This window comes from Leopardus geoffroyi, chromosome A1 (assembly GCF_018350155.1).
Source record: "Leopardus geoffroyi isolate Oge1 chromosome A1, O.geoffroyi_Oge1_pat1.0, whole genome shotgun sequence".
NCBI classification, from domain to species: Eukaryota; Metazoa; Chordata; class Mammalia; order Carnivora; family Felidae; genus Leopardus; species Leopardus geoffroyi.
Window position 1 is genome coordinate 176907986 of NC_059326.1, and position 121896 is coordinate 177029881.

Sequence of the window (121896 nt, forward strand, 5' to 3'; positions counted from 1 at the left end):
TTCGAGCCCCGCGTCGGGCTCTGTGCTGACAGCTCGGAGCCTGGAGCCTGCTTTGGATTCTGTGTCTCCCTCTCTCTCTGTCCTCCCCCCACCCCCACACTCTCTCTCACTCTCTCTCTCTCAAAAATAAATAACCCTTAAAAAAATTTTTTTTAATTAATTTAAAATTTTTGCATCTGAAGTGAGTGCTTCACTTAGCTCACCAATGTCCTGGCCCCATCTCATGCATTTATTTCATCCATTTGTGCCTCAGTTTTCTCATCTGTAAAATGGGGAAAACAGTAACACCTCCCTCTCAGTGTTGTTGCAAGAATTAAATAAACTAATATACATACAGAGGTTAGATCAGAGCTCAGAAGGCGTAAGGTGAGTATTAGCTGTCATTATGACCATAGTGCCTAGGAAGTTTGGAGCACACGGTTAATGGTGGCTATTAAGTAAATACTACAATAGCGTATGCTTGATATTTAATTTGGCACCTCTTACAGTCTTCACATTAAGCAGGATTTTTCCACAATCATCTGGAATATGTAAGGTGCCCGATGGTGCTCTTTGCCCTGCAATGATTTGTTTTAAATGTAATCTCACAGTTCTTTTATGAAAGATAAAAAGTTCCTCACTCAGACTCAGAATTCTGCATTCTTGCAAAACTCCATTCATCTCTGTCCGTGATCACATCTTACCTTTTCCCCCAGCACACTCTCCAAAGCTTCAGGACCCCTCCCTGGACAGGGTTCCATTGGATCTCAATCGCCTGCCATCATTGCCTTCATTATCTTGCTTCCTTTTCACATTCGGTCTACTAACTCACAAAGGACATTTACAAAAACTGTCTTCCGTTGAATGTCTTCTGTCAAAGCAGAAACCTCAGGATTGCCAGGCAGATAGATCCGCCTCCCTCCTGCCTTCCAATCTTCCAACCTAGAGCCATCCACCTTTGAGCTCTTTCTTCTACTTGGTCCAGCCCTTCCCTGTGCTAGCTAGCTTTTAAATACACCTCAATTATTAATCTTTCTCTCATTGAATTGTTCCTGTTTCCTTTCTAACTCCATAACATATTAATTATTTTTCTCCCATTTTCTTTATTATTTTATTTGCTTGCCATTCAGAATCTTGATATTCTACTCTCTAGCTTCCTTGCCTATATAGTTTAAAGCAACAAATATTGATCTCCATTCCATGTGGCACTTCTCAGTTGTCCCCGGTGCCATTTAATGCATCCATTTGTAAAGCTTCTATCTTCCTGAATCCATTTCCCTTGTGATTAACTCCACAACAGAAGCCATTGCCACAGTCAAAGCCATGTGGGCCCTGACTCCACTCCCGGGAGGCTCATCTATCCTGGCCTTGGTCCCCAGGTCCTCCCACACCTCTTGGTGCCCACAGGAACCTCCAGCGCCTGTCCCTAATTCTGCTGAGAAAAGAAGATGGCCCTAGGGACCACCAGACACTGGGAAAACGAGGTACCCGCAGCAGAATCTCTGATAGCTTCTCCATCACAATAAGGGCACATTTCATTGATTTTTCTCTTGGGTCCAACATCTATTCAGAACAGCTTTTATTTTTTGTTTTTTCTATTTCTAAGTAGTTCGAGCTTTTTCTTTTAGTTTAAATTAGTGTTATTTATGTCTTTGTTTAGTTGCCTTGTGGGCAAAGGATACGGACGATATGCTTTCTGCCTTTGGTGTTTAACTGTTCTTAGTGGCTTCAGGTAGGATCCATTTTTGTAGCTTGTGTACGGGCACATAAAGAAGGTGCGTTTTTTATTTGCAAAGTACAAAGTTCCGTGTATGTCCAGGGCACCAAGTAAGAGCCAGCCTCCACTGAGGGCTTGCTGTGTGCCAGGCTCTGCGCTGTGCCCTTTGCACACATTCTCTCATGTGATCCCCCACAACCCTGCAAGAAATGTCTCTGTGATCCTCGTCTTACAGACAAGAAAACTACGGCTCAGAGGGGTTCAGTAACTTGTGTAAGGCCACACAATGAGAGGCACGGAGCTGGGATTCAAATTTAAGGTGATTGCTAAGCTCAGGCTAGTTTAGGATTGAAGTCTTCCATATCAAGGACTCACGGAGCTCCTGGGGGACATAATGAGCAGCCCCCATCCCAGTTACAAAAGTACCGGCATGCCTGCAGATGTGCATTTTTCTGAAGCAAGGGTTCATTGAGCACATTAGATGCTCCAAAAAGGTCAAAAAGCACTGTTCTGTGTCCATGTGTATTTTTTTTTTTTTTTTGTCTATTTCACCTGTGAAAGATGGAGATGGGTGTTTTAACATGCCCCTTCTGTCTTGGGTTTCTTTCTGTTTCTTTCTATTCTGCTTTATCTATTTTGCTGCAATGTTTTCCAGTACATCAATGCCTAGGACTCATATCATCAATGCAAACCGTACCGCTTTCTCGAGAGAGGGAAACAAACCACAAGATACTCTTAATGATAGAGAACAAACTGAAAGTTAATAGAAGGAGGTGGATGGGAGATGGGCTAGATAGGTGATGGGCTCTAAGTAGGGCACTTGTTGCGGGGCGCCTGGGTGGCTCAGTTGGTTAAGCAACTGACTTTGGCTCAGGCCATGATCTCACGGTTTGTGGGTTCAAGCCCTGCATCAGGCTCTGTGCTGACAGCTCAGAGCCTGGAGCTTGCTTTGGATTCTGTGTCTCCCCCTCTCTCTGCCGCTCCCCCACTTGTGCTCTGTCTCTCTCCCAAAAGTAAATAAAATGTAAAAAACTAAAATTTTTTTTAAAAAAGGAGGGCACTCCTTGTGATGAGCCCTGGGTGTTGTATGTAAGTGATGAGTCACTGAATTCTACTCCTGAAACCAATATTGCACTGCATGTTAACTAACTAAAATTTAAATGAAATTTAAAAAAAGAAATTGTATCTCTTTCTCAACATAAAATGACTCTCTACAACTAAATAACTACTTTTTTAGAATCCAGGTTTACTAATCCTTGGTGACTATATACCTTAGACCCCACAGTTCCCTACCCTGAACTTTGGTCCTATAAAGTAAGACCCCCATTCCTGCCATCAGGACCCTGGTTAGACTCCACAGCAACCTCAAGCCCACAAGGCCAGAAACATGTGTCTACAAATGAATTCCTACCCCTCTCTATAGACATGCCTCCTCTCCCAATTCAAGCAGGTGGCAGGCTCCGGGCCTCCTTGCCTCTTGGGATATTTGAAGCAAGACCTTTCCCTCCCCAAACCCAAGGAATAACAGGGTTCCCCTAATGAGAACAAGCTTGAAGAAGGGGATGAAAAATAAAAAAGCAATATGATGGTCTCTTGCTCCCGGCCAGACTGTGCTGGTCCATCCTGAACATACACAATCTCCTAGAACACCAGTGTCAGATGAGGACGTTCTGTGATTGTGATGGAACAGAACAAAAAAAGACCAGTCCTTAGTCACACCCAAGCAGAGATAAAAACAGAGACCCTCGAGCAATCCCTTAAATTAGCAAACATCCCCTCCCCCCTCACCTGAGTGATTACTGCCCAGTTCCTCCCACCTCCCCGGCACAAAGTGTCACCCGATCACTGAATTACCCCACTTCCTGACAGCACCCAATCCAAAACAAACCCCCACGTCCCCTAACACAGACCCCAACGCTCTAATAAGCCCCCGTAACCTATCTTACCCAGATGCCTCAGCTCTCCATTGTGTGCGTCCTGCTCAACGCAGCAGGTGATACACCCAACTCTGTTTGCACACAGGTGTGTGTGCCTGAGCTGTTGGGCTGGTGGCCATCACCTAAGATTTCCCCCAAGACAAAAAGAGCCCTCCCTCCCCAGGCTGGGGAGGAGCAAGAGGGTCTGTAGAAGGGATCTGTGTCCCCTCTTGCGCTGCACCTTGAAGAGCGATGGGAGGTCTGCAGAGATCCTGGGGATTAGCAGAGAGGCTAGATCCTGGCCTAGAGCGCCCCCTAAGCCTCCCCAGAGATCCTGCACCCCTAGCAGGGTGTGGATGCTCTTCTGGGCAGGGGACATGAAAGGACCACGTGGGCTAGAGCCCTGGGCAGCACCACAAGAATGGCTGGCCACGACACCCAGAAAGAAGTTGCCCTGTTAGAGCCTAGGGGAAGGGTTGCCTCGACAGTGGCTGAGATGAATTTATCCAACAACCAGCAGGTTAGAGAGAGTCAACAATTAGCTAATTCGAGAAAATTAAGAAATTAGGTCTTTCTTGGATACGTACATCTGTGGCCTGAGTTCCACGCCTACTACACCGGATTAAGTCAAAAGGGGGATGAAAGGGACACTGACGTGTCTTGATGAACTACAAGGCAGAGATGAAGCTGGGCCTCCAGACGACTCTGTACCCAGCCTTGAAAGGAAGCGAGGACTCCGTGTTCACCTCCCATCCCGGTTTCTCTGCACAAACCTGTGTGATCCTTTTCTGCCATTTCACATGACCCACCATCCAGTACACCAGCTCGGTGCAGCCTGGGGTCCTGGGAAAGCAGAGCTTGAGGCCAAGGGAAGCCTTTTGCTGAAGACTGGGATTCAGGGAGCAGGAGGGAAGGGCAGGAGGGGGAGCCATTCAAAATGCCCCCCAGCGGCCAGGGCTTCAGGGGACTGGCTGCTCGATCCCACAGGCTCAGCAGAGAAGTCATCCTTCGGAGGGAAGAGAGGGGAAGCATCTTACCATTCCTTGAATGTACCAGCTCTGAACCTCTGGCCTGCCACCCAGTAATGTGATTAGGTGAGTCCTACTTATCCATCAGTTCTCCACTTAAACATGACTTCCTTGGGGCGCCTGGGTGGCTCAGTCGATTGAGCGTCTGCCTTCGGCTCAGGTCATGATCTCGCGGTTCGTGGGTTCGAGCCCCGCGTCGGGCTCTGTGCTGATGGCTCAGAGCCTGGACCCTGCTTCGGATTCTGTGTCTCCCTCTCTCTCTGCCCCTCCCCTGCTCATGCTCTCTTTGTCTCTCAAAATGAATAAACGTTAAAAAAAAATTAAAAACAAAACAAAACATGACTTTCTTAGGGCAGCCAGCAGACAACTGGTCCCTTTGTACACCAGTCACTGCTGTGGCCACAAGTTCACGTGCAGCCATGGACGTAAATCACGTGATACCTGCAGACAGACTGCTTCGGTTCAAATTCTGGCTCTGCCACTCATCAGCTGTGAGACCTTGAACAAGTCATTCTTTTTCAATTTCTTTGTCTGCAAAATGGGAACAAAAATAGTATCTACCCCATAATCCTGCTGTGAGGATTGACTTGTTATATACACAGGGCTTAGAAGTGCCTGGCCCAAGGTAAGTACAATGTTTATGTAAATAAGCAAATAAATAAAAATACATATGTGATATTAATGGCAGGTTAATAGTAATAGAAGGTTGTTTTTTTTTTTAAGCTGGAAGTATTTTTAAATGTCCCCAAAAGATGTCATACCTGGGTGGCTCGGTTGGTTAAGCGTCCAACTCTTGATTTTGGCTCTGGTCATGATCTCATGGTTAATGAATTCGAGCCCCATATCCTGGGATTCTCTCTCTCCCTTTCTCTCTGCCCCTCTCCTACTCATGCTCACGTTCTCTCTCTCTCTCTCTCTCTCTCAAATTAAATAAACTTTAAAAGAATTAAATAAATCTCCCCCAAAGCATCAGAAATGTAATAATATATGTGTCCCTGGCCAGGAACCCAAATTGGTGACCAAAGAACTCAAGGCCAGTTTTATTCTAGAGGTATTTGCCAATGCAATCAATTGAGAGGCTAAATTGCCCTTTTGTCAGGTTCCAAGTGCTAGGTGGGCACAATATAGAATCAAGGCAGGGATCTTAGTACAACACATTTGGTCTGAGACTGATAGACTATCTTCAAGAAATAATTATAGATCAGAAGGAAGCCAGCCATGGGATAGACTATAGCCTAACTTTGTAGCATTAAGCCCAGAGCTTATGCTAAGGGACCCCAAAATCCTTTATGAAGGAAGATAATATTATGTTGGGCCTCAAACTATTTCTACAAATACTTTCTCAAATAAAATGTCTAGGGAAAAAAATGGAAGATATGAGGAGACCAGACAAAAATAAACTAGAAACAGCAGAAACGACCAGCCACAGAAATAGACCCATAGAATCCCGAGTGTTGAATCCTTAGACAGACTGTGAAATGCTACATTTTATCAACTCCAAAATGCCATTAATCATTAGAGATAGCATTATTTGATGTCTTACCAAAAGAAGAAGGTTAGGCTGCCAATAGGTCACATGAGCCTCTCGTGACTTTGAAATGGATTTCAACCATGTGAAGAGATCAGGCAATTTATTTTGCCTTCAGTAGCATCGCTTGGTGAATCATGGGCAATCTTTTGCATAGTTTCAGTATCAAAATGCAGTACAGGGCTTCCGGCCAAGATGAACTAACAGAGACCAGATTTACCCTTCCATCAGCAATAACTAAAAAGTAGGATAAGGTGTATGAAACCATGGCAGTCGCAATATTGCACACCAACAACAAAGGATGGTGACCCCAGGGAGCCATGGAACAATTGAAGGGAGCCCTAGGGTGCCCCAAACACAGCTCAAGGAAGAGAAACCTTGGCAGCCTCCCTGAGTCCAACAGAGAAAAAGTTGGGAGCATAGGGAAGCCAAGGCAGCTAGAGTTTGCAGAACAAAGTATTGGAGAGGAGAAGGATTCTCAGAGAGAATTCCAGACATCTACAGAGGGTCCCCTATGAGTATTCAGTTGAAAGTTTATCAGCACATGCATGTGAGGAAACTACCAAGGCCAGGCAAAGAACTACCTTTAAAGATTAGAGGAAAATGTGCACAGAGCCCACGCAGGGGCAGGAATCATGCCTTTCTCCAACAGCAAGAGCAGAAAACCTCATAGTGATGTTCCCACTCGTTTCTAAAGGGCCTCAGGGCATCATTAAGGTATCTAAGAAGGATCTTGCCTCAGAAGTGGGGAAAAATTAGCCCTGGATTAAATGCAGTTCTGGTACTTCATAAAAAAACGTAAAGATAAGATCTGAAAGGACCAAACTATTTCCACATAACATAACTGCATTCCAGAACAAAGCTCAAAAATGTCTATAGGAATATAAGAATATCCAGCACCCAACAGGATAAAATTCACCATATCTAGAACCTACCGCCCTCAGCATTTCTACTGCCAATACTCTGGTCTGGGCCACCATCATCTCTCCCCTGGATGATTCAAGTAACCTCCCAGCGGTCTTCCCCTTCTCCCCTTGCATCTAGCAGTCAGGATAGGCCAGGTTATGCTGCAGTGACAGATAACTCCAAAAAGCCCAGCCACTTAACCAGCAATGGTTTCGCTCCACACTCACGTTCAGCACAGTTCTGGAGAGGGGCTCTGCTCATTTGTCTTGGTCCATTCGGGCTGCTATAACAAAGTGCAACAGACTGAGGAGCTTATAGACAACAGAAATTTATTTCTCACGGTTCTGGAGGCTGGGAAGTCTGAGATCTGGCATGGTTGGAGTCTTCTCGTTGTGTCTTCACAGGGTAGAAGGGAGCTCTCTTGGGTCTCCTTTACAAGGACTCTAATCCCATTTGTAAAAGCTCTGCCTCCCAAAGGCCTCCCTTCCTAAGATCATCACTTTGGGGCTAGGTTTCAACATATGAATGGGGGGTGGGGCAGGAGTCACATTCAGACCATAGCATCACCATGGTCTTTGCGGGACCCAAGCTGGCAGAGCAGCCACAATCAGGAACATTGCCAGGCAACAGAGTAGAGGTGAAATTGCCTATTCACCCTTCTGCCTGGAAGTGAAACACTGCTTCGGTTCACATTTCAGTGGCCAAGAAAGTCTCATAACCCACTCTGAATAAGGAGTGGCAGACTGCAATCCAAGCATGTGTCCAGGAGAGCTGGAATCTATTCTCATTCTAGCAGACACAGCGATCTCTGTAAAACATACATCGGATCACGCTGCCCCTCAGGGTCAAAGCCAGCATTCCATGGTCCCTACAAGACCCTGTGGAAGTCAGCGCACCATTACCTCACTTCCCTTTCCCTGCTCCACTCCAACCACACTGACCTCCTTTCTGTTCTCAGACGTGCCAGTCATGCTTCCACTTTTGCACTGGCTATTCCCCTCTTCTAGACGGTTCTTCCCCTAGGCGCAGGCATGGCTCACCGCCTCACCTTCAAGTCTGTACTCAAGGTCACCTCCTCAATGAAGCCTACCTGTTCCACCCTATATAAAATTGCTTCCTGCTCTCCTGACCCCCAGCTTCCTAGTCCGCATTACCTTGCACTATTATTTTGCTCTGAACACTTTTTACCTTCTAATTTCCCTATTTCTTATGTTTATTGCTAGGAGTACGACCAAAAAAAATTTTTACCTGTTTAATAAAACTGATATGTCCCAAGAACCTCATGCAGTGCCTGGCACATATTAGGCACCCAATAAGCACTGCGTATGCAAGTGATCAGTATTTGCTTACAAGCGATAAATAAGTATCAGATTACATAACTGGGATCCATGAGCTACCTTCGTGGGATCACGCTCTGATGCACTTTATACGAGTAGGCAAGGCTGAACCATAACCTTTGGTGCAACAAACTTATAGGGTAATCAAGCAGTTAGATTCACCTGTTAATGTGGGGTGTGGGAAGCACTGGGGATGATTAAACAGTAATTGTCGTACCTGGGACCGGAATGGGGTGTTGCACTGGCAGGAGTGACAAGCTGGCTGCCACCCTGTGGCTGAGTGAGGAAATGCACCCAGTCTGATTTTGGGAAACTGACAGGTGATCTCTACCTTGTTAATACCTTTCTTCAAGTTTCTTTAGGCTCTGTGAATAAGGTGGGAGTCACCAGGCTTGTCCCCGTCCAAGGTCTCTGGAGTATGTGCCCATTGACCTGAAATGTAGCCCAAACCCTTTTCGTTATCTATCTGATCTCTCACACACTCTCATATCCATTTGTTCACCTGTTCATTTCTTTTTTTTTAAAGACTGAAATTTTTAAAAAGTATGTATGTATGTATTTATTTTGAGAGAGAGAGAGAGAGAGAGCATGAGCAGGGGAGAGGCAGAGAGAGAGAGCATGAGCAGGGGAGGGGCAGAGACAGAGAGAGAGTTAGAGAGAGAATCCCGAGGCAGCGCTCAAACTCATGAACATGAGATCATGACCTGAGCCAAAATCAAAAGTTGGACATTTACCCGACTGAAGCACCCAGGCGCCCCTCCATTCATTTCTTCAACAAACATTTGCTGAGCAGTTGCCAGAGGTCCAGACACTGTGGGGGAGAAGAGGCCCTACCTTTCTCGTGGAGAAGAAAGCCATTCATTTATTCCAAGACTATTTACCCACTACAAGCCTATGAGCGCTGTGCTGACATTACAGATGATAACTGATGAGACAGTCTGAATTAAAATGGTGGAGCTGATGTTCTATTGACAGAGAAAAAAAGAGCATGACAACAATGATAAATGCTGTGAAGGAAATGCACATGGGAGAGAGGGGTTACTTTAGGGAAGGTCTCATAAGAGATGATATTTAAACTAAGGCCTGAAAGACAGGAACGGGCCATCGTGAGGGAAAAGCATGCCAGAAGGAGGGAACAGCATGTGCAAAATGGTGAGTATTCTAGGAATGGAGAGAAGGCCAGAGTGTCTGCAGGGGAGTGTGCCAGGGGGAGGGGATGAGATGAGGCCAAGAGGTCAGCAGAGGCTTGACCATAGTGAGGCCTTAACCTTTGTAGATATTTTCTAACTTCCTTTTTGTAAAGACCCATCTAGCTGGAGACATAGAACGGCTTTAGGGGTGTCAGTCCATTTGGGCTGCAATAACAGAATATTATAGCCTGGCTGGTTTATAAACAACAGAAAGTAATTTCTCACAGTTTGGGGGTCTAGGAATTCCAAGATCAAGGTGCTGATTTGGACTCTGGTAAGGGTCCACTTCTTAATTCATCAACAGCTGCCTTTTCACCGTGTCCTCGCATGGCAGAAGGGGTGAAAGAACTCTCCAGAATAGCTTTTATAAGGGCACTAATCGTCTTCATGAAAGCTCCACTATTGTGAACTAATCACCTCCTAGAGACCCCTACCTCCAGATTATATCAATTTGGGAATTAGATTTCAACGTGGATATGGGGACACAAACATTCAGTCTGTAGCAGAAAGATATCTACTTAATGAAGACGAGTGGATACATACAAACATTAAGAAAACATCAGTCCTGGGGCGCCTGGATGGCTCAGTCGGTTGAGCGTCCGACTCCTGATTTCAGCTCAGGTCATGATCTCACAGTTCATGAGATGAAGCCCCGTGTCAGTCTCTGTGCTGACAGTGAGGAGTCTGCTTAGGATTCTCTCTCTCTCTCTCTCTCTCTCTCTCTCTGCCCCTCCCTCGCATGTGCGTGCTTTCTCTTTCTCTCTGTCTCTCCAAATAAATAAAGAAACATTTAAAGAAAAGGAAACATCAGCCTTATCTTCAAGTGGGGTCTTGCTTCCAGAAAAAAACATGGCTCACGCACCCAGGAGATCTGAGCTTAAAGCCCAGCTTCACCACTTTTCTGTGCTAGGACCCCTGGGCAACTTGTCTGAACTTTGCTTTTCTCACTTGAAAATGGGAAAAATAACACACCGCAGGTTTCCTGGACGAATTGGATAGAGGAATGCGCCTAGAATGTCTGCGACTGTACATAGCACCTGGTAGGTGCTCAGTAAAAGACACATTACAAGACACATGCACATCCCTTTACAAAGTAAGGAACAGACAGAAACAGGTGCAATTTATAGACACAAAGTAGGAAGAGATGAAAGCAGTACTGAAGAGTCCAGGTCATGGAGGCCTTGAATGCCAATCTACAGCACATGAACACCTTGAGCAGGGGAGCGGGGGCGGTGAGGTCAGTGAAGGTTTCTGAGCAGCAGGGGGTGGCGGGGACAGTGCTTTCCTTCAGAAGGAAGATAATGATGGCAGCCAGGAAAAGGAAGAAGATAGGAGGAATCTGTGCTCTCCTCCTTCCAGCCGCTGAAATGTAACTTCACTCAAGCTCCTCCCCCACATCCAAGGCTCTGCCCCGCCGCCTGGGCACCTGGAACGTTGCTTTAAAGCCCACTTCCTTCCCAGCCCGTAATCCATTCCACAGGACCACGTGTGCCTGGCCACTGAGCACTTGTAGGCTTAGCTATGAGCATCTTGCTGTGCCAGTCTTGGAGGGAAAGAACCTCTTCCAGTCCCCCGCCTCTGTTCTGGAAAGAGAGAGGTCTGATTCCATCTCAGACAGTTGATGGACAGAGGAAGGAAAGGAGCGGAGCCTCAGTTCCCGGGGCCTAGCCGTCTGTCTTGGGGACTTGGGATTTGGGAGAAGTGAAGCCTGACAGTCGGGCAGACATCAAAAATCACCAAATGACCAGAGGCCTCATTCAGCCTGATGGGCTCAATGCCCCTCGAATGTATAGCCCTCCTCTCAAGTAAACCTGCCATATGGAATTCTGCGGTCTGTTGGCTTCAGCATTGATTTTCTACGGTCTACAGCTCTTGAGCTTGCAAAATGCACTTCTAGAACAGAAATTTAGAAGAATGAAATCAGCTAAGGCAACAAATTTACCTTTTTCTCTGCCCTGTTCTCCTCACATCCCAATCAGGAAAAATGCCAGTGTCCCCAGGAGTGTGGACACAGTGAAGCTTGGTGTAAAGAGGTCTCTGGGGAACAGGTAAGGACAAAAGCCAGCCCAACCCTGGAGAGGAGTTAGGTTAGCATTAAGGAGATGGAGATAGATTCATTCATCCCACAGGCATTTCCTCAGGGGCCTCTCTGTGCTAGTTTGTGCCAGATGCTGGGGGATCTGAGACAAATGGGACCCATTTCAGCTCCTTGGGGGCTCAGAGTATGGCAAAGGAATCAGATCTATAAGAAGGAAATAATGGCTATGACAAGGGACAGTGGTAGCTGCGGGGGATGGGTGTTGGGGAAACAATTACATACCTGGGATGCAGGGCTTCCTGGAGGAAGTGACATCCCACCTGGGCTTTAAAGGCTGAATAAGAAGTCACTGACAGACAGGGTGGGGAAATGAATCGCTTACCCTTAGGTATGCAGGTAGGAAAAACCAAAAATATATTTCCTTCTGGAGATCACAAGTCATTTCTATTTGGGGGAACAGGGAAGCAGCTGGTGGGAGATGAGGCTGGACACAAAATCAGGGGCTAAAAAGAGAGTCAAGACTAGGAAAGAGCAGGGGCACCTGGGTGGCTCAGTTGGTTAAGCATCTGACTTGGGCTCAGGTCATGGTCTTGTGGTCTGTGAGTTCGAGCCCTGTGCCAGGCTCTGTGCTGACAGCTCAGAGCCTGGAGCCTGCTTAGGATTCCATGTCTCCCTCTCTCTGTTCCTTCCCTATACACATTTAAAAAATTTTTTAAAAGGGGGCACCTGGGTGGCTTAGTCAGTTGAGCATCCGACTTCGGCTCAGGTCATGATCTCGAGGTTCACGAGTTCGAGCCTCGCATCTGGCTCTGTGCTGACAGCTCAAACCTGGAGTCTGCTTCGGATTCTGTGTCTCCCTCTCTCTCTGCTGCTCCCCCACTCACACCCTGTCTCTCACTCTCTCTCAAAAATAAATAAACATTAAAATTTTTTTAAAAAAAGACTAGGAAAGAGTAGATGTAATTCATGGCAGTTGGGATTAAAATTAGGTTTGAGATTTGGATGCACTTAGAGGGAGATATTTAGCTATCTCAGATCAGCTAATAGCAAAATAACAAAAATACATGTACTTGACATGCATTGTCTCATTTAGACTACAGAACAAGCCAATGAGGTCAGTGGCTATTCTTATCCCATCTTATAGATCAGGAGATAGAGTACAGAGAGGTGGCGTGCCTTGCCAAGGTCACACACTAGGTAAATGGTGGTTGCCAGGGGCTGGGCAAGGAGGAATGGAGAGTTATTGCTTAAAGGGTACAGAATTTCAATTTGGGAAGATCAAAAAAGTCCTAGAGATGGTTGTTGGTGACGGTTGCACAATGATGTGAATGCACTTAATGTCACAGAACTGTATGCTTACCAAGGGTTAAAATGGCAAATTTTAGGGGTGCCTGGGTGGCTCAGTTGGTTAAGCGGCCGACTTCGGCTCAGGTCATGATCTCGCGGTCCGTGAGTTCGAGCCCCGCGTCGGGCTCTGTGCTGACAGCTCAGAGCCCGGAGCCTGTTTCAGATTTTGTGTCTCCCTCTCTCTCTGCCCCTCCCGTGTTCATGCTCTGTCTCTCTCTGTCTCAAAAATAAGTGTTAAAAAAAATTTTTTTTTAAATGGTAAATTTTATATTGTGTATATTTCACTACAATAAAAAAGAAGAAAATGGAAGACAAAGGAAGGGTACGGAAAGATACAGGTATTGCCTCTTCTGCTACGGGCAGGTGAGAGGAAAGTTTGTCTTCTCAGGCCATTCCTGCCACCACAGAAGAGGTGAGCACAGGCGGGCTGAGGACCCAACTTTGCCACTCAGCACACAATTAGGGCCAGGTCTCATCGCCTTTCTGGGAAAACCGAGGAAGCTGGCTGATTCACAGATTTCCTCTAGCGTCTGCGTTCTGTGGTTCTGCCTTATTAGGAAGGCCGGGCTTATTCACAGGATGAGGTAAAAGGAACAGAAAAGCCAGGCCTTCGACATACTGGACATTTCCAAGTAATCTGACTTGCAACTGTGCTTCAGAAGAATGTGCCTTACAGAAATGATATCAGTGAGCGTCCTGGCATGAAACAGATGCCACCCTCAAACAGGGCCACCAGGGGAAGTTTACTGAAAAGTTCCCTTGCAAAGGTGTGGCAGGACTTGGGGAACCAAAAGGGGACAGGACTGTTAACATGTTTAGTGGAAAAAGTGGCCCCAGGAACCCTCAGGGAAAAGGTATGTGCAAGGCCACCTTGGAGGCACAACCCTGCAGGACAAAAGAGAACTCAGGAAATTAATACCTAGACCTCTCTCTTCTTCTGCCCTCAAACTGCTGCCAGGGCTTCCCATTGGCCAAGCCCAAGAGGAAGCTGAGGACAGGGAGCCTGTCCCTGAAATCCTAACAGGCCATCCTCTAGGGCCAGGGCAGGGTGGCAAAACCTGGCAAGGAAGTTGGAGGGGCAAATGGAGGGGTGAATCCAAAATGAATCAGCACCAAACCATCCAGGAACCTAGCCAGGGCTGCCGAGAAGCATCCTCCCCAGGATGACCCTCACCGTCTTTCAAAGGCTGACCTCAAATCTAGGGTGGGAAGGAGCCCTGGGCTCTTTCAGGCCCAGAGGGGAGTTACGCAGTTTGTTGGAAAGAGCCCCCGCTTACTAGTGTGACAGCATTGGCCAGGCTCCCATCCATGCATCGATGTGTACATTCATTCAGACATTTGTTCAGCCAACATCTGAATACGACTCTGAGCCAAGCCAGGGCTAGGAGGCACTGGATGAAGAAATGTGGAACAGCCCCAGCCACCCTTAGCTTGTGAAATATGCCTAGAGCCAGATAGTGATGGGTTCCTTCCACCGTTCCATGAGTCCGCAGGCTGTTCTCAGTCACCTCCTCTGTAATACGGGTCAACCATCTTTTCCTCCCGGAGTTGTCTTGAGGATTCAAAGGGAACATTTTGGAAAAGCAGAAAGAAGGTTCTGCATCTGGCATGGAAGAAGTGTCCCACATTTGGGACTCAATGGTCTCTGTTACCAAGCACCCAACTGCCCCTCACTCGCTGACCACCCTACGCTGTTCTGCCACTCTTGCAATTATATTGTATTTGTATTTGTTGCCATTTTACTCCCTGAATCTCCAAGGCTCGGGTCTGGGCTTAAAACTGCCAACTTTTATACCCTGGCCAGACATTGCCGACAGCTTCACGTGCATCTTCACGCGGGGAGCTCAGCCCTGGTTGGTGGGCAGTCGTACCAGGCCCATTTTACAGATGGAGAAACTGAACCCGGAGAGGAGAAGCAACTCGCCCAAGGCCACAGAATAGACAGCGGCAGAGTCGGAATTCGAACCCCGGAGCCAGGCCCTCAGATCCGGCGCTGGACCGCGACTCCCGAGCGAGCGCGTGCGGGAATGAGCCAGTGAGTGACTGGACGGCGGGTGCCCACCCGTCCCCTCCCCCGGCCGCCGGGGCAGGGCGCCGGGACAAAGGCGCGGCGGAGGCCGGACGTGGGCCAGCCGGGTCCGCGCGCCGGGGGCGGGAGCGGGGCCGGGCCCTTTAAGGGGGGCGGGGCGGCGGCGCGGGGGGCGGGCCGGGGGCGGGCCGGGGGCGGGCGGCGGCGGCCGGCCGGGCCCGAGGGCGCGCGGAGCGAAGGGCGGCGGCGGCGGCGGCGGCTCGTGCTCGGCCCGGGCTCCGGATAGCGCTCGGCACCCCGCTCGCAGCCCGCGGCGGCGCGCCCCCCGCACCCGCGCCCCCCGCACCCGCGCTCGGCCCCGCGGAGGACGGCCATGCCGCCGCGGCGCAGCATCGTGGAGGTGAAGGTGCTGGACGTGCAGAAGCGGCGGGTGCCCAACAAGCATTATGTGAGTGCCGCGCGGTCCCCACGCCCCCTCGAGCCCGTGCCTCGCCGGGGGCGACCGAGAGCCCCCCGGCTCTGAAAACTTCCGAACCGTCTGCTCTCTCCCCACCCTCTCCTTCTTTCCCCTCCTCGGCCCTGCTGCTTCGAGCCCGGGTCTCTCCAGCTCCTCCCCCTCCCCCTCCTCTCTTTTGCCCGGTTCTCCTCCCCTCCTTCCCGTTCTCCCGCCTCGCCCCTCCGCCGCTCGTCTCCCCCTTAACTGTCTTCTCCTCAGTCCCCCACTCCGTCCTGCCCATCTGTGGAAAAGTCTGGCCCAGGCAGTGTAGGGGACAGAGAGACAGAAAGAGGGGGAGGGGGAAAGAGAGACACAGATAGAAGCTCCTGTTCTCGGGCCGCCCGCCCTGTTCCTCCTTGTCCAGAGGCACTCAGACCCGCAGTGTCTTAGCCACAGGTAGCCCCTCTAGGGATCGCCAAGTTTGGCTCCGTCCTTTTGGAGCATCCAGCCAGCCTGAGCGATCTCTGAGAATGGATCCTTTGAGTGCCTGCACCGTGAAAAGGTTAAAAAAAAAAAAAAAAAAAAAGTCTGTGCCCTTTTTCTCCAGTAACTTCTGTTAAAAAATGTGCGAAAGTTTTCTCCTGGTACCTCCCTCTGTAAAATGAGAATCTTGTTTAGAGCTAGTGAGGACTTGAGAAAATGGGCCAGTAACCTCATTGTGCAGATGGGAAGGCTGAGGCTCCAAGAAGCTGCAGGTTGTAGAACATGGAGCTGCATTCAGGCCTTCCCTGCCTCTGGAAGGTGTGCCAGGGCAGGCCGTGACCCCCACATGGGAAACGGATTCTGTAGCAATCTAGGAGCTGAATCTGGGTTCAGGGGCCATGGGATCACCTCAGAGGTTTTGGGTGGAGGTATAATGGGTCTGTGGGATGTTGGGCCCAGGTGAGGCCTTGGGGAGGCCTCCCTTACGGGAGGGAAGGGGGCTCTGGTGTCTCTGGTGGTGAGAAGGGGGCAGTGGCAGCGCCTAGCTGCAGAGAAGTTAACCAGGAAGGAAAAAAGCAAGAGGGAGGGAAAAAATCCTAACAAAGAAGTGTAGAACAATGAATAGCAAAGGGCGTTGGCTGGCTAAATTCAGCTCCTTGGCCTCCCTGCAAGTCTTCTCTGGATCTATTTTCTTAAGAGGCTCATTCTTACAGAGCAGATCTATATGCCCTCCGTGAATAGCTTATAAAATCCTGAAAGGAGATAGCCGGAATCCACTCTGCACTCTCCACGAGAAAGGGTGTGCTGTGTGAGTCCGTATTGTTATTGGCTGGGCAGCCAGTTATTCAGCCCTTAGCCAGGCTGTGGGAAGCAATTTCCTGGACCTGTGGCATCCTTAAATAGAGTGAAGTTTCCCTTGATTCCAGAGCTGAGCTAAATTGTCTTTTTTTTCTTCTTCTTCTTTTTTTTTTTTTTTTTTTTTTTTTTTTTTTTTTTTTTTGTCAACTGTTTCAAATACTGCCAAATCGTGGTTTCTTGTTTGAGCTTGTTGAGTGTGTAACTGAGTTGCCTTTTTGGTATGAAGACAGTTTTCACCAACATGGCAACAAGAGGAAGTCTAAAATTCTCCATGCTGCCTCCCACCCAATCTGTGAGCTGGCAAAACCAGAATAGATACAGTCACCATGAAGTGGGCATCATCATCCACTAACTCTCTCCTCTCCGCTCCCAGTGCACACCACATGAGGCAGAGGTTCTTGAGCCCACTTGACGGATGAGGAAACTAAGGCTCAGAAAGGTGAGGTCTTCTGCCTGAGGTCACAGTCACAGGCAGAGCAAGGATGTCAATCCACGTCTGTTGGACATCAAAAGGTGGTGGTTCACCTGACCACTACAGCACTTTCTAGATCCCATACCTTCATAGTTTCCTGAAGCAAAGTCCCCTTAAGAACCAAGAAGTCTGCCATCATTTGTGATCATCCTGCGGCTTTTCATTCCCTGCTTAGTCGGATCCATATCCGCCAGCTGTTTGAAGGTTTGGCCGCTTTAGGGGGCATCTTGCTTGCTTTTCCATCCCTTTTTTCGGGGTCCTTTGAGACAAGTTGCAATATGGACTTGGGTTCACGTTGTGGTCTCAACTTGATAGCTGTGTGGCTTCTGAGCCTCAGTTTTCTCATCTGTACCTGGGGGGTGATGGTGCCCACTTCCTTGGGGGAGGGACCACGTGACACCAGGGCTGGCTTGCCATCACTGTTAGAAGCCTGCCTCCCTGCTCCATGGTGTCCATGTCACCCTGATTGGGAGTGTGCCGAGGTCACATGTGGAGGGATTTCACCAAAAACTTGTTTTTCTGCATGTGGGTTTAGTCACTCTTGTGACTCAAGGGGGCCCCCTCCCTTGGATCCAGCCTTTTGGGTTCGTCAGATGACATGGGGCGATGGGTTGAACTGAAGCCTGAGTTATCTACAGGAACAGGGCAGATTTAATGCCATGATGGCAGGGGACCTGAACCCACCAGAAACTGCCAGTGCCTCCCCCCTCCTGTTCTCAAAACACATCCACCCCACCACTCTGGAAGAGTGTGGAGGCACCTATTGGCATAGGCCTAGACTCTCATCCCATTTGGTACCCTCCTCTTAGAACCTGGCCCAGCCACCCTGGAGGGAAAGCATGAGAAGGGAAGTTGGACAGTCCTGAGCTCTGCTGTGTGACCTTAGGCTGCTCAGTGTCTCTCTCTGAGCTCCAGCTTCTGTAATCTGCAAGCTGTAAATACTGCTGCTTCCCCCTAGGACCGAATTTCTCACCTCAACCCTGTTGCCACGTTGAGCCAGATCATTCTTGTTGCCAAGGGCTGTCCTGAGCACTGTAGAATGTTTAGAATCCTCTCTGGCTTCTATCCACTAGGTGCCAGTGGCATCCCCCTCCTGAATTGTGACAACCAAAAATGTCCCAGGACATGTCTCCCATGGTTCCCCCTAACCCCCTGCCCCAACCATTGTGTTAGAATATACGTATCAGTTATGGAGAGTTCCGTTAGCCATGCCCTGTAATTTTCCACCCCCTCCTCCCCATTTGCAGCTACCTTGCCTACCACCTGTTCATCCCTCAGTTGCTTTGGAAGGAACTACAGGTCACAGGGACTGTAGATGTCATAGAGAAACCGCATCTGAGCTCGGGGCTGGGCCCCCTGTTCCACCTGAAAAGGCAGATCTCCATGATCAGGGTGACATCCTGTCTCTGCCCAGCCCCAGCCTCCTTCGCTTGTGGGCACAGACATCATCAGTGGGCCCAAGGGCAGAGCCACAGGTCAGGAGGTCTGGAGAATGCAGGGGCAGAAGCTCCCGGGGCCTCTGAGAGCCTAACAGTTGGAGAGGGGGTTTTGTTGGTGATAATATTGATAATAAGGATAGGATTATTTGGAGAGTCTCTCCCGGAGCCACCACCCCCTGTCAGAGGCAGGGAGAGATAAAGGCTTAGAGAGCTGCTCCATTTTTGTGCTGCTACCTTTCCTGCCCCGGAACCCAGGGCTTTCTGAATGAACGGAAAGGGGGCTTTCAAGCGCGATACCCTGGGGAGCCCTTCCCGGCTAGGTTGTCTTCTTTCTGACTTGAGGGGAGGAGGAAGTGCTCCCTGTACGTTTTGCAGGTTTTATTTGGATCACCCCATTTCCTGCACTGGAGCGGGATGTGTAGAAGCCTTGGGTTCAGAAGACAGTGCTGTCTGCAGGAGCTAGGAGATGCTGGCTTGCCTAATCGAGATCTTGAGATGTTAAGAGGAGCAAGACGGTAGTAGTCGTTACAACAGCAGTAATCACAACAGCTGAAATATGATCAGTCGTGGTGGATCAGGCACTGGGTTAAGCTCTCTATATAATTAGTCATCATAACAGTCCTTTAAAATAGGTACTCTTGGGGGCGCCAGGATGTCTCCGTTGGTGGAGCATCCGACTCTTGATCTCAGGGTCATGAGTTCAAGCCCCACATTGGGCATGGAGCATATTTAAAAACTAATAATAATACAATAGGTACTTTTTCATTATATTAATCTACTGTTTCAAATATACGAATACAGAAAGTATCTGTCCACCATCCAGCTCTGTCAGAACTTCATATCTTGCCATATTTCTGATCATTAATTTTGTTTGTTGAGAAATAAAACATGGCAGATGCAAAGCCCCTTGTGTACCCTCCCCAGCTCACGCCAACCCCCTCCCCCACCCAAATGAACCAGTGTCCTGCATTTGGTGTTTGATGTTTGTCATTCCCATTTGCTTAAAAAAAAAAAAAAAAAAAAAAAATAGAACATTCGGTCTATTAGATAGGATTTTTTTTCTCTAGCAGCTTTATTGAGGTATAATTTACATGCCATAAAATTCACTCATTTTAAGCGTATGTTTGCTGATTATTTTAGTAAATTTACAGAGCTGTGAGACCACCACTACAATCCAGTTTTTTAACATTTGCATCAACCCCAAAAAGATCCCTTGGACTGGTCTGCAGTCAGTCCCCTTCCCACCCCAGCCCTTATGCCCCTTTTAATGTTTTTTACCTTTTTAACTGCCCCAAATCTTGCATTGAGTGTTTTAAAACTACATAAAAACGTCGCCCTTTCAAGATCTATACTGACGCACGTGGCCTCAGTTTCATTTTAACTACTATTTAATATTCCACTTGAGGGGCGCCTGGTGGCTCAGCCGGTTAAGCGTCCGACTTTGGCTCAGGTCACGATCTCGTGGTTTGTGGGTTCGAGCCCCGCGTCGGGCTCTGTGCTGACAGCTGAGAGCCTGGAGCCCGCTTCTGATTCTGCCGCTCCCCCTCACGCGCTCTGTCTCTCTCTGCCTCTCAAAAATAAATAAATGTACTAAAAAAATTTTTTTTAATATTCCATTTGAATATACCACTATTTATTCTAGCTCCTGGTGGGGTCTTTTAGGGTGTCCCCAGCAGTTCAGATCTGTGTGGCTGCTTCCTGCACGTGGTGGAGTTGCTGGGTCAGGGGGTTTGTGCACTTTCAGCCTTTACATTTAGATGCCCTCAGAGCAGTGTCTGTGCAACCCTTTGCTGTGTGTCCTAGCTAACACCCCAAATCGTCAGCCTTTTTAGTTTTTGCCAAGCTGCTGGGTGCAGAATAGTATCCAACGGTTGGTGTGTGTTTGGATTTTTCCCTGCTTGCTGGTAAGGTTGAGCATCTTTTCACACCTTTGTCGGCCATTTGAGTGTCCTCTTCTGTGAATTGCCTGTTTTATCTTTTGCTCCTTTCTCAGTATATTGAGTTATTTGTCTTCTGTTAATTGGTACGATTTATTTATACAGTCAAGATCCTAATCCTTCAGGTAGTTATTACATTAAGGGTTCCTATTCTCCCCTTGAGACTGGAAGGGAGGGCGTGCACCTAACTAAGGTCACACAGCGAGGAGTGGCAGCATGGGGATTGAGCCAGATACGTACGTGGTCTAGGAGAGGTGGCAACTGTGTGATCCCACCCCTAAGCCAAGTGATGTCGGGTGTGTCACCTGGCTTCTGGACCCCAGTTTCTCCACCCTGCCCTTCCCCCCATCTCACTGCTCCCTCAGCCTGGATTGATGCAGCTCAGGCAGCCGCCAGCCCTAAACATTCTCACCCCAGGAAGCTCTGGGTTGATTGTGCCCCTGGAGTGATGGGGTGGCAGACCCTGTGCCACCAGTCTTGAAACCTTTCTCCCTTTGCCAGGCCCCTAGAGCCCAGGGGTCACTATTCGGAGCTACTGATCACGCCCTTCTTAGGTATTACTGGCAATCTCAGCTCAGCCTGTAGGAAGCCTCTGGGTGGTGAGCTTGGTGGTCTGGAACAAATTGTGAATCTGCATTAGCTGCATTCAGTTTCCAGCTACTAGTTACCTGGCACCCCCTTTTTTGCAGAAACATGCAGGACAGGGCAGCGAACTTGAGTGGAAAGAACTTGGGTGTTAGAGATGAACACGACCTTGGCTGACTCCGCCCCCAGCCTTAGTTTCTGCATCTGTAGAATGAGTACAGTGTCATCCTCCTAAGACTGTTGTGTGCTGTTTTTGATAATGTATAGACTCTATCTATACTCCATGCCTTCTGCTGGGAGAGATAAATGCCAGTGACTAGCACATTTCTTTCATTATGAAAAGACCAAGGTTTTTTTTTTTTTTTTTTTTAATGTTTGTTTATATTGGGGGGCGGAGCGGGGGAGAGACAGAGGGAGACAGGGGATCCGAAGCAGGCTCTGTGCTGACAGCAGACAGCCTGATGTCGGGCTGGAATTCACCAACCACGAGATGACCTAAGCCGGAGTCAGTCACTTAACCAACTGAGCCACCCAGGCACCCCAAGAAGACCTAGCTTTGAGTCCTCTCCGAGCACTTCTGAGTTAGAAGAGCTCTCTGAGGGTACGTAAAAAGGGAGCCGAAGTGGTAATAGTCCTTACCTAAAGTGTGGGCAGTTATGAAGATTCACTCGTGTCACACATTATTCAGTCTGATGCGTGATGTATAAGAGGCGCTTAATCAATCATAGTAGTCATGAAAAATAATATTGACAGTAATAATGGCCATGATCCAAATCTGTGCCTCTTTCCTACCTGCTGCTGTGAGGCCAGGCTACAGGTTCTCCATGCTCTTTCATTCAAGAGGCATTTCTAGGGTGCCAACCCCAGGCTGGACACCCTACGGCCACTGGCATAGGCCCTTGAGCAAGGCTGAGCCTTCCTATCTACTCTGTAGGTGGGTTCTTGTCGTGCGCCCTGTGTGGGTCACAAAGAAGTAGACATTAAGACCCCTCAGGTCGGCTTTTTTTTTGTTTTTAAATTAATTTATTTATTTTGAGAGAGAAAGAGAGAGAGAGAAAGCAAGAGCAGGGAAGGAGAGAGAGAGAGAGAGAGAGAGAGAATATCCCAATCAGGCTCTGCACTGTCAAACACAGAGCCCCACACGGGGCTCAAACTCACGAACCGCAAGATCATGACCTGAGTACAAACCAAGAGTTGACACTGCACGGAGTGAGCCACCCAGGCACCCCTAGGTAGGCTTTTGTTTTCAATGGCTGTTGCTTTCTTCTGATTGAAAAATAGTGGACCTTATCAGTTGCATTGCCCCATCCTGCTCTGTCTGGCCCACAGATGCAAGGAACTAGATAGGGCATCTCAGCAGGAGATATCAGCCTGCTGATTATACTCTGGGCTCCTGCAGCTGTCTCAAGATCAAGGCGGGTGGGGCTCTCATATCTTCAGATTATTTACATGTCACTTTAGTTCAGACTTTGAACCTGTGTCATTCTGTGCTTCTGGTGAGCAGAGAAAGTACACCAGAAAGCCTGCGTTCAAGTCCCTGCTCCGCCACCTACCAGCAGTGTAACTTCAGACAAATGACTTACCCTTTCTGCACCTCTGTAAAATGGGAATAATAACAGTTCCAATATCATAGGGCAGATGTGAGGATTAAACAAGCCTAGCATCTCATAACTATGAGCTTTATTATGAACATACAAACATAGTATCATTTATGATAGTAAAAAGTTGGTATCCACTTAAACGCCCGTCGCATGCTAGGATATCATCAAGATGGTAAAAATATATTCTGTCTTCTGTCGTGGGAATATTAAATAGTAAAAGCTGGTTGCAAAACAACATGCCCAGGCTGATTCCCACCTGATTACGAATGAAGGATGAAAATATGTGTCTGTATAAGCACAGAAATATAGCTGATAAAATGTCACTTTTTTTTTTTGCTCGTCTGTGCTTTTCTGTTTTCCAAATGTTCTGCAGTGAACACATATTCCTGTTTTTAGTGAAAATAAAAAATACAGCAAATGCTCATTTTAAAAAAGAAGCCGTGCCGGGGTGCCTGGGTGGCTCCGTCGGTTGGGCATCCAACTTCGGCTCAGCTCATGATCTCGCAGCTCGTGAGTTCGAGCCCCGCATCGGGCTCTGTGCTGACGGCTCAGAGCCTGGAGCCTGCTTCGGAGTCTGTGTCTCCCTCTCTCTCTGCCCCAACCCACTCGCATTCTGTCTCTCTCAAAAATAAATAAACATTAAAAAAAAGATTTTTTTAAAAATTTTTTTAAAAGAAGCAGTGCCAAACTGTGGGTGGCTCCAGCCGGGTTCCCACATCTTGCTGCCCCATCCTGTCCCGAAGCAATGGGGTTCTCCCGGCTCCTCAGCGAGCCTGTCCTCCCAAGGTAGGCACCAGCCTCCGAGACTCTTCCCGCTCTCCTGCTGCAGAAGGAGGTCTCTGGATGTGGCTTTCCAGTGAGAGAGCCCAAGAAATGGAAAGAAATGAGTTTAAAATACCTCGAGGGAAGGCCTGAGCAGACGCTTTTCTAGTTAAAATGCTGTTTGCTCTGCGGGTCCAGGCCCTCCTCCCATATCGCCTGCAGCTAAGGAGAGTTGGAAAGAATTGCAGGCCTGAGTTCTATGGTCTGCACCGAGGTCACTGGGCACAAGAAAGTTCATCCAGATTAGAGGGATGCCCTGCACCCCCCTCCCTGGGTGTTCATTCATTCGCTTTTAGCCCACCCCAAGGCGCATGGGGGTCAGCACAAAGTATGGTTATCACACTGCCGGTAAAGTACCAGGGGACCGCACCATTCGTTGTACTGAACATCTAGGACACTGCTATCCTCATTGCAAATGATGAGTGCTTTTTTCCTGGAGGGAGGGCTGTGGTAGGGGGAATAGTCTTGCTTTGCGTGACTCAGGTTTTTCCTTCCCCTTGGGGATGAAAGCCAGCCATGGGCCACTGCAGCTGCAAGAAAGGGGGCCATTGGCTGAGGGTCCTCTCAGCCTGGTGGATACAAGCAGTGAGTCATGGGCACCCATCCCTAGCTGAAGGAGAGAAGTCGACGCTTGTTAAGAAGGCCACGTGGCCGGAGGGTTGTGAGTGTGGCTTCTGCCCTCAGAGACTGAGTTCTAGTCTGAATCTGCCATTCACTCACTGTTGGCCTCGAGCCTTCTCCTCTGGGAATGGGTGGCTTTGGTGGCTTTGCAAATTAAGTGAGCTTTTGTGCAGAATGCCTGAGGACAGCACTGCTGGGACAGTTGTCCTTGGAGCTTCCTGGCCTGGGGTAATGCCCAGACACTGGGGCCCTGTGGTTCCTTCCCCAGAGCCCTTGTCAGCAGGGTTAGCCAGACCCTGGCTAGAGCTGGCATTGCTGCCCCCTGCCACGACATGGGAACTGGCTGTAACTGAGTCAGGAGGCTCGGTGTCTCGTAGTGGGCCAGTGGGCAGGGGCTTGTGTGGCTCACTCCTCTGGGACTCTCCCAGGAGCCCACAGGTCCAAGCTTTGTCACACATCCATCATTCCTCCGCCCCCTTCTCCAAACTGTGGGGTGTTTTCCTCCCATACTTGCTGGCCTGGATGCAAGCCTGCAGGTGGGCAGAGAGCCCAAGCGCAGGGCCCTCTTGAGGTGGTGAAGGGAGGAGGGACTATTGGTGCATCTATTGTGTGCAGGTGGACAGAGCTCTCCTTCCTGCTTCTCTGCAGGCCTATCCCAGGCCATCCTCAGGCATCCTTAGGGTTGTCAGATTTACCAACTTTAACAGGATGACCTGTTAAATTTGAACTTTAGATAAACATGCGATATTTGGGACATACTGACACTACGGAATTAATCATTTTTTATTTGAAATTCAAGTTTTACCAGGCATCCTGTACTTGGTCTGGCCGTTCCACCAGAAGCACCACTTTCAAAAAGAAACAACAACCAAGAGACCTTTGCACTTTGTAGTCGACCATGTTTCTTGAGAATTCACTGAACAAATATAAATCCTTACAGGAGCCTGGCACTTTGACATGCAGGGATGATATACAGATAAACAAACCAGGAATTCAGACTTCACGGAGGTCAGCGTTCTGAGAGAGACAGGTAGATAGGGTGTTTCGGAGCTAGTCTGGAACTTGGGGAGTAGGCACTTGGGTTCTGGGGAAGTTGGACTTGGACGAGGCGGCATGGCAGAGGTGATCCAAGGCCGATCACAAAGCCGGGGAGGGATTCCACAAGTGGAGAAAGGGAGGAGAATTTCAGGCAGAGAACAGGAAGGCGAAGAAATGGAAACCCCAGCATAAAGTGTGTTTGAGAAAAGCAGGAGAGCTTTGAGTGACGGAGATGCAGCGTGCCTGGCAGGTGCAGGCCAGAAGGACCTGGGGGCTCCTGAGTGGGCCAGCAACCACAAGAGAATACAAAGCATGGACGCCACGCTCAAGAAGGCCATGGCCCCAATATACACGGGCTGGGGGCCAGGGTTCGGCACCAGAGGTATCCAAAAGGAAGTCACTGGAGTAGTCAGGAAGCTGGTAGTCAGGGCCCCTCCTGCTGGCTGGGTGGTTAGAAAGGCCTTTCACAGGAGAATGGAGGGGGCAGAACACAGATAAAAAGTGGGAGGATCTTGGAGAGAGAAATCACCTGTCCACAGAAGGGCTGTGTGCAGTGAAGATGAAGTCGGGGTGGGAGGGACGGGAGGGAAATATTAGAGGGGACTGTGGGAGTCCAGCTCCAGGAAGAGAGAATCTGATTGGCCAAGCCCAAGATCACCTGGCCGTCCTTTGGCCCAGCAAGGGCCAGATATTGGGATAGATACTCCCCCTAAATTGCAAGCAGTGGGAGAGACAGTCATTGTAGGAGATTCAGGGTACTGTTGCTGAAGAAGGAGCTGGTGGAAACCATTGATGCCGGCCACGTGGGTACTATTATTAGCCCATTTCACAAGTGTGGAAACTGAGGCTTGGAAAGGTGGAATAATTTACCCAGGATTGCACTCAGCTCTATGCGCATCATTGACTACAAATGAGAGTATAGTCTCTCTCCCCAGACATGAAGGGAAACATTGCCTTAAAGCACATAAGGATAATATTTTCTAGTCTGCTTAATTAAGCAGAATTGCATGGACCCCCTGCCCACTGCATTGGCAAAGACAGCTAGAAACCCACACAGTGGCGTCACCATTTCCTCCTCCCCAGCCAAGGTGTGAATCAGCAGCCTTTGGCTTCGGGCCAGCCTTGGCTGCCAGTCCCTTGCACAGATGTGGGTTTATTGTCTGCCCTGGCCAAGCCTGGCCCCAGGCCGGAGAGAGGCTAAGATAGCCAGGCAGCCTTTGTCCCCATGGAGGTCACCGTCTGTTGGGAATGCATCACCACTGCATCGGGGCCCTGATGGGCCATAGCATGGAGCTGTGGTGACAGGGAGGGGTCTGAGGCCTGGGCTGCCTATTCTTCACTGAGACAGAGCGGTTTGCTGTGGAGGGGGAAAGCCAACTGGCAGAGGAATCCTCAACATGGGTAGAATTCAGAGGGTCCTGAACTTGGAAGGGGGAAAGTTCATCTTTATTTCCATTAGCCTCTGGCCATAACTTAGCATTGCCTTTCTTTGTGAATGAAGGCAGCAGCCCTCAGTGATGTTAGTAATACCTGGGACTTTGTCGCCAGAGGTAGTGTCATGTCACTTTATAGTTATTGCATGGATCCCAAAGATCATTCATTTATCGTCTGCTAGTAGTAAGTAGATCATTCACTAGTTGAGAATTGTAGTGTTACTCATCCTACCGCTAGATTTCGTTAACAAAGGGGTACCTGTATTCGCCGTTTTGGTTTTTGAAACCCTTTCAATATATATAATTCAGTGTAATCCGTTTCATTTGAAATCCTTTGTGCTTTATTTTATTAATGCTAGATCATTCTGAGAAGTGGTCCATGGGTTGCGCGAGGTTGCCAACGGGATCCTAAGCACAAAAAAAAAAAAAAAAAAAAGATGAAAAACTTCTGGGTAGAAGTTTCCAACTTTGGGTTTGGAAGCCAGATGGCATGGGTTTGACCCGGCTCTGCTGGTTCCCAGCTGTGTGAGCTGGAGTAAGCGTCTTAACTTCTCTGTGCCTCACTTTTTTCATCTGTAAAATGAGAATAAGGATGGCACCTACTGTGGGTTGTTTCACATAAAGGGTTTAGAGCAGTACCCGGCTGTGAAAGGGCTGGGTAGTTACCTGTTAGTATTGTCTTAGCATCATCATTATCACCATTACTTTCCAGACAAGCAACGCAGCTGATATGACTCGGGTGGTCTGGAATGATCGCACGTTGAGAAGCATCCTCTAAATGGACTAGCCCGGGATGCACCCCCTGAGATTTAAAGCAGTTTTCCTGGATGATTTATATATTCGGATATTCAGCGGTGTGGTAATTAAAGCGATGTCGAAAATAGCCTAGATGTTTGTCATTGGAAATGTGATTAGATGAATGATAGATGGCCTTCGGTGGACTATTAAGGGTTCTTTAAACATGGTTTGTTCAAAGAATTTTTAACGAGATGGGGAAATGTTCACCATATAATGCAAGTGAAAAAGACAAATTGTGTATACAATGTGATCTTCATTTCTTGAGTACTTCCGAAGAGAGTCTGGGGAAGAAATATGCCCAAAACAGCATTTCTGGTGGTGGAAACACGGACAGTTTTAAGACCTCAGACTTTACTGTCAGGGCTTGTTCCCAGCTGGATTGCACAAGTGACTTGACCTCCTGAGGCCTTACTTCCTCCACTACAGAATGGAAACAGCGATACAATGCAGCCTCATAGGAGGTACATCTAGGCTGTTAGTCGTTGTGAAGAATTATATTGTTTTATATTGCATTATATTTTTGTGTGTTATCGCATGTTTCCCTGGAGGGGAGAGGACAGTGTAGCATGGCAGAGGCGGGAAGGAGAGAGGGAGAAGGAGGGGACCCTGTTCCCTTGCTCCCCCTTTTCCTGTCTCATGGACTTGTGTATGAACCATGAGAAGCTGGCAGAAAATTCCACACAGGAGCTCGAATTGAGGCTGGGAGGAATACTCTCTGCCAGATGCGCCCAGCAGGATATGGGGACAGGGGTGGCCACGGATACTCACAGAACTTGACCCTTAGGAATCACTACGGTTTTTGCAGGAAAAAGGGTTCCTTGTCTGTACAAAGCTTGGAACCCACTTCTGTAGCCCCCCCCCCCCTTTATCTGGTGCAAGAATTCCTCTCTCCTTATGACACCTCTACTAGGTGGCTTCCCCAGGGTCTGAGAGCTCGGTCCTTCCACATTCTCATCTAGTTGTTTTCTCCTCCATGCCCCCAAGCCCAGTGGGACAAGATGAGGCCAGACTTAGGGGTAGGGGGCAGTTGTTTAGGGAGTATTCTAGATTAGTTGGCCTCTTTCTGCCTGTCACCCAACCAGGGCACCCAGCTTTGATTCTGAGGCTCTCAATGGACAAGCACCATTGCAGTGCCCATATATTGGGTCCAGTCATCCATTGACGTGTCTTCTCTCCCACGGGGCCTGAGTCCCTCATAGTCCAAGGCCTTACTCAGGACAGGAGCCACGTGTATTCCTTGAAGCCATAACTGCTTGGGCTCTCTCAGTCCCAAGGTCCCATGATTCTAGGGCGATGGCCGTTGACATTGTTCAGCTGAGACAATCAGATTCGTCCTGACGACCTCCTTTTGCCACCAGACCAAGCCTTTTGTCATAGCTGTTAAGGCACAGGCTTTGGAGGCAGCCAGACCTGGATGCAAATCCCGGCTGTGTCATTTTCTAGTTGTGCAATCTTGGGTGGGTTACTTAACCTCTTAGAACTTCAGTATCTTCTTCATTTATAAATGGAGGAGTCATCCCAGTACATGACACATAGTAAACACTCAAGAGAAAAGTAACTGTAATTCTTAGTCTATCTGGAAACAAGGAATCCTCTAACCCTCTGGGATGCTGTTAGGTTGAACCCTATGAAATTGTCCATTTTTTACCCAAATGGCAGTTTCACTGGGTTGAACCTAATGATATGAATTTGATTTGGGCCTAAGGAACTCACTCTGCTTGCGTGGAAGGGGATTGGTGTTCAGTACTATACCAGACATGTTGCAGACATTATCGCATCATATGCATTACAACAACCCTGAGAGACAGGAAATACTTTTATTAGCATCTCCGTTTTACAGACAGGGAAACTAAGGCTCCTCAGTAGCTTGCTTGAGGAAGTGTTTTTAGCAGGATCGGAACCCACGTCTGTCCAACTCAGAGTCTGTGTGGTTGGCATTGTTGCTGTCTTGAGGCTGGGCTGCCTGTCCTGTGTGGTGTCGCCTCACCTCGTTGCTGGAAGAGCTCCCAGCATTCTCTTGGGCCCCCTGGCCCAGCAGCTGGCAGATGTGGACCAGAGGCTCCCTGAGATGTCACCTGGGGAACCCCACATTTCTGACCCTCAGTTAGACTGTCTCTACTTCCACAATTTTCTGCTGCAGTGCCTTTGGCCTTGGTTGGAGGACTGGAGGGTGATAAGGACTTGTGTCAGTTATCCTTCCGAACTTTGGGAGTGTTCTTCCCAAGCCCTCCTGTTCACCTGATTCAACACCTAGATCCTGGTGTCTAGACTCTGGATCCAGGCACAGTGTCCCCTCGTCCAGCCCTTGTCCACAGCCCCACTGAGGCAGAGCCAGAGTGGCCACTAGAGGCAGGAGGCCAGACAGGGGGCCCTTGGCCGAAACCCAGACTGGTGACTGTGTTGGCCTGAACTAAATAAGGCCATCGGCTTTTCCAGACTCAGTTACCCCATCTATAAAATGGGGAAGACAATAGGTCCTGCCCCATAGGGGAATAAGGACTAACTGGCCTGAGCATGGCCAGTAGTAAGGAAGTGCTCCTTAAGTGTGAATCTGTGTGGTTGTTTTGCTGTTTTTCATTAAGAGGGAACCCCTGAGAGACTCTAAGGAGGAAGGAAATCCAGTCAGATGCTGTGTTTTAGAAATATCCCTGTTGAGGTGAGCAGAGGGGCAGGAGGCCCTGGAGGGAGCAGCCGCTGCATCCAAAATGAGGTGGCCCAGGCCTGAGCTGAGGCTGCGTGGTGGAGGAAATAGCCAGCGAGGAGGCAGCATGAGCCAGCGGGGCGGGGAGGACCCAGGATGAGAGCTGGCTGCCAGATTCTTTGCTCTGTCTTCTCTCCTACATCTTTCCAGCCACCCTGGCCCCCATCTCCTCCTCCACGGAACTCCCTCCCAGCTTGGAGGTCCCAAGTCCATGTGACCTTGTTTTAGAAGGTGCCAGACTTCTGGGGTCTTCTGATTTCTGCAGGATCAAGAATAGCCAGGCACCTGCACACATTTCATTGCCTTTGTTACCCGCTAACTGTAGGTTGGGGGAGAAGTAACAACTATTCTTTATTGAGTAGCTGCCGTGTGCCTGGTGCTGTGCTTAGAGCTTTGCATGCGTTGAATCAGCTGATCTTTACTGTCATCCCATGAGGGAGGCACCACTATTACCCCCATTTTACAGATGGAGAAGCAGGCTGAGATAGGACTTGCCCAGGCCCATGCAGCTAGGAAGTCACAGGGTTTGAACCCAGGCTTCGGGCGGGTCTGGCGGGGGTCACACAATGGAGTTTTCAAACGCACCCCAAATGTACCGTGCAGCCAGGTTTGCGAACCTGTCGGGGACAGTAGGTATGTGGTTGGGGCCGTGCACTGGTTTATGAGCCCATGTAATCTGTACATTAGAGAGCGCCTACTGCTGACAGGCACTCTTTGACTTCGCATATGTGGCCTCATTTACATTTCAAAACAGAGACTTGTGGCCCAAAGTCACCTGGCTGGTAAGTGGTAAAGCAGGATTCGAGGTCGGCTCTGATGTCTTGGGAGCCAGGGGAAATGAACATGCTCGCTTATGGTCCCTGTGACTCCTTTTTACCTGGTCTTCTTGGTTAGGAATGGGCATTCTGAAGTGAAATAAATCTGGGTTCACATTTCTGTCATCCTCCTCCACCAGCTGCATGGCTTTGGGGCCGTGACCTAACCTCTCTGAATGTTGGTTTTCTCTGCTGTGAAATGGGTGGATAGTAAATTTCACTCCATAGGGTTTCCTGACAGCAGAGTGCTGGGGACTTAGTAAGTGGTCATTAGGTGTTGGTCCTCCTTTGGAAAACTCCTACTGATTCCTCGAGATCCAGAGCAGTTGGTTTTTCGGTTTTTGTGGGGGTTTTTTGTTTGTTTGTTTTTCATCTGGAAAGCCTCTCTGAAGTTCTCCCTGCAAAATTAGCCCTCATCCCCTCTGTGCCCCCACAGAGTCTATAGAGTGCTTCTAGGGAGCCTGTGGCCTGTGATGTCGTCTCTCTTGAGTACCCACTGTGTGCCAGGCACTGTGCCGGACCCTTTAGGTAAGAACTGAGACCCATCTGACCTTGCCTGCCTGACCACGCATCCTGGGGTTTTCCTACCATGTCACGCTGCTGGGGTTTAGATCTTGGCTGTGTCGCATGGTGGCTGTGTGACCTTGGGTAAGCTACTTGCCCTTTCCGAGTCTCCAGATCCCACGACATAACATAAACGAAGTACTTGGCATAGCCCCCGATCAGCCCAATAAATGTGGCCCGTTTTGATTCTTTTTCATTACTTGGGCAGCTTTATCCCTACTGTCTGTGGGGATATCCCTACATACTATCCCTACATACAGATGTGTTGCACATAGTGGGTGCTCACGTGGGCTTCCCAGTTCTGTCCCGTCAGCCCTGTTAACACAGGACAGGTCCCAACTTGAAATCTCTCAGCTCTGTTTCCTGCAAGGCCCCGGGCTCCTCTGAGGCCTGGCAGCCTTAGAGATCCCCACAAGCCCTAAGTGCCTGCCCTGGAGGCTTTCCTAGAAAGCCAGCCTTCAGGTTGGTTTCAGCAAGCCTGGGCTCCAGCTGCCAGCACCTCTGCTTGCCATTGGAAAGTTCCCCATGCTGCTCTGGGCCAGATGTGTGTGAGGACGTGTGTTGGCAGCCAGAGGCCCAGGCTGGAGCTGCACACCCGGCCCAGCGAGTGTTTCCATCAGTTCCATGGCTCTGTATAGAAGAAGGGAGGTAGCCTGGCCAGCCTGGAAGTGGTTCCTGCTGCCCGCCATCTGGAGAAGACTCTGGCAGTGAGGGAAAGACAGGCTCCAAGGGTGGGCAGCTCCGTGTGCATGCACACAAGGAGGAGACAGTTGATTGGGTTTCGCAGCATGACCTTCCTGACTGTTCCTTTTAACATAGCTTTACCTCGAAAAGATTTGAGTTGGCCCCAGTGGAGACGGACTGTCTGAGCCTCCAGCGCCTCATCTCTATAATGGGGTTAGCAGTGATAGTGCTAGAAGCTACCTAGAGTCGGGCCGTGTGGCAGGCACCTTGCGTGCATTAGCTCCTGTAATCCTTAGCCAACCCTAAAAAGTAGGTACTGTTCTCTCCATTTTATAGATGAGAAAATGGAGGCTGGAGCCATGCATGAACTTGCAAAGTCACACAGCAGCTTCCAGCTATAGAGCCGAGATTCATACCCGGTACTCTAAGGCCAGTGCCTGCCTGTTTTTTTAATGACATTAAGAAGTGATTGATGTGTGTGTGTGTGTGTGTGTGTGTGTGTGTGTGTGTGTGTGTGATTGTTTTGTTTAGTTTTTAGTTGTGTGTGGTAAAACTCTCTCTTTTGGTATAGCATCCTGAGTTTTTATGCACGTGCAGGTTCTCATAACCACCACCACAGACAGGATACGGAACAATTCCATCATCCCCGCCAAAGAATTCCCTCAGGCTGGCCTGGTGGGATGGGAATTTGCTCCTGTGGTGTGCTCTTTTTCTCCATCGCCTGTTCCGAGAAGCCTGGGGGTGAGAGGTGGACTTCTCTTCCCGGGTTGGGCCCCATGCCTGCATTCTCCTCTGTCACAAAGCTGGTTCTGTTTCTAGTTGAGCTGTCCATTCAGCCATTTCAAGAGCATTGTCACTCTCCAGACACAGAGAGCCTTGAGTGAGGTCACCTTGATTTATGACTGCGTGGCCCTCTCTTGGCTTTTTGTCACTTTGCCTGCCTGCCTGCCTGTCTGTCCATCCGTCTGCCTTTCACCAGATGTTTCCCAAGGGCATAATGTCACCCAGATGGATTTGTGTGGCAAAGCCACGGTGCATCAGATGGATTTGGCCCCTGCCCCCTCAAGGCTCCTGGGGGAGAAGGGGTGACAGTCGTGCAAACAGAACGGCACACCCAGAGGAATGTATACTGAGAGAGGGCAGTCCCAGTGGCTGCGGGAACCCACAGAATGGGGCCAGACCCAGACGTGGGGTCTTCAAAGGCTTCCTGAGCTGACCCCTGAGAAGTAAAGAGGCACTAGACAGGCAAAGGGAGAGGTGTTCCTGCCAAAGGCCATAGCATGTGCAGGGCCAGGAGGCAAGGGAGAGCCTTGCTGGGAGGAAGCCCCTAAAACCCCCTAGTGTGCTGCTGTTGTCTTCCTTGACAAGGCTGAAAGCTCCAGAAGGGCGGGGGCCTCTGTCTCCTCCATAGCGAGAGCTCCAGCTCTTGGAAGGGAGCCTGGTACACAGTGGGCACTCTGTCCGTATTGGCTGAATGCATGAGCGAATGAATGAACTGAAGTGTTTGAAGCAGAGGCGAGAGACACAATTAGATTTTCACTTTAGAGAGAGTGCCCCTTTGTCCCACCTCCCAGCCTCGTGCTCCTCTGCCCATGGGTGGTCAGAGACCCTCAGCTCCACTGCACATTCACTGCGTACCCTATGGACGAGGAGCGGTCGGAACACAGCCCTGAACCAGAGCATCTTATCTGCAGCTAACGCCACAAGCACTTGGATTTGGGCCCCATTCCAAGCATTCACTTAATTGAAAAGATTGGGAAAAAAAAAAAAAAAGAAAAAGAAAAATTGGCAGCCAGCCACCCCCAATGTGTCATTTGCTGTAGAGCCTGAGCTTGGTGATTCCTGACGCCGATGTGGGGACAGGAAAGTTCTGGCCTGGGGCCGGGACACCTGAGGCCTGGCCCTGGGAAGCTAGGAGGAGACAGGACCTCAGAGGCTGAAGGGGCCAGGATCCAATCTGAAGTCACCTGCCCTTCGCAGCTGCGTGACCTCAGGCATGCCACATCACCACTTTGGGCCTGAGTTTCCCTCCCCTGACCTAAGGGGGGGCCCCACCTTCCTGGCAGACATTTCATGAGGATTGCACACTCTGTTCATAAAGCACTTAGCACAGGGCCAGTGTTTAGCAGCACATTTCCCAACATGGTCAATAGTTTTGTCTTGGGCCCCCACTCGCCTTGGTCCTGCCTCACTGTGACACCCTGCAATCACCTCCTGGGTCTCCAGGACATCGTGACATTTGGCAGCATTTCCCCAGGAATAGCCTCAACGTACTTTCTCTGAAAAGATAAATACACGGTCTTCAGCACTTCCGGTGGTGTCGCTGCTCCGGGGTGCTGGGAATCAGACAAACTGCAGGGTGTTGCAATTCCAAAAAGAGGTTGGGAGTGCTGACCTACATAGGCCAGATGTTGGGCAGACAGCTGGGGAGAGCCGACAGATCGGAACCAGAGGGAACTCGTGGTCTCCACGGGGAGCGGCAGAATCATGTTTCCCATTAGTTAAGCCTTCGGAGCCCATCCAACTGCCTCTGCTCTCTCCCTGTCTCCTCCACCCTTTTCTCTCTCTCTCCCTGCCTGCCTCCTACCCCCCTCAGACTGGGCTCCCCCACCTTAGGCCAGCATATTGCCAGAGACTGGAGCCCGGCCAGTCATTACCAGGCTGTCCCCGGGATCCACCAACCCAGAAACCCAATGAGTGTGGGAGCTTAATGGAAGAGGGGGTTGCACTAGCCTTTTAAAGCTGGTTTCTTACTTAAACTAGGGTCTGCGTCTCCTGGGCGCCCTTAGACATATCCCCAGGAGCCTCCTCTGCAGGAAGTGGGTTCATCTGGATCTTGAAACTGACACAGCTGCCTGATTTCAGGGCTGCACGTGCTTTTGCAGTTAAGGTTGTGGCACAAGACAGCTTCTGTTATCGCTGGCTGAGCACCCGCTGCAGAAACTATGTGACTCTAAGCAGAAGCTGTAGTCCCTCGGTGAGCTGCGTAAGAGACCATTTTTCCTTCCTCCATCTGAAAGGGACTCTGCTGCTCCTCAGATCTGAAGAATGGCATTCTGGAGCAGAGCTCCTGCGTCCTCAGCACCTCCCAAGAGGAGCTATGAGTCTGGTTCCAACCCTCCTATCTGCCCTCTATGTGACCTGGGCAAGTCGCTTCCCCTCTGTGGCCTCATAACCCCAACTGTAAAATAAGGGATGGTCTGGGGTGCCCGAGTGGCGCATTTGGCTAAGCGTCCAAATCTTGATTTCGGCTCAGGTCAGGATCTCACAGTTCATGGGAGGGATCAAGCCTCACATCAGGCTCTGTGCTATCAGTGCAGATTCTCTCCCTCTGTCTCTGCCCGCCCCTGCTCACATGTACATTCTCTCGCTCTCTCTCTCTCAAAATAAATAAATTAATTTAAAAAATAAAAAATAAAATAAGGGATGGTCTAGAGCAGGATTTTCAGGTATTTTGAAGTCTTGGAACCCCCTGCTGTTGGCAGTGAGGACTGTGGGCAGTGGAAGAGGCCAGGCCCTATCAGAACCTTCACTGATGATTGCCTTGCGGACCCACAGGGTCTGGCAGTCGGGCCTGTAGGCTGCTGGGTTACACCCTCCTTCATATATACAAGAGCTAAAGTGGTGCTGCCTAGTGGAAACCAAGGTAGAGAGACCCAGCCACCTCCCCAGGATCCTGGGGCTCCTTACAGGCCAATTTGGCCACTGGCTTAATCACTCCTAAAGTTCTCCAGACAAGTCATTGTGCAGGAGGCCTGAGCCAGGGCAAGAGGATCCTGTATAGAAATTTGGACACTCTCGTGGAAGTGAAAGAGTCCACGGCTGGCAGGTTGCTGCACCTCTTGGCCCATCCGTATCTTCATTTGTAAAATGGAGGGGTTGATCCAGATTAGGGATGCAGCATATGCAGCACACATCCTACAATCCCCGTGCCTGTGGCAGACATTGTTAATGGATCACAGAACTCTGTCTTGCTGATGTGCCTTTCTTACAGCCTCTGCAGGAAAACAGCCTCAGTCCCTTCTGCGCCACTGGTGCCCTCTCTTTAGATATTTTTTTTTTCCATCTCCCAGGTCATTCCAGACTGCCCACCAGCACTGTAGAGCCAGAAGAGGGCTTCCAACTTGAGAAATGTTGTGGGCTCATTGGCCTGTAAACAACGGAACTCCAAACCAAGTGAGAATGGCAGTGGATTCCACTGAAACAGTACTGCCCTCATTCTCGAGCCTCCTTCTGGCCCCGTCACAGTGTCTGACATATCCACAAACCCCTGTGCTACATATTCTTAATTCAGTATTCTTCAGATTGACTCCATTTTTTTACTTAAATTATTTTTAAAGGTGAGGCTTTCACTGTCTACCATAAATGGAAAACTAGCACTTGCTAGAAATAGAAGGAAACTAAATAAAAAGGAAAAGGAAAAAGCCGTGTGTTCACGTTGTTCCTGGCTAGTGTTGCCTGCCCTGAGCTGTCCCCTCTTTTCTAAGAAGAGACCAGCAAATGTTGGAGAAAGTGTTAAAAAGCCATTATTGCCAGCCTTCTGAAGGGAGGGGAATGTCAGAGACTAATTTTCCCTCTGTGGGATTCCCTGCAGCTTAGTGCTGAGATCCCGTATCAGCTAGTACCCTCTCGTGTGCCCTGAGCTCCTGTGGACCTTGAGACACAGTGATCTTAGGAAAGACCGTCACTTTGGAAAGCCCTTGGACCAGACCCTCCCCACCCCACCAAATCAAAGTTCTGGCCACTGCAATCCAGATCAAAATGTAATCACTTGGCCGTGACTTGTGCAGCAGCCCCACCCCTTCTAATAGTATCAGCTGGGACTTGAAGCTGGGTTCTTTGTCAACCCTAAAAACCCCACTGAATACATATGCAAAGCGAAGTGATGTTGGAGGATGTTCCCCCGGGTCTCAGAGATTTTATGCACAGGGCAGAAACACCTTCTCATGTTTTCGAGAGTTCATATGATGAAAGCAAGCGTCTGAGATCAGAGCACTCCTGAGGCAGGGGGACAGCTGCTTCATATCATGCCGCCCTGGGGCCGTAGTACTGGGGCCTTTCCAAAAGCTGCAGCCATGGCCGGTGGGTCTGCGGGGGATGGGGGTGACAGTTAACCAGGCTGCTGGGAGCTACCCAGGCGCCTGGCTTGTTTCAGACCAGCCACTGCTCCTGGAGTGTTTCAGGGGCCTCTAAAGCTTTGTTCTGATTTAAATCTTTATTCATGGACAGATTGGACCCTTGGCTGTTGTCTCTTGGAAATGGGGTCTAAATTCCTGCATGCTTAATGGGGGCCCTCCAGGCACTGGGAGCCCTCACCCCCTTGGGCCAGGGCTGGACCTGCCAGGTGAGGTGAGGGCAGAGGGCTTAGGGAGCACACATTGAATACCCTCCCTGGTGTCCCAGCCATAAGCTGAGATTCCAGCCAACACGGGTTCCATTTCTGGAGCTTAGAAAAAAAAAAAAACAAAAACAAAAAACCCATTTGATCTTACAATGCCGTAAGGTTGGATTTTTATCCCCATTTTTCAAAGAACAAAGAGGCTCAAAGAGGCTGAGGACTTAACCCAACTCACGATAAGGTCAGGACAAAGGCCCCCTCTGCCAACTCCCAACTTCCTCCCACCCCACACTCTCACCTGTGCCATCGGCTATGCTAGCACCCGGTAGGTGCTCTGTGATGTGGAAGGATATTCCAGAGGGATGGCCCCAGGACTGAGCCAGGGTAGTGAGAGAAGATGCTGTCCTGGGGCTCAAGGCAAGAAAGTGGGCCACAGACCCTTCTGTCTTCCTAGAATAGTGGCATCCTTTTTTCTGATTATAAAAGAAAATCTGAAAAATATGAGAAAACTTCAAGAACAGAATAAAAAAAAGTCCTACATATTCCTGCCAACCCAAGCAAACCATATATATGATATATGTATCTCACTGGCTTGTCCACATAACACACACATTTATATGCCCTACAGTCAATCTGCAGTATTTGTAAATTCCATATTTGGGAATTTGCCTACTTGGTAAAATTGATTCGTAATCCAGCATCAAAACGTACCACAGTTTTGTGGTCGCTTGCAGACGATGGGCATGTGCACAGCAGCAAAAACACACAGTGCGCGTGTTCCCAGCTGAGGTTAGACAGGACGACATTCTGCCCTCTGGTTTCAGCTCTTATACGCTAAACAAGTGTCTTTTTCATAATCTCTTTAGTGCCATTTTTTTTTTGTACTTTTGTTGATTATTTCACCTTTTTTTTTAATGTTTATTTTTGAGAGAAAGAGAGTGCAAGCGGGGGAGGGGCAGACAGCGAGGGAGACCCAGAATCTGAAGTAGGCTCCAGGCTCTGAGCTGTCACCGCAGAGCCTGACGCAGGACTCGAACCCACAAGCTGTGAGATCATGACCTGAGCTGAAGTCAGACATTTAACCGACTGCGCCACCCAGGCGCCCGGTTATTTCACTCTTTAAAATGACCCCAAACATAGTGCTAAAGTGCCGTCTAGCGTTCCTAAGCTCAGAAAGGCTGTGATGTGTCATAGCAGAGAAAATACACGTGTTAGATAAGCTTCATTTAGGCATGAGATATAGTATCACTGGCCCAGAGTTCAGTATGAATGAATTTATAATATACATTAAATAAGGTGTCTTTACACAGAAACAGCCAGGCTATATACTGACTGGTTAATGAAAACGTTGGAACCAGAGTCTGGCAGGATCCTAATCTTGTAGTTCCCCAGGAGCAGTGGTTCAGTATTTGCTAAATCAGTGTTCACAAAAGACTTTATAGAACATAACTACCACAAATGATGTATATGCATGCACACACATACATTTATATACAGTACGTATAACTTTTTCAAGATGGAGATTACATTTTTTTAGCCTGTTCTTTTTACCTAAGATAGTGCCTGAACTTTCTTCTGTACATCGTAGAATTCTTTTCGTTGCATAAAAACTCTCTTCTCGCCAAAAGGGGAATTAACTGGAAGGCCCAGGCCCCTGTCGTGCGTCATAGAAGCCATGGGTGGGCAGGCGGGCCCTGGAAGCAGGAACTGAAGCACTGGCGGGAGCCAAGCAGGGCTCTCCCTCTCTCTCCTTTCTGTGCCTTTCCTTCATTTGTCCCTTTCTGCACACTGAGCGCCCTCATAAAGTGTGGAGGTGCTCAGGCTGCAGCCAACCCCCTGGCTGGAGCTGACATGTGGTCTGATTCTAGATACCTGAGAGAGAGAAGCTGATTGGCCCGCCCTGGATCAGTTGTGGCCAGTTGTGGCCATGAGACCGGCAGGACAGGTGGTGCTTCTCACGTGGGGGGTCCAAGAAGGACTCTCAGCATCTACCAGAGGGCTTTTTTTTTTCTGTCTTCTGAGAGCAGTCTAAGTTGAGAAAAGTAGCTTCTAGAAGCCTCAGAACAGAGTAGTCCTCAGAATACAGGGGTCCCTGTGGCCAAGGCCCCATCCAACACCATCCATGAGCAGATGGGGTTCTTCATCCTTTGTGAGGTACCTCCTGGCAGGGTCAGACTGACCTAGGACTCCTGGAACAGTCTTCATCCCTTGGTAGAGGAGGAAAGGCCAGGGTGGGTAAAGCCTGGCACCAGGCAGGCTCACAGGTATGTGGTGACCCTGCATTTGGGCCAGACACAGAACTCCCCTCCACTGAGGCTGAGGCTCAGGGTGGGGGTAGGAGGTGGCGGGGGCCTTCCCCGCAGACATTCACGGGGAGGGGACAGGGCCCTGACTCATCTGACAGCTAGAATATGTGTGCCCTGGCTCAGGTGAGCTGGGCCTGTGTTCCCAGGCCACGCAGGGGCCAGTCCTTCTGACCCTCATGGGGCCTGGAGAAGACAGTAGAAGAGGCAGGGCCCTGGAGGGGGTGGAGAGATGGGGGCAGGTGGGCGGGTTGTGGGAGGTGTATCTGTAGAGGCAGTGAGCAGAGACCAGGTCTCCCTCAGCTTTGTGTCCCTGGGTTTAGCTCACCGTGCTGAGGGCAATGGTACCTTCTCTACACCGACCATTTACCGCGTGCAGGCACCATGCTAGGCACTCTGTGTGCATGTTCTCGTGTCATCATCACCCCAACGCTGAGGTTGCAACTATTGTGATCCTCATTTCTTCCAGAGAGGAAGCTGAGTCACAGAGTGTTTAAACCACTTTCCCAAGACCACGCAGCTAGTTGAGTAGTTGAAAGCAGAGGTGAATCAGGGCCATCTTAACTCCTGAATCCCACAGCCTTCTGGTGGGCTCTCAAAAACAGAAGAACCAGCATGCATCTTCCTGTAGGCCCACAGTCCAGCTGCAGTCCAGCTGCCGGGGTGGAGGCCTGATTCCCTGGTGCAGCAAGGCCATCGGGGTTAGAGGCAACCTGGATCAGAGTCCTCATTTTGAACTGCAGAGCTCGTGACCTCAGGCAGGTCACTGCACTTGTGTGCCTCCGTTGCTGGCTAGGAAAATGTGAGACGTGTTATCCTAGCCTGCGGGCTCTGGGGAATTTGGGAGACACCACGGCCCAGCCATGTGCCCAACTCTACCCCAAGCACCCTGGTCATGGTATACCCTGCCCCCACAGCCCTCCCCTCCACCAGTCCATCTCTGTACTGACTTAGAGGGAGTGAAGAAACCCAGCACTTCTGGGCCTGGTGGGAACCCGGGCCTGGGGAGTCTGGGCTTTGTGAATCACGCAGGCCTGACTGCTGAGGTTGAATAAGAAGGGGTTTCCATGGTGGCTAATTCCAGTTTAAGGCCTCCTGTGAGGGAGCGGGAGGAAACCCTTGGGGGCCCTCAGACACCAGTGTGGTCTCTGCTTCCTCATTCCCAGAGGGAAGGAGTCCCGGCTGCTGGGGGAGACTCTCTGCTCCAGGCAGACGGGTCGGTGGGAGGGGTTGTGAAGCAGGGCACGGAGCACAGAGGATAGGCGAGCCTGAGGGACCATCTGAGAGACATGGCTAGACCAGGCTCCCTTCCCACAGACCTCAGGCCTGCCTCGGGCAGGCATTGCCACCTGTGAGAGCTTGACCACCTGGCATCTCCGTTTCTTTCTCATTTTTTCATGAAGCATAGATTTTCCACTGTGCTCAGAGCTGGGCATACAGCACCCGGGGAACAAGACAGGCATTGTCTCTTCTGTCAAGAAACTTAGAACCTAGAGGGAAAGCAGACACCTAGCAATTGCAGTAAAGCTTAACTGACATGAGGAAACGGTGATGGGGAAACAGGTACCAAAGGAGACATGTAGCAGGGAGACCCAACCCAGTATTGGTGGGGAAGGAGCAGTCCGAGAGGGCTTTCCGGAAGAAGTAGCATTTGAACGATGCCCTGTTATCAGACTTCTAGAATAGCCCACATTCTGAATTTGTCTGACTGTTTCCTCATGGTGTCATTTAGCTTGTTCCCCATCCTCTTTTGTTTTCTGTAAATTGGAAGTTAGGTCAAGAGGCTTGAGATTCAGGTTCAACATTTGGGCGACAGTACTTGACAGAAGATTTTCTTGATTCCACATTGCATCACCTCGGGGGCCGCGCGGTGCCTGCTTGCCTCTATTGGTAGTGCTGGGTTTGGTCACCTGGCTCCAGTTTGACTGCCAGATCTCCATTGAAACGGTACATTTGTCCCCTTGCTGGGAGAGTAATCCGTGGGGTGATCCTTTCACCGTCTGACTACCCTGATCAACAGCCTTTCACCCGGTGGTTCCGTTTCCATCCAGAGTGGCTGTGCCATCTTGCTTTCCCACCAATGTGTGAGAGTTCTGGTGACCACACACTTTTGTCAGCATTTGTTTTCAGTAATTTTTTGTTTGTTCTTGTCAGCAATTTTTATTCTAGCCATTCTGATAGGTACGTGGTGAAATCTCATCATGGTTTCGGCGTGCCTTTCTCTGATGGTTAATGATGTCAGGCATCTTCTCATGTATGTCTTTGCATCCGTATATTCTCTGTGGTGAAGGGTCTGTTTAAATATTTTGTCCATCTTGTGATCACGTTGGTTGTTTCCTTACTGTTGAGTTTTGAGAGTTTAAAAAAACAAACAAACATGCTCTGGCTACAAACCCTTTCTTGGATATGCAGCACATGTTTTGAAGTCTGTACCAGGGAGAATATTTCAGTGTCATTTCCAGAGGAACGTGACATGGACAATATAAATCTGCTTTTGTTAAAAATTATTTTTTTAGGGGCACCTGGGTGGCTCAGTCGGTCAAGTGTCTGACTTCGGCTCAAGTCGCAATCTCACAGCTCGTGGGTTCAAGCCCTGCATCGGGCTCTGTGCTGACAGCTCAGACCTAGAGGCTGTTTCAGATTCTGTGTCTCCCTCTCTCTCTGTCCCTGCCCCGCTCACACTCTGTCTCTCTCTCTCTCTCTCTCAAGGGTAAATAAACATCAAAAAAACCTTTTTTAATTATTTTTTTAATTGTGATAAAATATATATGACATAACGTTTTACCATTTAAACCGGTTTTTGTTTTTTTTTGTTTTTTTTTATTTATTTTAATTTTTATTTTTTTAACGTTTATTTTTGAGACAGAGACAGAGCATGAACGGGGTGGGACAGAGAGAGAGGTAGACACAGAATGGGAAGCAGGCTCCAGGCTCTGAGCCATCAGCCCAGAGCCCAACGCAGGGCTTGAACTCACGGACTGCAAGATCGTGACCTGAGCTGAAGTCGGACGCTTAACCGACTGAGCCACCCAGGCGCCCCTCAACCGTTTTTAAGTGTCCCATTCAGTGGCATTAGGTGCATTCGCTTTGTTGTGCAACTGCTACCACCATCCGTCTCCAGACCTTTTATTTTTTCATTAACACTTACATTTTCATTTAACACCATTGAACACTAACTCCCCATTTCCCCACCCCATCCCCTGGCGACCCCCACTCTACTTTCTGTTTCTATGAATTTGACTCCTGTAGGGACCTCCTATAAGTGGAATCGTACGGTATTCGTTTTTTTGTGGCTGGCTGATTTCACTTAGCATAATGTCTTCAGGGATCATTTATGTTATTAGCATTTGTCAGCATGCCCTCCCTTTGTAAGGCTGAGTGATATTCCACTGTATGTATACAACACATTTTGTTCCTCATTTGGCTGTTGTGAATAATGCTGCCATGAAGAAGTCGGCTTTTAATTCCTTCAACGGCAGTCCATGGAGCGTTAACTGGATTTGGGATATAATCTAAAAGTCGTTGGGGCGCCTGGGTGGCTCAGTCAGTTAAGCGTCCGACTTCGGCTCAGGTCATGATCTCGCAGTCCGTGAGTTCGAGCCCTGCATCGGGCTCTGTGCTGACCTCTCGGAGCCTGGAGCCTGTTTCAGATTCTGTGTCTCCCTCTCTCTCTGACCCTCCCCCGTTCATGCTCTGTCTCTCTCTGTCTCAAAAATAAATAAACGTTAAAAAAAAAAATTTAAAAGTCGAGGTCAGATATGTTAGGATTGCTTTGGTTGCAAGTAATACAAACTAAAACTGGCTTACACAAGAAAGGGACGGTTTTGGCTTGTGTCCATGAAATGACCGGGACGCTGGATCCAGGGGTTCAAATGATGTCACAGGACTCAGGCCCTCTCTGGCCCTCTTGGCTGCTTGCTTCTGTGTGGCAGGTGCTTCCCACATGGTTCTCCCAGCTAGCTGTCCCAGTAAGGAAGAGGGGCTCTTCCCTGATCGTGCCATCAAAAGTCCCAGAATTGAGTCTCGTTGGCCTGGCTTGGGTCATGTGCCCATCCCTGAAGCATTGTGAAGGCCAGGGGTAGACAGTAGTCTGGGACACCCACCCTTTCCCTGTCACAAAGACCCGGTGGCTGCAGAGGAGTGATCTTCCAAGGGAACTCAGGTGCTGTTACCAAGAGGGGTAGCGGAGAACCAGAGAAGCAGTAATGTGTCAGACAGCTGCTATGCAGGAAAGACTAAGTTTGCACATGTCCTGTGTGCCAGGCATCGGGCAAAGCCCCATGTACCTTAGTGATTACAGTGAATCCTCAAGGGAAAGTAGAGAGAAGGACACTGTGGCCAGAGAGGTTGGTGCCTGTGAGTCTCACCCAGCAACAGGGCTGGCATTAGAATCCAGTGAGTATGCCCTTTCACCCACCCCAAACCCTGGGCAAGACCAAAACCCTGCACTGGGGCAATGCTCGTTAAAAATTAGATGTGTGCAGGGGCGCCTGGGTGGCGCAGTCGGTTAAGCATCCGACTTCAGCCAGGTCACGATCTCGCGGTCCGTGAGTTCGAGCCCCGCGTCGGGCTCTGGGCTGATGGCTCAGAGCCTGGAGCCTGTTTCCGATTCTGTGTCTCCCTCTCTCTTTGCCCCTCCCCCGTTCATGCTCTGTCTCTCTCTGTCCCAAAAATAAATAAAAAACGTTGAAAAAAAAAAATTAAAAAAAAAAAAATTAGATGTGTGCCTAAAAATGCAGACATTAAATTGTGTTCACAGGTTGGTTCCACTAAGCCAATTAGGCCTGCTGCAGAGTCCTTGTACCATATGTACAGAACTTTAAAAACTATAAACAAGAGATCGAAAATGAATTGTGTAAGCAGAATTTTTTTTCCATTTATGGGAATGTTTTTCTTACTGGTTTTTAGAAAACAATGAAACTTTGATGGTCAACCTTTTTTTTCCCCTTTTTTTTTTTTAGTTCACTCAACGAGCTTTATTTTGATACTCGCTTTATTTTTTTTTTTTTAACATTTATTCATTTTCGAGAGACAGAGTGTGAGTGGGGCAGAGGCAGAGAGAAAGGGAGACCCAGAATCTGAAGCGGGCTCCAGGCTCTGAGCTGACAACACAGAGCCCGACGCGGTGCTCGAACTCACGGACCATGAGATCATGGCCTGAGCTGAAGTCTGATGCTTAACTGACTGAGCCACCCAGGCGCCCCTTTTCCCTTGTTTTTTAATCCCCATTAGTATTATTCTTGACACATCGTCATCCAGACTTTGCTTAAGCATCCCCCAGTGACAAGACTTTTGGTATGGTATTCTCTGGGCCTCAATTTACCCATCTGGATGTTGGGCCATTGGATTGGCTGTGTCCCTCTCAGTGACAGAAAAGCCTCCTTAGTGATGTCCCTGCTCCTTGTCAAACCATTTTTCACACAGCAGCCAGAAGGATACATAGGAAAACTTTTTTTGAAACATACGTTCAATCATGTCACACACACACACACCCCACCCTTTGAAACTCCTTAACAGAATAAAAGCCCATCTCCTCCCTGTGACCTGCAAGCCCCTCGTAATGCTGCTGGTGCTTGCCTCCCAGCCCCAGCCTCCTTCCTCCCCCAGCTCTGCTTGCCATGACGGCCTTCCTGCACCTCAGACATGTCCTGAACCATCCGGCATCTGCATCCTTTTTCATCCTTTTCTTTCTGCCTGGAATACTCTTCTCTCAGTTCTTCTCCCTGCCAGCTCCTTGTCCCTCAGGTCTCCGTTCAAAGCCTGCTTGCCCCAGTGGGCCTTCCCTTCCGGGGACACTCATCCACCCCAGCCTCCCCCGTTGTACAATCATACCAGACTTTGGGTCCTTCCTAAGCACTGATTGGAACTTATAATTCATACGTACTTGCTTGTCTGCTGGTCTGTTGCCCATCTTCCCATTTCCCAAGGGCAAGGTCTAGGTCGCTCTTGCTCTTCATTACGTCCCAGCACCCAGAGAGTGCCTAGCACACAAGAGGTACTTAATAAATGTCATAGAGTGAATGAATGAATGAATGACAAATGGGAGCCATTCAGAATCTCTTTGCCGGAGTCTTGATGAACAGAATGGATGTCTTTTTCATAAAACTGACTACTATCTGGGTGGCTTTGGAGACAGTTCTTTTTTGTCAGAAAATCACCTTTCCGAGGTGACTCCTAAAGGATGTCTTGACCTGTTCTTTGGCTCCATGAGGTTCCCAGGACCAGGGAGCACCAACAAGGGAGGGGGGTGGGCCCGGATGCCCAAATCTCTGATGTTGAAATAGCCTGTTTTTATGAACAGGGTGGGACAGGCCCTGGGGAATCAGAGTGCGGGGTACTAAAGTTTCTTGAACTTTTCCTTTCTGCCAGGCAAAGAGCTCAGAGCTTTGCCTCTTATAATCATCGTAACAATGTGTGAGATGGGCTTACTGACCCCATTTTACAGTTAAGGAGGCTGTGGCCCCAAGGTTAGGAAATTGTGTGAGTCTAGAGCCCAGGTTTCTTCCTCTCCATCATGCTTCTTTGAAATAAAATCCATGTTGGATTTGGAGAGGTCATTCGTGGTGGACTTAGCTTGGCACTCAAGGGCACTTCCCCACCTTGTCCTGAATTACCTTTCCATTATTCATTTCTTCTACCTGTGAGACCCTGGTGTTCACACTGGTCCCTGGCTCCAGCCCCCCATGGTTTCTCCACCCTGTTCCATTTTGAATGGAAGTTTCCTTGTAAAGTTTCCACATCGTTCAAAGTGCACCGTGATGACTCCAGGCTTCAGAGAGCTCTCTCCTACCTCCCATCCTGCCTCGGTCAGGACTAGATTACCTATGTCAAAAACCCAACTTAAAACTGGCTTCAGAAATAATTCGAGAGGGCAGGTTTGGCCCAAGGTTTCTCGGCTCAGTAAACCTGACAGACCAGGAGTAGATTGAGCTTCAAGCAGAACTGGATCTAACGGTTCGACTGTGTTCCCAGGAACCTGCTGATGTTGGCATCCTTGCAGGCAGTAGTGAGATGGCCCGCAGCAGCTCCAGATCTACTGCCTCGCAGCCTAGCAACTTCAAAGAAAAGACAGCTTGTCTTTTTTAAGGGTTGGAGCAAAAGAGCCGCCTCTTGCTGGCTCTGATTGGCCCAGCACAGGTCACGTGCTCATTTCTCAACCAATCACCATGGATCATGAATGGCCCCCACCTCTGTATCTAAGGCACTGTGCTGGGGTGGGGAAGGAGGTTCCCAGGAGAAAAGTCAAAAAAGCTTTGGTGGGAAGAAAAGGGAATCAGTACTGGGCAAAAAAAAAAAAAAAAAAAAAAAAAAAAACAGGCGTGCACTGCCCACAGGTTATTTTCATTTACGTATGTGTTGTCCCTCCAGCCACTCCTCAGCTCATGACCTCCATCACCATCGAGCCCATCGTGTTTATACAGCATTTCCGCCTTTCCAAAGAGCTTTCACATACATCCTTTTTAATTGTCCAGGTGGTGTGCGGGGCCACGAGGTACCACCTCTGACCAGCTGCCACCTCAGTTTGCCCAAATTTGTCATCATATATTATTTTCTGCATGTGCCGTGACTTGTGACAACGATTGGAAACATGGCCCAGTGGTTGCCCCCCCATCGTCGATCGCGTGAGATCCTTACACTGTCACCCTGAACAGGTGCTGTCAGACCAATTCACCAATGAGAAAACACACCTGGAGGGAGAAAATGACTTGGCCCCAGGCCCCTAACTGGTGGCAGTGGCGTGAGGCTTAGCTTATGAGAAATACCAGAGCGCTAAGAGCCATAGGTCTTTGCGACTTCTGACAAAAGGCAAAGTGTTAAGAATGACTGGAAAAATAGCCAGCCCCGTGGCTCTCTGGATTGAGTGGAAAGCAAGAAGTCCCTGCAGTGCTGAAAATAACACTATCTCCCGAGATGAGCAGGGTGTTAATGTTTTCCATTCTTGATTTCACTTAATCCTTTGTATAATTCTCAGAGGTGGGAGTTATACCCATACTGTTGAGGAGGAAGCTGAGGCCCAGAGAAAACAAGTAACTTCTCCAGAGCCACACAGCAGGTCAGCAGCAGAACTTAGGTTCAAACCCAGGTCTTTCTGACAGCCCTGTGCTTTATTCCAGAGTCCTGGAGATGGAAGAGCTCCCCGCCCCCACCCCCAACTCTTTCCTTTCATTTAAATCCAAGTTAGTTAACATGTAGTGTAATAATGACTGCAGGAATAGAATGTAGTGATTCATCACTCACATATCACACCCAGTGCTCGTCCCAACAAGTGTCCTCCTTAATGCCCCTCGTCCCTTTAGCCCATCTTCCCACCCAACACCCTGTCAGCAGTCCTGAGTTTGTTCTCTGTATTTAAGAGCCTCTTATGGTTTGTCTCCCTCCCTGTTTTTGTATTATTTAATTTTTTTAACATTTATTTATTTTTGAGAGACAGAGCATGAGCAGGGGAGGGGCAGAGAGAGAGGGAGACACAGAATCTGAAGCAGGCTCCAGGCTCCGAGCTGTCAGCACAGAGCCTGATGCGGGGCTGGAACCCACAGACCGTGAGATCATGACCTGAGCCGAAGTCGGACCCTCAACCGACTGAGCCACCCAGGCGCCCCTGTTTTTATATTATTTTTCCTTCCCTTCCCTTATGTTCTTCTGTTTTGTGTCTTAAATTCCACATATGAGTGAAATCATATGGTATTTGTCTTTTTCTGACTGATTTCACTTAGCATAATACCCTCTAGTTCCATCCATGTAGTTGCAAATGGCAAGATTTTATTCTCTTCGATTGCCGAGTAATACTCCATTGTATACATATACCACATCTTCTTCATCCATTCATCCGCCGATGGACATTTGGGCTCTTTCCGTACTTTGTATTGTCAATAGCATTATTATAAACATTGAAGTGCATGTGCCCCTTTGAATCAGCACTCCTGTATCCTTTGGATAAATGCCTAGTAGTGCAATTGCTGGGTCATAAGGTAGTTCTATTTTTAATTTTTTGAGGAACCTCCATACTGTTTTCCAGAGTGGCTGCACCAGTTTGCCTTCCCACCAGCAGTGCAAAAGGCTTCCTCTTTCTCCGCATCCTGGTCAACATCTCTTGTTGCCTGAGTTGTTCATTTTAGCCATTCTGACAAGGGTGAGGTGGTATCTCATTGTGGTTTTGATTTGTATTTTCCCTGATGAGGAGTGACACTGAGCATCTTTTCACGTGTCTGTTCGCCATCTGGATGTTGGAAGAGATCCCTTGGTGTTAATGCCTGTCTCCTCTGTCCCTCTCTATAGGTCTATATCATCCGGGTCACGTGGTCCAGTGGCTCCACAGAGGCCATTTACCGGCGCTACAGCAAGTTCTTTGACCTCCAGGTAAGGATTTGGAGTCTCCAATGGGCTGCAGGGTTGGGAAAGTTTAATTGGACTAACTTTCCATTTTGACTTCAGGGTCTAGATGCTCACCCCACAGTGGACACAGAGTGTCCATTGTGCTCCCTTGAGCAGCACAGCTACTGAAGTCAGAATGATACAGAAATTAACATGGTCCCTATACAAGAATGACATGCAAATCTGTGGAGCATACGTTTGAATATCCCGGGAGAAAAAAACCTTCCTGGCTTCAGGCACAGATTGATCCAGGGTTTTCATGGTACCACCTCACCCAGCTCCTTCCTGTCATCCTGCATTCCTATTTTCAGTGGCGTTGGCTTTATCCTCAGATCCCACGTGGTTACAAAACGCTCTGGGATTATACTCAGCAGGAAAGAGTGAAAGGTCACTTCCCAGAAGTCCCGGCAAACACAGTGTCCTGCACGCCATCCTATCTCTTGACCCCACATGTTCTTTTAGAAGCTTGGGTGATATTAACCACCGACATCTTGGTTGTGTGGACCTGATCCATTCCTAAAAATGTTGAATAAAGAATTTTCAGAACCTGTATTTCATTATTTTAAAGGAAGAGGAGATGATAATGTGCTTCTCGCAGGTTTCCCCAGTGTCACTAAAACAATCTCAAACGCCTACACAACAAACTGCCAAGAGTCGTTGTGTAATGTCAACCGAGACTCCTGTTACCTAATTATTAAAATGCAGTGACCTCATTAGTGGTGTTCTGTGTTGACAAAATGCAACAAAATTAAACAGTACCATATGTAAATTATATTTTTCTTCTAGTCTACAGCAGACCTAGAAGTGCACAAAGAGACTATATGGTAAGGATGCTAAGACTCTAGCTAAAACAGACTTGGCAGGAGCAGCATGGGGGCCAGGAAAGGGCTGAACCGTGGGGGAAAGGAAGGGAAGATGATGCCCAACACCTTTGAACGTGATGAGCTGGAGGCATCGTCCTGTCTGAGAAGGACCAAGATCCACACCCTCTTTGCCAGGTGCAGGGGTGACTTAGGCAGATCTATTATAGCAGATCTTCAGTTCAGAGATTGAAGTTGCTAGACTTTTTCACACACAGAGGGTCTGTGTAGGGACGACCACCTGTATTTTGCTTTCAGAGGCCTTTTGCCTGCCTGACACCTCCAAGAAGGATGAAGGATAAGAAGGGACAGAGAATGGCGACACTCAGGATTGCTGTCCCGGGGATTATGGGAATCCACAGAGCAAAGTGGCCACTGGGCAGCTTAGGCAGGAAGAGAGGAGTGGGGTAGATTTATGGGAGGAGGCCGGTATGTCCCATGGAGCCCCAGAGCAGGAAATGAAGCTGGCCCCACAGTGCCCCAGAACAAGCACCTGATTGACCCTCAGAGGACCAGCAGCTTCCCAGCCGTCTGTCATTGTGGCCACAGGGTCTCCCATCAAGCCTATTTTGTTTAACTGCTAGCTTCTCTGGACCGGCTTCCTCCCCTAGCCCATTGGCCCACATCCCCCAGACAGCACCTCAGTCCCTCACTTTTCCCTGTTGTCAACCCTCTGGAGTTTCTAGGTGCTGAGTCCAGTCTCCAGGAGAGAGAGAATCTGATTGTCCCAAGGGTCCTAAGTGTACCTCCACGCCTGTCAGCTTGGCCAGAGAGGTTGGGGTGTTTGCTCCGGCATCATCTAGAAGAGGAGGTTGGATGAAGACGGGAGTGAGGAGAAGGGCATATGGAAATGTCCATGGCTGCTGTTTTGCAGCCAGCAGGGCGGCATACCCACGGCTTTAGACCTTGACCTCTGGGGTTAGAGAGACTGGGTTCAAGTCTCAGCTTCGTGTTTCAGGTCTCAGCTTGGTGTCACCTCTGTATGCTTCTGAGACTCAGTCTCCCCATCTGCATGTTAAAGAATGAAAGAACTTTCCTCATGCATTTGTGGTGACGGTTAATCGAGCTGCGCCTTGCTCAATAAGCACATTAGCTGCCATTAGCTGTCCCTCAGTTCAGAAGGGACTTGTCCGAGGTGACATCATTTGGGAATGCCTGAGCCAGAGCGTGATCACGAGTGTCCCTGGCCCAAAGCCTGTACTCCCTCCACTCTCCTGTTCTGACTCAACTTTCTTGTTTCTACCAGAACTTAAAAGTGAGGTTTTCTTCCCCACTCAGCATAATTGGCAATAATTGGGGGTTTGGTATAGCATAAATAGCTGCCTCAGACTCCCCTCCCTGTTAGTCCAAAGGCAGTGCTTCAGCCAGCCTTAAAGAGGCCCAGATGGGTGGCTGGAGTGGGAAAGTCATAGAATTCCAGAGGGTCCTGCTGTCCTAGAAACAGCCACCCCCCCAAAACCCAGAGGAGGAAGCTGGAAGAGGGCAGGGCGGGACCCCACCAGCCAAAGTCAGCTGTTCCCGAGGAGCAGGCAAGGAGGCCGGCCCGTGTGGGCCGTGACACCCTAAAGTGAGGTGATTTCATGATCCCACCCTCCCCTTCCTCCTGTCTGGCGAGTAGCCTTGGCTTTGTCAAAAGTAACTTGGCACAAAAGAGTATGGAGAGGGCCAAGCTTTCGTGGAGAAACAGCTAGGCCAATGTGGCGTAATGGAAAAAGCAGAGGACTCGGTCAGGAGACTTGGGGCCCAGCCACCTGTGCTATGAGGTCTTGGGCACGCCTCTTAACCCCTTTGTGCCTGATTGTCCTCACCAGTAACAAGGTAATGACAAAAGAAACAGCTGGCATTTCTGGAGCACGGACTGCTAAGCATCTAGATATAATGACTCACTTAATCCTCATATTAAGTTTATTAAATTACATAGATGAAGCATTCTAGGCTCAGAGAGGTTAAGTCATTTGCACAAGGTCACACAGCTAGTGAATGTCCGAACTTAGATTTGAAACTGGGCGGGCGACACCAGATACCGCACTCTTTGCCACTGTGCCGTCTAGTGTCCCTGTCTCTAGTGGCTACTTCACAAAGTTTATATGGAGTTAAAAGTGATGATGTGTGTCCAGAAGAGGCAGATCCGTAGAGACAGAAAGCAGATTAGTGGTTGCCAGGAGCTGGAGGGAGGGGCAAAAGGGGAGAGGCTGTTATTGGGTACTGGGTATCTTTTGGGGGGTGATGGAAATGTTCTGGAATTAGATGATGGCCCTGGTTGCGTGGCCTTGTGAATGTACTAAACACCACTGAATGGTACACTTTAAAGGGGCGAATTTTATGGTACATGAAGTATCTCTCAATTGCTTTTTTAAAAAGAGTGATGATGTGTGCGAGCAGTCTCTGGGCTGTCAAGCCCTGAGCAAATGTCAGCTGTTGGGATTATTGATGGGCGTGGGTTGCTGCTAGGAACTGGCATGAAGATCAGAGGAGGCGACGATGCCAGTTTAATAGAGTGGTTAAGATCCTGGGCCTTGATCCAAATACTGCCACTTACTGGCTGTGAGATCTCGTTTTAGTCAGAACTGTTTTAGTTGCAGATGACAGAAACCTAGTCAAAATGGATTATTCAAAAAGAGCATTGATCGGCCAAATGTAACTGAGATGTCTAAGGGCACTAGGCTGCAGGTGTGGCTGGATCCAGGAGCAAAAATGTCCACGAGGACCTGCCTTTCTCCACTTCTTAGCTTTCTTCATGCCCAAGCAGGGTGGTGTGTGATACAGTGGTGGCCGCAGCTCCAAGCTGTATCCAACAGGTCAGCTCAGTGGCTTCAGGAAAAAGAAGAATGCCCCCAACAATTTAAGCAAAAGTCTCATTGGTTCATCTTGGGTCGACGGCTGGGTCAGTCCGGGCCAGCCTAGGGACTGGAGGAGAATGAGTGTAGACTAATCAAGGAGTAGAAATAGTCCCCGGAAGAAATCAGACAGCTGCTTCCAGAAAGGGAGAAATAGCCTGTAGATGACAAAAACCAGTAAATGTTCCTTCTGGTCGGGGCGAGACATTCAGGCAGAGGAAATCCTCTCCAGAGAGGCTGCCTGGAATAGAAAGAAGGAGCATGACTCAGGTTCCTTTGTGGGAAGAGAGACTCACAGTCACCAGCGAGAAGGTCCTGTTTGCGACAATTCACCTTCCAATGTGATTTCCTAACCCTCTCACGCTTAGAGGAGCCGGACCCTGATCGTCATGCCTGCCACTACTAGCTGACATCTGGCCACAAGTCTCGTTGACATGAGGGTACAGGTAACAGAGCCCTGGGCTTGGAATGGGCAGACCCAGTGTCAGGTCCTAGTCCTCTGTCTTCCCAGCTGTGTGGCCTTGGGCAGGCCACTCAGCCTCTCTGAACCTCCCTTTCTGCCCTAGCCTAGGCCCACGTTGGAGAGTCCATCAGAGTGTGACGGAGGGAGCTGGCCTCTGAGCCAGATGCCCACAGGGTTGAGGGCAGTGCCCAGAGAAAATGCATTTTGGTTGAGTGGCACAGTAACAGTATCAGCAATCACGTACTGAAATGGGCCAGGTGCCCATTTTCTACGCCGCCTCGTTTAGTCCTGATTTGCAGGCCCGAAGTCGGTATTGTGCCCATGTCACAGATGGGGAAACTGAAGCTCAGAGAGGCGGAGTCATGTGCCCAGAAACAGCATGGCTAAGATTCAGGCTGCGGCACCCTGAGTCTGAAACCTGGGCTCCTAACCACGGAGCCCCCCGGCCTCCCTGAGGCCCAGAATTGCCTTCACCCATGTCTCTTCAGAGTTAGCTTTGCCTCAGAGTTCTGCCTGTAGCTGGCCTTCAAAGACCCATTTGGCACTCCTTCTAGATGTGGGCGGGGCCTGTCCTCAGGGCTACTCCGAGCAGACCACAAGCCCTTCACAAATGGGCCTCAGATGCATGAGGGGGTCCGCTTTACACTGCACCGTGCGACCTTTGCCCTCTGAGTTTTCCCACTGGTTCATTCTATCCCCTGGGCTGGGGTCATGGTCATCCCTGGAGCCAGGGCTTCCCTCACAGAAGGCACGGTTAAACACGTGCTGAGCCAGACCCCAGGTGTCCAGGGAGCCCAGGCAGAGCTTGCTTCCTGGAGGAACAAACATCTGAGCAGGGCCTTGACAAGGAGTAAGGAGTTGACCTGCCCGCAGGACGGGGTGAGGGCTTTCTGCAAAGAGCAAACCACGTGTGCAAAGGTGTAAAGGCGTGAGGAAGCAGGACTTTTAGGGCGCCCTGCAGAATTACAATGGTGGGGGACACAGAGCCAGCTGGGTCACTCTGCTCAGCAGGGAGCTCACTGTGTCCCACGTGCAAGAACGCTCCATCTCTGAGGACCCAGAGAGGGCTGTTCCTAGGCACAGGGGCTCTCACGGGATGCTGCGCCCTGGACGCCGCACATCTCAGAGCTGGAGGCAACCTGGAGGCAGCATGTCGATCCGCGCCTTTGTTTCTCGCCAGAGAAGGGAACTGAGATCCAGAGATGGGAGAGACCGTCCCAAGTCACACAGCAAAGTCATTTGTTTCCCACTGTGATTGAGACAGGACTGGCCTGTCCCCCTGCTGAGAGTCTAACTGCCCCCCGTGCACTTCTGAGCTTTGGGGACTGTCTGCCCAGGAGCCCCCACGCTCCACCCCAGGGGCCAAAGGGAAGGGAGTGTTTTTCTCGTCTCTTCTGGGGGCAAGTACAGGGGTGGCAGAACTGAAGAGCTCTCACTCCCCAGGTGGGCCTTGCCCACCCGGGGGGGCTTCCCGGTGAGATCCTAGCCCACAGCCGGCTGAGGAGCCCACCACGCATATTTATCCAAATGCTCGGACACACTCCTTTCCACAGACGTTCTCTTCTGAGGTCGCAGCGCACCTCCCACGTGTTGTACGCGCTTCATACACTCCTCCTTCCCTTCCGTCTGAAGAGCTCTTGCCACCTCAGTTGTGTGTCGCTAAGAAGACAATACCGTCGTTGCCCTTTTCCACACAGTTAGCAAGTCTTTCTTTCTAAACTAGAAAGAAGCGAGACTGTGTTGGTCAGTTGCCTCTGCATCCCAGCCCGGGTCCTGTTGCTCCACCTGGAACATTATAATGTAACTTCCCCTCTCCTGGACAATGGCTGGCCAAACCAGATAGCCACTTTCTTTTACTCATTTGTTCGTTCATTCGTTCATCCGTTCCCTCTTTGCACAGTTGCTGGCACACACCAGTGGGGAGGTGGTGGGGCAGGCCAACGGGCAGGCAGACCAGTGAGGAGGTCAGACTGAGGCAGTGGACTGAGGGGCAGTAGGGAGAGAGAGATGGATTGGTGGGACGAGAGGCGGGCCCCACGTGGCATGTCCACCGGGACGCCGGAGCAGGCTAACCTTTAGGCCAGCTCCTCGAGGGGACAGAAGCCCCAAGGACAGCGAGCCGTGTCACACAGGTCCAGGGATGCTGTGTCCTGCTCTGAGGACCACACGGCCTCTATCCAGCCAGCGGCTGCATATGACGGTCCCCATGGGCCGCCCTGGCTCTTCTGGGTTGTGAGGCTTGGTGATACTGAGGGAGGAAAGCCCTCCAAGTCCAGTCTGCCACTAACACAAACCACGTGTGGCCCTCCATGCCAGCTTCCATGCTGTTTTCCTTGGACAGCACGTCTCCTTTCTCTCTACCACAAGCTGATGTCTTGAAAACTGCTGATGGAGGGTTCTCTCATCCCCCTCGGAGGCCTGCAGTGTAGCCACTTGACGTGGCTCCCTCTCCCTCCCTGCCCCTCAGACTGACTCACTTTCCTCCTTGGTTTCCAGTCCTCCTCACCCCGAGCACCACTTCCTTTTATTATCTGGGGGGAGGGGCATGGATTTTCTAGTTTCCAAGGAGAGCGGTCCACAGTGGGACTTAGCCTGGCATGTCTCTGGTCCTGCTGCTGCAGACAGCCTGGGTCTGGGGGTCCCCACAGAGTGTCTGGGACGTGGCCTGTGGATGCCAAGTGTGACGGTTCTCTGGATAGGAGCGGCTTGTGGCCTGTGAAACTGGACACACTAAGACCAGAAGCAAAACAGCTCCCAAGCCTCCGATCTTCTGTCCTTTCAAATAGCAGTCTTAGACTATAGTTGCCATTGCCAGGGTGATAAAGAAAGCGAAATAAACCTGGATACGGCTAAACGAGGAGGATGGATGTTCTAGTCCAGCCCTGCACTGTTCACTATGATGGCAGTAGTCATGTGAGGCTATTTAAATTAGTAAGAATTAAATTAAATTCAAAGTTCAATTCTTTAGTCTCCAGAGCCTTGTTGCAAGTGCTCAATCTTGGAGCTCAACCTAGGGCTTAGGGGTGACCGTAAAAGGTCTATGCAGATAGAGAACATTTCCATGGTTGCAGAAAGTTCTGTTGGACAACGCAGCTCTGGCTGTGGGAGGCCTTGGATAGTCTGAGGAGCTTTGCTAAGTTTAAAACACAGCCTTGCAATGGAATGTTCTTCAGCTTTAAAAAGGAGGGAAATTCTGGGGTGCCTGGATGGCTCAGTCGGTTAAGCGTCCAACTATGGCTCAGGTCATGATCTCACAGTTCGTGAGTTTAAGCCTCACGTTGGGCTCTCTGCTGTCAGCCCAGATCCTCTGTCCCCCTCTCTCTCTGCCCCTCCCCTGCTCGTGCACTCGCACACGCATGTGCTCTGTCTCTCAAAAATAAACATTAAAAAAAAAAAAAAAAAAAGGAAGGGACACCTGGGTGGCTGGGTCAGTTAAGCATCCGACTGGTTCAGGTCCTGATCTGACAGCTCATGAGTTCGAGCCCTGCATCGGGCTCTGTGCTGACAGCTTGGAGCCTGGAGCCTGCTTCAGATTCTGTCTCCCTCTCTCTCTGTCCCTCTGCCACTTTCTCTCTCTCTCTCTCTCTCTGTTTCTCTCAGATATAAATAAACATTAAAAAAAAAAAAAAAGGAAGAAATTCTGACACCTGCTACAACACGGATGAACCTTGAGGACATTATGTTGAGTAAAATAAGCCAGACACAAAATACTCTGTGGTTTCATTATATGCAGTACCTACAATAGGTAGATTCATACGGATAGAAAGTGGAATGGTGGTTGCCAGGGGCTAAGGGAGGAGAATAGGGAGCTGGTTTTAGTTTGAGAGGATGGAGAAATTCTGGAAATGGATCATGGTAATGGTCGCACAGCAGTATGAATGTGCTTAATGCCGCTTAAATGTATGTTTAAAATGGTCAAAATGGTTTATGTTAAGTGTATATAACACAGTTTTTAAAAACACACAGCCTCGGGGTTCCGGGGGTGGCTCAGTCAGTTGGGCGTCGAACTCTTGATTTCGACTCAGGTCATGATCTCACGATTCATGAGTTTGAGCCCCACATTGGACTCCACGCTGGTGGCACGGAGACTGCTTGGGGTTCTGTCTCTCCCTCTCCCTGCTTCTTCCCTGTTCATGCTGTCTCTCTCTAAATAAGTAAATAAAACTTTAAAAAAATTAAAGAAAAAGAAAATCACAGCCTCACAAACTACTAATTATTCCCAAAGAACTTTCAGAATAATGTATTCCTTATGAACAGAGTGCAAGGAGGGAGGATCTGTTTGCGAGCACCTGTATGTTCTTAAAGGGCTCACATTCAGCCTTCATGTACACAAGGACCCTGACAGGCAGGCTGTGGTCCTTGTTCCCCAGATGATGAATCAGGCTCCCTGGGTGAGGAGTCTGGCCACTGACACACAGCTGGCATGAGGAAACATCAGGATTTAACCCCAGGGCTGTCTGGTCCCCAGGGGTAATAATAATCTGTGGTTACTCTTTGCAGCATTAAACCCAGGTCTGCTGCCTCAAATTAATAAAGAACACTTGGGGAGACACTTCAGCTCTTTGGGCCATGCTTGTCTGGGTAAAAAAAAAAAAAAAAAAAAAAAAAAGCAAGTCAGGACAGAGAATGAGAGAATAGCTTCCTAAGCAGACTGTTGATCATAAGAAACACTGGGGGAGGCCTCTTCAGCTGGCATGCACATTCGGACAGGGGCTCAGAAGGAAGCCTGAAGAATGGAGAACGGGCATGAGAGGGTGGATGGATTCCCGGTGCAGACCCTTTTTTTCCTCCCTAAGTTCCCTGTAATGGTGTTTCAGCAGTGTCTTAAATATAATTGAAAAGGACAAAAAAAGATGGTGTCGGGCAACACCTATAATCGCTAAAAGACTGCAGCTGGGACTGATGGGTCACCCCGCTTTTCAAAAGAAAACACGTTCACCTGTGCCCAGAATGTTACACTTACTACATCTCGGGCTGAGTTTTCACGTTGGCATGACACTCCAAAGCCACCTCTGAGGGTGATCTTAGGGAAAGAGAATGGGATTTACATTAAGATACTTGAACTGGCCGGACCGCCACTTAGCTGGGCGACCTAAGGCAGCCGTTGCTCTCTGCTCCCCAGTTTCCCCCCTCTGTGACATGCGGAGCATATGTTTATATCACAGAGTTATTGTAAAGGGCAGATAAAATCATGCATAGGAGAAGTCTTGTTAACTGTAAACTGCCAAGCAAATGTTAGTAGCGGTTACTGATTGTTACTTAATATTGGTGACATGAATAGTATTAAGTAGGCTACTTGGCAAACATGTAAAGCTGTCCTCCACAGTGTTCACTCAGTGAACATTGGTTGCTTTCATCAGTTTTTATTGAGAGCCTACTTTGTGCTGGCTTCGAAAAACTCCTGGGTTTGAAGCAAGAAGCCTGCCTTTTCCAGAAGGCCCGCCGTGGCCTCGCCAGTTGCTGAACGACGTGAACCAAGCATTTCCCCATCACCACACAGCACAGAGTAGGTCCGGGTGGGGGGGGGGGGTGGGGAACCACATATAAAACCATGGCCTCTGGGCAGCCCTTCAGGGTGCTGGCCAGGCTGAGGGGGACCCACCTCCCTGGGACATCCCATAAGACAGCGCGGAGGAGGCGTGAAACCCCAGCCCATTTCTCGAGCCTGAGGAGCAGTCCGTGTTAGTTGTTATCTTCGCTGCTTCGTAGAGGCGGGGTGTGCGACAGCGGAGAAGCCATGGACTTCCATCTTTGGCCCGTCCACTTGCTGGCTGCAGGCCTCTGGCAGGTTTCTCCACTCTCTGGGCCTCGGTTTCCTGGCTAATCTTGTCCACCTTGAAGGAGCATTCTGAAGATTTAGTGAGAGCCTGTGTCTAAAGAATCGAGTCTATGCCTGGCACGGACAACCTGCTTCTCTTGCTCTTCCGGCCTCGTCTCCCTCCCCCTGCGCAAGAGCCCTGCTTATTTCTCCAGGGCTAGTCAGAGCTTCTCTCCTTCTATTGGAGGGACATCTTGAAAGCCAGGGTGACTCTCTCCTGGAGGGGAAATGATGAGCAGGCTTCTCACATTCCAGCCATCGCTCTGGGACACCCCAGACTCCCTTTCCCTCTGCTCGAATCCTGGGCCCAGATACCAGTAGGATGGTCATACCACCATGACAAAGCCTCTCTATACAACAAGGGTCAGCTCTCCCTTGGGCTGCTTGTGCATCAGAGGTCGTTGGGGGCTCCGGACCCTCAGTGGCAGAGAAGCCAGGGTCTGGAGTGTGGCCGGTCACGTGGCAGAAGGAAGTGGGGGGTAGTGAATCACGCACCGCTCGTAACTCGTCCACCCCAAAGTGACGCGTGTCTTTTCTCCCTCACATTTAACTGGCCATGTCCCAGCTCATGTGCGGGGTGGGAAGTACAAATCTATCACGTGTGCATCTATCATGAGAAGAACCAGAAATCTGACGACAGCCTTAGTCGCTACCACGGCCCGGCCTTAATCCATAAAGTAAGGCTGCAAGTTGGTATCATTATGGCCAATTAAAAGTTGAGGCCCAAGGTATGTCACTTCCCCAAGACCACAGCTGCAGGTCCTTGTGATTTTGTGTATCAAATCCGAAGCGTCGTCCCACTGGTAAAGGTTTTCAGTTCGGGTGCTCTGCCCTTGTTCTTTCTCACCCCCACAGCGGCCTACGCCTCTCCCTGCAGGTACCGCCTACACCACCCTGTTACGATCCGTTTCCTTTGCAGTCTCTCTCTAGACTGTGCATCTTTCCATCTCTGTACCCCATGCGCCTAGCACAGATTCAGGCACAGATGTATCTGTTGAGCCAACCTGGGGAGTCTTAGTGGGGCATGGGAGTGAATGATTCACAGGCATAGACCTAACCAGACTGAGTCGTACTGGTTTGTTACTTAACAAAACCTGCAGTTCTTAGGAAGCAGATTGGCCTGCTGTCAGTAGGATTCTGGTGGCTCTGGGGGTGTTGTTCACATTTCAGGTCCTGTGGCTAGAGAACCCCAAGAAAACTGAGAATGGTCTCTCCCAGCTCTGAGCCTTCACTAATATGGTGGCTGTGGACATAAAGAACTGTTTTCATGGAGAACCTAAGTCCAGTTGACATTGTCTTTCCCATGTGCACATGTCTGGGTTTCTGAAAAGCTGAACAAAGTGAGCCTTTATGTATCAAATCACATATTTCACATAACTCCCTTAAAATGTCAGAGATGCATGTATCATATTAAAGGCTTCCATTTTTGCTCTTTTCTCCCTGTTTAGATGCAGATGTTGGACAAATTTCCCATGGAAGGAGGACAGAAGGATCCCAAACAGCGGATCATTCCCTTTCTGCCAGGTCGGTGAGACACATGCTGTCAGAAGGGGCTTCTGGGGGTTCCAGGACCGCCCCCAGATCTCTCAGCTCAGTTTCCTTGGGGCATAATACTAATGACCAGAGTCCCAGTCATTTGTGGAAATTAGTGCCTAAGAATATGGGCTTCGGGGTTAGATGCCACACCATCTACTTAGGCAAGATACTTCACCTCCAGGATCCTCAGTTTTTTCTGTCTCTAAAATGGGAATAATTAGAGCTCATAAAGTTTTTGTAGTGAGTGGCATCTTTATTATGGTTGCAGTATTAATTTGCTATCTCTGTATAATGAATTAATGCCAATTTAACGGCTTAAAACCACACTCATTTATTATCTCACAGCTCAGTTGGTCAGAAGGCCAGGCAGTTCTGCTGGGTTCCCTGTTTAGGGTCTCATAAGGCTGAAGTCATCATCTTGGCCAAGCTGGCTCTTAGCTGGAGGATTGGGGAAGAAGCCACTTCCAGCCTCATTCAGGTTGTTGGCAGAATTTACTTCCTTGTACCTATAGAGCTAAAGTACTATTTCCGGTGTGCCTGGGTGGCTCAGTCAGTTGGGCGTCCAACTTCAGCTCAGGTCATGATGTCGCCATCCGTGAGTTCGAGCCCCACATCAGGCTCTGTGCTGACAGCTCAGAGCCTGGAGCCTGCTTCGGATTCGGTGTCTCCCTCTCTCTCTGACCCTCCCCCACTCACGCTCTGTCTCTCTCTGTGTCTCAAAAATGAATAAATATTTAAAAAAAAAATTTTTTTAAGAGCTCATACAGTTACACTATACCTCCCTAGCTAATCCAGCATAATTTCCCTCACTTAAAGTGAATTATGGCATATATTGTAACATGAGCCCAGGAATGAGATCTCATCATATTCACAGGCTCTGGGGACTAGGATGGGACGTCTTTGGGGTCCGTTTGAGAAATTCTGCCTGCCTGTCTACCATAGCTACCAAACACCTTCTGAGTGCCCAGCACCACTCTGGGCACTGTGGAGGAGTTAATACAATCATGGCTGGTCCCTGCTCTCAAGACATTAAGTGTTCCTTTCCCCCGCAAAAATTCCCTTACCGAAGGAAGAGCATGAAGGCTTCAGCTCAAAAAACGGGGCTGCCCGGGGGCGCCTGGGTGGCGCAGTCGGTTAAGCCTCCGACTTCAGCCAGGTCACGATCTCGCGGTCTGTGAGTTCGAGCCCCGCGTCAGGCTCTGGGCTGATGGCTCAGAGCCTGGAGCCTGTTTCCGATTCTGTGTTTCCCTCTCTCTGCCCCTTCCCCGTTCATGCTCTGTCTCTCTCTGTCCCAAAAATAAATAAACGTTGAAAAAAAAAAAAAAAAAAAAAAAAAAACGGGGCTGCCCGAACCAGAGTTAGTGCTTCAAGTAGTAACATCGGATGTCTACTGCAGGCCAGTCACTGGGCTAAGTGCTTTACATTCATTACCACATTTAGTCTTCAGAACAACCCTGTGCCCATTTCACAGATGAGGAAATTGAGGCTCAGAGGAATTATAATCATTTGCACAAGTAGCAGAGCTGGGGTTAAACACTGGTATGGCTGGCCCCAAAATTCATGCCTGAAGTCAGAGGGCCCAAGTTCAAATCCCAGTGCCCTGCGGATCCACTCGGTTACCTTCGGTAAATTATTTAAGCACGCACATTATTTCCATTTGCAAATTGGAGATGATAATGATGCTTAAGTGATAAAGTTGTTATGAGGATTAGCTAAGGGACTGACACAGAACTAGCAGCAACCAAGCACTTACTATTTTTATGTACAGACAATCAACAAATTGACAATCGCCCCAAATCACAAATATTTAGCGCTAGGAGGGCCCTTTCCATCTTTTTCATTTTGCAGACAGGAAGCAGGCCCAGAGAGGAGGGGGACTCTCTGGGTCACACAGGAGCCCACTCTCCCCTCCCCCACCCCAGAGTTCTGCAGTCGGCAGCACATCGAGTGGGTTCTTCCAGATGTTAGCATCATCAAGTGGGTTTAGAGACAGGGTAGATGTATTTGCCAGGCCCCCATCCACTGGGAGAATCATTTGCCTAAAAAAGCTAATGTTTTTAGTTCTTCCACGGAGAAAGTGTGCAATCACCCTGGAATTTTTGTTTCCTATTGGAGAAAACCCAGTGTACCGACTGCAGCTGCCAAATAGCAGTGCCCCACAGCGTGTGCTTTAAAGTCCAACAGACCCAGTTGTGTGACTTCCAGCAGATGACATCCCCCTGCCCCTGAGCCTCAGTTTCTACATCTATAAAATGGGACCATGACTCCCCTTTTACAAGCTTCTTGCCCTTGGATATAGTGGGTTCTCTATAAAAGTCAGAACAAGGATCCTGGGATATTCCTTTGGAATGTCTTGGTATTCATATTTGAGAGTCATACATAAATGATCAGTCTGAATATTCAAGTTGAACTGGACTCTAAATGTAGGCCTTTCTTCAAGGAAAGGAAGGAAAGCAGTAAGTTGTAACTCTTCACTGGATGAAAGGCAAAACCAGCTCTGAAAAAACTTCCCAGGACAGGGAAGAACTTGAACCGCCCCTCTCCCAAGCCCCTGAAAGCTTTTGTAGTTACGTAATCTTCCACCCACGAATTTATGAAAATGCTCTTCTCAGAGACTCAGCCCCATTTGCCCTGCTCAGGGTACCGACTTGCAGCTTGGAGTGGTCTGGTCGGGCCCCAGGACCCCTAGAGCATTCCTTCCCAGCCCACCCCTTGGCTTTTCCTTGAAGCCGAGGCCAACGGCAGGGATACGCGGGAGACACATCCCCTCTCCTCGGGGTCAGTTTTCTGCCAGGACTGCCGCGTCAGCAGAACAAAAGCAAGTCTCATGTTAGCACAAAGGCAGGGGGAGGGGAAAGGAGCCCTGTACAATTTTCCATCCCAGCAAGAGCTGGGGAAGCCAACTTGGCAGAGGATGCAGCTTGAAAAATAAGACTTACAGTTTGGCCTTCCACCACTGTGGAAAACAAAAGCCTGCCCATTCCCACCAAAGGCTGTGCTCTCTGCTGAGCACCCTTTCCACTCCAGGAAAGCTGGCCTGCCGGGGAAGGCTCGGGCTCACCCTCCTTCCCTACAGCTCACATGGAAAGGCATCAGGTGCAGACAAGGGGCCGTTGCCCAACTGGCATTTCACTCAGAGCCACCGGTCAAGGAGGTACTGGCCACGTGCTTCTGCCCCGCAGCCCAGGGCCTGAGCTAGGTTCCAGTTCTGCTGCGGACAGACGATGAGTTAGCCCATTGGAGACAGGTCTTCACAAACTAAGCTGCAGGTTGAGGAAAGAACGTGTGCTCTTAATTGCAGAATATAAGGCCGTATCATCTAACCCATGTTTTTTTTTAAGTGATTTACTCTTTTTGTGAGCGCCTAGGAAGGGCCAGGCCCTGTGCTGCGTGTGTCATGGAGGGTACTACTAAGAAACAGGGGCTGCTCTCCCATTTTACAGATAAGGAGACTGAGGATCTGAGAGAGAAATGAATTTCCCAAGGCAGCATAGTCAGTAAGAGACCACCTTGGAATTGGCCCAGGGCCTCTCTGACTGCAGAGTCTGTGGCCTCCCTGGCAGGTGCCACTGCTGCCACGGGGCTTCCTGTCCCCAGACATCTACCCCGAGACTCCTATCCCACGGAGGCCACGCAGGGAGAGGAATGGTGCTTTTGTTGTTGTGTCACCCATCCAGGAGACATTGAAGGTGCCTGAGTTCTCCATCCTTCTCTCTCTGCCCCTGCAGGCTGGGCCTCGGGTGAATTCTCTTTGGTGGTGGTGCCTCCAGGACCAGCCTGTGCTGTTCCCATGGGCCAGTGCTAGCAGCATGCCCGTTGTGAATTGTTTGAGTCGGGTCACGATCTCCCCAGTAAGAGGCCTGAACAACCCCACTCTCCACCCTTCCTCTGATTTACAGAAAGGGACGTTATATCAAAATGGGACCAAATGTTTTTGCTGTAGGAGATTTCTCTTCACAGGCATGCATTCCTTGTTTTTCCTCAAGGCCCAGGATTCTCCTAGGGGTTCTAAACTGCAAATGGTCCCACCCATGAGGGTGGTAATGTGATTATCACAGTGACTGGGGGTGGAAAGGGGTTGGGAAGGCTGCGCGCTTTCTCTGGATTTGGGCCACGGATGCTAAACATCCTGCAGGGTGGGGAACCCTCCCACACAAGGAAAGACTGCCCCACCCGAAATGTCAGCAGGGTCCCTCCCTGTTGGGAAATAGGGCAGCCCCCTGCGCTGGCCCGCAGAGGGCTCACGTGGAGACTGTTATCTATCAACTAAGAGCAGGGATGCCAGGTTGTAAACCCTCCCCGCTTGGCTGCGTAATTTACTTTTTTATTGTAAAGGACAAAATTTTCTGATTCCGGAAGCAATGCATGTTTATGGTAGGAAATTTGGGGAAAGTCAAGGAAGAAAACAAAAAGGCTTTGTCTTCTACCCCTTGGAGACAAGCACTTTGAATCCTGTGATGCATTTTCTTCTCGATTTTTTCTTTCCTAATAGACATGGTATGTCCGAAGTTTGACTCATGAGCAGAATTAAAACAATCACCATAATAAACAAAGGAGATTCTTTGTTATTAAGGAATATGAGGAAGATGTATTTGATCTCACTGTGGGTTGTTGTTTTCTTTCTAATTGGTAGAAATTAAGCAAAACAAAACAAACAAACAAAAAAAACACCTCACTATGAGGCTGACCATATCTACCTAATATCCTAATTGTGCCCTTTTGCCCAAGAGCAAGTGGTCAGATAATTTTAAATGTTAGATTAGCCACATGGCCTCTTTGGGTGCAAATCTCCCTTACCAGCTTGCATGGAACATCTCAAAGGCAGTACACTATCTCCCATCATCATTTCCAGTTCTGTCCTATTACGAAAATTCCTTTGGACCTTTCCTCCTATTCAGTTCCTGCTCACCCAAGCTCATTCTATGCGGTCTCACCAGAGCAATGTTTGCATGCTGATTGATCTCTCCTCACCCTGCCAGGCTCGTGACCCAAATTCCTCTCCTTGACCTGCCTCCTCAGGCCAGAAGTAAGTGAAGCTCTCCATAGCTGTCCGTACTCTGCTGTCTGAAACGCTATGGTCCCCCTGTGTCTTCCTCTTTGACTTCCCCCTGGAGACCTCTTGACACTCTGATAAGCTTGGCAGAGGAGCTTGTCTCCATCCCCCACCTTTTTGGCCCCCCCTTGGTGTCTTATGTCTGATTTTGCTCACCCCCTCCCTGTGTGACAGGTCCAAAAGGGTAAGGCCGAGCTGTCTTAATGGTCAGTGCATGTACTTGACCACCATCTGCCTATGACTCTCCCCTGTGAGACTCACGGGAACTCACCAATTTGCTTAATTTTTTTTAACATTTATGTCTTTTGGGAGAGAGAGAGCATGTACACATGAGCGGGGAGGGGCAGAGCGAGAGAATCCCAAGCAGGCTCTGTGCTGTCAGGGCAGAGCCTGAATTGGGCTCCCTCCCACAAACCATGAGATCATGACCTAAGCCGAAATCAAGATTCAGACCCTTAACCGACTGAGCCACCCAGGAGCCCCTCACCAATTTGCTTTAAACAAACCTCACCCATAACATTTTAGCATCTTGGATATTTCCAGACATCCTCAGCGGCATCGTTTATATACTTGTCTTTGCCTGTGACCTGCCCACATGTCACACTAGAAGCTCTGGATATCACCGAGCAATTCATCAATTGATTCTCAGTTCGTTTTCAGTGAAATAGGAAGGCTTGGAACTCTTCTGTTAGAGAGAACTGATTGTAAGGAATTTGTCATCTTGAAGGATTTGTCAATTGAAGGATTTGTCATCTTGGCAAGTGAAATCCCCCTTTATACATTCATCAAACATGAGTGCCATGTGGTGAGGGCACACAATTGACTAAGGCCCAGTCCATCCCTTCTTGTGCAGAGCTCCATGATTGGTAGGAAAGAAGAAGATGTAAATCAACAATGTGATGTGTGCAGTCAGAAAGAGACATGAACTCTTAGTCCATTTAAAGTGGGTAAAAAGTTTCCCACTGGGAGAGTGGGTGACGTTGGATGGGGAAGGTTTTCCAGACAGAGCAAAAGACAGAAAATAATGAAGACTGTGGAGTATTTGGGGAATGTAAGACTAGACTAGGTGTACGAGGAAAGAGGAAGAAAGGAAACTGAGCTGTTAGGTTGGACATATCAGAGTGTCCTTTCTACTGCTTGCCCCATCTGAGAACCCTGGAGTTGGATCATCAGATCTGACCTACCTTCTTCATCTGGCAGGAGCCCCTTCCTTCCACACGATTGGTGCAGCCTCCCTTATCTCACCAAAACTTGCCTAGTCGACCCCAGTCACTCAAGCCCTTGCACTTGATCTGTGAACAAGGCTTTGGAAGACCATGCATGGGGTCATCCAGGCCCTGTGGACATCCAACAGGGGATATTACTGGAAGCCAGGAATTTGGGTACCACTCACACCTAACAGAGGCAGCCACATCCACACCCTCCAGGATTGCTGACAGCTTGTCATTGCTCGCATACAGTGTCACGTGTGCTTTCATTTTCTGCAGGCAAAATTCTCTTCCGAAGAAGCCACATCCGGGATGTTGCTGTCAAACGCCTGATCCCAATTGATGAATACTGTAAGGTCGGTCTAAGAAATGCCAACACTTGCCCTGTGTCTCATGTCTTTCATTGGGTTGTGTGTGTGTGTGTGTTTTTTTTTCCTTCTTTTCCCTTTCTGGCTACAAAATAGTCATCTGCAGTTCAAAGAAATGTAAAAACAGAAAAACAGCCACCCATGATCCCTTAACTCAGAGGCAACAATTATTAAGGTTCTTATGTTTCCTTTCTATCTTTTCTCTCTACATGCATTTCTTTATGGTTTTGACACTATCCCACATGTGTTATTTTTGTTGCTCTTTCTTTTTCCTTTAATATTGTAATATAAGAATTTCCCCATGCTATAAAAACATTCTCTTGAACCTCCCGTAACTGGTTGCATGGTATTCTACTGTGTGTGAATGTCCCAGAAGTTATTCAGCCAACCCCTGTTGTTGGACAGTGCAGCTGGCTTCCAATCCCTTGAATGTTCTAAACCACAAGGTGCCTGCCTTTTGGTTGTATTTCGTTTGACTGGAGGCTGTGGTTGGGGAAAAAAAGCATGCTTTTCCTCTGTTTAGTTTCCCTTATCTTTAGTATTTATTTCTCTAGCTTCAAATCGCTAGAAGCTCTGATTGGAGAGGGTGGGAAGAGCAAGAAATACTATCACAATGGAGCAGTAACTGCTCTCTCTCCCTAGGATCAGGAACAAAGCAAGTACATTTTTCTTGCCACTTCTGTTCTACATTTTGCTGGAGGATCTAGCCAATGTAAGCAGACAAAAAAAGAAATAATAAAAGGCATATGGGTTGGAAAGGAGGAAGTAAAACTGCCTTCCTTCACAAATGACATGATTCTATTGTAGAAAGTCTTAAGGGATCCACAAAAAAAAACCTACTAGAACTAATACAAAAGTTTAGTAAGATCACAGGATACAAGATCAATATCAAAAATCATTGTATTTCTAAGCACTAAGCATGAACAATCCAAAAATGAAATTAAGGAAATAATTCCATTCTCAATAATATCAAAATAAATAAAATACTTAGGAATAAATTTAATAAAAGAATTACAAGGTTTATACATTGAAACTACAAAACACTTGACAGAAATTAAACCAGCTCAAAATTAATGGAGAGACATTCCATACTCATGGATTGGAAGATTCAATAGTGTTAAAATGGCAGTTGTTACTCAGCCATAAAAAAGAATGAAATCTTGCCTTTGCAACGACATGGAAGGAGCTAGAGAGCATATTGCTAAGTGAAATAAGTCAGTCAGAGAAAGACAAATACCATATGATTTCACTCATATGTGGAATTTAAGAAACAAAACAAATGAACAAAGGGGGAGAGAGAGAGAGAGAGGTGGGGGGGAGAAATCAAGAAACAGACTCTGAATTATAGAGAACAAACTGGTGGTTACCAGAGGGGTGGGAGGGGGAGGGGATGGGTGAAATTGGTGATGAGGATCAAGGAGGGTACTTATGATGAGCACTGGGTGTTGTATGGAAGTGTTGAGTCACTGTATAACTAACTGGAATTTAAATAAAAACTTTTTAAAAATCTAGGAGGGCAAATTAGAATTTGAGTGTTAGGATGAATGTCTTAATGAGGACAATATATTGTATATTTGTGTGTGTGTATAATATATACACGTGTATGTGTGTGTGTAGAGAAATTGATATGAAAAAGACAAACAACCATATAGGAAAAATGGATGAAAGACAGGACTAGAAATACAAAGAAAAACAAATCCCAGGGCGCCTGGGTGGCTCAGTTGGTGGGAGTCCAACTCTTGGTTTTAGCTCAGGTCATGATCTCACAGTTAGTGAATTTGAGCCCTGCATCAGGCTCTGTGCAGGGTCTGCTTGGGATTCTCTCTCTCTTCCTCTCTCTCTGTCTGCCCCTTCCCCTCTCACGCTGTCTCTCTCAAACTTTCCAATGACCAACAAAACAAAAGATACTACAAATAAAATAAAATAAAATAAAATAAAATAAAATAAAATAAAATGGCAATTCTCCCCCAGTTGACCTATAGATTGAATATAATCTCTGGCAAAATCCTAGTAAGCTTTTTTAGAGAAATTTACAAGCTGATCCTAAATTGTGTGGAGAAATGCAAGGAACCCAAAATAGCCAAAACAGTTATGAAAAAGAACAAAATTAGAGGCTTCTACTATCCATTTTCAAAACTTCCTACAAAGCTATAGCAATGAAGACAGTGTGGTACTGGCATAAGGATAGGCATGTGGATCAGTGGAACAGAAGTAAGAGGCTAGAAATAAACTTTTGTGAAATTTATAGTCAAATGATTTTCAGAATGGTGCCAAGAAATTCAGTAGGAAAAGGATAATCTTTTTAACAGTGTGGGATAATAGGACATCCGTACACCAAATAAAAGAAAAAAATTATGTTGGATCCCTACCTCACACCATGCACAAAAAACAACTCAAAATGGATCACAGACCTAAACGTAAGAGCTAAAACTATAAAACTTCTAGAAGAAAACATAGGAGAAAATCCTCATGACTGTAGTTTAGGCAGAGAGTTCCTAGTTGTGACACCAAAAGAGAAAAATTGATAAATGGGACTCATTAAACTTCCGAACTCTGTACTTCAAAAAGATCCCATGAAGAAAATGAAGACACACACCACAGATTAGGAGAAAATATTTGTAAATCATATCTCTGACAAGGGCCTTGTATTGAGTCTATATGAAGAACTCTTGCAACTCAACAATAAAGATGGCCTGGTTTAAAAATAGGCAAAAGATTTGAATAGAAATTTCACCTAGGAAACACATAAAACACATAACAAGGTGTTCAGCTTCTTTATTCATTAGGCAATGCAAAATAAAACCATAATGAGATACCCTACGCAGCCCTTGGAATAGCTATAATCAACAAGACAGACAAAACCAAGAGCTGGTAAAGATACGGAGAAATTAGAGCCCTCATTCTGGAGGGGATACATGATGGAAAGCCACTTTGGAAAACAGTTTGGCAGTTTCTTCAAAAAGTGAAATTTACCGTATAACTACTCTTTGATATCTACTCAAGAGAATTGAAAAACTATGTCCACACAAAGACTCGGATGTACATATTCTAGCAGTACTAATCCATAATAGCCCAAAATTGGAAGCAATCCAAATGTCCATCGTCAGGCGCATGGATAAAGAAAATGTGGAATAATCATACAATCGACCATTATTCGACAGTAAAATGCAGTGAAAGACCAATAAATGCTGCAACTTGGATGAATCTCAAAAACATGATGCTGAAAAAAGCCAGATGCAAAAGACTACATACTGCATGATTCCATCTACATGAAATGTGCAGAAGAGGCGACTTTACGGAGACAGAAAGCACATCAGTGGTTTCCTAGGCCTGAAGACAGCATAGGCAGACATGGACTGCAAATTAGGTGGGGGAAATTTTTGAGGTGATGGAAAAGTTCTAAAACTGGATTGTGGTCATGGTTGCACACTCTACAATTTACTAAATATCATTGAATTGTGCACTTATAATGGGTGGTTCTTATGTACATAAATTATACTTCAATACATCTATAAAAAAATTTAAAGGAGGCAGTGTGGGCATAGATGACCCTTGTCTTGGCAGGAGAGGTCATGGAAGGGTAGAAAATCATTCCTGATCACTCCTGTCCTCTCTTTACTGGACATAACCTCGTTTCATCCCTCCAATAACCTTGAGAAGTAGGTTTTACTATTCCCATTGTGTAGATGAGGAAACAGAGACCCGACAAAGTTACTTACAATGAGAGTATTACAGAGTTTGATGGTTGAACCCTGGCCTTTTAGGCTTTGGCACTCACATACCACATATGGCCTCTCTTAAGAAAGTAAAAATTCAAGAGATCAAAATATTCAAGCATATATTTCATAGACGTAGATAAACTCAGACTCTTTCTCTCCTAAAGATACCCTTAAAAAAGGATTGGGGAGTGAAGCACAGAGAAGGTCACCCAGGCACAAAGATGCTGCCACTGCCTCCCAGCTCTCAGAGGAAAGTTCGGATCATCTGTGCTTTGTGTCTTTTCAAACCTCTAGAGCCTAAAAGTCCTTTGTGCCAGCCTTGCTGGCAAGAACTTTGGACCTCTGGGGTCACCTTGGCCAGCTGGGGATTTCTCAGACCAAATTGTGCTATCCTTCTTCTTCCCTTGCCCACCCAACTCCTCTCCAGAGTCACACTTTCCTCATACCCAGGGGGTCACGAACCTCTAGACATTTGATTTTGAAAAGGAGATTTAATAAAACCCTGAAACGAACAGATAGCAGCAGCTGCCTGCGTCTGGCTGATGCTTGGAATGGTACGGAGATCATGAATTCACTTGGATTAGCCATAGGGAAGAAGCTGCTTATGTTGTATGAGCCACATGGAAGTTACCACCCCCTGCTATTAATGCATCATAAGAAGCAGAGCAGATATTTTGGGGTTTTGGTTGGCCAAATTCCCTGGCTTAGCTTCAAGGGAACTGCCCTCCTGGAAGGAGATGAAACTATCTATTCACACAGTCTGCAAAATCTTTTACAGACTACATAGACTTATTTAGCATTTGGGTATCTGTTATTGACATTGTTGTGAGCTGACTTAAGCCAATTTAATCTATCACTCTTAGCCTTATTTTAGTAGAAATTGGTAGTCTCCAATAGGGAAAGATAGACAAAGGCTGTAGGTATCCCTAGACCTAGTTACCAGCTAGGAAGAAACCTTCTGCTCTGCTAGACCTATTATAAAGTTACAGTACTTAACATAGTATGGTGTTGGCATAAGGAAACAAACCTTTGGAACAAAATAGAGAATCCAGAAACAGACCTGTGTGTATTTGGACATTTTAATACTGGCAAAGGCAGCCTTACAGGTCATTGAGAAAAGGTGGGATTCTTCAGTAAATGGGAATCCTTATGGGGCGCCTGGGTGGCTCAGTCGGTTAGGCAGCTGACTTCGGCTCAGGTCATGATCTTGCAGTCTGTGAGTTCTAGCCGCTCGTCGGGCTCTGTGCTGACAGCTCAGAGCCTGGAGCCTGCTTCATATTCTGTGTCTCCCTCTCTCTGACCCTCCCCTGTACATGCTCTGTCTCTCCCTGTCTCAAAAATAAATAAACATTAAAAAAAAATTTTAATGGGAATCCTTATAAGGAAAACAAACAAAAGATAACTAATCCCTGCCTCACACCACACATGTAATCATTTCCAAGGAAGTTAAAGACCTAAATGTAAGAGGCAATACTATAAATGGCTTTAGAAGGTAAAAATAGGGGGAGGGGGGGGAACTTCATAATCTCTAGGTTTAGAAGGCTTTCTAAAGGCACAAAGTACCAACCATAAAGAGATTGATTTATTTGACTACACTAAATTTAAGAACCTCTGTTCATTGAAGAACACAGTGGAAACATGCCAAATTTTGCCACATATACAAACATTTATTATCAAGCACCTCCCTAAACAGCCTCTCAAGTTGTTCTGCAAGCTTACTGGAATGCCAACTGTCTGACACCACTTCACATGAACGTTTCCTCAAGACAAATGGAATGATTATCCCTGTGCCAGGATCAGCTAATCCCACTGGTGATTAGCAGGTGTGACAGTAAAATCCCCTAGAAGAAACAGAACACAGTGGATTCAGAACCCTAGACCCAGTGCACCATTTTGGAGGATGGATATGTCAGGTTCTTTTTATGCAAGGGTTAGAGTATCTGAGAATATTTCTCGAACATTCTTCATTCCACCAGTAAAGAATTTCATTTCTAACAACTGTTATGCTGGTGGATAAAGGCTATGGTGTTGATCAGAGGTGAAGACAACAGAAGCCATGAAGTAGCCTTTTCAGGAGGGAGGGCTTGTGATTAGAGTTTTTTACTTGCTAAAAATGATCATTTCTAGTGAAGATGCTTCAGATTTTAACCATCATTGGAATGTAGCTTACACACACGTTGAGTATGCACACCCATAATGTAGTGTTTTGTTTTGTTTTGTTTTTTAAAGAGAGAGCACAAGAGGGGGGAGGGGCAGAGGGAGAGAGAAACAGACAGACAGACAGACAGACACAATCCCAAGCAGGCTCCATGCTCATCATGGAACCTGACACGGGGCTCAATCCCACGACCCTGGGATCATGACGTGAGCCAAAATCAAGAGTCAGACACTCAACCAACTCTTGATTTTGGATCAGATCATGATCTCACGGTTGGTGGGTTTGAGCCCCGCACTGGGCTCTGTGCTGACAGCCCTGACCCAACTTGGGATTCTTTCTCTCTTCTTCTCTCTCTGCCTCTCGTCTGCTCACATGCGTGCATGCTCTCTCCCTCTCTCTCAAAAGAAATAAACATTAAAAAACAAGTAAACTGTAGGCACCCAACAGCTGCGCTCACCAGACACCAGCCATTTGAGACCTCTCTTCAAGAGTTTTACTATATGCTACCCCCTGTATCATTATTATTCAAATGAACTCACTTTTTTAACTTCTTAAAAATACACATTTTAGAAGAAGTTTTCTAACACAACCATAATATAAAACTGGCATCATTTGCCATAAAAATAAAAGTAAGAGCAATGAAACGACCGCAACAAAGGATATGTCTTTCAATCTAACCAGCTGCTGCTGCCTGCCTGCCCAAAGCTCCATGCAGCCTGGTCCTGCTCTTAGGAGGCAAGTTAGAAAAGCCTTTTCTTCCGGGAATTCCAGAGTCTGGGGTCTTATGTTTCAATCTTTAAACCACGTGGAGTGGATTTTTGTGTGTGGTGTGAGATGAGAGCCCGATGTCATTCTTCTGCGTGTGGATATTGTTCTCCCAGCACCACTCGTTGAAGAGACCGTCACTTCCCTTATTGTATGTTCTTGGCGCTTTTGTCAAAAATCAGTTGCCCGTATGTGTGGGTATATTTCAGGGCTCTTGGCAGTGATTTCATGGATCTGATACCAAAAGCAGAGGCAACAAAAATAAAAATAAACAAGTGGGACTGTATTAAACAAAAAAGCTGCAAAGCAAAGGAAATAATCAACAGAGTGGAAAAAAAAGCAACCTACAGAATGGGAGAAAATATTTGCAAATCCGGTATCTGTGAAGGGGTCAATCTCCAGAATATATGAAGAACCCATATATCTCAATAGCAAAAAAGCCAATACCCTGATTTTAAAATGGGCTAAGAACTTGAATAGACATTTCTCCAAAGAAGATCTACAAATGACTAACTGTATATATGAAAAACTGCTGAATGTCACTAATCATCAGGGGAATGCAAGTGACAACCACAATGTGATATCACCTCGCATCTGTCAGGATGGCTATTATTAAAAAACAAAAAAAAACAAGTGTTGGTAAGGATATGGAGAAATTGGAACCCTTGCATACCGTTGGTGGGAATGCAAAATGCATCCACTATGAAAAACAGTATGGAGGTTCCTCAAAAAACTTAAAATAGTACTACCATGTGATCCAGCAATCGCACTTCTTTTGGGTATACATCCAAAGAGATTGAAGTCAGGATCTGGGAGAGATACAATCACTCCCATGTTCATTGCAGCACCATTCATGGTAGCCAAGACGTGGAAACAACCTAAATGTGGTATATACGTACAATAGAATACTATTCCACCTTTAAAAAGAAGGATATTCTGAATATGTGGCAATGTGGATGAACCTGTGCTAAAGTGAAATAAGCCAGTCACAAAAAGATAAGATACTACATAATTTCACTTACATGAGGTATCTAAAATAGTCAAACTCATAGAATCACAGAGCTAAATGGTGCTAACCAGGGGCTGGAGGGACGGAAAAATGGGGAGTTACTAACCTACGGGCGTAAAGTTTCAGGCAAGCGAGATGAATAAGCTGTAGAGATCTACAGCCAACAATACTGTATTGTACGCTTAAAATTTCCTATGAGGGTAGATCTTGTGGGGACTGTTCTTATCACCCTAAAATAAAATTGTTGAAATATAAAGAGAGGGTCACCTGAGTGGCTCAGTCGGCTAAGCATCCGACTCTTGATTTGGGCTCAGGTCATTGACCTCACAGTTCTTGAGTTCAAGCCCTATCAGGCTCCCTGCTGACAGCGTGGAGCCTGCTCGGGATTCTCTCTCTCCCCTCACTCAGAATAAGTCAATTTTTAAACATGATAAAAATAAAATGTAAAGAGAGAGAAGTGTTCATTCTCTGGGGCACTCTTTTGAAGCTGAGAAAACTCCCTCACTAGCCAAGCCGCTGTTATTTAAGAGTCCTCTTGCTGGCTCTAAACCCACCTCTGGGAACCACCACCCTATTGTACTTGATACAGTACTGAGAGACAAAGGGTTAACTTAATGTTACCAAGGGGCTGGTGTATGATGGAAGTCTTAAAGTCTTGTAGCACAACCTTCCGACATGGATGTTAGTGATTTCCATTTTACAGATGAGCAAACTGAGGCTCAGAGAGGTGATGGGACATGGCTAGAGCCAGAATGAAGAGCTGGGTCTGTCTGACCTTTCCTCGTCACCCTCAGCAAACAACAGTTGTTCTTACCTCTCCTCTCCTCCCTGCATTGACCAGCCACATTTATCCAAAAGGCCCGGACTCTATCCAGGGAAGAACCGAATTTTCCTGGAACTATGGTTCTTTGTCTTTACTGACCAAACACAAGATGATTCTGGAGTATTGCTCTGCCCCAGGTCATGTTTTTACTGTTAGCCTGTCCTTCCAGAATGGAAGGGGCAAACATCAAAGCGTTCAGGCTGCCTTTTATTAGTAACTTGGCTGTATTTTATGGTTTGGAGGTTTGGCTTTTACTTCCCAGGAATTACTCAAAACCAAAAGAGAACTTGGCATTGTCAGGAAGTTTCCGTGGGCCTTGTTGTCCCTTCCCTCGCTGGTCCTCCTGGAGCCTCTGCTCATTTCAGCAAGGAGCACCCTTGCTGCAGCCCCTGTAGGCAGTGGCCATGGCCACCTCGGGGCCCACCCTGCTGTCCCCAAACAGGGCCACGTGGCCACATCCAGGCCATTTCCTCGTGTCATTGATCCAGTGAATACTTTAAACCAGGTATGAAGGTCTCCCCAGCACTGTCTAGGCATGAGGAAAGGTGCAGGATGAGCAACTATGTACCCCTGCCCTCTGTAGATTTGGGGTAGAGGAGCTGGTGTCAGCCAGTCCTGGGCTCTCAAGTCCTACCTACTTCCCCAGAGCTTCCATTTGCCCATCTCTGAAATGGGCCAGCCCTCCCAGGATTACATGGAATGACACAGACAAGCGCGTTTCAGGAGCCATCGAGTGCTGAGCCCACATAAGGGAATGAATGGTGTTATTGCAGTCTGGGGGGAGCCGCAAGATTTCTGCCCACTAAGCAGCCACGGTCCAGCATATAATCAGCTCTTTCATTATGTGGTTCTAACTGTAAGAACTGCAGGGTTTCGGAGGAATGAGAGAGCCACAGGGGTCCCCAAGATGGCAGCTCGTCCCAGGAAGAATGAATACTCTAAGCCAGAAGGAGAAGACGGTCAGGGACCAGAGGCAGGGGAGGGGAGGGCCCACTCTCTCCCTCTTGGGCTGTCTGCCTCCGGCCTGGAAAAGGTCAGTTCTTGGGGATTTGCTACAGAGCAGAAGCTACTTCAAGGCTAATAAAATCAACGAACCACAAATATCAGGCCCCGTATGGTCAACATCTTTCAACCCAGAAGGATAGAGCATGGACAGTAACTGGGGACATCACCCTACTAAAAACATGTCCACCCGCTTCACATGTGTTCTCCCACTTTAGATCCGGGACAGGAGCCTGACTCAGAGGCTGTGCAGGGTCAGCAACCCAAGTGACCATCTTTGGCTGAACGAATAAACAAAATGTGGCATATCCTTCCGGTGGAATGTTACTCAGCCTTGAAAAGGAAGGAAATTCCAGCACATGCTGCCACATGGATGGACCTAGAGGCCATTAGCTAAGTGAAAGCAGCCCGTCACAAAAGGACAAATGTGTCATTCCATTTGTATGAGGTACTTAGAGTAGTCAGACTCATACAGACAGAAAGCAGAATGGTTGCCAGGAGCTGGGGAAAGGGGGAATCGTTTAATAGGTACAGGGCTTCAGATTTGCAAAATAGAGTTCTGGGGATGGGTGTTGGTGATGATTGCACAACACAGTGGATGTACTTAATGCCACTGAACCCTGTGCTTAAAAATGGTTAAGATGATGGAGCACCTGGCTGGCTCGGTCAGTAGAGCATGCACCTCTTGGTCTAGAGTCATGAGTTCGAGCCCCATGTCAGGCATGGGGCCTACTTTTAAAAAAAAATGATGAAAATGACAAATTTTATGTGTCTTTTACCACAATTAAAACTTTCTAAAAACCAGGGACGCCGGTGGCTCAGTCAGTTAAGCGTCCAACTCCAGCTCGGGTTTTGATCTTGTGGTCTGTGAGTTCCAGCCCCGCATCAGGCTCTGTGCTGACAGCTCGGAGCCTGGAGCCTGCTTCGGATTCTGTGTCTCCCTCTCTCTCTGCCCCTCCCCCACTCATGCTCCGTCTCTCTCTGTCTCTCAAAAACGAATAAGATTTAAAAAAAATTTTTTTTTAACTTTTTAAAAACCAGAAAAATAACTCAGAATACCTCCTGAGGCTCCAAGAAGGGTGCCGTTGGAGACCTCCCCTGCATCCGTCTCCCCATTAGTCCATCACAGCCCTGTGGCAGGGTTGGGGGGGGGTCACTTTGCAGGGGATGAATGGGAGGTGAGTTTATGGAGGCTTGTCATGTAGAAAATACAAGACACGATTTTTCCACGCCCAGCTCACACTCAGCATGGTAAGGGGGTACAGGAGTCCTGCCCACTCCAGAGCATGACTGTGGGCTGGCAGAATGGCCTGTGCTATTCAAATCTGTGCATGGGCCCAGGCGCCCTCCCTGCATAGAAGTTTGTAATAAAATGCGTGCACGAAGCTGCATTACTGCACACAGATCCGCGTCCTCAGGAGCTGCGCCAGAAGGGGCTTAAATAGATTTGTTAAGCTGAGCTGTTTATTCGTTGTGGAGCCGTGTCTTAGTTTCAAATCGCTTCGTGATCAGGATATACCTTATACTTCTTGTATTGGACACAGAAACCATGCAGTTCTGGGCACAAAGATCATGTCTGTTGAATCAAGGAATGGATACCTATTGGTAGGTAAATTAGCACAACACCTAGTCCCATTTGTGCTTTCTACCCACTCCTTATCCAATCCGCTGGCACACCTCTGAGGGTCCTTTAACTGATGAGCTGGGATGGCAGATTTATATGACTCGGGCAGTGGGAGATACCAGATGTTTCAATCCCTCAGTAACCTCGGAACTTCTTTTCTTTAAAACTTTTTTTGGCGGGGGGAGCACCTGGGTGGCTCAGTCAGTTAAGTGTCCGACTTTGGCTCAGGTCACGGTCTCATGGTTTGTGAGTTCGAGCCCCACATCCGGCTCTATGCTGACAGCTCAGAGCCTGGAGCCTGCTTCAGATTCTGTGTTTCCCTCTCTCTGCTCTCCTCTCTTATTCTCTCTCTCTCTCTCTCTCGTTCTCTGTCAGAAATAAACATTAAAAAAAATAAAAAAGTAAAACTTAAAAAAAATTTTTTTTTTTATTTATCTAAGAGAGTGAGTGGGGGAGGGGGGACAGAGGATCCAAAGCGGGCTTTGTGCTGACAGCAGCGAGCCCAATGTGGGGCTCAAACTCATGAACCATGAAGTCATGACCTGAGCCAAAGTCAGATGCTTAATCTACTGGGCCACCCACGTGCCCCATAACTTGGGAACTTCTAACCTCTACCCAAATCCTAAAGCTGCGCCTTCACTTTAACACTGCAGATCTGTGAGTTAAGACATCCATGCAGGCGTGTTGGAAACAAGCTAAGCGTTCACCACTAGGCAGCTGGGTCGGTAAAGTAGGATACGTTTGTGCAGTAGACACCCAATATCCAGTAGAGATGAAGTTGTGTAAGAATGATGACGTGGCATGAAGTCCATAGTTGAGTGTTTTATCTAAATGTGTGCATGTTATTTGTTCAGATATGCCCATAATGCGTGTGTGTGTGTATACAGAGTGCGTGTGTGTGCATGCATGTGTGTGTGCGGTCCGCAAACCAGCAGCAGCACCAGAGAAGGTGTCAGACATGCACATTCTCAGGCCCCACCCCAGATCTACTGAATCAGAAAATCTGGGGCTGGTCCCCAGCCATCTGTTTTCACACGTCCCCGCCCCCCCCCCCCCGCCAAGAGATTCTGATCATACCCAAGTTTGAGAACCCCTGGCTCATTGCGTTCCCGACACCCCTTTCCTTCCCCTGGACTCACTTGTGTCTCTTCTCCAGGCCCTGATCCAGCTGCCACCCTATATCTCTCAGTGTGACGAGGTGCTGCAGTTCTTTGAGACAAGACCTGAGGACCTGAATCCCCCCAAAGAGTAAGTTGGCGTGTGTACAGCTCCCCAGAGTGTGCCCTCACAGCCGTCCCTGCTGCCAGGCCAGCCCCAAGAAGAATGGGAGTATAGCGAAGTAAAGATTTTCTCTTAATTTGAGAGAGAGAGAGAGAGAGAGAGAACATGCGAGTGGGGCAGAGGGGCAAAAAGAGAGGGAGAGAGAGAATCCCAAGCAGGCTCCGCACTCAGCACAGAGCCTGATGTGGGACTCAATCCCACGACACTGGGATCATGACCTGAGCCAAAATCAAGAGTCGGGCTGAGCCACCCAGACGCCGCTAAAGCAAAGTAAAAATTGAGCTGGATCCCATTGATTGAGCCCTGGTGGGGCCTTGCTCCATGTGGCCCTCCCAGGGAAGGAACCCCCTACAGATCCACACTTAACCACCGAATGCATGGAGCATGCTAGAAACAGAAGGCTATGGGCGCTTGAGGCAGGGCCTGTGCAGGAGATTCATCCCAGTGCCTTGCCCACAAGGGTGAATGTGCTCAGGACCGTGAGGGAGATGGACGGGTGAGTGACGAGACCTGCTCAGGGTTACGGGGCCAGGGCCGGGATTTGATCTTGGTCATCCAGGGTCCAGTGCTATCCAAAATGTTCACCACAGCCCCTACAGCAGACAGACGGCACTTCCTGGCACCTGTCCGTGCACAGCCGATAGTCCCCACCGCTTGGGGCACGTGGCAAAAAATTTCCCCACCTGCCTTCTAGCTTTCACATACCAGTAGTTGATGGCACCAGATGCCCCGCCAGTGAGACAGTGATATACACATAGTGCTTTTTGACAAGTTTTGTTGTGGGGGAGACCACCATGTGTGTCTGCAGTCGCCACGAAGGGAGGGGAGACCAGCCTACAGGTGCAGGGCCGTCATGGGATCCTAGGAGCAAGAGACAGCACCTGTCAGGAAGGGCTGAGAAGTGCCAGCCAGGCTCTTTGACCAGAGAGAGAGAGAGAGAGAGAGAGAGAACACGTGCGCACACACACACATGCATACCAATAGAACATCCACTAAAAATACAAAACATCACCTGGACTGTACCAAAGAAAGCACAAAGTAACAGCTACGGCAGCTAACCAGCATCCTGCTGGAGGATATGTATCTAGTTCCAAGAGGCTTCCTGAAAAGAAGGAAAAGTTCCCAATTTCTGTTTCCTTTTCCTGCTTGTCCCCTTGAACAAGTGTCTTGACTTCCTTGAGCTCCTGTTTCATCAGCAAGGTGGGCTTGGCTGACCTTGATCGCATCATGGTTGTGAGGCTTGAACACCACCCTGCCGATAAAGGAGAGTCTCGCACGTGGCAGGTACTTACCTGGTGACGTCTTCCTGTCTTTAAAGCGGGCTTTGAAGGGGAAGGTAGGAGGGTTGCTGAGGGCCCAGGGGATGGCTCTGGGGCCCCTCAGGCAGTCCCTGGTGGGCCTTGGTTGTTGGCTTAGGGAGGAATGAACAGCAGCAAAGCAGCTGGTCCCTTGGTCAGCCTCCTGAAGCTCGTTCCCGAGTCTGGGCTGAAGGTGGAGACTGGGGGGTCGTTCCCAGCAGTCTTGAGGCAGACAGAAGATGGATTCCAAATGGTGCTGTTAAAGGAAGGTTTTTGCTGCCATGCACGGGAAAACTTGGGACCATGCCAGGCATGTCGCACAGAGAGGTAATGTGCCTACATGAGCCCACACATGCTGCTGCTGCTGGAAACCAAGAGCCCCCTCCTGCCCTCAGCCCCCTGCCCCAGCTGCAGCCCCCCTGCCCCTGGCCAGGCCAGGGTTCGGGCAGGAGAGTGGGCCCCAGCCAGGCCTCCTGGGTTCTGATGTTGGCTGAGGTGCTTCGCCTCCCTGGGCCTCCGTGTCTCCGTCTGTGAAATGGAGTAACCCTCGAGGATTGTCGTGAGGGTTCACTGGGGCAGTCCAGATACAGCGCTCTGACCAGCAGTGTCTCCACAGCAAGTGCCAGGAAGCCTGAGCTACATTATTCCTCCGTAGCTCTCATCACCACCACCCCCCAACCCCCCATGCACGGGTGATGAAGTTTAGCCCCACTGAGGTAGTGCCTGGCCAGGGGACATCACGATCGACCTGAGCAGCCCAGCACTGGGGCCCTGCCACTCCTCCCAGCTGCACAGGAGTGTGGCCCCAGGCTCAGGAGATTGTCTAAGCCCCCTCACCCCCTTCCAAGATAACGGTGAAAGCGTCATTACATGGTGGTTAAAAAGCCAGACTGTAAAATGAGACTAAATTTGGGCACCTGGGTGGCTCAGTCAGTTAAGCATCTGACCTCAGCTCAGATGTTGATAGATGCATATTCATAATGGACAAAAAGCGGAAACAACCCAAATGCCCATCAGCTGATGAACAGATCGGCAAAGTGTGGTTTACCCACATGAGGGAATAGCATTCAGCCATCAGATGGTATGAAATACTGACACATGGTACAACATGGATGGCCCTTGGAAACATTCCACCCAAAAGAAGGCCATCACAAAAAGCCTCTTGCTGTATGACCTCATTCATATGAAACGTCCAGAATAGACCAGTCATTAAAGGCAGCAAGCAAATTAGTGTTTGCCAGCTATTCGGAGGGGTGGGGATAGCAAGTGACCATTATAGGTACAGGGCTTCCCTGTGGAATGATGAATATTTTTTTGGAATTAGGATGATGATTGCACAACCTTGCGAAGATGCCAAAAACCAGTGGACTCTACACTTTAAAAGAATGAATTTTATGATCTGTGAGTGATAGCTCAATTTTTGAAAATTAGGTAAATCTGGGACGCCTGGGTGGCTTGGTTGGTTAAGTGTCTGACTTCGGCTCAGGTCGTGATCTCGCGGTTAGTGAGTTCAAGCCCCGTGTCAGGCTCTCTGTTCTCAGTGCGGAGCCTGCTTCTGATCCTCTGTCCACCTCTCTCTCGGCCCCTCGCCTGCTTGCTCACGTTCTCTCTCTCTCTCTCAAAAATAAATAAACATAAAACAAAAATTAGGTAGGTAGATCTGGCTTCCGCTTGCTACTTACTAGCTGTGTAGCCTTAGGCAAGTTACCTAACCTCTCTGGGCCTCATTTTCCTCATCTATAAAATAGGCATTAAAAGAGTACTTATTTCCAAGGGCTGTTCTGAGTGTTAAGTGAGTGAACTAAACAGTATCTAGCAGGGTACTGGCATATGGTAATAACATTTGGCTAATGTTATTGCCACCACAACATCTGTCTCAACCCAACCACCCTGTCACCTCCCTTTTCTCTTTATAGCATTGGAAACCTTTTTACTACTGGGATAATTTACTTAAAAAGTATGTGTAAACCCTGATTTGTCATACTGTATTTGTGATGCAGCGGTATGTACACATTCTGATGTGGTTGACAAATACAAGGGTTGACAAATACATTACTCACTGTTCGGTGTGAATTCTAGCCCACGGTAGTGTTCTCTCTGTCACCACGAGGGAGATGTGTTTTCTTCACTGCTATCCAGACTCCTACCCAGTGTTATAGTGTGTTCCCCTCACCACTTACTGCCAAGAGCTTTCTGCTTCGTGTATATGGCTCGGGGCACCCCCAGGAGGTGGGACAGGGCCTCTGCTGTGCCTGACGAGGTGCGCATCAGGCTCAGTGCAACATGGGGGCCTACTCTTGCTTTTATACTGCATGCCCCCACATCAGCTCCTCCCCAGGGCCCCCTACTCTACAAATAGAGTGGAGATGCTAGTCCCCAGGGCACCGGAGCACTTATCAGGCAAAAGGAGTAAATGAAAAGGAGTTCTTTCTTCTTTGAAGAGTCTGGGTCCCTGGGGCTGACTTGGCTTTTCTTCATTCACTGGAGCTGATGTGGAATGGAGAATCTCCATTTCCTAATGGAATAACTCGTGTCGCTATACGACAGTACTGACTTGTTATTCTCTCCCACCCCTTTCTTTCCTGTGCAGGGAGCATGTTGGGAAAAAGAAATCTGGTAAGAATATTTTTCCATTTTCTCCTATTCATTCAATGGTGAGCATACCCCTACTCTGCACCGATGGTTGCCAGTCCCTGGGCACTGCCTGAGGGATACAGCATGGGACTGGGTGGGTGGATGGGTGGATGGATGGGTTGATGCTTGATTGGTTGATACCCCAGCCTGTTTTCCAAAAAAAGTGTTGGAAGTTGTTGCATCCTGTGTCAAAAAGTTAGAGTGGATAAGACCTGCTGTCTTTCCCTGAGAATGCCTCAGAGGAATAGGGGAGCCCGATATCTCCTGACCACCTGTAGGGGGTTAAATACCTTTATTCTGCTGTAGACAGGGGAATGTGGTGACTCACAGCTAAGAGCATTCTTCTCAGGTGTTGGAAGGGGTCACAAAAGGAGGGACACTGGGTCTTAAAGAGTGAACGGGAGCTTTCCACAGAGCGAAGGGGCAGTTAGGGCTGCGGGGAGGTGCGCAGGCGGGAGGCACAGGTTTGGGCCCAGCCTCCGGGCTGCTGTTATTGCTGGGCAATAAGGGCCACTCTTTCCACCACCTCTGGCACTCACTCCCTTCTCCCGGGCACCAGTTCCCTTCCTTCCCAGCACCCCTTCCACTCCCTAGAGCAGTGATGGGAAAAGAGAAGGTGGGGATTTAGGTATGCACAGAGGAATGATTGAGTCATCGCAGGCCTGGGGTTGATAACTTTAGACTCACAATAGTCCAACCTTTTCTTCCGCAAACCCAGTATTATCTGCCCCCCCTCCCCGTATCTGCAGAGTCCCCTACCCACACCACCACACCTGGAGCCAGCATGGTCCTCAGAGCTTCCAGAATTCCAAGTTCTTTTATTTATCTAGGACTCCAGGAAGTTTGAGGGCGTTGATAATGCTGTGGGGAGAGAAGGGCCAAGCAGAGATCCCAGAAGTAAAAAAGGATGCCTGCCTCCTCTCGTGGCCCTCCATTTCCTCATCTGTAAAATGGGGGATAATAATAGCAATCCATCTTGGAGGGTTATTGTAGGATTTATAGTAATATGTATAAAGCACTCAGACCAGTGCCTGGCACATTTTAAGTGATACATGTTTGCTGTCGTCTTTATACTGCTGCCATTAATTCAAAGCACATGGATGTCCCTGTCCAGCATCAGTAGAAATTCCAAATTCAGTAGCCCAGGTCCCTTTACTGCCCCCTGGGTACAGGGCCTGTGGTCAGCTTTACAGGGCCCAAGCTGTGCTTGCAAGGGAAAGTAGAGAGGAGCTAGGTCTCTGCCTCAAGGTCTTGTGTCTGGCATGAACGCCCGCCTTTCCCCAGCCAGTCTGTTTAGAGCTGCACTTTGCGTTTAATAAGTACTGGCCAGAGCCGTGGCATCCTGTTCAAGCTGTGCACGGCCCTTGGGCTCTGAGGATAATGATACGTTTCTTAGAAAAGAACAGAGAGGAGAAGAGGAACTCTTGGGCTGATCACAAGAGTTTCTGGCTTTGAGTGTGCAGAGACTTTCCTGGAGGGAAAGGCTGAAGGAAGAGAGGAAAGAGACAGCTCTAGTTTGCAAAAACCAAAGTGTCCGGTCGGAACAGGCTTGATGAGGGGACTGGTCTGGAAAAGAGAGAAGAAGCTCTAATTTGTGGTGATGACTATTACATCATTCACCTGCAATGATGGAGGGGTGGATTTATTTATAGTTCAGCTGGATGGAAAATAACATTTTTCTTTTCAGACTAAGGACCCATGCGGAGATGAGCCTTATTTTTTTATCTGACCTTTGAACTCTTCCTCTGTGTTAGTAATGGCCTTCTTGATTGAGTGTGAAAGGGATTTAAGGTCGACAGCCCAAACCCAAAGATTTCTGTGCTGGTACTCTGAATTGAAGAAAGCTCACCTGTCTCCAGAATTTGCCAGCAGACTTTGGCTAATGTGGTCTCAACTTCTGCTCATCTTGCAAGAAAAAAATCCTCCCACCAAAATTTAAGAGGTCATCTGATTATTTAAGGAGCATCTTTCTTCTTGATTTTTCTACCCTTTACATATTGAAGTATACTCTGATTTACTGGCTCTTCCAGTAAGACTGGCAGTATGGTCAATTTCTGGAAAGAAAATCCCACTTTATCATTGCTCACTATATTTTGCCATAACAAAAAAACTATTGACTGAGTGGCTTAAACGACAGAAGCTTATTTCTTTCCAAGTATGGAGCCTGGAAGTCTGAGATCAAGGTGCCGGCATTATCAGGTTCTGGCAAGAGCCCTTTTCCTGGCTTCTAGGCTGCTGCCTTCTCTCTGTGTCCTCCCATGGCAGAGAGAGAGCAAGAGCGAGCCCTCTGGTGTCTCTTCTAGTAAGGGCACTAGCCCCATCCTGGGGGCCCCACCCTCATGACCTCATCGAAACCTAATTACCTCCCAAAGGCCCCACCTCCAGATGCCATCCCATGGGAGTTAAAGCTTCAGTATATGAATTTTAGAGGGACAGAATTCAGTCCATGGCAGTTATCTTTAAAATTCAAAACAAGTCAGGGCACCTGGGTGGCTCAGTCGGTTAAGCATACACCTCCGGCTCAGGTCATGATCTTGCGGTCCATGAGTTTGACCCTGACATTGGTCTCTGTGCTGACAGCTCAGAGCCTGGAGCCTGCTTCAGATTCTGTGTCTCCCTCTCTCTCTGCCCCTCCCCTGCTTGCTCACTCTCTCAAAAATAAACATTAAAAAAAAATTTAATAAAATTCAAAACATGTCATCATGAATCAAAACATCCCAACTAGGAAATTCTGTGGTAGATTAGGCACTGTACCTCTTGAGAATATTTTATAGCACTTCCTCAATGTCAAAATCACCCTTCTGCTGTCGAATCTCCTCCTTTATGTTGACCTTTTCCTTCTCTTATTCCTGCTGGACCACAAGAATGACACTGCTTACCTAAGAACACTTCAAACTTGTAGCTCCTAGTACTTACCTACCTGCATCAACTTGAGGTATTGCTGTTAACATGCATTATAGAGCTTGGGTGCAATATCACTGTCCACCGGTAGGTGTCCACCTAAAGCCTGAAGCCTAGTGTGGCCTGAAGCCTAGTGTGAGAATTCTGATAGTCAAACCAATGAGGTTTTCGTAAGTTGAGTGCTCTGGGTAAAATGAAAGCAAAAGAACTGCTGGAAAGGCAGCCCCATGCACTTTTTTCTGAACCACTTAATGGCAGGGTACTTCGGTATAAAAGCTGCTGTCGTAGAAGAAGAAGAAGGAGATGTAAGACAGAGACGTGGCCCCTGAGCGAGTCTTGGAGGAAGTGCCAGCCCTGAGCCCTGTGCCAGTACCAGATCTGCTCATGGCCAGCCCGGAGTCCTAACCCTTGTTCCCTGACCTCCTCACTTCCTGGATTTGTGTCTTGTTTGCAGTGAGTCCCATGATTTTCTGATTCTGTCACTGCTGTTGGTTCTCCCAAATCCCCTTGGCAGCATGGTTGGGAGAGTTGGTGCAGAAATGAATAGATCACTCCATTGATCAGATTCCTGAAAACTATATGGTACAGGTATACCACCATCAGTTGTTAAAACTGGGTGGCAACAATTAACTTTTTGGACAGAGCAACCGGACCCTGACTTAATCGAAGCTCTATCCCTACTTGTAAGCAAGAAGGAACAGTCTTTGGTGGCCCATAAGATGGACAGGTGCCTTCTGTAACTCTCAACACAGGAGGAGGCTTGGCGCCATGTAAAGCAAAGAGTTTCTAGAAGTTTCCCTTCATCATTTGTCGATTCAGTCCACAAATATCCGTTGAGTGTCTGTGCTAAGTGGCGAGTGAACAGGACAGACGCAGTTGTTGATTAAATGTTTACCAAGCACCTACTGTGTACCTGACAGTGGTCTAGGCCCCCAGGGAATGCAAAGGTAAACAAGATGTGGGAAGCCTTCTTACAGTCTCGTAGAACGAATAGATGGATAAAGAAAATGAAATGTAGGTATGGCAAAGGAAGACATTTTAATTTCTTTCTGAGGAAGGAAGTCTGCCAAAGGTGAGTTTTAGAATATTCTTTTTTTTTTCCTTCAGATGTTCATTGAGCCTAGTAGGTGCCCTTCACATTCTAGGTCAGATGTTGGCAAACTTTTTCTCTGAAGGGCCAGAAAGCAAATATTTTAGGGTTTGCAGGCCACATACAGGTTCTGTCTGTCAGTAATAATAATTTTTCCTCTTCCTCTCCTTCTCCTTTACAACCCTATAAAAATAGAACAACTTTCCAAATTCCCTTTGCACCAAAGCAGACCACATGGGCCTGTGAGCCTTTAGGCAGGGAGTCCAACACTAAACAAGAGCCTGAACTCATGGGGCTTATGTTCTAGAGTGGGAAAACAGACAGGCAGGAAAACTGGTGACTACACAGACTCTGTGTTTTTTTTTTTTTTTAACTCTATGGCAAAATAAAATTAGGTGAGGCAGTGCAGGGTGGTCAAGAGAAGGTTCCGTTGATGAGATACCACTTGAGCAGGACGCTGAACCATGCAATTTTCTATGCCATATTGGGGACAGTGAAGAAGACATGGTCAGAGAGATCAGGCAGAACCCCATGGGCCACCAGGCTTTTCCTGAGTGAGGCAGAGCCACTGTAGGGTCTTGACCTTTGGGGAACATGATCTTACACATCTTTTGAAAGGATCACTATAGCTGCTGTGTCCAGAGCAAATCGTAGTAGTCAAGGCTGGGGCAAGAGACGAGTCAGGAGGCTAAGAATAGGTGGTTCCCATGTGAATGCAGAGGAGAGGAAAAGGCATCCTGAAAACAGCCTATGCTGTTTTCTAGGTACACCAGGGATGAGGGAGCCAAAAGACGGCCATAAAGGCCAGCAGAGTCCAGATTGTAGAGAACCTGAGGGCATTGGGGAGCCACAGCAGGTGCTGAGCAGGGAGAAGCATGATCAGAGTAGCATTTTTGAAGCAAGCACTCTGCAATATGGAGGACAGACTGGAGGGGCAGGATAGAGACCAGTTATAAGTGTCGTTTCCCCCCTCCCCCCACCCACCACCACCACCATCCCAAAGAAGCCTCACTCAGTCCCTGGTGCAGAGGATGTGAGTAAAGTCAGGTGACAAAGCGCTAAAAAGGTCCACCCGCATCAAACCTATGGCTCTGTGACAAAGAATCCCGACCTGCCTCCAGGTGGCAGCAGAGAACCCCCAGGCATGAGTACAGCCGCACTGTGACTCCACCAGCCCCCGGACCTCCTGCCTGGAAGACCCTGGGCACCTGAGCAGTGGGCACAAGTTCCAACCTGACTGTGAAGTAGATACTTTTCTCCTGTCTTCTCCAGTTCTTTCTCTCAAGTTAAGGCACAGAGAAACACAGTTGGCCTGGATACAGCCCACCGGAGGGCCAAATCAGAAGAGTAGCTGCATCCCTGGGATTGTGATCCCCACGGCAGGCTATATCCCGGGGTAAAAACTCTAGACTCTGGAGTCTCTGCCTCTTGCATTCCCTGGGGAAATTGTCCCCAACTCTCAATGGCCAGGAGCCTCCAGCAAGCCAGAATCTACCTCCATTCACTCACATGGTAGGATCTTTGTGGGCCCAGTGCCAGGTGGTTCAGGACACCATCAAGACTTCCCTGTCCAGAGCTTATTATCTAGCGGGGGCAGCGGGAGGGGCAATAACCAGCTTGCTCGAAGGCGACTGAAAGCCCGGCTGGGCTTGCTGGGGCGGACTGTTGTGCTCAAGGCAATGAGGAAGTCAGCCCTGCAGGCCAGCCTCAGGAGAGGTGCTGGAGGAGAGAAGATACCCCTGAGAGACACAAGGAAATAAAACTTGGCCTTACTGGTCCCTGGGGGTGCTCACAGGTGCTCATGGGAACCCACAGGGAAGGAAAGCAAGCGGGCCTCAGACCACACTTCCTTCCCTAGCGTCTTTTCTTTCCTCACCTACCCCCACCACACCCCACCACACTGGGAGCCTTTGAGCCAGGTGGACCTGATTCAAGTCTGGCTTTGTCACCATCCAGCTGTGGGACCCGAGGGAAGTCACTTGATATCTCGGGGCCTCTCTTTTCGTGTCTGTAAAACAAGGTAGTAGCCACCTTCCAGGTGGTTGTGTTGACATAGGTTATGTATGGCGTGCAGCCATACAGTTTACGTGTGATGTGACAGGCATTCGTGTGGGGCTGCTTCCCTCCAGACCTGCTCCCGAACCTTCGGCCTACATCTCGCTCTCTCTCCTCTGCTCTTTCTCTGTTCCCGTGCTTTCTCTACCCAGGGTGGCCCTGGGACCCTCCCACTCCTGTTTCCCTCCATCAACCTCAGCTGGGAAGAGGCACTGGCCTCAGTCACAGAGCCAAGAGGCAGTAACGCTTCACCCTGCTACAATGCCCTATTCTGGCTTCCCACATCAAAAATTCAGAGCGCATGGTGCTGACAAAGGGCTTTTGTGCTCTTTCTGGATGCCGGAGGCTGGAGGGCACTGGCATGCTGGTAAATACTTCACAACCAGCTTTCTGATCGAAAGCCCTGCTTTGTAGCATTTGCCAATATCCATGGTGTAAATACTCCCACGGTGGCCAATTTCAAGCTACCGGCAAGGCGCCACCCAACAGAGCTGGGAAGAGATGCACAAAACGGGCTCAGGGTGGCCTGGCGCTCGCACACCACTCCGTTACCGGGTGTGCTTGGACACAGAGAGGTGGGATTCCCTGGCTATTTCAGTTGTTTATGGAAACAATAGGAGGAAATGCTGTGAATCAGGACTTGCAGAAAATGAAGACCCTGTGGCCAGAAATGTCAGGCTGCCCTCCCACCGCATTCCGTCTGCTGCTCTAAGAGGGCCATTCCCTTCTCTTTGGAGTCTCTGAATGCAGATTTCCCTTTACATCAGCCATAGTCTGCAATATCTTTTCTTTTGTTAGGCAGGTGTGATTTACTGCTTAACCAGGACCACACAACTCCAGAGGGCACCATCCACCGCGTCCTGTGGAAACTACCTCTCCTGGCGCACCTGTCCACACCCTTCTCTCCCACTGCCACTGCCATGGTCCAAAGCCACTGCCGTCTCCTGCCTAACAGCTGGTCTCCGTCTGGTCTCCTGCTTTCTTTCCAGGCTCCGTGTGGCAGCCAGAATTATCTTTCTAAAGATGTAAATCTGTACTTGCCATTCCTTTCTTCAAGTCCTCTACTGGCTTTCTACTTGAGGGTGAAAAAAATCCAAACTTCTTATCTGCCTGCTCTGGCCCTTGCCTGCCTGTGTGTCTTCATACGGGACCGCTGTCCTCACTCACTGGACTTCAGTCCCCTGCCCTCCTCCCAGTTCCTAGAAGGCTCCGGGCCCTTTCCCATCCGAGAGTCTGCCTGCACCGTTCTTTCCCCATCCTCTCATGTCTTCTGTTCATGCCCCTGTCTTAGGGAGGTCTTGTTCACCACCCCATTGAATGTGGCATCCCCTCTCCCAGTCTTGGTCCAGCTTCCTGGTTGTTTCCAGCAATGTAGCTATCAAAAATTAATACTTCTATTATCCTGTATACTTGTCATGATGTACATTTGTTTATGTGCCCCAACTAGGTTAACTTACTTGAGACTGGGAGTCATGTCTGTTTCATTCACTTTAGTACCCCCAGCACCTAATAGAGGGTCTGGAACATCACTGGTGACTTCCTGAATTACAAGATGAGTGATTTTGGATGGGCGGGTGGATGGACGGATACATGGATGGAAGGAAGGATTGGTATGCATGAATGCACTTTCGCATCAGGCTGTCTGCTTCTTCAAGGCAGGTACCATATCTTGACCAACTCTGAATCCCCAGTGCCTTGCACAGTGTCTGCATAGAATAGGTATTTGGTAAATTTTGGTGGTTGCACGAGCAAATTATGCAGGAATGAATGGATGAGGTGACCCTCAAGGTAAGTCCTATGATAGCTTCTTTCTCTCTTTGGAATGTTCTCCTGACCCACCCTTCTCCCCTGGCTCTCGCTCCTTCACGTGTGGGCAGTGGTTGCATGTGGGTTTTGTATCCACAGGGGGTGACCTGACCTCAGTGGACCCCATGGTCCTGGAGCAGTATGTGGTGGTGGCAGACTACCAGAAGCAGGAGAGCTCGGAGATCAGCCTCAGCGTGGGGCAGGTGGTGGACATCATCGAGAAGAATGAGTCAGGTAGGGGAACTAAACCATCTCCCTCCCGGCCCTACACTGTCCCCGAGCCCCTAGGACGGGAGATGTTTAGAAACACAGAAACAGCCATCGCTGATCTGAGCTGGGCCGTTTCCACAGATCCAACGGACAACCTCTTAGAAAGCTGCCTCTGTTTGATCACGGTGCTCAGATATCCCCCTTGGTCACAACTCGCCAGCATCCTGTTGGGTCCGTTGTTACCGATTTATTCTGAGGGTCACATCTCGTGAACGTGTCTTCTGGTTTCAAAGCACTTAGAGACATGGAGTCCAGCATTCCACTGGAACATTGCCTTTGATTACCGTGGGAGTCTTCACGAAGGCTCCGCCAGCTGTAGGCTCTGGTGGGACGGACACGCCACCTGACTCTTCGGCCCACCTGTCATCACGGGGGCCACTGGTCATGTACACTGGCCAGGTCTGGGACGGAATGTGGTATGATCCGACACTGAGCCTGAACTCTGCACCTCACAGCCATCCAGCTTGCTGCTCCTCTCAGTCCATCCATTCTCTCGTATGCAAAATATGCAAAATAGAAAACGCTGCTACTTCAAAGAGCTATTATAAGGATCAAATGAGATAGTGCCTAGAGTGTGCCTGGCACACAATAGGTACTCAAGGATGTGGGTTTCCCTCCCGGTTGCCTTCCTTAGCCACAGAGTAGCCATCAGCACTATCGAAAGAAAAGGGCAAGGAGTAGGGAATGAGCAGCTCCTCTCCAGGAAAAAGTGGCATAGACCCACCCGCTTTGTTGTGGCTAAAATGTGACCTTGCCTAATAATATGATTGGCAGGCCCGTCTTTGTGACACCCCATTGGCCAGTTAAGGACCAACAAACGGCCAACAGAGGGAAAGCTGTGTTTGCAGCAGCATCTGAATCATGTTACCACAGTCATGAGATCTCCATTAGCCAACCAAACTCGTTAATTACTCAATAGAGCAACTACCATCCCTGCATCACAGCCAAAGAAACAAGACGCTAAGTGACATGGTCACTCACCCCAGATCTCATGACAGGTTACCGAGCTGGAATTCCAAACCAATTCCAGCTGGCCCCAAGGGCACGTGACTTTCTGATTCCTGGGAATGAATATGTGCTCCACAGGGACTAAGGAAGGCAGCCCCCACCCCTCTGGGCAGCCCGCTTGTGTGAAGTCGGGAAGACTCCGTGGCTGGGAGGAGAGTAGAAGCCAGGATGGGGTGTTGAGGATAAGCCTGGTGTGTCCAGAAGGCGGCAGGGGAAAGGAGGCAGACAGTGAAATCTTCCTGGGGCCAAAAAACTGGCAACATTTATTTTTAATTGTATTTTACCAGCCAAGTAATACTGGACACATTCTTCTTAGAACAACCATAAAGTTAAAATCTGCTTTTTCCACTAGCTTCAACATTAGTCCCCTTTCAAAACCCCAAATAGACCCTCTAACGGTTCACTCTGAATCCTTCTTGATAACTGTATACACGTACATATACGTATGTGTATATATGTGTCTTTGTGCATGTGTGTATGTGTGTGAACTGTATGTCTACATGCGTGTCCATACATAGATAACATAACCATATGCACACACACACAACATTTTGTGTGTGTTGATATAACTTTATAGTTTAACCCCAGTGTTATCATTCTGTACCTTTTGATCATTTTGATCTGCAACATGCTTTTTAGTCAACCTTCAGCTTTTATTCCCTTAACATCTGCCTACTGTTGATCTACATAAGCCATATTTTTCTCTACCATGAATAGAATGTCTGTGCACACTGGTGAGTGTTTCTTTAGGTTAGACAATGAGACATAGAACTACTGGACCGTAGGTACACATATTTTGAATTTTAAGATCCTGCCAAATTGCCTCCAAACTGGTCATGGCAATTTACTCTCCCTCTAGCAACGCATGAGGCATTGGTGCAGAGTTAAGAGCTGAGACTGTGAGGCTAGGACAGCCTAGGAATGAATCCTGGCTCTGCCACTTTCTTTGTGACCTTAGTCAAGTCACTGCCTCTCTCTGAGCCTCGGCTTCCTCATCTGTAGATTGGGGCAGTAATAGTAGGCAGCTCGTAGGGCTATTGTGAGGATCCTGCCAGTCAGATGTCAAGCACTGCGACAGTCTGGCACACGTTACTGTCGTTGTTATATAGTGAGTTTCCTGAACCCCCACACAAATACCGGCAGATACGAGTTCTTAGGAAGACATACGATGTATCTTCTAATGTCTGGTTTTCCACAGACTTATCCACCCCATTCACTCGCGCACACACACACACACACACACACACACACACAGCCACCAAAACTTGTATTGTAAAAGGAGTGTCCAGCCGAGTAAAGTAGGTGACTTCCAAGTCAGGGAGGTCAAAAGCAAAGGCCTCCCTGTAAAACCAGAAAGGCTACTCAGTAGGCTGCCCCTTCCTTCTCTTCTTTTTTGGGGTCTCCAGGGCTTGGAGGTATGTGATCTTGGGGAGCAGATCCTGTTTTTCCATTATACTGTGCAGAGCCTGTTGGGCCCTGTGTTAATTTCCGGTTGCCATTGTGACGAAGTACCACAAACTTAGTGGCCTCGAGCCACGTAAATTATTTATCTTACAGTTCTGTAGGTCTCAAGTCCAAATTGGGTCCCACTGGGCTAACATCAAGGCGTTGGCAGGGCTGAGTTCCCGTCTGCAGGTTCTGGATAGGATTTGCTTCTCTGCCTTTTCCAGTCAGTTTCTAGAGGCCACCCCATCCCTTGGCTCATGGTCCCTCCCCAGTCCTCAGAGCCAGCAGTACTGTGCCTCTCTCGTCTTTCCTCCACAGCCACACCTCCCTGACTCTTCTGCCTCCCCTGTAATGCATGGGGCCCACCCTGATAACCCCAGATAACCCCCTACTTGTAGTTCAGCTGCTTTGCAACTTCGATCCCACCACCTGCAACCTTAGTTCCTTAACATAGGCACAGGTTCCCAGGATTAGGACACAGACATCTTTGGCCAGTCACTGTTCTGCCTGCCACAGGGTACAAGCCCTTCTCTAAAGGAGGAGGACCTGAGTCTGGGTGAGAGGCCTCTCAGTTACACTGCAGCCAGATTTACTTTGACACGAGCAAATGCAAACTCAGTGTCTCAGATGAGTCATCAGGGCAGTGGCTTCAGTATCTCTTAGCCCTGGGTGCACATAGCAGCTTTGCCCTGAGCCATGTGAACTTGGACAAGTGTACTGACTTCTTGGAGCCTCAGTTTCCTCATCTGTGCAATGGGGATGATAATCTGAAGATTATATAAAACAGTGTAAGTAAAATGGTTAGTGGCTTGCATACCTTAGTGAAGATAGCTACATTCTTTACTCTCACCATTCAGGACGACCTTTCTCTCCCCTGTCCCAGCTCAGAAGTGGGTTTTTTTTCTTTCTTTCTTTCTTTCTTTTTAAGTTTATTTATTTATTTTGAGAGAGACAAAGACAGCGTGAGCAGGGGAAGGGCAGAGAGAGAGGGAGACAGAGAATCCCAAGCAGGCTTATTGGGCGCAGAGCCCAATGTGGGGCTCAGACTCAAAAAACCATGAGATTATGACCTGAGCCGAAACCAAGAGTCAGACGTTTAACCAACTCAGCCACCCAGGTGCCCCTTCTTTTTTTTTTTTTTTTTTAATGTTTGTTTATTTTTGAGAGAGAGAGAGAGTGTGTGTGTGTGTGAGAGAGAGAGAGAGAGAGAGAGAGAAGGGGGGACAGGCACAAAGGGAGGGGGACAGAGGATCCAAAGCAGGCTCTGTGCTGCCAGCAGTGAGCCCGATATGGGGCTCAAACTCACAAACTGTGAGATCATGACCTGAACTGAAGTCTGATGCTTAACCACCCAGGCGCCCCAAAAGTGGGTTTCTTCTTAGGCTATTCTTAGCAGTTAGCAGGCAGCTAACATGAGTAGTTGTGTTCCATGATAAAATGGCAACTTTTTTGCCTTACCCTAAGCACGGACTCATAGTGGCTGAACATATTATGATACTCTGACCCCCAAGCTTCACATCTGACCCAACTAACATCAGTCTGCACTCTCATTTTCCAGGTTGGTGGTTTGTCAGCACGGCTGAAGAGCAAGGCTGGGTCCCCGCAACCTGCCTGGAAGGGCAGGATGGTATGCAGGATGAGTTTTCACTACAGCCTGAAGAAGGTAGGAAGGAGTTGGAGCCTTGCACTTGCCATGGGGTTGGGGCTGACAGCAAACCCACCCTTAGGGGCCTTTGGGAGCCAACCCAGGTGAGGCTGGCCAGAGCTAGGGACCTAACACTTCCATGGGACCCCCAGGAGGGCCCCAGCCTGATCACCCCAGCACCTCACTATTCCTCACTCGAACCATTCTGACAGCCAAGATGCTGGGCTCCTTCCAGCTCATTCGCAAGACATCTGAAAGTATCTATCAACGTGTGCTTTCTCAGCGACCAGTCTGGGTGTCAGCATTAGGACTGACCCTCTCCACGCACACTTCCGTTTCCTGGAGAACTTACCCTACAGGTGTCCTGAAGGGTGGTTCCTACAATGCCAAAAATGCTAACGCCCAGCTGACTCTTTTTCCCACTAGAAGCATTCCTGAGACTAGAGTAGGAGTCCATCTTAGCTAATAAATCGAAGGGTTTTAGAGTCAGACCTGAATGTGAGTTAGCTGAGTTGGGCCAGCACCTTAACCTCTCTCCACCTCAGCCTCCTCTAAAAATGGAAATGATGATGTCTGTACCGTGAGATTTTTTTTTCTTAATTAAAGGAGATTCCACATGCAAAGCATTTGGCAAAGAACCGGAGACAATAAATAACTAGAAACAGTTATTAAATAACTATGCCTTACCCAGGGGTGACTATTTGGGCTTTTAGCTGACTGTTTGGGGGAAAGCACAAAACCACTTTTTGTGTTTATCAGAAAAGAGGATGACAAGAAGGGGGATAATTCTGTGCTGAAAGGTTAATAAAAAATGTGTATGTGGGTTTGCGTTTAGTTTTATTACAGCCAGCACCCCTCATCGAAAACGTATGTCGTTTTACTGGTGGTTTTGTGGGGCCCCCAAGCTCTGAGGGGCGGGGCCAACTCAAAGAATCCACTCAGATTCAGGGGTTGTGGTGTTCTGCATGAGAGCTGTAGCTCCCTTAGGCAGTTGATGATGACCAGTGTGGGCACCCCGCTGTAAGAGACTGATTGTTAACTCCATCTGATAGATGAGGAGACAGGCTCAGAAAGGTAGAGACACTTGCTTGGGGTCACACAGCTAAAAGGTGGAGAGATCCCACATTTTCCTAAGTTTGCACATTTTTCTTCTCCCTTGACTCAAGGGCTTCTTTTAGTGCCTCTTTATAAGTCACGCTAGGAATAGAATTATATCTACTGGTGGCCTCTGCACCCGAGTTCAAGGTTAATACTCAGGAAGTTGGTCCTTTTAAGATACCTGGGGCTTGGCCTAGGCTCAGAAATAATTCCTCCCAAACGGGGACGCGCGCTCAGCGTCCCCTTTGCCTCCAGACACTGGGAGTGCTTTCTTCTCACCTCTGCCTTCTGCCCTTCACCTCTACATGCTGCCTGTCCAGTCTCATGGAAGTACTGGTCTTTGCCCCGGCCTGTGGGCCGCCGCCGGACTCTGGGGGACTTGTATGCCATCAGCTGGCGTCAAGGTGCCTACCTTGGGGTTTTCTTCCCTGTTCAGTGTTTGGAGCTGGGTCCCTGCGTCTGCATGCGTCTTCCTGCTCGGGGACTGCCCATGCCTGTTGCATGTGAGAAACAGTGACCTTGCCTGTTCTGTGTGTGTTGGTATGTAGGTTTGGGCAGTATTTCTCGGCCTGGGGCTCTAAAGTTTACCAGGTTGAAAAATAATGCCTGGGGCCTCTATAATGCTGAGCCAGTGACCTGTTTCTTTTATCAGACACATCACAAGGGGAAGAAACCCACCTCAAACTGTCCTAGGCCAAAAGGGAAATGTATCAGCTCATCATGAAAAGTCTGGGGAAGGACTAGCTTCAAGCATGGCTGGATCCAGGGGCTTGAAAACATTATGGGGACCTGGGACTTAACTCTCCTCCCCTCTGCTCTGCTGTCTACCTTGCCGACACCATTTTCTCATGACAGCAATTCCAGGCACCTTTCAGAGATACCTACCAAAGAAAGTGCTTCTCCTTCAACACAAGTCTTAGGACTGGTTCTGACCGACCCACATGCTATCCCTGAACCAATCACAGTGGCCAGGGGGAGACAGCACTTTGGCCAGGCCGGGGTCCTGCACCCTCCCCGTCCCTCCAAGGCAGTGGTGAGGTCAGCCTTACCCAAACCATGTGGATGGAGGCTGGTAGTGGCGACAGAGGAAGGGCAGACGGACGCTAAGCATGCAGTGTCAGCGGGCACCTGCCATGCAGTCTGCAAGGTTTCCCACCGTAAGGTTTGGTCGGGATCACTAAGTGTTTCATGGAGCCCAGAGAGCACCTCCGGGTGCCGGAGAATCTCCCTGTGTAATTCAGGTGAGGGGTGGGCCCCCAGGAGTCCAGGGCCCGTAGGACTGACAGCATTTAGTCTAGGACTGAAGCAGCAACCCTTCCCACCCAACCAGAGAGAACTTCTGTGCATCTACGGGTCTGAATTACCCCCTGCACCCCTCACAGCACCCGCACCCACCCTGCAGCTACCATGAGTGAGGGGAGCAGCTGACTCTGCTGTACGCAGGATATCTGCAACTTGAGTCAGCTCAGCCCCCACAGAGCAGGTCAGTGGGCTAGATCAATAAATAAATAAACTCCCTCTGTGTTTTCCACCTCCCTCAACACCAGCTGGGCAGGCCACAGACAGCTTGTGGTGTTTTCCCAAAGAGAAGAGAGTCGGCCCCAACACGCTGGCCATCAACACCAGCCCACAGCTGGCTCGGTCACTCCCTGGGGGCCGGAATGTAAGCTAAATAGGAAAGCCCTTCCGTGTCCTCTTCAGGGTCCCTGGGGACACTCATCTGTTCTGTCTCAGGAGTCCCTGATGACAGTGTTGAGCACGGGAGCTATTCTCTTGTTCTCCGGAGGGCCCTGCCAGCTTGTGACAGTGAGCAGTCCTCCAAGCAGAGCCTGAGAAATAGTCCCATGGCTTTGAGGGGAAAGAGTGAGGCACCACTGAGAGTGAGGTGGAAAGCACCCCAGTCACATTAACGAAAGTTGAAGCAGGCAGTGATTTCACTGCGCACACGTGTGTGTGCGCACGTGCGGTCATGTGTGTGCATAAAATTAGTATGCGACATGCTTAAAACGAATACAGTGTTAAATGTCAATTAATATCTCAATTAAAAAAACAAAATATTAAAAATAAAATTGAAGCTTCAGGCGTGGTTGGATCCAGCGGCTTGAAAATAATTAATGAAAAATGAAGATCAGTTACCCACTAGGTAATGACAATTGCTTTTAAAAATTAAAGGAAGAAAGAAAATTGCTAGCTGTAGCCTCCTTGGTAGGGATTTCAGCCTGAAACCATCTGTTGCCAAATCCAGCTTACCCCTGAACAGATGACTTAACCCCCTCTGGCATGAGCTAGGTGGCTCCCACCAGGCCTTTGGGAACTATTCATTTACTAAACGTTGACTGATGTACTAAATAGTTACACAGTATTGCCAGTACTGTGCCCAGTGCTAGAGACAGAGGAATAACTGAGACAGACACAAATCCCTACCTTCGTGGTGCTTGTATTCTAGCAGAGAACACAGACACAAAACACAATCACCAGGTAAATTGTATGGTGTGTTAGAAGGTAATTCCTGGTATGGGGAAAAAAATAAACCTGGGTAAGGGGGATGAGATTGCCATGAGTTGGAATACTGCATAAAGCAAGGTCAAGGAAAGTAACCTTGAAGCACAGCTTTGACCTTGAGGAAGATGAGGATGACTGCATGACCCTGAGGGATTTCAGAGGGACAAAGGGATTGGGACCTGACCTGTGTCCTGTTGCTGCTTGCACAGGGTCATCCAGGCCTAAATGAGGGTCTAGGGGGTCCCCAGAAATTTCTGGAGGAAATCCTTCCTTTCAGTGGGCAAGGGCGTCTCATGTATCACAGCCTTGGCCGTCAGCATCCCAGGACTCTCACTGTCTTTGACTTAACCCAGCATCCCTTTGTCCCTGCAGAGGAGAAGTACACAGTCATCTACCCGTACACAGCTCGCGACCAGGATGAAATGAATCTAGAGCGAGGGGCTGTGGTAGAGGTGATCCAGAAGAACCTGGAAGGCTGGTGGAAGATCAGGTACCTGCTGCAACTGAGTGGTCACATGGTCTCTGGCTGCTCAGAGGTCTGTAAGTGATTACAGTTGGATGGGATGAGGTTTTGGCCTGAGCCACAAAAGGATGCTTCTCCTCGGTGCCGTTTAGACTCCCTCCCTATCCAGATCCTTCTCTAAAAATCCGTAATAGACAAAACCTCCAAATGCCCCAAACCACAGATAGCGGTAACCCTGTTGAGCAAGACTGGTTTCCACCCCCATGTGTTTCTCGTAAGGAGACGCTGCATTGCCCTGTGCGGGTGATTTCCCACTCCAGCCCTGCTCTGACACCAACAGGATGCATAACACCACAGGACCGCAACTCATCCTAGAGCCAAAAATTGCCCTCATCTCAGAGTTCAGTAGTATAAGCTGGAGGCCGGCTTTCGAACTCTTTATCACAGCTCTTTCGCCTATGTGATGCAATCAGAACCCTATGAGTGCCAGCTCCTCCTGGCCTGCCTGCCACTTCCCCAGTGTTAGTCCTGGGAACCCCTCCTTGGTTACCTTAGGAGGCAGGCAGTGGCAACAAGACATCAGGGCAAAAAAAGAAGTCCTTGGGACCTGGTGTCTATACAGCAATGTGATGCAGGATATTAGGGCCATTCATCGGGGTTCAGCCTGTGGCATTTCATTCATTCACTCAACAAACACACACCAAGAATCTGTACTGGGCCAAGCCCTGTTCTGAGAGTTGGAGAGTCAACAGTGAGAAAGACACGGAGGTTCACACCAGCAGGCACAGCAGGCAGGCTCAGTCCCCCGGCAGGGTGATGATGCATGGGACTCTGGAGCACAGAAGAGGAGCTCCTGAGCTCAGGGGGCAGGATGGCTTCCTGGGAGGGGTCTACAGAACTGAGGTTTGAAGCAGGAGTAGTGACAGTGACACCTAACATATCCTGAGTGCATATGGTGTCAGCTACATTACGAATTATCCCAAAATTTAGTGGCTCTGGAATTCAAGGAGTGACTTACTTGGGTCCCTCCTGAGGTTGCGGTAGGATGTCAGCGACGCATGCCATCATCTGAAGGTTCAGCTGAGGCTGGAAAGTGACAAACCAGGATTTAAACCTGTACCTTTCTCACCCCAGAGCCACTCACCTCTACGTGTGCTGCTCCACTTGTGGCTTTGTGACCCCAGACAATAAATTGTCTCGTGCCGAGGGCCTGGATTCTAGGTAGCATGACATTTTCCAGTTAGGACAAGATTTGCTCCCTCTCAGAAGATATTTTAAGATTGAAAGGCATCAAATCCTGCAGATTTCTGTCTCCTGTAAATTGGCTTCCAGTTATAAAGGACCTTTGTCGTCACTGAAACACAGTGCTGTTTAGTTCTTGAAGTGATTCTTGACGAGAGATTTGGCCTTGCCATATATCATCTCCAGCCATTCAGGTCTCTTCCACTCTCCCCCAGAGGTGTGGGCATGCATTATGTGGGCCAGACCAGCGGGGTGCTTGCAAATAGTTGACATCCGGTTCTCAAGGGAAAACTACCCTTGAGTTGTGGTGTTTTCCAAAGTGTACATAGTCCCACCGGGTGATTCCAAGCCTCCCGTGCAACGTCACTAAATGTGGAGTTCGAAAGAGACGAACACAGTTGACGCTCACCAGTTGGTGCAAGCAGGCTCCAGCACCCCTCTGGTCCAATTTGACCCCTCGGCTCATGCTATGAAACTGAGCTCTGTTGTGCAGAGAATTAAGCGATCGCATTCATTGAATCCTTTGGAATTCAGTGAGCTGTCCATCAGGGTCTCGGTCACTCTGCAGTTCAGTGACCACCAGCTGACTCTTAGCAAGTCGTGGAACCAGCTCCTGACCAGCTGAATGCATGGTGGTTGTTTTTTTATTTTTTATTTTTTATTTTTGAAGTTTATTTATTTTAAAGATATAGTATGAGTGGGGGAAGGGCAGAGAGAGAGAGAGAGAGAGAGAGAGACTCTCAGGCTCCATGCTGCCAGCACAGAGCCCAGCGTGGGGCTCAAACTCACGAAAACTTGAGACCGTGACCTGAGCCAAAACCAGGAGTCTGCCAATTAACCGACTGAGCCACCCAGGCACCCCCTGAATGCATGTTTAATCTACATGTTAACCAGTGTGACTGGAGCCATGCCCTGGCTGTGCCAGGCCTTGTGCCAGAAGCTGGGGCTGCTGGGAAGAGGCAGCAAAACAGGTTAGGAGCAGAGACTAGACTGGTGCCGACTGCCTAGGTCTCAGTCCGTTTCTGCCGCCTCCCAGGGTTGGATGCGTGAAGTACGTCAACAGCGGGAAAGTGGGTAGAACAGACTGGCATACAGTAGGTGCCCACTAAGTGGCAGTTATCACTGTTGTCATCTCTGCGATGACTGTAACGGGACAGTGAGTGTAGCAGAGCTTTATGGCTGCTCGCCTTTGCCAGGCCCGTGGGCAGTTTGTCCACTTGTCCTTTTATTTCTTTATTCAACTCCCTGGCACCAAGGCTCTTGCCACACAGAGATCAGTCAGGTGCAGTGTACCCCAGGAGCTCGTGTTCTAGCTGGGGAGACAGAACCGCCACAGCCAAGTGCACTGTGTGTCCCAGGTGCTAGGGTGGTGTTGTGTGCGGGAGACACTGGGTCACCGTGGAGGGAGGGGTTCATTCTCTGTGAGGCTCAGGGAAGGCTTGAGAAAGGAAATGACAGTAAGCAGAGCTGGGGAAGAAAGAACAGGAAGGACAGTGGGAAGGGGCTTTCCCGACACAGAGTTTCCAAGAGCAGAGGCCGCCGGAGGGAACGATGGTGGTGCGTTTGGGAGACTGCAAGCCTTGTGGGGTAGGAGGGGCATGGGGGTTGCTGTTAAGAGATGAGGCTGGGGAGGCAGGCAGAGGGCGGGTTGGAAAGGCCTTGAATGCCGAGCTGAGGTCAGCAAGGGCCTCTGGCCCATCGTTCCTGCCGTCTGGGACTTGAAGTGCAGTGCGTGGTAGGAACACGGCTTCTTTCTGTGCGTCTGGCAGAGCAGCCTGTCCAGCATCCCTCCTCTTCCCAGGTACCAGGGTAAAGAGGGCTGGGCCCCAGCCTCCTACCTAAAGAAGAGCAGTGGGGAGCCCTCACCCCCGAAGCTGGGCCCCGGCTCGTCCGCCCACACTGGCGTTCTCGACCTGGACGGAGTTTCCCGGCAGCAGAGCACGGTGGGCAGGGAGAGAGAGCTGCTTAACAACCAGAGGGACGGCCGGTTTGAAGGCCGCCCGGGGCCCGACAGCGACATCAAGCAGAGTGAGTGACGCCCCACTGAGCTCCGGGGGCTGAGGACCTACTATGTGCCAGGCTCTGTGCTCGGAGCTCCTCACGTGTCCCTCATCCTCACAACAGCCTTGCTGCCCAACATCCTGTAGACAGGAAAACAGGCCCAGAAACCCTGGGGAGTTTGTTGCAGACCATGGTTTTTCCACGATCTTGCGCTGATCGTGATAGTTTCTATCTCTCAAGCCCTACTATGTACCAGGAATCTTACAATTAGTCTCATTGGCTCCTTGTAACGACCTCAGAGGGACTAAATTACTTTTGTTTTACAGATTAGGAACCAGAGAGATGAGGTGATTTGTCCAGGGCCACCCAGCTAGTAAATGGTAGGGCCGGGACTTGAACCCAGGCCCACCTGACCCCAACACCTGTGCCCTCTCTTTAGGGCCTCGTTTCTGAGCCAGAAGTTGTTGACCTTGCGTTGAGTTGACTCGAACAACAGTTCTTTATGCATCTTACTTTCCAAAGCCTTCTGTATATATGCTTCCATTGAATGTTCCCAACACACCTGAGAGTATGGGTTCCTTATTATTGTCTGCAGTGAGCATGGAACCCCACCCCCGGGCACGTGACCCTGCCCCAGTTGTGCAGGGCAGGAGGAAGCCATCTGCTGGGAAAGTCCCCTGGCCCAGCTAGACTTCTCCAGCTGTTTACAGCAGCTCAGCAAACTCGTAAAAGTCAGTGAATTCTTGAAACTCAAGAATTTCTCCATTCTCTGCTCAGCTGATGTCTCAGAAAAAGAAAAAAAAAACACTGGCATGCCATGGCGGGGGTTCTGGCCAGCCCCTGACTTCTGTGATTCTAATCTGTTACGGCCAAGAGCACAGGATTCCCATTAACGCTGAGCAAATAAGAATCTGAACCCCCATGTCTTTGTTAGGAGATGGGTTCCGATGCTCAAGCAAACTCTCCCTATCCCTGCCTCACTCCCCCCCCCCCCCCCCCCCCAGTAACAGGGGCTCAGATCAGATCATTTAGATGTTCATTTCTTTCTCACAAAGCTGTCCGGCTCTGCGTCCAGGGCTGCTGGGGCAGGTCTGTGCAGTCAAAGGTCTTATTAGACGCTATCTTGTGTTGCCCTCATCTTGCTCGTCCAGGGTGGTGCCCCACTAGTCCAGCCAGTGAAGAAGGCAGGGAGGAGTGGAGGACTTGACTCAGAAGCTACATGCTCTCCACTCTGTCACGTCCCCCTGGCCAGAACTTAGTCACATGGCAATACCTAGCTGCAAGGGAGTCTGGGAAATGCAGTCTTTACATAGGCAGCTTAGTGGCTGGCTAAAACTCCATCGCTAACTAATTGTAACAGAAGACAGGGGAGATGGGGATTTAAGAAATTAGCACATCCCAGCTGCCAGACTTGCCCTCCGTGTGGACCTATGCTGAGCCAGCTCAGGGGATGACACATGTTCCGCCTTGAGCCAGGAGCCTGGACCATTACGCAGTCATCCTCCTGAGCCTGAGACTCAGAGCAAGGGCAGCCCAGTTCCAGAGTAGAAACCCCTGATGTCATCAGCCCACATTTGTTTGTTCTCTTTACGTGTTGTTTAACGTTGCACACCCCCCAGGTGCCCCCGGCCTCGTTTGCACCCTTTCCTTTCGTCTCTGCCACTGCCCCTGGGTGGCAGGCAGGCATTACCACGCCTGTGTTCCACCGAAGCCTACATCGTGGGCCTGTCTGGAGAGCCTCACGCCGCTCCGGCACACAGGCAGTCCTCATAGTCCCGAGCCAAGTCTGAGTGGCCCCTTCCCAGTCAGGCTGTTTCTTCCCACAAGAAGGGTCACAGCGGCTCACGAATGCCTGCCTGGTGTCCCCCTGAAGAATTCCATCTGCAGAATTCTGCATGTGTGTGCAGTAAGCTCTCGTCTCTTTGTAGGATCGCCCAAGATGAGGCAGAGACCCCCTCCTCGCCGAGATATGACCATAGTAAGTGGACCCTTGCTGCCGGGAAGCCAGGCCCTGATCCGAATCTGGCCCCTCACTCCCACCTTGCCCTTTCCAGAGATGTTCTCTTGCCTCTCCACACAGCTGCCTGGACAAGTGTCTCAGACCAGACAAGTGTTGGTCTGGTCAGAGGGGGAAAGGCTAGGGTCCCCTGGGAGTGATGCAAGTTACCTATGGCTCTGCCACGGTTAGGTGTCAGGATGTGCCCTCTGCTTCCTGAGCCCACTTTGCTTTATTGTAGATCAGTCTTCTCAGAGAAGGTAACTCGAAACCAAAGCTGGGATGAGGCATAAGTATTTGTGGTGCCGTTCTGGTATTTTACTTTCAGACTCTGTTTTTAATTCTTTAGGTACCTTTTCTAACCAATACTTTGAAAATTGAGCCTTCTACCATTTATTGAGCACCAGTTGGGCACCCTGCAGTGTGCTGGGTGCTTCATTAGGTGGACCTATTGAATGCTTACAGTGATCCCACCAGGTAGATCCCCATTCTACAGGAGATGAAACTGAGGCTCCAGAAGGGGAAGTGATTTGTCCAAAGGTGCACAGCACGCATAAGCAGTATTTCCAACCCAGATGGGTCTGACCTGCAAGCCCGTGTTCTTTCCACAACCCTCACTGCCTCTTGAATTCAGAGACTGTTGTCCTGCCCCAGATTTTCATGATTGTAGGTAAATGTCCCATGTTTCTCCTCCTCACTCTGAAGCTGATGGTCCAGTGAACCATCTAGGAGATGATCTGCACAGATGGTCCTCTGTGTTTTGTCCCTTAGAATCCAAATGGGTCCACCAGCTCCCCTCGAGGGTGATTGTGTGCCCCCAACCCTTAGAGCCTCCCCCCTTAGCCCCCATGGCCTCCCCCCTTCAGCCAATGACAATGGACTTACCCTGGATTTAGCACTGTGTTTAATTGTGCCAGCCTCGAGGTCTTAACCTGCCCAAGCCTCCCGTTCCACCCCAAGTGGAGGAAGAGTATTACACTATTGCTGAGTTCCAGACAACCATCCCTGATGGCATCAGCTTCCAGGCGGGTCTGAAGGTCGAGGTGAGTGGACCTGGTGTCCCTTTGGCTACTTGTGATTCTTGAACCACGGCACCACCTCCTGCTTCTCTCATTTCTCTCCTCACCCTCCCTCCCTCCCTTCCTCTTTTCCTTCCTCCCCTCTTCCCTCTCTTCCTTCCTCTCTCCCTCCCTCCCTCCCTTCTCTCCTTTCTTTGTGGCAGCTTTACTGATATATAATTCACCCATACACATCACTGACTTAAAGTATACAATCCAGTGTTTTTAGTATATTCACAGAATTGTGCAACCACATTCAGTGTTAGAACATTCTCATCACCCAAAACAGAAAGGCTGTATACATTAGCCGCCACTCCCTGTCTCCCCTCAACTGTTCTCAGCCCCCCTGCCCCCAGCCCTAGGCAGCCACTAATCTGCTTTCTGTCTCTGTTGCTGTGCCTGCATGAACATTTCATGTAAGTGGAATCATACACTATGTGATCTTTTGTGACTGCCTTGTATTCTGTTTTTATCACCACCTACTTCCCTTCTTGCTTCTCTCTCCCCTTTTCGTCCCGCTCCTTTGCTTGTCTGCTCTGTTCCTGCACCAAGGCCAGCATAAATCCTCTCTCTCCTTCCATTTCTTTCTCCTTTCCTCGTGGAGTCAGAGCTTGAGGCTGTTGCCCGTATTTCCCGGAGAGCCTGGAAGTCATGCTGTAGCAATCAGCTGCCAGGCACTGAGCTCAGCACTTCACACACAGTCTCTCTCTTAATCATTTAGTCTGGTGAGGCAGGACCATTCACAATCCCCATTTTTCAGATGAGGAAGCTTTGGCTCAGGAAAAAAGGTGCTGTCCAAAGTCACACAGCTGAAAGGTGGCAGAGGCAGGATTTGAACCCATGTGTGTCTCCAGATTTGAGCCAGGACTGTTAACCTCCTATTGTTAGCCATCTGCTGGACATTTGGGAATGTCGGGAGGGCGGGCACCTTATCTGTTTTTCACTCCTGTGTCCTTACAGCTAGCACAGTGCTTGGCACATGGTAGGTTTGCAAGAAATATCGATTCAGTGAAAATCTGTCTCCCCACTAGCCTCCTGCCTGACACTCAGAAGGCCGGGGAGTATCTTCTTCATTCTTACCCACAGCCCTGGCATTGGGGCTGGTCCGTAGTGGGTGCTTTAGAAGTGAACGTTTGGCTGATTGAAGGACATAAGCAGTGGATGGATGACTGTTGAGCCAGCGCACAAGTGTGGTTGCCCTGAGGGTCTTTAATCACTCTCTAAGAGATCTGCAAAGCACCTGCTGGTTCCCTCCCACTCTGACACTTCCTGCCTCTCTCTCTCTCTTTCCCGTCATGCCCTGGGGCAGCTGCCCAGGCAGCTCAGCAGAAGGTGGCTCCCCGAAGGTGCTGCGTCCTGGGCCTCTCCACCACCGATTCTTCCCAGGCATCTCCAGAAAGTCATCCTCAACCAAATGTCTTTCAGCCCATTGAGGGAGGGCTATCTGCAGAGAGCTAAAGTCTCTCCAGCTAATTTTATAAAATGCAAATCCCAGTCTAGGTAGACAGACTAAGGGGAAAGCAGAAATACCCACAAAGTTCTAAAAAGACTTCATAGCTGTTCCTCTTGCCTTTTTTTGTTTTGTTTTGTTTTGTTTTGTTTGGCCTTTCTGGCCTTTCCAACTTCATATCTACAGAGAACTCAAGGCATCTTGATTTGTGCTAAAAGATCATTCTATGCCCAGTTCCCCATTTTGCTGCTGTAAAACCTATACATCCGATTCGACATGAAACATGTGCCTTCTTCCTAGCATCTTTTCACACCCCAGGCCGTGTCTCCGACCAAAGCCTGTTTCCACAGCTTTTCTGTGAACCCCACTGGTCAAGCTGGCCCTTCTCCAGCTCTCTTACTCTCTCTGCCAGGACTGACCTTGCTTTAACCCAGCTCCTAACACTCCGCCTGCCTTCTCATAGAAGGCACTTAGGGCCTGGGTGGCTCAGTCGGTTAAACGTCTGACTTCAGCTCAGGTCATGATCTCCAGGTTGATGAGTTCGAGCCCCACATCAGGCTCTGTGCTGACCATGTGGAGCCTGCTTAGGATTTTCTCTCTCTTCTTCTTTTTCTCTACTTCTCCCCACCTTGTGCTCTCTCTCTCACTGTCTCTCAAAATAAATAAGTAAACAAACAAACAAAAGGCACTGAAGGCCATTTTTTGAACTGAACTTGGCATCTCAAAATCAAATTCATTCTTTAAATCCTCTAGGAAGCCTCCCCTGATTCACATTGGTTTCCCTTCCCTACCCTGTATGGCTTATCTGGGCCCTATGTCTCAGTCTTCAGCTGAGAGCAAGCCCCTCACTTCTGTACATGCTTTCTTGACATAATGAGAGATGAGTGTTGTTTTCTTCTTCTTCAGTGACTGGGTTTTGTAATCCAAGTTGAAAGTTCCCTTCCCTTGGCACTTTGCATAGATCACTCTGTTCTCTTCTCACATCTAGTGCTGCTGGTCACGAGCTACTACCTACCTAATTCTTATTCTCTCGTTCAAAATCTGTCATTTCTCTGATTCTCGCAGGAGCTCATTATCTTTAAAATGCTTGGATTTCACGAAAGTGCGTCTAGGTGTGACTTTCTTTATTTTTACCTGCTTAGCATTGTGGTGGGCCTTTTTTTTTTTTTTTAATTTTTCAACGTTTATTCATTTTTGGGACAGAGAGAGACAGAGCATGAACGGGGGAGGGGCAGAGAGAGAGGGAGACACAGAATCGGAAACAGGCTCCAGGCTCTGAGCCATCAGCCCAGAGCCCAACGCGGGGCTCGAACTCACGGACCGCGAGATCGCGACCTGGCTGAAGTCGGGCGCCTAACCGACTGCGCCACCCAGGCGCCCCTGTGGTGGGCCTTTTTGATCTAGGCCTCGAGATCTTCCTAGAGAGTTCCCCACTTTTACTTTTTTAAATAGTGCCTCCGTTCACCCTCTTTATTCTTTCCTCCTGGAACAGTTACTAAACAGCTTTGTGACCTTCTGCCCCTGTTCTCCACGTCTGCTGACTTTTTCTTCACGTTTCCATCTTTGTCCCTTGGTGCTGCCTTCTTGGAGCATTGGGCCTCATCTTTTTTTTTTTTTTTTTTTTTTAACGTTTATTTATTTTTGAGAGACAGAGAGAGACAGAGTGCAAGGGGGGGGTGGGGCAGAGAGAGAAGGAGACATAGAATCTGAAGCAGGCTCCAGGCTCTGAGCTGTCAGCACAGAGCCCGATGTGGGGCTCGAACTCATCAACCGGGAGATCATGACCTGAGCCAAAGTCGGTTGCCCAACCGACTGAGCCACCCAGGTGCCCCAGCATTGTGCCTCATCTTCTAGTTCATTCATTTGCTGTTTAACAGTTCAGTCTGTTGCTGGTTTTATTTCCACAATTATTTTCATTTCTGAGAGTGCAGTAATGATTCTTTTTCCCGGGTGCCTGTTCTTGTTTCAACAGAGCCTGTTCTTTCGCAAATTTGATGCCCTTCCATCACGCTCTGAGAATATTAAATATGTTGAATTTAAGGTCCTACTGTTATAGTCCATTATCTCTTTTCTCAGCCGTATATCCTTTGCAGTGCTGTTGGTTTATTTCCGTTCTCGTGGTGTTAGTACTTGCCTTGGGCTGTGCAAGAAGAGGCAGCAGTCAGACAGTCCAGCGGGGGCTTGTACACAAAGTGCTGGTCAGCTCCCACCAGTTCCAGCGCTAGGTTGGAGACTTCCAAGCCAGCCACTGAATAGTGTGGGGTCTCTCTGACCCAAGTTCTCACATTCCCTGTTTCCACTTATGAGCAATCACCTTCTTTACTCTGCCTGCCCTAAAAGAATGGCAAGAAGAGGTGTGAGGAATCAACCAGCCTGGCTGCTTCTGCTCTGGTATCTCAGTTAATCCCCTGTTGCTCGCTCCTGGGCACCCTGTTCCCAGGCTCCCCCACCTTGAAGTCTGGCAGACCTCAGCCCTGCTCCACCTTTGGTGGCAGGTACCCCTGCAGCAGCCCTGGGCCACAGCCTCCCTCTGCTGCCTCTGTCCATCTGTGAGTCCTCACAATTCCTGGTCCGCTAACTTCTCCCCTTCCTCCTTCTGAGGTTGGCTTTGTATTCATTTATTTCCCTGGCTTTCTCGCATCGAGGGGAAGCTGCTACTCACCCTCCTCTCGAAACTAGAAATCCAACTTGCGTAGTATAAAGATTTGGTTTTCTTTTCCTCGGAGTGCTGAAAAATATGATAAAACCACCTTCTCCTTCAAGACAATAAGTTTCCAGCATTTTACACACACACACACACACACACACACACACACACACACACACACACCGTTGTTCAAGCATGTCGGCAAATACCGCTACCTGGCTCAGAATGTTCTGAAATCAGCCAAGTGCAGCTCAGGATGTCGTGGACCATGCGCCAAAGCTGAGGGCTGACTCTGCGTGCAGCCGGGAGCTCATGGTCCCTGGAGTTTCCTGGGGGTGTTGGGGTGCCTCCCACCAGTCTCCACCCCCCACTTCAACTAGAACCAGTCCCCTTTTTTATTTCTGGCCTTTATCCTGTCTCTCTTTGCTAAAGCTGATCCATTTTAAAAGCTCACATACCCGACATTCTTTTCCAGAAAACACAGACATAACCCAACCTTGAAACTTAACTGCTCATTGTTCCATGATGTCAGCATACGGCTCTGCCAGTGGTAGCCTGGGGGCCTCCGGTGGGAAGCCACTAAAGCTTTTGGCTTACCCAAGTATTCTCTTGTCATGAGCAGTTCTGTATCCTCTACTTTCTTCCCCACTTTGCTTCCTGGCTCATTTCAATCTCATCTTAGCCTTCGGATTTCGTTAATGGAGCCACAGTGTTCCAACACGATGCCCAGGATCACCTTACTTGCCTGCCTGGTCTGTGTACATTCAAAACATGTGCAGCTGCTGCTGCTGCTGTTGATGATGATGATAGAGGCACCTCTCTGTGCCGGGGACCTTACGCCCTTGATAACAGTCTTCACAGAAGTCCCAAGAGGTCGATATCTTCAGCCTATTCTACAGATGCACCTGAGACAAAGAGAGGTTAGGTCCACTGCCCAAGGTTGTATTGCTAGTAAGTGGAGCTGGGATTTGAACCCAGGCGTCTCTGGCGTTAAAGCCCAGGCTTTTTTCCTTCCCCTTCATTCTTGTGATTTGGCATTGGCTTTTATTCATGATAGCTCTCGGCCTCCCTCTGGTAAATGAAAACTCCCGTAAGTTGTGATCAAGAACACACATGTTGAGTGCTTCTGCCGTAGGACTTTGCATAGAGCGTAAGCTTAGCAAATCCTCATTGATGTATTTCGCCGCGATTATCGTCCTGTTTTCATTTTCTCATGTACACACTTGGAGTGGTTGAATTCGTGGGTGTGCCGACAGTGACTTGTATGCCCAGAGTCACCTTTAATTATTACCAGAGCCACTGGGTGTCGGGGAGATGCTGGTCACCCTCACGCAAAGGGCTTGCCTGTATCAATACCCTTTCTGGGAGACCAGCAGGGCTTGTTAAATATACACTTGTCACATGCATCCTGCCTTGTCAGTGATCTCCACTGTAATTTAATAATAGGAAACATTTACCTTTCGGCATTGACCAAGGGCCACTGTGTGCATTCGCTTATGCAGTCCTCCTGAAAATCCTGTAAGGGGTGTTCTTGTTCTCGCCACCGTCCTCCATCTCACGCTGTGGAATCTCAGGCATGCGGCTTGTGCGGGGCCACGCAGGCGATAAAAGGTGGAGCCAGAACTGGAACCCACACCGCGGGCTTCAGAGCCCGGCCTCTGCCTCCTGCGCTAGGCTGGGCGGAGGAGTGCGGCGGCAGGACTGCACCCGTGGCCCTCTCTGCCCCCAGCACTTTTCTCACCTCGAATACAGCTCCTCCACAGACAGGTCCCCTTTCCCGGCGGCCATGGTCGCGTAGTGGTAAAGGCTCCAGCTCTGGAACGCACACACCTGCCTTTCGCTCCCGCCTCCTCCATTAACTTTCCGCAAGACCCTCTGCAAGTCCCTCAGTTGTCCCGAGGCTCAGTTCTGCATCTGTAAAATGGGATGATAATCCCCATCTCACACAGCGGTTGCAAGCATTAATCAGGTCTCCTGTGGAGGGGGCCTGCCAGGGAACTGCAGAATATTGGTTTGCTCAGTCTGCTGCCACGAAATGTCACAGGCTGGGTGGTTTAAACAACAGAGGTTTATTTCCTCACAGTTTTGGAGGCTGAAAGTCCAAGATCAAAGGGTTAGCAGATTTGGTCTCTCGCTAGGCCTCTCGCCTTGGCTTAGAGACTGCTGTTTTCTTAACTGTGTTCACACGTGGTCGTCCCTCAGTCTGTGTGTTTTCTGTGTCCTAATCTCCTCTTATAAGCACACCAGTCATGTTAGATCAAGGCCCACCCATATGACCTCATTTTAACTTAATTACCTCTTAGAAGGTTCTACCTCCACATGCAGTCACATTCTAAGACATGGGAGCTGGGGCTTCAACCTATGAACTTGGAGAGAGCACACTTCAGCCCATAACATGCAACATACACACCTTCCAGTCAATTCAGCCATATGATACTGAACAAAAAGGAGACAGGAAACATAAGATCTTAAATACCATGGGTGATTCCACCCATGGGTGTCTGTCCCAGAGGGAGAAGGAGAGGAGATAAAAGTTTCTTTTACCTTCATCAGCAGAGGTTCCCCTCTGTCTAAAGATGAGCTGAGTGTGGAATTGGAGCAGACACTGCCGGTGGCCTGTCCTGCAGCCCGACCCTCCTGCAGCCGCACACAGGTCCCTGAATATGACAGCCTCCCATCTCCCACACCCCCATTAGGGCACCACCCAGAGAGGCCAGGGGATTAATGCCCTGGGGGGGTGGGGGGGAGCAGGGACTAGGAATCAGGAGATAAATGTCCCCACCCCCCAAGTTGGGATGAGTTCTGCATGGTCTCAAAGGGTCCTGGCAGATTAAGCCCCCGTGGCCCGAAACAATAACATACTCCTAATTGGCTCTCTTTTCCCACTTTCTCACTTGCACCTCCTGAAATCACCTCTCAGATTAATTACTTGTACCCAAGTCCATGTCTCCAGGACTGCTTTGGGGGATATCCAAGATTAGACCAGAACCTACCCCCGTGTAAGATGTTTCTGACCCACAGTAAGGTCTCCGTAGATGGTCCACTGCAGCCGTTGTCTGGGGATCTGCTGAGTGAAAAGTCCTTGCTTCCAGAATCCAGTCACATGTGGGTTCTCCCAGACTGCTCTGGTCCACTGGCCCTGAGACCATCCCTACTAAGTGTTCTCCTCTGTCTTCCCCTCCAGGTGATCGAGAAGAACTTGAGTGGCTGGTGGTACATTCAGATCGAAGATAAGGAAGGGTGGGCCCCAGCCACCTTCATTGACAAGTATAAGAAGACAAGCAATGCCTCAAGACCCAACTTCCTGGCTCCCTTGCCCAACGAGGTGACCCAGCTCCGTCTGGGGGATGCAGCAGCAGCGGAGAACAACACGGGCAGTGAAGCCGTCGGCCCCTCCCGGCCCCTGCCCGACGCGCCACATGGTACCGCGGACTCCGGGATGCCGTGGTCCAAAGACTGGAAGGGCGGCAAGGAGGTCCTGAGGAAGGCGTCTTCTGACATGTCCTCGTGCGCAGGCTACGAAGAGATCTCAAGCCCCGACCTGGAGGAGAAGCCCAGCCTCCCTCCCCGGAAAGAATCCATCGTCAAGTCGGAAGGGGAGCTGCAGGAGAGGGGGCGGCAGAGGATGGAACAGCTCCGGGGCTCCTCACCCAAGCCTCCGGGCATGATCTTGCCCATGATTCCAGCCAAACACACCCCCCCGTCCCGAGACAGCAGGAGACCAGAGCCCAAACCTGACAAAAGCAAGTTGTTCCAGCTGAAAAACGAGATGGGGCTGGAGTGTGGCCACAAGGTCTTGGCCAAGGAAGTGAAGAAGCCCAACCTCCGACCCATCTCCAGACCCAAAGCTGAGCCACCAGAGGAGAAGCCGGAAGTTGTTCCCCAGAATCCCTTCTTGAAGTCCAAACCTCAGGTTAGGCCCAAACCAACTCCTTCCCCCAGGACAGAGCCACCTCAGGGCGAAGACCAAGTAGACATCTGCAACCTCAGGAGCAAGCTGAGGCCTGCCAAGTCCCAAGAGAAACCCCTACTAGACGGAGAGAGCGGCCACCAGGCTGCTGGGGGCCAAGATGCAGCCTTCAGCCGGGGCTTCCTCCCAGGCGACGGGCCTGGCCGCACCCAGGACAGGACGGCCAAACAGGATGGGCTCAGCCCAAAGGAGATGTCCTGCAGAGCCCCTCCGAGGCCAGCCAAGACCGCAGATCCTGTGCCTAAGAGTGTGCCCGCCCCACTGCAGGAGGCTTCCCCGCAGAGACCCGTGGTCCTGCCCCGCAGACCACCGCCCCCCAAGAAAACCACCTCATCCTCCAGGCCCCTCCCAGAGGTCAGAGGACCACAACGGGAAGCCAACGAAGGCAAGACAGCTCCTGCCCCAGGCCGGGCCCTGCTGGTTCCTCCTAAAGCCAAACCTTTCCTTTCCAATTCCTCAGGTGGCCAAGACGACATGAGAGGCAAAGGTGGTCCGGGACCACGGATGGCGGGCAAGATCGGAGAAAACAGGGAGAAAGTAGCCGCAACCCCCTTCCCCAATGCGGATGGCCCGAAGGACTCTTTATATGTGGCTGTGGCCAACTTTGAAGGAGACGAAGATACCAGCAGCTTCCAGGAGGGGACGGTGTTCGAGGTCCGGGAAAAGAACAGCAGTGGCTGGTGGTTCTGCCAGGTCCTGAGCGGGGCCCCTTCCTGGGAAGGGTGGATTCCTTCCAACTATCTCAGAAAGAAGCCGTAGCCACCTCCTTCCCTGTGTGGCGGTCCCGTGCATCCCTGCTGGCTTTACCCACATATTTAATATGCCTCTTAATTTATCAACCTTCATGCAGCTTCAAAGGAAGGAAGGCTCTGGAGTACTGTGGTTTCTTCCCTCCCATCACAGCATTCCCTGGAGGCTCAGAGGGTCAGAGGCCACACCCCCTGCTTCCTCTCCAAGCCAGCATCCCTGCCTTAAGGCCGGTGGCATTGCCACCCTGTGTAGGCCACCTAGCAGCGGGACCGTGACTCTCCGACGCCTCTAAGACCAGAACCCATGATCTGGAAACTGCAGAAAGGGTCTCTCATTGCTGGCACCCCACCCAGTCCGTGATGGCTGGCCCCCAACTTCTCCGTGTTTCCAAAATCCCAGTGACTTTATTTACTCAGTTTCCAAAATGCCTGGTACCAGAAAGAACTCCATCCCCTGGAAGTTGGCTCCATTGCCAATCCCAAGGAGATGTCCTCCTCGAGGCTCGGGGCCCGGGAGCCTCTCAGGTTTGACCAGATGCAGCTGTCCCAGGAGTGGACCTGAGGGTCTGCTGAGCCATTCTGCCTCCCATCTTCTGTCTTGGGACCCTGACTGATCCTGAGGGCATGGTCCCAGCCCCAGCACGCTTCACTTTCCCACAGCAGGGCTTTTTAAATAGGAATCCCTGCCCCACCATGGGGCATTTCACTTTGTCTCCATAGAGCAAGAATCTCAAAGTCGGTTTGAAAGGAGCTAATCACAATCCATGCCCCTTGTGAGTAGCTAGTAGGTGCCAGACTCTGTACTTGGCACTTTACATTCATGTTTTAACCCTCACATCAACCCTCTCTTGTAGTATACCTGTTTTTACGGACGAAGAACCTCAGACTCAGTGTGGCCAGGGGCACACGAGCTGGGCAGAAGAACGAGGACTTGAATCGAGCTAGTGTGACTTCGATGCCGGTGCCCTTCCCCCCAGTAAGAGGCTAACCAGGCAGGGGAAAGGAAGAAGCTAACAGTGTCAGGAGCAGGTGGCCAAGGGCTTCCTCGTGGTGTGGGCACCAGTAGCTGCTCCCACACCCACCACGCCTCCAACCCATCACAGCTTGCACCGAAGGCTGCCCTACACCGTGGACAGCTACTCCTCGGCAACGCGGGGATGCCCAGGGCTCTGGCGGCTGCCACAGGGCCCTGTTTCCTCCTCCTGTGCTGCTGCCCGCTCTGGGGGATAAAGCTCGTGGAGCCAAGGGAGCTCAGATGGTCTCACGTGCCAGCCTTGAGGGGCCCTGGTGGCTCAGGGGCCAGCAGCTGCATCTCCATAGGCAGACGCCTCCCGGCCCTCTCTGCTGCTGCTTCCTGCTCCTCTCTGGCATTCACAGAGCAATTTTTCTTTCTTTCTTTCTTTCTTTCTTTCTTTCTTTCTTTCTTTCTTTCTTTCTTTCTTTTTCTTTTTTTTTTTTTTTTTTTTTTTTTTGCATGCACTCTCCCTCTCTGTCATCTCACTTCCACCCATTTGGACAGATAGGCTTCACGGAGGCACAGCTACCCACCCTACCCTGCAGAAGAGGATCCAGCTCGGCAATCTCCAATTCAGTGGTCGTCTGCTGTGATGCTTTGCGGACCACAGGGCCAGCTTTCCCAGGGACGCCCACTGTCCCGCTGCAGTGCCAAAGACTTCTGTGCAAACAGCCCTCTTCTGCTCTCCGCTGCCCGCACTGCCATGTGGGCTCTGGATGCTTCTACGGGAGAAGGAGCATCCTGAGTCACAGTAGCATCTTTATTCCTTCCTTCAGTCGGTCCGTGGACCCCGGGCAGGGCCCCGGGGTGCTTCTGGCGGTGCCCACTTGCCCCCTGGCCCTCTGCCCAGAACCGTGGGGAAGGACAGTAGTCAGGGAAAGGGGAAGCCGGGAGAGGGCCACCCACATCTTTGACATCCCCTCATTTGGAAGGGAGCGAGCCCGTAGCATGGTTTTCAGAGTTTTTGACCCACTTTGGCTTAAACAGCTTTTATGAAGCTGTTATGCAGGATTCGACTACATTTCCAGAGACAGAACTTGGTCTCTTTTCTGCTGATTCACTTCTGCTTCCGTTGACCTTTCCAAGTATTTTGTGAGTGCCTACCACGTGCTAGGCACTGGGTACACCAGGATACGTGTGGCTCCAAGCCCGGCTCTAAGAGCTCTGGCTTTTGTTTGCTGATTCCACTGAAGGGGTTATCTTTGGCTCCGCTCCCTCCTCCCGAAGGTCCGCTGGGTGGGAACAGACTGGTTCCACCTCCCTGTGGGCAGAAGTGGTCCTGCAAATGAAAGAATTTGCTTTTTTGTTATTAGTAGTATTCTGACGCAAACCGAAGGTACTGAAACCACATTCCTCTCTGTTCACCGTTCTTTGCTCAGGACACATCTAGGGTCTGAGGACTCCTCTCTCGGGTCGGCTCCGTTTGCCACAGTGGTGGGCCCTTCCTCAGGCAACTGGAAGTAGGGGGTCTTGATGGCCCTGTGGCTCTCCCTAGCTGTCCTTGCTCGGGAACTTAGGTTTACAGCATTTAGCCCGGTGGCCACCATTCTGCGAGCAATTGGTGAAGCCTATGCAAAACTCCCCTGAGGTGATGCCCACAGAAAAATGCCCAAGACCACAGTTAAAACTCCCATGCCACGCTCAGGGCAGGTCACTGGTGCTTAAACTCCTTCCTTTAACTTAACCCTCACGACAGCCCTGTGAGGGCATAGGATCAGCCCTGAGCGGTGGAGAGAAAGTTGAGGTTCACAGGGTGAAGCCACGTGCCCAGTTTTCATTCAAGTTGTGATCGAGTTGAGACTCGCGCCCACGGGTGCTCTCTCCCCAGGTCCTGGGACTTTTCCTCTGCCAATGGCAATGAAATGTGCGTGAAGCGGGTCACCCTTGCTCATAATTTCGGTTTCTCCTCCCCTCACCTCGTGATCACACACAGCAGTAGGCCACAGGCCAAAGGCAGGCGGAGGTGGGTTTTGTTTTCTTTTCTTTTCTCACCCCTGCTTCGTTCCTCATGATGACTGTTTCAGCCTATGTCCTACGACCAAACCACAGCTTACAGTGCCACCAACTCTCTGGAAAATCTGAGTTGTAGGATCACCACTTGGCAGACTAGGCCTTTGCAAAAAATCTCTGCCATTTGGTGGGTTTATGTCACTGTCCCAGGCTGAGACGGGGGAGCTGGGCGCTCGCTTGGATCACTGTTAACGCCCTACCCCGCTGAAAATTGCTGGAGCCCACATGAGCTCCCGTTAATCAATCATCTTAAGCCTCCACCACAAGGCCTTCCCCTGTAACCAATCTCTTAGGCAAAGTTCTTGGCCTTAAGACATTTCTGAGCCCACCGAGGATCCCACTACCAGGCGAAACGTAGGAAAACAAACTTGCCACGTGAAAGGGCAGGCGCCATATCTCCCCAGGATCTGGATGGTCCTTAGGCTGAGGGACGCACTGTGTAGTATTTTTACAGCCTCTATCAAGTACAAAGCACTGTGTGGGCTCAAGAAGTCACTCCTGCCTTCAAGTAGCTGGTAATTCGACATCATCAGGAACAGGAACATTCGGGGCTTGGCTGCCATCCTTTCATTGTGCCCAAGTCTCTTAAGTGTTGGGTCAGGCTGCTCCCTGAGAGGTCTCGCCCTTCTCTTTGGACTGCGTCAGTGGGTATGGGACAGCCTGAGCCCTGCACTGCAGTCCTATCCCTCCCCCTTGGTTGTCCAGGCTTCTGCTGCAAACCAGCCACACCACACCATAGACCAAAGATTACCTAATGTCAAACTCTGTGGCCTGGAGGAGTGGGAAATTGGCTCACACTGAGGCCTGAGGGTGTAGGATGCCCTCTGTTCGCCTGGAGGAATTGCTCCTAACTTGGCTGAGGTTCTGACATTGAGACGGACCACAGCAGGGGTCCCAGACGGACCAGTCCCAGCGCTGCAGAGCGAAAACCCAGAAGGCTCCGTGGTCTTCACCTGCTCATGGACCACCTGCTGAGGACCCTTTCCCACAGACTTGAACGTCCAGCTTCATAGGGTAATGTCTGGTTTCTGGTGCTACCCTGCCAAGCTATCCACACCCTCATCACGCTTCAGCATTTCCCTCTTCCTTCCTGTCTGCATCCCTCCTCCAAATTAGGCCTCTCAGTGACTCAACTGCTGTTATCCTTGAAGAGGCCAAACCCAGTGCTACAGCCAGTAGCCTTCACTTCTAGGTCTTCTATAAACGTACAAAAGGAGGTGCCCCCACCAGGCTTCTTACAGCAATAAGCAATTCTAACACAGCTGAGGTGTCCGTATTTTATCCCAGTGCGTGCCTGTCTATGCCTTTGTGCCCATGTAGCTGTTAATAGTGCCCCTTTCACTCGTCCAGGGGAGATGATAAACTATGGTCACCTTAGCGATCCCCGCATTTCCTGCTTCCGAGCGCCACCAACAACTAGGCCATTTCTCACATCCCTCCACGAACAGGGGAGCTCTGACCACCCTGCACCACCGCCTCCTGTCTGCTCACGGAGTGACACTGGAGATCCCTGAATGTCACAGCACTCCTCATACCCTCTTGGCAAACTGACGAATTCTGGTGGTGGTTTTTGTTTCCTTTTAACACACACACACAAATACACGAGGATATGTAATGTGAGGGGGGGAGGGTGGTGAACACTTAGCTGTAGCATGTATAGACTATATACCATTAGACTTTTTTTTCTTTTTTCTTTTTTCTTTTTTTTTTTTTTAATAAAAAGTGCTTGACTGGTTTCAAGCTTCATTGTGAAGATGCAGTGTCTATGAATTTTATTTGGCTAAAGAAGAATTACATAGCTTCGTGCCCTGGCATTTTGGGCTTGAGTTTGGGGAGTTAAAGAACAGAAGCCTGTGAGCTGTTTGGCCAAGAGGGGGGACTTCTCTGTCGGCCTCCTAGTTCATCTTGATTCTTTGAATCACAATGTCCAGAAATTAAGGGAAAACATCCTTGTGTTCACTGGGTATCTCCCACATATCCTCAGCTCTGTGCCTAAGGGTGGAAAATTTAGCACATCCAAGGTGTTTGGAACCTCTCGCTGGTGTTGCCTACCCATGGGCAAGAGTGTGGGGTGGAGGGGAGGGGCAGCCACGCTTGGGCTGTGGGGACTGCCCAAGCCATCTGCTCTGGGGAGAGGGAGGGCATTGTCTGACGCGTTATCACCTTCCCAAGGGCACAGGCAAGGCCAAACCTACCCCCAGCCTCCTTGGCCTCAGGTGAATCATTAAGCAAATTGACACCACCACCCACCTTCCTAGGGAGAGAAGAAGAGAACCAACAGAGTCCCTGAACAGAAAACATCAAAAGGGGAAATTTACATTCGATATTCACCCTCCCTTGGATGAAAGATTTCAAAGAATGCAATTACTTTCTGGACCTTGCTTAAGGATAATGGTCCTTTGTGTATTAGTCTCTGTTCCCATTAAAAAAAAAAAAAAAAAAAATCATGTGCTTCAGCCCCCTCCCCCCCTTGGGAGCATTTTCTCCCCAATCTTCCAAACTAATTGTGGTTGTTCGTAAGAATACAAGTGGTAAGGGCATGGGATTCCTGGAGCAGGCATGCAGGGGCACTTGACCCTGACGGGATGGGATTGGACCATGGTCAGGAACCAAACCTGGCTGACTCTCTCGGGGGGGGGGGGGGGGGGGGGTTCTTACCCCATTGCCCTCAGGACTCAGTTGGAACTGGTACATTCGCCGTTCCCTTTATACTGTTTAAGAAGTGCCAGGCCAAACATGATCCAGCTTGCACAAAACACCTGCACGCACACACCTGCACACACTCTCCTTCCTTCCTCTAAGGGGTCATGGTAAAGCTGTGTGTCTAAGACCCAGGTCATGCGGCCACTCTTCTCCGAATCCAAGGTGTTTAACGTCCATCACTTCTCTAGTTAGTATCCATCTGGTCCAGGTGTGATTCCTCACCATCTTGCAACCCATGCCTCCCAATCACCCCCTGGGCTGCACCCCCTGAAAGTCAGAATCAGCAAGAAACTGCATCCTTTAAAAGTCCATTGTGAGGAAATGGTCTGCACGCTCCGCTTTTGAGAAATGGCCAGACTCAGCACATTGCCTGGCGTAGTCTAAGTGTTGCAAATGGTGCTTCATACACTATTATTAGCAATGTCACCCTTATTTTTCTGAGCATTTACTATGGTCCAGGCCTGTGGGATACACTACATGCACTTTGATTTCATCCTCAAAATGCTCTAGAAGATAGATGTCCGCATTTTATATGTGAAGGCATGGGACCAAAGTCTCACATAGCTAGTGCGTGCTGTCTCGTCCTAAAGCTGACTCTCTCATGCCATACTATGCCCCCTCCCGCATGCTAATCAAAGCACGTATCTCAGCCTGATATAACTATTCCCTGGATTCAAAATCTTGTTCAAGGAATACTTTCTCTTCCCTAAACCTAACTCTGTAATTAAGGGCAAAGGTCTAACTTTTGTTGAGAACATGCTGTTGGCTGGGTACCTTACAGATATTATCTCTTAAGCCTCCGCTACCGTTCTTCTGGGTAGGAATTGCTATGCCTATTTTATGGATGGAAATTAATAGTCTAAGAGATTAAGTTTATCTGTGGTCACAGCTAGTAAGAGGATGAACTATCCAATATCTAGCTCCAAAGCCCGTGAATTTAATAAACCATCGCAGCTTCCAAATTTGTAATCCCTCCATTCAGCATTTTTCAAAGTGTTTT

The 121896-nt window shown here is 49.1% G+C and overlaps 1 protein-coding gene and 1 long non-coding RNA gene across 3 annotated transcripts; both read left to right on the forward strand.

The window, feature by feature from the left end:
• The first annotated feature begins 15227 nt into the window (after positions 1 to 15227).
• SH3PXD2B (SH3 and PX domains 2B) lies at positions 15228 to 117487 on the forward strand. 2 transcript variants are annotated; one of them, XM_045501377.1, is made up of 14 exons: positions 15228 to 15463; positions 49220 to 49300; positions 60742 to 60817; positions 67370 to 67446; positions 79715 to 79806; positions 83728 to 83753; positions 91723 to 91857; positions 95906 to 96010; positions 97411 to 97494; positions 99965 to 100082; positions 103099 to 103325; positions 105227 to 105276; positions 106212 to 106337; positions 113634 to 117487. In XM_045501377.1, the coding sequence occupies exons 1-14, from the start codon at positions 15389 to 15391 to the stop codon at positions 115176 to 115178; spliced, it is 2817 nt and encodes a 938-aa protein (XP_045357333.1). In that variant the 5' UTR covers positions 15228 to 15388; the 3' UTR covers positions 115179 to 117487. The 2 variants fall into 2 exon arrangements, with proteins under 2 accessions (XP_045357333.1, XP_045357343.1); XM_045501387.1 differs by lacking the exon at positions 97411 to 97494.
• Positions 16920 to 34059, forward strand: LOC123610587. The gene is made up of 2 exons (XR_006718216.1): positions 16920 to 18739; positions 27453 to 34059. It is a non-coding gene; the product is annotated as an uncharacterized LOC123610587 (long non-coding RNA).
• Positions 117488 to 121896: the final 4409 nt, after the last annotated feature.

What these genes read in the sequence shown, in the direction of transcription:
- SH3PXD2B (XM_045501377.1), top strand. Translation starts at nt 15,389, where the DNA reads ATGCCGCCGCGGCGCAGCATCGTGGAGGTGAAGGTGCTGGACGTGCAG. An exon ending in TGCCATCAGCTGGCGTCAAG is followed by an intron (nt 97,495 to 99,964) that starts GTGCCTACCTTG and finishes TTGTCCCTGCAG; the next exon opens with AGGAGAAGTACACAGTCATC. An exon ending in GAAGGCTGGTGGAAGATCAG is followed by an intron (nt 100,083 to 103,098) that starts GTACCTGCTGCA and finishes TCCTCTTCCCAG; the next exon opens with GTACCAGGGTAAAGAGGGCT.